Source organism: Sciurus vulgaris (genome assembly GCF_902686455.1).
Source record: "Sciurus vulgaris genome assembly, chromosome: 15".
NCBI classification, from domain to species: Eukaryota; Metazoa; Chordata; class Mammalia; order Rodentia; family Sciuridae; genus Sciurus; species Sciurus vulgaris.
The window spans coordinates 57,529,678-57,673,856 of NC_136476.1; positions in this window are offsets into that span (position 1 = coordinate 57,529,678).

The following is a 144,179-nucleotide window of genomic DNA, read 5'->3' on the forward strand; positions in this document are numbered from 1 at the left end:
AGGTGATCGAAGGCCGTCACCCTGTCTCCCACTTTCACTTTCCATTCTAGCCAGCAGGAAGGGCTAAAGGGACAAGGAAAGCATCCAGAAGGGGCCAAAGCATGTTCCATCCAACCACACTCTGTTGGCTATCATTAATGTGTCCACGCTTGGGTTCAGGAGTGACTAGTGGCTGAGCAGGCATGTGGTAACTCAGGCTTGTCTCAACTTTGGGCTTTGTACCTAGGGAGAACCTCTGTCCCCACAGGACACGAGACCCCGAGATCCCCCTCCTAATGTACTCATGACACTAGATTTTAATTTCTTGATTACTTATCTATTTTTTGGTCTGGACTATGCGATAGCTCAGGGCGGGGAATGCATCTTGCTCCTCTGTGTTTCTTTGATGCCTCGCTTTAGTGCCCCATGCATAACAGATTATAGATGCATTAATGTTGGATGCATTAATGAAAAAAATCATACTAAAAGTGAAACACAGTATGAACTTAGCTATGAAAAACAAACAAATGAGTAAAATCAGCATAAAAGGAGAGAATATGGCAACATTTTAGTGGGAGGTTCCTGATAGGCAATGATATTTTGGGTGGGTTTCTTTCTTCTTTGAGCCACATTACTTTAATTGAGAGTAAATTAGCATTAAAAACAAGGGAGGAAAATTTGCTCTCTTTAATTCATATTAAGGTCTTTAAAAGTCTCATTTAAGAATTGACCATTATGATTTTTGAGCCATTGCTCCTTCAAAACATTGGGGAGACAATTTGGCGTGAAATTTTTTGAAGTTAACATTTTGAGTTTCAGATCACCAAGTCTACACTGTTACTTCACAGATGAGAAAACCAACCTCCGGAGAAAATAAGGGATATGATATGATCTTGATGATGATGATGATGAAAAGAATACAACATATATACCTTCAACAAAAGTTAAGTGCACAATACAGTCTTTCAAATTCTAGGCACCAGGTTGTACAGCTGATCTCTACAGCCACATTCATTTTGTAAAGCATAACTTTATGCCCACTGATTCCCCACTTCCCTCTCTCTGTGGTCCTTGCAACCACTATGGTACTTTGTATTTCCATGAGTTTGACTATTTTAGATGCTTCATATAAGTGGAATCCTGGAATCCTATAGTGTTTGTCTTTCTGTGACTAATTTTGTTTGGCATAATGTCCTGAGGTTCATCCATGCTGTTGCACATGGCAGAATTTCCTCATTTTTTAAGGATGAATAATATTCCACCATATGGGTGGTGGTGATGGTGGTATGTGTATGAGATATTTTCTTTGTTCACTCATCTGTCAATACACATTTGTGTTTTGTCCATGTTTGGTCCATTGTGAATCATGCTGCAATAAACTTGGAGTGATAACATCTCTTTGAGATTCTGATTTCAATTCTTTTGGATATATATCCAGAGGTGGGATTGCTGGATCATATGGTAATTCTATTTTAATTTTTAAAGAAACACCTCCATAGTGTTTTCCATAGCAGTGCACCATTTTATATTCTCACCAATAGTATGCAAGTATTCCAAATTCTCCACATCCTTGCCAATACTGTTATTTTTTTGACAGTAGCCATCCTAAGAGTTGTGAGGTGATATCTCATTGTGCTTTTGATTTGCCATTTCCTGGTGATTAGTGATGGTGAACATTTTTTTCATAACTGTTGGCCACTTGTGCATCTTCTGGGGAAATGTATAAAATGTCTATTTAAGTCTTGCCTCACATTTTAAAAATCAGGTTTTTTTTTTTTTTTCTATTTAGTTATAGGTGTTCCTACAACTACATTTTGGACATTAATCCCTTATCAGATGTGTGGTTTGCAAATACTTTCTGTCATTCTCTAAGTTGCCTTTCACTCTGTTGTTTACTGTGCTAAAGAGTGTCTTGGTTTGATGCAATCCCACTTGTCTAATTTTGTTTTTGTTCCCTGTGCTTTTGGTCCAAAGAGTCATTACCTCCACCAATAGCATGAAGCTTTTCTCCTGTATTTTCTTCTAGGAGTTTTAGAGAGTCAAATCTTATGCTTTAATCTTCAATTTATTTTCAGTTGATTTTTGTGCAAACTGAGAATCTAATGTTATTTTTTTGATGAGCATTAGCAGTTTTTCTAGCATCGTTTGTTAAAGATGACCATCCTTTTCCCCTGGAGTATTATCGGCACCTGTGTCAAAGATCAGTTGATTGTACATAAATGGATTTATTTCTGGGCTCTCTATTGTGTTCTTTGTTCTGTTTGTCTGCCTTTATGCCCATGCCATACTGTTCTAATTCTGCAGCTTTATACTGTAATATATTTTGAAATCAGGAAGTGTGATGCATCCAGCCTTGTTAATCTTTCTCAAGATTTCTTTGGCTATTCCAGGTATTCTGTGTTTCCATGTGTATTTTAGAATTGCCTTTTCTATCTCTGTAAAGAATGCCATTGGAGGTTTTTGTTTTTTTTTTGGTGGGGGTTTGGGGGCATAGGCTATCAGAATTGAACTCAGGGGCACTTGACCTCTGAGCCACATGCCCAGCCCTATTTTGTATTTTATTTAGAAACAGGGTCTCACTGACTTGCTTAGCACCTCACTTTTGCTGAGGCTGGCTTTGAACTCGTGATCCTCCTGCCTCAGCCTCCTGAGCTGCTGGGATTACAGGTGTGCTACCGCGCCTAGCGCCATGGGATCTTTGATGGGGATTTTACTGAATACATAGATCACTTTGAGAGTATAGACATTTTAACAGTATCAAGTCATCCAATCCATAGAGAATGACTTTGCATTTCCTCTTCTTTTGTTTCTTTCAATCAATATTACATACTTTTCAGTGTGTAAATATTTCACCCACTGAGTTTATTCCTAAATATGTTTTTTCTTTTTGATGCGATCATAAATGGGCTTGTTTTCTTAATTTCCTTTTAAGGCAGTTTGTGTTTTGTGTATAGAAACACAACTGATTTTTGCATGTTGCTTTTGTGCCCTGCGACTTCACTGAGTTGGTTTGTTCGTTTAAGCTGATTAGCTATGGCTCTGGATCTATCAGGCCTGGTTTTACTCTTTGGGGATGGCCTTTGATTGATATGTTTTAATTTCAATTGTCCTCATTTTCAGTTGTGATGGACTGCCAGTCCAGAAACAATGCATCCCACTGTGTGCTCGGCTCAATTTGGTGCCTTGGCCAGCACACTGGAAATAAATGATGACACCAGTTCTAGTGGCCCATTGCAGATGCCGCCACATCACAGCTTCCTGAGACAAGGCCATTTGTCTGCAGCTTTTCTAGGAGGACGCCTCTGGCAGAGCCCATCAAAAGAAGGTGAGGCTGCCAAATGCATTTCCTTCTTGTGGCATGATTGTGGCAGCCATTACACACAAACACACAAACCTGAGCGTATTCCTCCTTGCACTTAGCTCTTTCCCCTTTGGCTACGCAGTCATTCATGGAGGAGTGAGTCATTTTTTTTTTTTTAAAAAGACTTGAAATCGACAAATTCAAGGGGCACTAGAGACTTGTCTTTCCACCCTGGTTTTGCACCCCTTGCCCTGTATCCTTGCTCTGTGTGGATCAGCTTCCTCGGTGCAGTCAGAATACAACACGGACATGTCTAGTTTGGCATCTTTACTCGTGACTTCTTGATCCGCTCCCAACCTCCATGCCCGCTGTCCTGACCCTCCAAGGCTCTCTGATAGCGTCAGAACTCTCAGTTCATGGCCTGTGCACCTGGACCACGTCTTCTGCACTTCCCACGTCAGCCTGCTAGTATCAATGTGTTCCCAAAGTTCATGTGCTCGGAATTTAATCCCCAGTGCAAGGTGCTGAGGAGTAGGACCTGTAAGAGATCTTTAAGAGATGATTATGTCATAAGAGCCCTGTCCTCCTGAATGGATTAGGACCATTAGCCCAGGAGTATGTTCATTATTGTAATAAAAGAATGAGTTTGGCTCCCTTCCTGTCTTTCTCACCCACAGGATGCCTTCTTCCATGTTATGATGCAACATGAAAGCCCTTACCAGACACAGACCTTCCATCTTGGACTTCCCAGCCTTCGAAACCATGAGCCAAATAAATTTCTATTCATTATAAATAATACAGGTTGTGGCATTCTGTTACAGCAACACAAAATGAACTAAGATACAACCTTAGGTTGTGTCCTGCTGCATTTCCCAAGACTTTGGTTTTCTCTGAAGCCAAGCCCATATCTGATTCATTCCTATGTCTTCAGTGACTTGCTCTCACTCAGCACTCCACCAATTCTGGTTGAATAAACAAGATTAGCTTGACTTTGAAACCAGAACCAAGATTCCTTTCCTAGGTAACCCAGAACTTCCAGTTTCTGCCCATAGACCTTTTAAACCATGACTCCTTTCTAGGCCCTCAGTGCAAGGGAAAGGAAAACCCAACAACAACAACATGGAACTGGTGGAGAGGAATTCTAAGTTCAAGTCTAATCTCTGTCTATTTCTAATCGAATGAGTCTTTTCCTGTCTTCCCAAACTATTTTTTCAACTATAAAATGCTTGTTGCTGTTGAACTTCACAGGTTGCTATAAGAGTTCACTGAAGCAGTGTGCCCCAAAAGTTTTCAGACAGGCGAGAATGCAAAAAGGGAACTTTGTGCTCCTGTGAATATTGCCTTTTTCATTCCCTACTTACAGACATCCTCATTTTTCTGTTTCTTTTCCATCCATGTCTGACCCATGCACAATATTACCATTCCCACCTTAGCACAAGATGTTCTTGCCTACAGAAAACAGCAATCTAGAGATGTTCAAATTTCACAATTGCAGATGGAGTCATTCAAGGATATCAGGGTCAGCAATATCCCTGATGAACACAGATGTAAAAATTCTCAATAAAATTCTGGCAAATCACATGCAAAAACGTATTAAAAAGATAATGCACCATGATCAAGTGGGGTTCATCCCAGGCTGCAAGTTTGGTTCAACATAGGCAATCAATAAATGTAATTCATCACATCAATAGACTTAAAGAGAAAAATCATATGACCATCTCAACTGACGCAGAAAAAGCATTTGACAAAATACAGCATCTCTTCATGTTCAAAACACTAGAAAAACGCGGGATAGTAGGAACATACCTCAACACTGTAAAAGCTATACATGCTAAAACCAAGGCCAACAACATTCTAAACAGAGAAAGCATTCCCTCTAAGAACTAGAATAAGAGAAGGATGTCCTCTTTCACCACTTCTATTCAACATAGTCCTGGAAACTCTCGTCAGAGTGATTAGATAGAAGATAGAAATGAAAGGGATGTGAATAGAAAATGAAGAACTCAAACTATCACTATTTGCCCATGACATGATTCTATATTTAGAAGATCTAAAAAATTCCACCAGAAAACTTCTAGAACTAATAAATGAATTCCAAAGCAGCAGGACATAAAATTAACACCCATAAAGCAAATGTGTTCCTATATATCAGGGATGAATCCACTGAAAGAGAAATTAGGAAAACTACCCCATTCACAATATCCTCGAAAAAAAAAAATTGGGGAATCAATCTAACAAAAGAGGTGAAAGGCCTCTACAATGAAAACTACAGAACATTAAAGAAAGAAATTGAAGAAGTCCTTAGAAGATGGAAAGATCTCCCATGCTCTTGGACAGGTAGAATTAACATTGTCAAAATGGCCATGCTACCAAAAGCCTTATACAGATTTAATGCAATTCCTATTAAAAATCCTAATGACATTCTTCATAGAAATAGAAAAAGTAATTATGAAATTCCTTTGGAAAAATAAGAGACCCAGAATAGTCAAAGCAATCCTTAGCAAGAAAAGTGAAGCAGGAGTCATCATAGTACCAGAACTTAAACTATATTACAGAGCAATAGTAACAAAAACAGCATGGCATTGGCACCAAAATAGACATGTAGACCAATGGTACAAAATAGAAGACACAGAGACAAACCCACATAAATTACAGCTATCTCATACTAGACAAAGGTGCCCAAAACATACAATGGAGAAAAAAAAATAGCCTCTTCAATAAATGGTACTGAGAAAACTGGAAATCCATAGGTAACAAAATGAAATTAAATCCCTATCTTTCACCCTGCACAAAATTCAACTGAAAGTGGATCAAGGACTTAGGCCCAGAACAGAGACCCTCTGCCTAATAGAAGAAAAAGTAGGCCCAAATCTCCACCATGTCAGCTAAGGAACTGACTTCCTTAACAAAATTCCTAAAGTGCAAGAAGTACAATTGAGAATCAGTAAATGGAATGGAATCGAACTAAAAAGTTTCCTTACATCTAAGGAAACAATAAATAATGTGAAGAGAAGGCCTACATATACCACATGTGCCTCAGATAGAGCATTTATCTCCAGAATATATAAAGAACTTAAAAAAGCTCAAATATCCTAAACAATAAATGGGCTAAGGAACTGAACAGACACTTCACTGAAGAAGAAATACAATCAATCAACAAATACATGAAATGTTCAACATCTCAGCCATTAGCGAAATGCAAATCAAAACTACTCTAAAATTCCATCTCACTCCAATCAGAATGACAATTATCAAGAGTACAAGCAACAGTAAATGTTGATGAGGATGTGGGGAAAAAGGCACACTCATACATGGCTTATGGAGTTGCAAATTGGTACAGTCACTCTGGAAAGCAGTGTGGAGATTCCTCAGAAAACTTGGAATGGACCCACCATTTGACCCAGCTATCCCACTCCTCGGTTTATGCCCAAAGGACTTAAAATCAGCATACTACAGTGATGTAGCCACATCAATGATTATAGCAGCTCAATTCACAATAGCTAATCTATGAAATCAACCTAGGTGTCCTTCAACAGATGAATGGACAAAGAAAATGTCCATATACACAATGAAATATTACTCAGCTGTAAGGAAGAATGAAATTATGACATTTGCCAGTAAATGAATGGGGCTGGAGAATATCATGCTAAGTGAAATAAGCCAATCCTCAAAACCCAAAGGACAAATGTTTTCTCTGATATGTGGATACTAATTCACAATAAGGTGTGGGGCGCCACTAGGGAAGAATAGAGATACTTTGGGTTAGACAGAAGGGAGTGAAGGGAGGGGAGGGGATATGTGGGTAGGAAGGATGGTAGAATGAAATGGACATTATTACCCTGTGTGTATATATGACTACAAGACCGTGTAACTCTACATCATGTACAACCAGAAGAAGTTATACTCCACTTATATGTGATGTGTCAAAATGCATTCTACTGTCACATACAACTAATTAGAACAAATAAAAAAGGAAAGGAATATCAGGGTCAGGACCAGGACTGCTGTCTATGATGACCGTGCAGAAGTAGTGATAAAAACCAAATGCTCTGCTGCTATGGAGAGCCATATGCCCTGGAAGGATCTGTTGGCACGGTTGGAATGTCTAGATGGTGGTAACAAAGGGCATGTGTGGACGGAGTGGTGTGAGTTGCACTGGCGTTCTGTGTGAAGATCCAGGTTTGGCCATCCTTGTTCCCAAGGCTGGCAGCACACCAGCACCCTACATTTCCTTATCTATGGATCGGGCCTCCTGGGGACTCAACACTTGCAGGCGGTGTGTGTGAGAGAGAACAGGGCCCAGTCATACAAACAGACGCTGATCCCTCGTCTTTCATTATTCGATATGTAGTATTTATGTAATGTGGTGTTCTTCATCCTTCTTAATTCTAGACATGGGGTTGTTCGTATCTGAGTCTAAGAGAAATATCCTTAGTGCCCAGAAGTCAGGAGGCTAGACCCATGTGGGCTTTTCTAGGACCTGTGTGTAATGCGATATGCGGAGTCCAGAAGAAAACAATAGAATTGGGTGAGATCTTGAAAGAGAAATGCAGGCAGAGGTCGGTCTCAGCTTACCCTCCCGTCTCTCCCGTAATTACCACTGCTCACAGGTGTGGGCTGCTATGGTGATGGGGGTGGCTGATCACTGAACCTGGAAGGAAACAGGACATGACTATGGCTTCTCTGCTTTCTGCCACACCTCCTCACCTCACCCCTTCCCAAACTCGCAGTCTACCAAATCAATCTTGGAGCCATGGACCTTCTACCTTAGACCACAGCAACCCCTTCCTCACACATTTCTACCCTGTGGCTCACTTTCAGATGTTCCTCCTCTGATGGGTCCCTTTCAGACCAGTAACTTCTTAGGAACATCTGCATATTTATGTTGGACTTCTGTCCCCATAAAAATCAGACACTGCCAGCCCAAGCCAAGGGAAGCGCCCAGATTTCTGAGTTTCTGCCCCAGCTAAGACTTCTGAGCATGCAGGTGCCTGCGTTCTGGAAACATACCTGCTGTGCGATTCCCTCACTGGGGTAGAGCTTGGTCTGACACTTTGGAAGAACATACTTTCCTCATTGCTAACCGAGGAGCTCAGTGGTCGCTAGCTGAGGGCTGGGTTACACATCGTTAAGGAACCCAGGAAACATCTTTCAAGAAAGAACTTGGGACCCAGATGGGCTCCAAAGGGAGGACCATGTGGCATGGCTACTTAGCAAATCTACAGCACGGTGGGCAACCTTGGCGAGAGAGAGCTGTGACCAGTGGGAGGGAGACGGGCAGGTCCCTGGATTACCACACCCCAATGGCAAGTCCCTGCTTTATGGAAGACGGAAAACCCAAGTCCACGATGGAAGGAGGAGCAGGGAAACGCAGGTTAGATATGTAACAGATGTGAAGAATCTGGAACTCCTCCAGACAGAAGGCATTTCCGCTCCGGAAGAGCGATCTCCAGATACCCGAAAGGTTGTCACGTGGAAACAGGACCAGTCATGTTCACTGTGGAAACTGAAACCAACGGGACTTGGAAGTTCATTTCACTTGGATGCGAAGCTACCCTTTCTATCAACAAGAGCTGGCTGTCAGTGGGAGGCTGCCTTGTGAAGGAACCCACCCCCGTCAGGAGGAATGTTGGAGCAGAGGTCACAGAGCATTAAGAACTTGGCGTAAGAGGTTCCGACTTCTGGGATGCCCACCTCATGACTTCCGATGACCTTCTCAGTTGCGCAAAATTTTGATGCCAATTGAGTCCAGAACCTGATTCCAAAGAGCAGCCTGTTTCCCTCCTGCCTCTCTGCTCCCCGCACACTCATTTTCTGTTCTTCGGTGCTGGTAGGAGGCAGGACTCCCTGAGAGCTGGTAAGTGAGACAAGGCTCTGCCTAGCCCTCCCAGCACGCTTGGCAATTAGCTGGACTGCAGCCTTCTAGGACTTGCAAGCTCGCAGCAGGTCACGCCGCTCCACCTGTGCTTATTTAGAACCGGGGGAAGGAGGCAGCCACAGGTGGCAGCAGCTTAATTCTGAACTCATGCTAACCAAACATTAACATTTGCATTTGAAAACAGGAGAATGAGAAAGAGCAACGAAAACTCTACTCAATTAAAGCTGTTTGCAGATGCAAATACGCCTGACACTGAAGAGAAAGGGCCTCCCGAGAGGCCACCCCTCTCTGCTGACCTTTGTGACCAGACAGAAGAGAGGAGTGTGGTGAGAGAAGGAAACAGGATGGGGCCAGAATGGAGGATGAGGAGGGACAAAAAGAAAATTTAGTTCTATACCATGAAACCTGTAATTTTACTCTGACATGAAAATTAGCTCTGTAGCTAATTAGCTTTCTGATATCATTTGCTGCCATAGAAAGAATAAAAGTGTATGAATTTACGAATCGACCTGAAAAAGGAAAAAAGGATGGCAAGTTTGCAAGAGGGACTTAGCTGATTCAAATCCCAGGGGCCTGTTCAGGGATTTAGGTCAGGCCTTGCGTCCACACACCCGCACCCCTGAGCCTGGTCGACTCCTGGGAAGACTGTGTCCTCACATGGCACTGGACTCTGTCCTCGGCAGCTCCTGCTGCTGGTCCTTTTGTGCCCTTTGACTTGTAGAGCACGTGTCCCTTTCCTCCAACCAGGACAAGCCTCCTGTGACTCGGACGCATTTATGAAACAGGCCAGGAGTGTGCCCGTGTGCCCCGTCCACCATCTTTCCCTCACCTCTCTGGACAGCTCTGGCCCCCTTTGCCCTCCCAGCCAATCTGAGTGTGATCCGTTTAGTTTCAGAGCCTTCTGGAAGCTTCTGGAACACAACCTGGCCTTGGAAGCACTCTCTTTTATTTTTATGTTCTTTAAATTTCAAATAACTCCCACTTAGGGAAGGATTGCCTATTATATGCCAAGCATGCCAGGTGCATCATTTCATTTACTCCTCTTCAGACCCTCGGATTCAGATGTTTGAGCATCATTCCCACTCAACAGGCAAGAAAACTGAGGCGCAGAGGGGCGAATCGACCTGCTCAAGTTTGCAGACCCTGTAAATTATATTGCCAGAATTTCAAACCCAGGTCTGTCACTTGTCAATATCAGTACCGCAGACACGCTGGGCCTTTTGCAGACAGCTCAGGGATGGCCACTCTCCTTGGTTCCCCTATTCCCCCCAAACCCCAGGGTGTGGGTGGTGAACATGAACCTTGTAGGGTTGAGTGATACCTCTGCCACAGCTGGCCACTGGGGTCTGAGGCTGGAACTCAGCCTGTTCCCTGCTGAGTCACAGCACATAGACATACTCCTGCTATTTGGTCCTAAAATTGTTTTTTTTTTTTTTTTTTTTATTAATCCAACTCAAGATTATTATGACTTCCATAAAATGAAACCAAAAAGGTTAACACGCAAGATTAGCACAGAGTGGATGTTGAACGCTGGCCTGTAACAAGACCTGTCCTAAGGCCCCTTTCTAATGGCCCCTGACCACGATGTGACTGCATTCCATGGCTTCCTACGTGAAGATAGATATCAGCTTCCAGCCACTTGTAACCACAGGCACCGGGTTCCGACCGTCACCACCCAAGACTCCCAAGGGTGAGCGGAGCCAGGCCCTGAGTCATTAAAGGAAGCCAAGAGGCCACAGAACCCTGGTCAGCGTACAGCCCATGAGAAGCCCTCCCTTCTGCTCTGTATGCCCTCCCCAGCCCTCCCAGCTTTGAGATTGGATTTCCCCAGTGACTACAACTCCACACTGGCCCCCAAGTTCTCGGATCCGTTATCTCCTGGACTGGATTCCCCATGTTTCCTTTGACCTTCCCTACCTGGTCTGGGTACCTCAACACCTGCTCCCTATGATCTGACCCTGCCCTTCCCAGCTTTGTTTCTTCCCAGTTTGTAGTGACCTCCACCCTTCTTATTAAAAATAATGAACAATATCATTCATTTATCTGGAATATTCTGTAGTACATAGAAACTTTATCAAGTAAAAGCAACCCCGTGGTAAATGTAATGAATTTAAAAAACTGTATCAAGTTACCATCATTTTTTATCATTATTGTTATGAATTTAGAGCTTATTAAATGATAACATTCACTAGTAGTAATAAATTTATTTGGGGATATTGTAAAAAACAAATTTGATGATGAATTGAGTAACGTTCCCTGATACTGAAATTGCTAAACTTCTTGTAGGAAGTAAAAAGCAAATTACCTTTAAAAGAACCTTTTCCAGGTTAGGGTCTGATTGCAACTGCTACTTGGCTACTTCTATAAAAAGGTTTGTGATACTCAGTAATAGCACCCTTAAAGAATAATTAGTATCTTTAGAATAGGATTCATGAATATTACTCACCGCAGCTTATGGAACCCAACCAAAATGTTGCCAACCAACCAGTGCTCGCTGATTTTCTGGAAATCGCCAGGCCTGGCAGTCTGGTCAGTGGCACCTGAGGATGTCACCTGAGGGCATGAAAGTAGTGCTTCCCCTACATCCTAAAGCTGGTCATCCGGCACAGATGACCCTCCAATTCAACATTTCCATCCCCACTATTGCCCTTTAAAAAAAAAACAAAAAAACAAAAGTCAGCTTTCATTATTATAATGAGTGCATCCAGTTTTGAAGCTCTCCTGCCTTATTTAAGAATCCATCCCAGCTGGGCACGGTGGCACACACCTGAAATCCCAGCAACTCGGGAGGCTGAGGCAGGAGGATCAGAAGTTTAAGGCCAGCCTCCACAATGTAGTGAGGCCCCAAGCAACTTAGTGATGACCTGTCACAAAATAAAAAATTTTAAAAAGGGTTGGGGATATGGTTCAGTGGGTAAGTGTCCCTGAGTTCAATCCCCAGTACTGAAAAAAGAAAAAAAAAAAAAAAAAAAAGTCCATCCCAGCTTTCTGTTCTATATGATCTGAGTTGGGCTTCACCCATATTTTGCTAATGACTTCTGTCCTTCTAAACTCATGTCAAATTCCTGCTTTTCTCACAAGTAATAAGAGGGGGTCTGTACTCTCCAGGTAGCTTCTCCTTTTACCTCCCAGCCCTGTTAAACCCTGCTGTTCCCTTCCCTTGGGCCCTAGAAAGAGCTCCTTCGGCCCTGCTGTTTCTGGTGGGCGGTGAAGGACGGCTTTAGGAAGCTGCAATGCGAACACACAGCCTGGAAGCCCTGCGATCCAAGGAAGGTCACATGACGTCTTGGAGAGTCTATTGCTGGTTGGTAAGCGGGAGGTTATCATCCCTGCTTCTCAGGGTTGGAGCAGGAAGATCGTGGCATGTGCAAGGGATGGAGCTCTGTAAACAACAAGGAACCTTCCAGAAGTGAACGGATCCATTCTCCTGGCAAGGGCCTGCTTTCCTCTGGGCAGCTGTCAGCAGCAGCAGTATCGCTCCCCCTGCAGGACCAGCTGATGTCCCCCTCTCTCCTCTTATTCCACTGCAGGAATTCCGTCCCGCGGACCCCAGCTGAGTTTTGCAGAATCTGCAGCTGTGTCCTCATCCTCTGTGCTGGAGCCCTTCGTCGGGGGTGGGGGAGGGCCGCCCACTGGGGTCATTTCTTACAACGCCCCCGTGGCAGTCTGACTTCTTTTGGGTCCCTGGGGAGAAAGCACGAGGCAAGTGGCTAAACCAAGCCAGCCTGGCACCTCTCCATTGCACAGGGTCCCAGGGGACAGCGCAATGGTGCTGAAAGCTCAGGAGCTCTGAGGAGTTACGGGCCTGGGTTTGGATCCTGCCCCCTGCGCTGACTAGTTTGTGTGACCTTGGGCAAGTCTCTTCACTTCCGTCAGCCTCGGTTTTCTCATCCTTAAAATGGAGACAATACTACCTCAAAAAGGAACGCAATAGTCATGGTGATTATATTACAGAAATGCAAGGAGCTTGCTTAAACAGCAAGAATTTCACTTTTATTGGGACCATCAACACTTTCTTAGAGCTCTGCGAGGGTTCCTGGGGCCAGCGTGCCATTTGTAGGTCTGAAGAGAGAAACCCTGCAGAGCTCCCTGAGATGACCTACTTTTCTCCTAGGGCCTGGTCCAAGATAAATCCCGTTTCTCATACCATGCTCCATATCTCCAGAAAATTGAATTAATACAAATAAAACTGCTGGGAAAATTCCAAATGGAGCCACTTGCTCTTCTCCAAATAAGCCCCTCATGTTCTTGCCTCTGGGCTCATGTTCACACAAGTCCTTCCCCAGGCACCCTCCCAGCTCCGACCAGCATCTGTCCCTAATCTGCTCAGATCCCAAGTCTCCCCCTCTCTGCCCTGACACCTCCAGGAGGGCAAAGACCTGCTACCATCTCAAGGGGGAGATTAGAGTGAGCTTCCGGGGAGGGGGGGAGGGCCCGGGGGAGGGGTGCCCATGACTGACCCAGGAAGGAGAAAGAAGCAGGAAGAAGGCAGGAATCACCGAAGTCAGGGGAAAGCAGCATTGGAGGGTCGCTCCATGTTCAGGCAGGATTTTCATGAAGGGAAAATCCAGTCTCGAGCTAGAAATTAAAGGAGTGACGAGCTTTGGGGAGTATTTACCCAGGAAAGATGCAACATGTCCTCACAGAGCTTTCAATATACAAGGCTATGCTCTACAAGGCTATGATTAAAACCCATAAATAACGAGAAGCTAGATGTGAGTATAGCATAAAAACCGGCGCTCAATCAGTGCACAAACAGCCTCAGTTAGGACGACGGGGGAGCCTCGGACAACAGCAGAGACATTCAGAGGCTGGGCTCTCCTCCTCCTCCTTTCTCCGTGTGTAACATTCCTTCATCCTGCAGTGTCCCATGTATAGGAATTGTAGTCTCGTGGGGCTCCTCAGGGACAGAGCTGGGTCTGTTTCCTGCCTGTCCTTTTGGTGACCAGTGCAGGGTCAGTCACAGAACTCCTCTCTGTATCTGGCTCCTACCAGCATTTCCTTACCCCTGAGCAAGTCCATCTGTGTCCAGGGACAAGTTCTGAATCTCAGGACTCCAACTCTTGAGTGCAGTCTCTTTCCAAGGCAATCCAGCCACCATGTGAACTGAGCGAGCTATATCTGCTCATAGGGACGTGGTCACTTCTTTCCTTACCTGTCTAACCCTGGCAGGAATGCCTCCTCAACCCTACCTATGGGCTCAGCCTGTTGCCCAGCACTGGACTCTATCGTGGCCTGAGATAAAAGCTCTAGGTTTGGATACACAACACAGCAACTCAGCCAACCCAACCTAATGCCCAGAAGACCAGATCTCCCTTCCTTCACACGTATGCAAGGATAAGACAACAGTGGATTTAGAAGATTATCATCTTAAGAAGTCATCTGTGTTCATTTTCCTTGTTCTAGTACAAAACTTTTGTATAGAAAAATCATTGAAAAATGACAATTTTCATTTTTTTTCTTCTTAACATAAACATTTTTCTTGTGGTGTCTAGTTTTTAATGGCTGCATAATATTCCACTGGGTTAATGAACCAAAGTTTGCCTCACCAGCTCTCTCTTTTTGGTTACTTCCAAACTGATACTAAAACTACATTGCAATGAACATCTTGCTGGGTATTATTTTTCTGAACTTAGAAGTATTTTCTAAGAATAGAATTTTTAGAAATGACAACAATGAATCAAAGAATAAGCATATTTTAAAGACTCAATGTATAATGCTAAATTAAAGTTCTTGGGGCATTTAAACTAATTTACATAAGTAATATAAGAGTAATATAAGCGTATTCCAGTCTTACCGTAATATCACCTGTATTGGGTATCATGATTAACATTTTTTTTTTAGTTTAGAAGGTATAAATGGTGCCTCATTTAAAGAATTTTGCCCTTGTTTAATCACTAGTGGGGTTGGAAGATTTTCCTTGCATCTGTTACTATTCACATCTCTTGTGTTTCTGCTTTGGGGGGCTAGCTATCCAACATTTGGGTTGGCGCATTTATGACTCATTCTCCTTCGCTCCGGCTTTATAACCTGTACACTAATCTCCCTGAAACCACTTGATCCCTGTTTTTGTACTGTTTTGCCAAAGTCTACAAACTTGGGTAGGGATTTATAGTTGTGGATTAAAGAATGTCATGTGTGCAGTTAGAAGTTTGGGTGCCAGTAAAACTTTTAATTTTTTAAAAGCTATGTAATATTAATTTTATTTTTCTCTCAGGAACTTCTCTTTTCTCACCTGCAGAAGAAAAAGTAACACCAGTATCCACTCTCCACTCACCATAAAGCGCCGTGAGTGCTTTGAGCCTTGTAAAAGAAGGGCCAGATAAGAATTAGTTAAAACTTGCAGGTCACATGGTCTCTCATACCTACACAGCTCTTTTATTGCTGCATGAAAGTAGCATAGATAATGACAGTAAATAAATGAGCATGGTACATCCAATAAGCCTTTATTTATGGACTTCAAAATTTAATTTTATATTTATACTTATAAACCTAACTTTGTAATTTAAATTGATATATAAATATTTGTAATATATAATATATTATATGTTATAATCACAATATGTAATTATGTAATATATTTTATGCTTAGATTTATGTTATGTAATTATATATACATTTTGTATGATTTTCATGTGTCACAAAATACTCTTTTTTTTTCAACCATTAAAAAAAATGTAAAACTCATTCTTTGCTCACAGGCCATACAAGAACAGGCAGCAGACTGGGTGTGGTTCATGGGCTGTGGTTTGCCAAATGCTGCTCTAAAGCGCCGTCAGCATAAGCTCTCATGGGATGATCAACACAGATCAGAAGGCAGGACAGGCGACAGTATTGTCTCTGTTGCCTCTGTGGTTGTGGAAACAGGAGACAAAGGTGAAATGACTTGCCCGAGGTCACAGACCCAGTAAAAGGCAGAGTTGGGATTCTATTTGGATCAGACCCAACTCCAAACCCCAATGATATGCTATATCCAGCTTTCTCCCTGCCAGTGATCCCAGGCCTGGGCCAACTCTGTGTTCCCTGATCCTGTGCATTGGGCCCCCTTCTTCAGACTGTTCCACACGACCAGGAAATGATAGGATCCACGTCCACATCCACAGAGACAGAACAAACCCGCCTCCTACCTCCTGCAAAGAGCTCCTGATCCTCCAACCACAAAGCCACATATTTCAGAATCCAGCACCATGAATACCACCCCATTCCTGGAGGCGTTTAGTGGCACACAGATGGGACTCCTACCTGCCTGTCTCCAACACTGCAAATGCTTGACTGCCCAGGTATCTCCAAGTATAAATCACTCTCGTGGTGTGTGACCACAGTCACATCCTTGCTTTATTTCTGCTTGTGAGGAGTTCCATCCTTTTGAAGGTCAGGCTGAGCAACAACAAAATCACCAAACTCCCAAACAGGAAAACCTACCAGGACAGGAGCCCCCGCGGTCCAGTGGAAAGAGAACACGATTGTGAAAATGGTGAGCGGAAGTCAAGAGCTGGTTCTGCCTCTGGTGATCCTGTGAGGTTAACTTTCCCAGCTAGAAGTGAGGATGGCTGGCCTCTAATGAGAAGATGCAGGTGAGCAGTTTGTCAACTGCGGAAGGCTATGCAAACGCCAGTGCACAATGCTATCATAAGGCTCGTATAACTCCAAATGAACCTTCTAACTTGAACCGTGAGCTTCATGGTCCTATCCAAAGTGTGATGCTTGTCATCTTCTACAGAGACTTTGAGACAGTGTTGTCAGGAGATTTTCTTCCTTCAAGTCTTACTGTCTTTCCTGCTTGAATGGGAACTGAGCTCACTACAAATACCCCTGGCAAGCATGAATTCAAAGTGTACATGGTTTGAAGTGACAAATGATAGGATGCTGTTGCAGGGGCTTCTGTGGGGCTGGCAGCATGAGCAGAGCAAGGAACCCCCTTTTCCCAGGCAGTGACATCAATAGTCCCTGCCTGGCACCAAGGCCACCACCTGCAAAGAGCACATCACAAACCCTGCCAGCATCAGCTTGCAGGCCAATGGGATTCTGAAACCCAAGGGATGTCAGATGCACACCTCACTCAGCCCTTCCAGGAACTCAGTCACTCAGATGAGAATACTTTCCTTAGATTGTGATCAGAGCCTATTTAGGACTAAAAGTGGCCTAACTTATTTGGTCAAATCTATTCATTTTTCTTAGAGGGAAACTGAGGCTCATATAGGGAAGGTGATTTGCCCAAGGTTATATAAGCTTAGGTCTTAACATTTGAAGACCTTGGTATAAATTTCTGTTATGCAACCAAATAGCTCTGTAAACTTGGTCAAGTTATCTTTGTTGAAAGCTGATTGATCCCTCCATCAATGAAAACTATCATTTCAATAGCACTTTAAGGTCCATCAACTATATTCGCAATCTAATCCTTATCATGAACATTAATACAGGGCAGGTATTATAGCCATTTGCATTTTGTCTAAGAGAAGCTCAGGAAACTAAATAATTCTCAAGTTTAATCAGGGGCAGTTAGGATGCAAATTCATACCTTCTGGCTCCAGATTATTGTATTTTCTGTATTCAAACATACTCGCCCAATCTCAGTAATGACACAGTTAAAACTTGCCCTGTTAAAGGATATATGTGAAAGTACGTTTGAAGTAAAAACTGCTTGAGCATTGGTTCCCAATGTTTCCAAAATAGGGACCTATATTAGTTATTATTTCTGAGAAATAGCTCACCTCAAATTTTAACACCTTATAACCACACACAATTTCAGAGTCAGGACATTTTTTCGCTTAGCTGAGAGATTCTCACTCAGAGTCTCTCATAAAATTAGAGTCAGTACATCTCCCAGGGCTGCAGTCCTTCCTAGGCCAGGTTCTCAGATGGTTGGTGACCAGCCTTGGTCCCTCACTGACTCTGGGCCTATGAAGTTACCCCTTTTACTCCCTCTGTAAGGGTCTCTTCTGATGTGGTAGCTGGATTCTTTCAAACTAAGGGATCCAAGAAGGAGATAGAGCCAGAGAGTGCCCAAGATGGAAGCCACAGCCCTTTTATAACCTAATATTAAGAGTGACATACACCACTTCTTCCACATTTTTATTCATTAGAAACATGCTACTAAGCCCGGCCCACATTGAAGGGGAAAGTCTTATACAGACATGAACAAAGATGAGGAATGTGAGAACCATTTTGGAGGCTGGTTACCATAGAACCCCTTTATAATTCCAAAATCTCTGCTGGCTCCTACAAGATCAGCTTCATAATTTTTGCATCATCTGCATGATTGAGAAAATAGATTAAACTCTATGAAATTGCTCAGGTTTGCCTATGTGTGGCTCACAAAAATTGGGATTTCATATGATTCAACCTAACTTATGATTTGTGAGGGCTCTTGGGTATTCACTAACACTTTTGATGAAATTCTACTTAATTACAATAGCATATGTGTTCTACAGTTTGGATCTTAAGAGACTCTCAAAGGCTTGTGTATTAAAACCTTGGTTCCTAGCTTGGTGCTACTGGTAGGCAGGTAAGGACTAGCAGGAGAACTTTGGATCACTGCGGGTGTGCCCTTGAAGGGGATTGCAGAACCCCACTCTCTTCCTTTTATTCATATCCCCATCACAAGGTGAGCAGTTTTGCTCTATTATGGGCTTCTCACCATGATGTGCTGCCTCACCATACAGGGCTACACAGCAACAGGGCCAACCAACCAAACACTGAAGAAAGCCTTTGAAACTGTGAGCCAAAATAAACCTTTTTTCTTTGTAAGTTTGTTATCTCAGGCATTTGGTACAGTAGTGGAGAGTTGACTCTCACATAATCTTTGGAAAAATGTTAACATTTCCCAAATGTTGGAGATTTGTCATTCAGTCTTCCAACAATGTCTGGTGGAAAATGAATTTATGTTTTGTTCCACTTCTCCAGAATTTACAACTGAGGCTCTCAAGGGCCCAGAATTCATAGACTCGATTATTGCATGAGTTGGATGAAAGATACAACTAATTTTATAGACAGTAAGTGTCCTTTCTATTACAGCATATCCTTTCCACACGAACAGCCCTTTCTGTTAAAATAAGCAATTCTAATGGATAAGTTTTGATTAGCCCATAGCAGCCCCAGGTCAATTAGATCTTATCAATTACTACATATCAGTGTTGATGCAGTAAACCTGAAGGAACAGTTTCGAAAGTGTACTTAGCATTTTAGCCTCCCAACTTTTGATAGACTGTGCCTGAGGATGTTGGTCTGCTGCATCCTTACTGGTTTGCATGGTCAATGTCATTAATACTACTTTGCAAAACTCAGTTCAGAGGACTGCCATTCCACACAGTTACTGAGGAACTGCGATGAGTAGAAACTTCTTTAGCCTCTGGGCATACCGTGGCAGGACAAACATACAAGATCTCTACTGTCCGCAGTTTTCATCCTTACAGTTCTGAAATCTGGCTTTTTAGAAAGATGGATCTTTGGGAGCCTCTGTTGACTTCCTCAGAAAACATGGGTCAAGGCCAAGGATCTCTATTTTCTAAAGCTCCATGAGTCACACTGATGGAACTCAGTCCCCAGTGCAGTATGTGGAAACCAATGGTAAATATTTCAGCTTTCAACTGCCTCACCTCCTGTTCACTCCACAGTCAACAGCAGGGGTGTGCAGCTCACCATTCCATAGGAGTTGGTCTTGCTAATGTCCCCATCGACCTCCTGACAGCCAAGCCCAGGCTCCATCTTATTCTCCCTTTGTGGCATGAAGCTGCTAGACATGACCTGCTTCTTGAACACCCCCTCCCTCGATTGTTGACAACACTCCCCTTTGGTTCTCCTCCTACCTTCGCCCCAGTTATTCCCTCTCAAGGTCCGTTGACCACTTCCCTTCTGCCTTGATAACTGTGATGCTCAGCATGCTGGTTTTAGTCATCACTTCTCACTCTCCGAGGTGTCTCTGGGTGAATCTCTCTGTCTCTGTCCTTCACTAGTCTGTGCTAATGACTAGGAGCCCCATGTATCAGACCTCAATCCCCAGGACCAGTAGTGCTCATTAGCATGTGGTTTAGTCAACCTTTTCACTGCTGTGACTAAGAGATCTGATAAGAGCAATTAGAGGAGGAAACATTTATTTTGGAGCTCACAGTTTCAGAGGATTCAATCCATAAATAGTAGGCTCCATTTCTCAGGGCTCAAGGTGAGGCTGAACATCATGGCGGAAGAGTATGGTGGAGGGAAGCAGCTCACATGAAGATCGGGAAGCAGAGAGAGACTCCACTCACCAGACACAAAATATATATCCCAAAGTCACACCCCCAGTGCCCACCTCCTCCAGCTACACCCTACCTGCCTTCAATTACTGCTCAGTCAATCCCGCCAGGGAATTAATTCACTGATTGGGTTAAGGCTATGATAAACCAATTGTTTCTCCTCTAAATTTTCTTGCATTGTCTCACACATGACCTTCGGGGTACACCACATCCAAACACGGCATGTAACTCTCAACAGATCCAGTGGATACAGCCCATCCTTGAAGACAGAGATAAGCTGCAGACCACTGTCTGGGGTTGCCTCTGGATCCTAAGCAGACTACCAAACCAATTTAAAAATCTCAACTGCATGGTGAACTTCTTGAGGGCAAGAACTGAGACTGATTTATTTCTGCGCCTTACATTACTGAGGATACTTTATTGAGAATATAGCAAAATATCTTATTAAAAATTGACTTGTGTCTTGTTCTTCACTACCCAAGCTCATCAGGAAGTAACAGAAGGCCATGCTCCCTTCCCAGAAAGTGAGCCAGACTTTGTTTTAGAGAAGTCACCAAGTGAGAGTTGGTTTCTGCAAAAATGAGTGCTAAACAACATTTTTGTGTTTTAAATTTTTAGCCTGAGAGGGAAGAGGGGATAGAAGTCATTGAGGCTAGAAGAAGGGCAAAGCTAGGGAAGAGAAAAGGGTGGTGTGAATGTGACACTCCTTGCACACGCGTGTGTGTTATTTTCACATACATGTGTGTCTATGCATATATATATAGCATACATATATTCATGTAATACAGAACACACATACATATATACATACACATTTAATAGCGGTACCTACCTCCATGTTTATTAACTAATCTAAATAAAATTATGGGCCCTGTACCTGGTGTGCAGTAAGAGTCTATTAATGTTAATTTCTTTCCACTGTTTCCAAAATCCTACTTGCTTAAGCACAAAAAAAAAAAAGAAAAAAGAAAAAAAGTCCATTTGGGTCAGAGTCCGTTGCTAATAACATTAGGCCAGAGTAGGTAAGCATACCCTTAAAATTGGGTGCATAGTTTCGTATACATTCATATCTATATTTCTGAGGATAGAACCCTTAAAGTTCATGATAGATTGGACCGGACAGCGGGTAATGGAGGGAGGAGAGGAGGGAAGGGTGGAGGGAGGGGGATCAGAAGGACAGTAGAATTAATGGTTCATAACTTTCCCGGCCTTGCATTATATACACGATCAGGGTAACCCCACATTATGGATGATCACAAGAGTGGGCTCCTAACAGAATAAGTTATACTTTATGTCTGTTCTGCCAAAACACATCCCACTGTCAAGTATAATGAAACATAAAAATAAAAATAAAAATTTCATGAGACTCTCAAAGGAATCCTTATCCCTAAAAATGTCCAGAATGCCTATGTATCAACTGTTGGTCCATTTTTCAGCAACTCGTACATTCTCTCTGGTTGCTAAATATACTACTTTCCCGTGGAAATCAACACAGGTGACTCGATGACACTCCTTTCCAAGGAACTGAGTAGAGTCAAGTATGATTCTTCTCACGTGTGCAAAAGACCATTGTTTGTGCTGACTCTGTGCCTGATAGGTGCTAAACCAGGGCACAGGGAAACGCAACTCAGTGCCATATTCAAGGCAACTGGAATAAGAGTTTAAAATGACCAATGTGGTTTGAAAAAAATGCCCCAGCAGCTCAGAGGCAACAGACTTAAAATCTGCTCCTCTCAACATCCAATGTTTTTTCCCTAAGGAAAGTAGAGAGGAGAGGAGGATCACTCAATGGCGAACACTAATGCAGCAGAGAATGTTTTCTCTTTCTCTGGACGAAGCTAAGGAAACACCATCTCCCAGACTCTACCACCCTTCCTCCTTTCTTTTCTTTTTAGTTTGTTTGTTTGTTTTGGTCTTAGACTCAAATCTAAAAATAACCTTTTATATTCTAGGTTTCATCTTTCAGCTCGGCATGATTTGTGGGCTCTTGGGACTCTGAACTTGGAGGTCCTTATTCCACAGACCCAGCAGATAAATTAGGCCATATCTTGAAAACTATCTGGAGAGACGCAAGCCATATTTGGATGCATCTAATTATTAGTCATTTCTTTCTTGTTTTGAGCTAAAATCTGCTCTAATTTTCAGCTCAAATCCTAATTCCATCCTCTGGGACTCTGCATGTCTTCTACATCGATATTTTTCATTCTTGGGTCATAAAATCAATTTTGGAATTATATCCAGCATTAGATTTAATGAAATCAGAATAAGATAGGATAGAGTAGAAGAAAATAGAATGGAGTAGATCAAGAGTTCATAGCATGTCATAGAGACGGGTATTATTTTTCAAAGCTGTCTCAGCGTGTAGACTGATGTAAATGTGTACTGTGTTGCAATAGAAAGTATTTCTTACTTTGGGTCACCACAGAAGTCTGGAAACATCAGTTTCTTCAGACATTTGAAGACTGAGTCATGGAACCCACGTGCTCCGTCCTCCAGATTCGATATCCTAATCCTCTTGATTACACCTCATCTGACTTCTCCCCAGTCCCTCTCCTTGCCTTAGGGCAAGGAAATAGGCAGAGTTTTCCCTTCTGCTGAGTTCTCCCTTCTCCAGGTCGTTAGCAGTGGAGTACCAAGTTCACCGACCCCATCACCAGAGAGCTTCCAGGAAGGTGTCTGTGAGAGATTCAGATTCAAAACTCCACATTGGGCAGTTACTTCGCCCAGCCTTGAGCTGGTGCCAACGGCAATGGTTAATCTACCACCCTGTGCACTCCAGGCTCCCATACCCACAGTCTCACTGTGAGCGACTTACTATCATTTTCACCTTATCTTACAGTGAGGAAACCAAGGCTCTGTGAGGTGATGAGAAACTTCTTGATGATATTCTCCAACTCCATCCATTTACCTGCAAATGCCATAATTTTATTCTTCTTTATGACTGAGTAATATTCCTTTGTGTTTATATACCACAGTTTCTCTATCCATTCATCTATTGAAGGGCATCTAGATTGGTCCCACAATCCAGCTATTGTGAATTGAGCTGCTGTGAACATTGACGTGGCTGTGGTACTGTAGTATGCTGATTTTAAATCCTTTGGGTATAACTGAAGAGTGGGATAACTGGGTCAAATGATGGGTTCATTTCAAGTTTTCTGAGGAATTTCCATACTACTTTCCAGAGTGGCTGCACCACTTTGCAACTCCACAAGCCATGTATGAGTGTGCCTTTTTCCCCACATCCATGCCAACTTGATGTATTTTAAAATTGTCATAAAACTCGCAATAAACGGTCTCAGGCAGACTACAATGTGGTGGTGGCTCCTACTCCAGTGTCATGACACACCCTCACATCTCTCATCCCAAGTTCCTGCCATGGTGCAAGGCAGACGACAGAACTCCCATCTTCCAGGTGAGAGCCTGGCTCCAAGGCTATGAAGCCACTTGTCCCAGGTCAACACGAGAGCTTTGTAGGTAGGATTCAAACTTTGGTTCCAACCCTAAATCAGTGCTGTTTGGATGGGGCCCTCTGCCTAACACTGCCAGCTTTCCCAGGTCTCCTGAAGCAAGCTGCGTTTCCTTCTTCAGGTCCCTAGATTTGCAGAGATCATGGGGTGCTAATGCTCATTCCAACTAGCCTATTAGGACCAAGATGGCAATAGCCCTTGTGATGCTAGAGTAAGGTGAATTCTTCCCACAAATGGTCAATAAGTTTGGGCCAAGTAATAAACGTTATTTACATCCATCTTGGGCGGTGGCCAAGTCTACGGTCAGTATGCCAAGGAGTATATGAGAAAAGCAGGCGGCCTTGATCTCTGTAGCATGTGGAAGCAAATACAGACCACCTTGACTGATGGTTGACTCGATATGTCTGTAGGGGATTAAATCTGGCTGGAACAGAAATGGCTGGGGAGTCAAAATGAAGAGAATTCAACCAGGTATGGCCTTCCAAGTTTAAACTTCTAATCTCCAAGGACCAGAGTGACTTCGTGAGGAATTCAAGAAGAACGCAATTCACCCAACATATAATAGAATCCTGAAATCCTAAGCATGTTTTCCTGAGGACAGAAAAAGGAGAGCAGTACCCCGGTGCCCGCTCTGGGGTGACTGGAGTCTTAGGCAGGCTGTGCAGGGCCACTCTGATAACAGCACTACAAAGGTTTTAGGGGATTGATGACATTTGCAGGTTTGACATCTATCCAAACTCATCCTCTAAACGGAGAGCTTAATAGATAGGAAGCGAATGGCTAAACATATCCATGCATTCACCCAAACTGGCAGCCTGGCAAAGTCAAGTACAGAAATAAATGGAGTTTAATCTCTGGGCTTTAACCTTAAATACTACCATTGGATCTTTGAGGTGGGACTCCTCCCCCATCCCCAACTGTTTTTCTTGCTCTGGGGGGGTCTGTCTTTTGATAATAAGCTCCTTTTCTTTTGCATTTGCAAAATATAAAAAGTGAACTTCCAGATGAACTTCTCAAAGTGCAATCCAAACATAAAGGAAATAAGAAATCCAAAAGTCAAAGGCGAGTGGGAGGTTTTCTTCTCCCCCAAATCTCTGGGGAGTCCAATTCATTCAACATGCTTACATTCTGGTTTCATTTCCATTTTCTATAATAAGAGATGAAGATGTAATATGTCAATGTTGATGTATCAGAGAGATGATGAATTCCAGGCTAAAACACGGCGACATCTGCTTGGAAACGAGATGGAAGAAATTAAGATGCTTACCATGATTATTTTCCTCCAGAGCAAATTTATAGTATCTTTGGTCTCAAGGGCAGAAATTCCAGACAGATTAGCTTTTCATCTCCTAGGTAACTCTCTGAACCGCATAGCTATAGAAATTCATTGCTTTAACACTGGGTGTCCTTATTAGGGAAATATCTTAAATTCTATGCCAACAAAGAAACTCATTGACTACTAAGCAATAGTCATGAAAATATTTATGACATGGATTACAAACAGGTGCTCCAAATAGAACAAAAGCTGGGGTTATTCACTACTTGGACTAAAAGGGAAAAAATTATTTACACCTAGCAGAGAACATTTTATGCTTTTAGTAAATATTTTTTCTGAGTTACATGTCCTCCTATTCTAGAAATGGTAAATTTGCTTAAGTACCAGAGGGAATTGGCAAACCTGCATAGAGCTATATAAATCATAGGTGCTAGAGCTATCGCATTGCCTATACCATATCCATTTATAAATTATTTAACAAAATTGTACCCAGTCCCTACTGCATGCCCTGTGTTCAGAACTGGAGATGCAAAGATAAATCCAATAGGAACCCTGATCTGATTTATTTATTTTTCATAAATGTCTTAGATGTTGTGCAGGCACCAATATGTCCATTTCACAGATGAGGATACTGATCTATGAGGTCACACACCAGGAAGCACCAAGGTTAAGACCAGCATTCCTACTTTCCTCAAGTCTAGTGCTTGGTCCATTTCCTTATATGCTGGTGTGATTGGGAGAAGACTAAGACAGGCTTTGGGTGACTCAAAGGCAGCCACCTACGTGTCCAAGGGACCTCAGAGCTGACCTTTTACCCATGTTAATATCTCCTTGCCTTCCATTTTCATTTTTCATCCAGATATTCAGCATGGTGCAGACATACCTATGGTCTCAATGAGATGAAGTGATACTCTGCAGGAATTACTGAGATGCTCATTGAAAAACGATTCTAATTGTGTTTTGAAATGATCCAATAGGGAAAGAGTTCGGGCCTTTTGGAAGCAGCTTCTCTCAGAACTTCAGCAACAGGAGTTGTAAAATGTTCCCCAAAATATAGCTTGGCATGAAAACCTCTTTCAATGCAAATGAGCCATTGATAAAAAAGAATTTGTTAAAAGAGGCAGGAGTTGGGGGTGAAGCTCCTGAGCCTCTTGGTTGTCAAGGAAGCGGAGCTGCCGCAGAAGGTGGGATTGGAGAGGGGTCTCTGGAGGGTGGGCCGAGCACACAGGTTATTCACAGTCAACAGGGGACAAAGAGGACCTTCTATCCTCATCCCAGGTGCCCTTAATTTGATTCTTTTATACTGGAAGAATCACTATGTGACTACCCCATAATAACCACCATATATGGAAAAAACACAATAAAATGGAGACAAATGGGGAGTCACAAAGCCTTGATTTGAGAATTTCCTGTCTTGTTAGTTACATGAGCTTGGGCAAGTCATTGAACTTCTCTGAACTTCCATTTTCTCATCTCCAAAATGAAGATAGTAGTCTACTTCATAGGATAAACACAATGAGGGTTCTGAAAACACTTTACTGTAGAACATTATGTGACTTCAAGTTTCCCTTTAATTCACAATTTTAAAAAATTCAAGTTCAAGTGCAGCATTGAACATCTCTCTAGTGCAATATTCCTCTTAGCTACCCCCGGCTTTGATCACACTGAGTCTTCCTTAAGAATGAGCATCCAGGAAGTGCCTTCTGTGGGCTGTTCTGTGATGCCTGCTGCATTCCTGGGGTGGGAGAGCAAGGCCTTTGATTAGTCTTCCAAGCACTCCGACCCTCAAAAGGCCACGCAGGGACCGCCACGCTTGTGTGTCTGACAGACAGCCTGAGCTTGTTTCTTCATCTCTAACCTTTCCAGCCTCACCCTTTGCCAGTTCTTCTCAATAAATGGCAGCTCCCCCTGGTGCTCAGATCAAAGAGTGGGGGTCCTCTTTGACTTTTGCATTCCATTCACCCTCCCATTGTATACACTCCATCCTCTGAGCACCTTATCTTCTGTCTTAATAATACGTCCTGAGTACAACCACTGCATACATCCACTACCAAAAGCACCCTCCCGCAACCCCAAACACCCCTTGCCTGGAACACTGCAAAGGGCTTACTTCCTCCACCCCACCCCGTTATAGTCCGTTCTCCCTAATACGGCCAGAGTGGGCATTTGAATACAAAAGGCAGAGTGTCACAAAGACCTCCGATGCTTTCCTGTCTCCTTTAGAATAAATCCCAAAGTCTCCACCATGACCAACATGGCGGCTGAGGATCCGGGGTCTCACTACTTCACAACTTCACTGACATCTCCCGACTCTACTCCCTGCCAGCCCTTCTGTTCTATAAGCCACAAGTCACCTTCTGGCCTCAAGGAATTTGTGCCTCTCATTCCTCTTGGGTAGAACATTTTTACCTCAGAAAACTACCGCTTTGCTTCCTCCTTTAATCCAAGATTCTGCTCAACATAATTTCTACATAAAGACCTCTTCTGATCTCTTCTGCTGCTTATGTTTTCCACAGCACTCATTTATATTGTTATATTATTATTTTGTATTGTGTGATATTACAATGTATTAGATTATATTATACCTTGAATACCCCTGATCTGAAATGCTTGGAAGTAGAAGTGTTTCAGACTTAGGATTTTTTCAGATTTGGGGATATTTGCATGTACATAATGAAAAATCTTGGGAGTAGAACTCAAGTCTAAACACAAAATTCATTTCTGTTTCATACACATAGTCCGAAGGTATTTTATACACTATTTTCAGTAAGTCTGAGTTTTGGCAGAACTCATCACTTGAGGTCAAGTGTGGAATTTTCCACTTGTGACATCCTCTTGATGCTCAAAAAGTTTTAGGTTTTGGAGTATTTTGGATTTGGGATATTCGGATTATGGATGTTCTTGTTCCTGTATGTTCTTGTTTTTTGCCTGTCTCCCCACTGGAACATAAGTCCCAGGAGGGCAGTCATTTGGTCTCTTGCTTTTATCACTATATCCCCAGCATTTAGAATAATGGCTGGGACATTTTAGGTGCTTTGAAACGCTGTGTGACGTACACTAGAGCCCTTCAGGGGACCGGAACTGTTCTGATCTCCTCTGCTGCTTATGTTTTCCACTCATTTATATTGTTACATTATTATTTTGTATTGTATGATATTACAATGTATTAGATTATATCATACCTTGACTACCCCTTATCTGAAGACCGGAACTGTCTTTCAGTTGGGGCATGTTTAATCCAGTTTGGCCAGTAGTATAATCAAGGTTGAGAGAAGACCACGTGTCAACAGCTGAGGCACACTCAGGAGTGACTACGGAATATGAAGTTTCCAGTGGACTCTGGAACATGTAAAACAAAAGCTGCCTTGAACTTCAGTGCTCGTGGGGCCTGACAGGGACCTTCTCCGAGAAACAAAAGGGTCCTGAACTCAAACCCAGTTCTCTGCATCTAATTTCACCAAGGAACCCCTGGTTCTAATATGGCAATAAGCCCAAGAAGGAGGGCCTTGCCCTAAATAACTGTCCTTACCAAGGAGAATTCTCCACTTGCATCTCTTGTGTTGCTGGTATCTTTTTGATCTGTCATTTACTGAGCGTCTACTCCATGCCAGGCTTGTGCTAAATGCTGTATGTGTTTTTTTTATCATTAATATTATTTAAGAAAAAAATTATTCCTATTTTACAGGTAAAAAAAATCGGAAGCTCACGGGGGTTAGGCAACTTGCTCAAAGTATACACAGATAGAAAATGGAGAAACAGATTCAGGCCACACTCTAGCTACCTCCCAAGGCATTTCTACTGAACAGACATACTCCTGCACTATACCCCAGATGCTGGTGAATTGAGCTTCCAAATTTCTTCTTGCTGTTTGAACAGAGCCTGTAGAATTTCTAGAGCTGGTGAGCAGACATTGAACCTGGACCACAGGGACCATTCCAGGGGCCTCTGTTGACTGCAGCATCTGACCCCAAGAGAGGTGTGTCCTTCCCTCAGGCCTCTGGAGCCTATTGGCCAAGCCTGAGCCTGAATCACAGGACTCACCCATGGAAAAGGTGAATTTAGCTTGATTCATGATTGTGAAACTCTTTAAGTTTCAGTTCCTAGGGACTCTCTTCTTCTCTAAGCTAATTCTCTTGAAATCCCTAAGCTATGCAGACAGGCCACCAGGAAGGTGTAACTATCCTCCAAGGAGGCTGTCTTTTGTGCTGGAGACAACACCCTGGTCCCGGGGGCACACCCCAGGTCCTTGCACCGAAGTGGGCAGAGGAGATGACCAGTGTGTCCACACACCCAAGAAAGGGGATGGTTACCCAGCAGGTACCACTGAGCCTTGACAAAGTGAAAACTTTCTTTATCAAAGATGAAACAAGGGAAAATCTTTTACTTAGCAAGACAATCGGACCCCGTAAAAATGTCAGTTCTGTGTTCCCCGAACTTGCTCACTCGGCTCTGCACAGGCGTTACCAACAACCAGAGTTATTCTTCTCTCTAGAGCATGCTGAGAGAGAAAGCTGTTTCACTGAAGATTGTTTCTTTGACATTCACGCTCCAACAAGGATAGTCTCTTCTGGGCCTAATTTGACTTCTTTATGTGCCAAGAGGAAACTTTCTCTCTGAAGGGCAGGCACACAGATATCTGAAGAGGTCTTTAGGAGGCACTTTATAATTTCCTTGAATTTCCTAGAATGTTTGCAGAATAATGTGTATTGATTAACTGTCTCTTTGAAAATGCTTAAAGTTCTTCTATCCTTTGATTTTTTAAAGGGAATTAACAGTGAAGAAGAAGAAAAAAGAATGTAACAATTCACCCATGTTTTCTAACTAAAAGGAATGTGTTCTAAAAACCCCAGGAATGTAACTGAGCCCATGTAAGGACAGTGAAAGTCAAATGGCTATTCTTGACCAATTTGGGATTGGGTCCAAGGAAATGAGAGAGGTGACAGTGTCATAAATTGAGCTCAATACTAGTATATACAGCATGACTAGACAGTGACTTCAGGGCTAGGGTTGAGATCAAGGACACATGACCTTCAGCTGCCCAGACTAAAGGGAAGTGAGGATGTGACCATACCACAGACTTAGTTATGCCATTTAACATGCAAAGCATGTGGCACTCCTGGGCTAGTGTTCTAACAGAGGTGAAAATTCTGCTTCCACATATCAGAGAAAACATTTGACTTTTGTTTTTTGGGGATTGGCTAATTTGGCTTAGCATGATATTCTCCAGTTCCATCCATTTACCAGCAAACACTATAATTTCATTCTTCTTTAAGGCTGAGTAATATTCCATTGTGTAGATATACCACATTTTCTTTATCCATTCATCTGTGGAAGGGCAGCTAGGCTGGTTTCATAGATTAGCTATTGTGAGTTGAACTGCTATAAACATTGATGTGGCTGTGTCATTGTAGTAGGCTGATTTTAAGTTCTTTGGGTATAAACTGAGCAGTTGGGTAGCTGGGTCCAATGCTGATTCCATTCCAAGTTTTCTAAGAAATCTCCATATTGCTTTCCAGAGTGGTTGCACCAACTTGCAGTCCCATCAGCAATGTTGGAGTGTACCTTCTCCCCACATCTTCACCAACACTTAAGGCCAAATGTTTTCTCTGACATGTGAGGAGATGGACATTATTACCCTATGTACACGTATGATTGCATGAATGGTGTAATTCTGCATCATGTACTGCCAGAGAAATGAGAAGTTGTGCTCCATTTGTGTACAATGAGTCTAAAATGCATTCTGCTGTCATGTATAACTAACTAGAACAAATTAAAAAAATTCTGTTTCCAACCATGACTTGGCACAAAAACCAAAAATAAAATAAATAAATAAATAAATATATATATATATATATAAAACCTATTTCAATGACATGACATAATAGCAAAACTAGCTCCCTGGAGTTTTGTCTTGCTTTTCACTGTAGTGCCCTGTATGTAGGCTTCTCAGCATCTTCTTGCAGCCTGGTCACTCCAGTGATCTGTATTTTGCGCACTGAGGACCCACTGGTGGCACATGGATCCACTACGGCACATGGTGGTAAGCTTGGCCAGTGGAAGAAGACTGGATTGAGTCACAGAAGACTGGTTGGCTGCATTTCTGATTGTTGCTACCAGCTGTGTGACTTTTCACACATAACTTCATTTTTGGAGTCCTACTGTTACCTCTATAACATGCAGAGTCTAGGAAATTCAAAGGACTGATCTTATGAAGTCGGTCTCATCATCCCCATGTTGCAGGTGAGGAAACCGTGGCCGTGGAGTAAGGAAAAGAACTGAGACAACAGAAGGTTTCCGTACTTATGTTACTAGTGCTTCCTACACTGTGATTCCCTGAGATGGCTGTAAGTAAAGAGGACAGGATGGCTCAGGGGTGGTCCTCGGCACCCAGAGAAGCCCAGGTAAGGGTGTGTGTAAAGAGGGAAGAGAATGGATGTGGAGTACTGCTTACCCACCCCAAGGCACAAGCCCACTGATGTGCTCACCCCTCAGATACGCCCTCACGGGTCTAAGGGCTTGAACAGTGAGTTTCTAAATCTTTGAGGACCACTGCAAGGAGAAGTGCCTCACAAATGGAGCCAAAGCCCTCGCCTTCATCCAGGGAACGGCAGGACTCCGGAGCCTCTGCTTTCGCATGGAAGAGCCTAGCGAGTCAACACACAGTGCACCGAAAGTTCCACATGAAACTTCCTCCGTTCAGCCCAGTTTCGGAGTATGAAGAGGCAAAAAATAACAGCCCCTGAAACCATTTTCTCTTTTTTTCAAGGTGCCCTTTGAGGAAGTTAACATTCCAACAAAGGAAGTTAAACAGAACCTTCTTTATCGGCTTCTCTCCAGCTTTCCTGTAAGCCCTGGGGGGTCCGCCCTCAGTGCCAGCCCAAGCCCCACCCCTATTCCTCTGATGGGTCTCAGCTGCAGCCTCACCTCCTCCCAGGAGGCTTCCCTGAAGGCCCTGCTGTGTCCCCAGCCTCTCTACCCTTCCACCCAAAGCACGCAGGACCTCCCCTCTGCAGCACCCTGCATGCTTCTGCCCATTTCCATAAACTTGGGTACTCTTGGCTAAGTGCCTGTCATTCTCCTGAAACTGAGTTGCTTGAGGGCAGAGGCTGAGACTGTTTCACTCATGTTGAGCCCAGAGCCTATGTGAGTGCCAGCACACAATGCTTGGTGCTGGGTCAAAGTGTGTTGGCTGAACCACTGTCACTCCCTGTACATTAGCTTCCCCTTCCTCTCCACCACATCTGAATCACCAGCACCAGGGGCCTTGTGTTGAGGGGCACACGGAATTCAGGAACACGTCTCCACCCCTGGAGTGAGCCTGCACCGAGCCACGAGCCAATCACCAGGGCATGTTGGAAGGGACACTAAACTGGTCATCAGGAGACCATCCTGCTTCGAACCTCAGTTTCCATATCTGTAAAATAGGAATTCACTTACTGTGCCTGCCTCACGGGTTATTTTGAAGATCATGTGTAAAGTAGGTGTGATCGGCTTATACAGTATGAAGCATCCGGCTGTGAATGTATGATTTTCGTTGTTGTTGTTTTGTATTGTAGTAAAACATACATAAAATTTACCATTTTCACCCCGTTTTTACAGTTCAGGGCTCCTAAGTACATTCTCATGGCTGTGCAGCCGTGGCCACCAGTCATCTCCCGCCTTTTATCATCAAACTGAATGTATGGTTTTTAAGGTGACAAGAGACAGGTAGCTTTTCTTGAGCCCTCTTGTGGTCTCCTTGGACCTTTATAGTCCTATGGCTCTCTAGAACCTAATTTGCCATTTCACATATCATTTGGGGAAACTGAGACCCAGGCAGGGAAAGGGCCCTGCGCCAAATCACAGGTGGAGTCAGAGGCAGACCTTGGGACAAGAGCAGGGGCATCTGGTGGCCTTTCCACAAATCCGCCTCCCACAGCCTCCTGCCCGTGTCTCCAGAAGTCAATTTCCCTCACTCCTAGATGGCTCCTCCTGTCCCTATTGAAACCGTTCCCTACCCTCCCTCACAGACACTGATGCAAGAAGGTACCAGCTCGATTGTTTGTTAATTATGAAGTTAGTTGCACATGTAGTTTAGTGGCCCAGAAATGTTTTTGCATATGCCAGCCAATCCCTTAAAATAGCACTTCCCCAATTTCCCATCCATAGATCATTTTAATGAGACACTGCGTGCCTCAGTACCTTCTTTAACTCGCTCCCTGCAAAAAAAAAAAAAAAAAAAAAAAAAAAATATATATATATATATATATATATATATATATATATATATATATATATAAAATGAAAAGGAGAAAAACTTCCCCTAGAGAAGAGAATTTTAGATTCATTGTCACCTGATCATTTCTTGCCTGGAGAGAGAAGAGTCTAGCAGATCAAGCCCCAGGTCTGTGGAACTGGAGGCAGGGGCAGGGAGAGAGGGTAAATAAGGGAGCAGAGCGACTGTGGAACAGTTATCACGGGAATGGCAACTGATCACAGGACCTTCTATAGCAGCAGATGTTTGGCCCTTAACCCATGTGATCTTACCTAGATCTTACAATAGACTTAATAGGGGGCCTTCTGAGTTAAATAGTATTCCCCAAATTTATATGCACTTGGAACCTCAAAAAGTGCCCTGTTTAGAATAGGGTCCTGTAGATGTAATTAGTTGAGATGTGGTTATATTGGATTATGGCGGACCCTAATCCAATGACTGTCTTTATAAGAGAAAACAGAGTCGCCGTCACCAGGTGCCATGTGATTACAGAGGCAGAGATTGGAGTGATATATCAAGCTGAGGAGCACCAAGGGTTGCTGGCCATCACCAGGAGCTAGGGAAAGACATGGAAGAATTCTTCCCTAGAGTCTTTGAAGGGATTATGAATCTGCTAACACCTTGATTTTGAATTTCTAGCCTCTAGCATGTCAATAAATAAACTTCTGTCGTTTTAAGACACCCAGTTGGTGCTCATTGCTTCCAGCAGCTCTGGGACAAGAACACGTAGTGTTGGAAAGGTGTTCAAATCCAGCGTCTTTGATTTTTATAGCAACAACACAGGGAAGGTAGAAAATCATGTGTTTTGTTCCCATTTTACAGGGGGAGGCAACTGAGGTCAGAGATATGAATGGAAATGCCAAAATCACAGGAGAGTGAGCATTGGAGTTAGATTTTAATCCACATCCATCTGAAGCCAGGCGCAGAGAGATGCTCCAAAGGACATGAAAATGCCATTTCACACCCTTCACCGTCTCTTCTGAACAGACTGGGGGAAGTTGCACCTCTGTGTTAAGGAAATAGCCAGAGAAGAGCCCACCTCCAAAATCATGAACCCTTGGCCATGTCCCACAGGTCACCAGGCCTGCTCCTGGCTGTCAGTCAACCCTTCTCAGCTCTGACAGCCCGACTCTAGTTTGAAAGAGAATCCCAACTCTTCTTTAGAAAGAGAATCCAAAAATCTCATGAATCTTTGGTAAGAAAGAAAAACAGTCTTGATCTAATAAGATAAAATTGACTGCATTTGAAAAGATAGAGTGCAGTCAGCTTATTATGGGCCTTGAATGTGAAAACACTTCAATCAAAATAGTTTCTCTTATTCATTCATTCTCCTAAAGAGAAATCTACATAAAAGTCATCTCCCTGGAAAGTTAGATGAGATTAACATGAGAATGTTCAAATGAAGCATGACAATTGCTTAAGGTGGCAAGATTTTAGGTGATAGACCTAGAGCCTTATATGTCAAACTGAGGAGTTCAGAGTGTTCTGGAAGTGTTCAGGGGATCATCAGAGGGCCTGAGTCAGGAGAAACGAGCTGCTCAGAAACGTTGGCTTATAAGCCCTGAGAAGGACAGACCAGAGAAGAGACTGGAAGAACACTCGAGGAGGTGTGCAGAAAAGTGTACGGGGGAGAACTGAGGCCAGGGCTGGGGTGGGAGAGGCCACCGGAAAGGACAAAGACACACTGCAATTGTACCATGGCGGTCACTCCTGTCTGGCTGTGGCTGTGGGAAATCAAGAAGGGAGAAAGCCTGGACCTCAACATTGGATGCAAGTGAAAGGAAGAGAAAGGTTTAGCGGGAAGATGGGCTGGTGTGGGTTGCATTGAGGTTTCTGAGTCTACCGGGACCTTGCCCTGTTATGTGAATGCTGGTCTGCTCATTTCTGGGCCTGGTTTTTGGTGTCAGAGATACAGACTTCCATCTGCATTGTGTTTCATCGAGATTTCTGTTTTTCTATCCCTTGTATTCAAACATAAACCTAACGAAATCCAATATTGGGGTTCACCATCTTCCATAAAACTTATCTTTTTGAAGAGGAAACTACTTCATCCCTGGAATATTCCAGAGCTCTGATAAAAAAGCTTCTTCTCCTTCTTTGGTGCTCCCACATAGTCAACTCCAAAGCTGACAATGTCTTCTCTCCTAAAGGGAAAACCTAAACTTTTTGTTCAGGTTCCTCTTTTTTAGTCCAGTGTCTTTGCTGATGTTCTTGCCAGGGGACCTCTCAGGTCAAACAGCATCTCTACCCACCTGTCCATCGGCATAATTGCTTCTTAGAGTCTGTGGTGCACTGCTCTCATGGAGAACCCCACAATCTGTCCCAGCCATTCCAAATGCTGCGCCTGCCAGACTGATCTGCTGCTATTTCCCATCTTTTCCCAACAGGAACTTGAGCTCTAATCAGGCCAATATTCTTTCCAAAATGCCACATCCATTCCCACCACCGCATTCACCCCATTTATTATTCCTATCTGGATATCTTGTCACCCTTCAGTTGGCTGCCATGTTCTGTCAACCATCTCTATCTTTCAAGGACTTGAGCAAATTGGTAAGTCACTAAGATAGGAGCTGGCGAGACATCAGCCAGGAAAGAAATCCAGCAAGGCTTTAAGCAAGCTCCTACTAGACTTCAGCAACTTGAAAGCAGAGATCTTATCAAATACCTCCTTCATATCAACACACTCCCCACAGTTCTGGGAAAACTGGACAATGTTGAGTCTCTGGAGAGTCTCCACTTGAGAGGAGAAAAATAATGCAAAGTGAAAATCAAATCATTTTTAAAAATTCACAGAATAAGAACCAAAACTATAATCAAGGTTCCTGCTCATACATACAAATGAACTTAAAAATTTGAATCTACAACTGCACATCCATCATTATGGGGTCCCCTGTAAGGGAAAAAATAAACAGAATCTAACAAGTGCCGGTAAGGATGGGGGAATCGGAATCCTGGTGAGGGGGTGGTTGGTGGGAATATGGAATTGTGCAGCTGCTGAGGCAAACAAGTGGCAGTTCCTCCTGACCCACAGCACGATTGCCATAGGATCCAGAAATCCTACTTCTGAGTGGACACCCCAGAGAACTGAAAGCAGGGTCTCAATGAGCTATTTGCACACCCATGTTTGCAGCAGTACTATTCAGGATAACCCAAAGTTGGAAGCAACCCAATTTCCATCGATGGATGGATGGAAAAACCAAATGTGACACTATACTCACAGCAGAACGTTAACCTTAACATGGAAAACAGCCTGAATGATTCTAAGGACATTATGCTAAGTGAAATAAGCAAGTCACAAACAGATTGCTACGGTATGACTCCACTTCCATGAGGTGCCCAGAAAAGGCAGATTCATAAAAGCAGAACATAGACTGGTGGCTTCCAGGCTCTGGAGGGAGAGAGGGCTGATAGATGGTTTAATAGATACAGAGCTTCAGTTTGGAAAAGTGGAAAGAATTCTGAAAACTGATTCTATAACAATGTGAGTCTACCTAACACTACTGAACTGTACACTTACTTCAAAATGGTTGGGGTGGTAAACTTTTATGTGTATTTTACCAAACTTAGGAATATTTTTTTCATAAAATTAGACTCTACAGGGCTGGAGTTGTGGCTCAGTGGCAGAGCACTTGGCTAGCATCTATGAGGCACTGGGTTTGATTCTCAACACCACATAAAAATAAATAAAATAAATAAAAGTATCATGTCCATCTACAACTAAAAAATATTTAAAAAAATAAGACTCTACAATGTTTGATTTTCAACTCTGGCTGCACGTTTGAGTCACTTTAGGAATTACCAAAACTGAAACACCAATTTCTCCCTCCACCACCCCGAGAGATACTTATGTAATTGGTTTGAGGTAGGGTCTTGGATGATACCAATGTGTAGCCCAGGGAATCACTATTATAGAAAGTAGGACAAAAAGTCTGTGATCCCACACATATTTTATAGACACAGACTCTTAGAAGAAACATGGAATAAGTAGAAGAAAGAGCTCAGTCTCCAGTTACCATACCTGAGGTTGATTCCTGCCCCACCGTTCTCTAGGTTTGTGATATTGGGTAACTCATGCCTGGCCCAGCGTGCGGTATCCAGTGATGCACACAATAAGCTATCAATAGATGTTAAATGAATGAATAAATAGTACATCTCCCTGAGAATACAATAACTATATTGTCACTTTATTCTGAGAATTAGCTACTAGGAAAAATGAACATAGAGTCCCAAAATAGTGCTTGGCATATAGTATGCACGCAATAAATGATAGATATTCTTCCAAATAACATGGGAAGACCTTTAGAAATCATCTAATTCAACCTTCTCACTTTGCAGATGAGAACACTGGGGACTAATTAAGGGGAAGAATTCTTTACTCGGGGTTCATTTCAGTATGTAATAGTCTTCTACTTTCTCAGCTTCTGGTGTCTGAAGTGTTTTAGTGTAAATACCCATATTAAGAACCCCCCAAAATCAATGCTGCTGTTCAAATCATCACTTATAACAGGAATTAAGGTGTGCTCAAATAAGCCTGTAGGTGTCTTGCTCTGCAATGCTTGAGGGCAAAAAGTAGCTCTTTATAACAATCTACAGAACATCAAATCTGAGATGATGACCTAAGACTCCACATGTCTGAGTTCCTCCATGGATAGAAGGCAATTTCCTGGGGCTCCCTGGGGAGGAAATCACTCCTTGTACATTTTCAAGGGATTTCTCTAAATGAGGCATCAAAGCTTTCAAATTTCATGACCTCAGTGACTCACCAACAACCTATGGTACCCCGTGGCTCTGTTATTCATTGACAACCCACATGGAGAAGAGCCAGAGGAGGCGTGCAGACCACCTGTGAGGCTTGTGCAGACCACCCACAGTCTCGGAAGTCTCCATTTTCCCAGACAACCAGGTGATTCTTCGGTCTGCCCAAGGAGAGAAGCATTGTCGTTCTAGAAACCACCTCGTAGACCATTCATTTCAATGTTCAACATTTTACTGAGCAGATGCTCCATGAAAGTCCTGTGCTTGGCACTGTAAATACGAAGTCAAAGAAGACGTTGTTCTTATCCTGGAGGAGCTCAGAATCTAGTAGAGGACAGACAAGTAGATGATGTAGTATGCTACGACAATTCATTCATTTCATTTCATGAATAAGTAACTATTAAGAGCCCACTGTGTTCTAAGGGCAGATTCACATTCAGAAAGGTCATGCAGAGTCATGAACTCGGCACCCACATGGTCTGGGTTTGCATCCTGGATCCACTGCTTACTACCTGTGTAATCTTGGGCAAGTGACTTAACCTCCATAATGGCACCTCCCTTACAAGGTGATTGTGATTATTCAATTAATTAATATTTGTGGAACCTAGAATGTTTCCTGTCAAGTAGTAAGTCCTGAGTATGTTTTTCCAGGAATCTAAGCTTCATGAAGGCAAGTTTTGCTTGGTTTATCCCTAACTCCTAGAGTGTTGCCACGGTAGGTAGTCACTAATTGCTTGTTAAGTGGATAAATGGACGCCTATGGTAGAAAGCCAGCAACATGGCAAACTGAGTTGCAATTTACTGAGTCTTCTTCCCACTTCCAGTGAATACATGTTGGGCAATATAGAAACAAACATTTCAAATATATAAATCTGGACTCAGAAAAAAAGAAAATCCCCAGGTACTACAAAGTCAAAGAAATAAACCAAAGGCAGAGGTTTAAGTCAAAGCTGACGCATTAGAAGTTATAAAAATTGCTAATTCTTATAATGATGCTGGTGATTGGGTGATGGTGATGAGGAAGATGGTGGCTTAATGAAGATAATTCTTAAGACAAGACCAGTATTTCTAGACCAACCACTTGGGAAATAATTCCTTCTCTTATTTTTGCCTGTGGAATCCACACGTTTACCAAACAGATTGGCCATACCTAGTTTAACTCTTCATCTCAACAGCACATGTTCAAGAAATGATCACGGCATCCGATAAAGTTAACCAGGCTTGGGAGTGCTGGAGCATTTTCCTCTTGTCCTGGAACATGCTTTCAGAGCCACACTTTACTCTCCACCATGTCTTAGCCATTTTGCTGTTGCAGAAATCATGTAAGCTAGGTAATTTATACAAGTATATTTGGCTCATGGTCCTGGAGACTGAGAGAACATGCAGCTGGCATCTGCTCAGCCTCTGGTGAGCCATTGGGGCTGCATCGTAAGGTGGCTCAGGGGACCACGTGACAAGACAGAGCCAGTGTGCTAGCTCAGATCCTCTTCCACTGCTGCCATCGTGTAGGCCCTGCCCTCATGACCTTGTCCAATCCTCATTTCCTCCCAGTATCTCACCTCCAATGCCATTAACATGAATTTGAGGATTGAGTTCCCAACACATGCATTTGGGGGATACATTTAAACCATAGCTCTATACCCACTAAAATTACCTAACCTACCAATCATTTCAAAGAAAAGGACTCAAACTTCCACAGGTCTGTTAGAAGAGATTAACATTTCAGCTCTTGTTACAGCCTATAATCACCTATTCTAGTTCCAGTTGCTTTAGATACTAATCTATACCGGATGAGGAAACGCTGGAATAAAATGGGGATATGGTGCCGGCCAACTCAGGTTTCCACTTGCCTCCTTTAAATATCCAGCAACGTGTAAGTTGGACCTGCTGAAACCAATATAGGCAGCACACTGGAGTAGAAATTTAAAAAATGTTCTTCGCTAGAATTAACTAATCCAAAGCAAGTATTTTAGTTCTTCTCATGTGCAAAGCGTAGTACAACTACTGGGTCCACCCCCCCTCCGCTCTGAGACCAGCCAACTCATATTCTAAAATTGAAAATCACATACTATATTGTTGCTCACTGGGAGTGATTCATTTTATTACCTAAATGTTAAACCCTTTAAAGTCCCTCCTAAAAACTATCCAATTCTAGACGTCAAAATTCCTAGTAAATTCCAAATAGTTAAGGGTTGTGACACATTGAATACACATAATAAATCCATTCTTTTTTAACATAAAGAGAGACCATCACTTTTCTTGCTAGAGTATCAGTAGTTCCCAGAGTTTACTAAATTGATATTGAACAAAGATTCTCCTTTCCAAATGTGTCTACCTGTCTCAGTCTAGCTCTGGTTCTGTCATTGCAGATGCCCATCTGCTCCCCACCTATGGATATCTAAACGCCGGTCCTAATGCTTGGCTGACCTCTGAAAGATACTTCCTCCTGGACTATCGCCTGTCCTGGAAAAAATGTGGGTTAGTTCCCTCCCCCACCACAGGCCATATGGTTTGCTGATTAGGGTCCTAGATTTGCTTCCTGGCTGTGGAATGGTCACATGACCAGTCAATAACCATGTGATCCCAGGTAAGTTAATCAGTCTGTTATCTCATCTAAACATAGATATTAGTTATCATTACTCTAGCCACAGTGTCTTGTGGCCTCAAAACAATTCTGGATGAGTCCTTCTTTTCCAGGATAACTCAGGTCTGTGTCACCTGACACCCAAATTTCTGGCATAACTTGGGGCTGGAGCTGTGGGGATACAGAAGATTTCAGGAAGGCAATGACATTCAAGTTGAAGCATTCAAATTTCTTCCGATTTGAGTGCTTTCCAGAAAATCAGGAAATGAGGAAATTAATAAGTTGCATAATCCCCTTGAAATTCCTTAGAGGCTAGTAGGGTCCGCTCCACTTCCTCCTATATGTTATTGGACTGGTCTTATTAGCACTCTCTCTTTTCCTTCCTTATGTCACATCTCCCCAACCTTTCTTCTTCAGAGATTTCCCCTAACTTTTTCTTTTCTAAACTTTCTGAACCCAAAGGCAAGCCATGTGCCAGTTGCAGTAACACCGGGGCTTAACAGAGCAGGGTAACACATCCAAATTTTCCTTGATCTTTCTATTCCTAAAAATACAATTAACTGTAGAGAAACCACATGCGAGACTTTATTTAAGCAAAAATAAATTGAAATGGTTTATTGGACCCAGATTGCCTTATCATCGTGCCATTTCTATCAGTGCCACACATTAATTTTAATTATACTAAAAGAAGAATTATGAGATAGCTGTCAAGAGCACACACTCTAAAATTTACAGGGCTATTGCAGGTTAAGAATGGTGCTCACTGCACAAAGGCTCCCAGCTGAGGTACGAAGGGGCACGGAAATCTAGCCTCATTGCACAACCATGCACCCCGGCCCAGGTAGCACTTACTCGGAATGAGAATATTTTAAAGTTTCTAGCCTAATGACACCTTGATGGGTTAGTAGTAGTTACATAGAGGGGGATCAAGTAAATAAGCAAATATGTTAAGGGTAATGGGACCCAGATGTTTTGCTGTTCGAGATAGGCATTCCAAATATGCATTTGTGTTGGCTTGAAATTGGACACACCAATGTGAACTCATGGCTTCTCATAGAAACAGATGCAGATGGATGTGAGTGTATGGTTGTGAACATGGTTGTATTTCCTAGCTCTTCCCACCAAGAAAATCTATGATGCATCTATGATTCGTAACAATGATTTTATCTAATGCCCATATCTTGGTTTCTAAAATACCATTCTCTATTAAGAGGAACCAGATCCCATGGAAACGAGAATTCCAAGGCTGGGGCAGAGGAGTCCCAAGAGGAGTCAGAAGCAGATTGTGGATCCACAGTAAGAAGGTGCTTAAAAATCCTGGGGACATGTCAAAAGTTCACAAGAGCAGCTTGAAAGGACTCCTCCTTGCACATGTCACTGGTCTCCAAACACCCATACCTGCACTTGACCAAATCAAGGTAAATTTGAACATGAAAATAAATAAGAATAGTAAATTATAATTCCTTGAATAAAATTAGAATGCAGTACTATAGTGAAAGAGCCAGATCAATGTTTACAGCAGCTTAACTCAAAATAGCCAAGCTATGGAACCAATCTAGATGCCTTTCAACAGATGAATGGATAAAGAAAATGGGGTGTATATACACAATGGAACATTACTCAACCATAAAGAAGAATGAAATTATAGCATTTGCAGGTAAATGGATGGATTGGAGACTATCATGGTAAGTGAAATAAGCCTATCCTCCCAAAAAACAAAGGTGAAATGTTCTCTCTCATATATGGGATGCTAACACACAAGGTGGAGGGAAGAATAAAAGTTCAGTGGATTAGGCAAAGGGGAATGAAGGGAAGGGAGAGGGGGATGGGAATAGAAAAGGCAATGGAATGAACTTTTCTATGTTCAAATATTAATACACGACAGTGAAACTCCACTTTGTGTACAACCACAACACTGGAATCCTAATTAGAATAAGTTATACTCCATATATGTATAATATATCAAAATATACTCTACTGTTGTGTATATTTGAAAAACACAAGTAAAAAAAATTAGAGTGCAGGAACATTCATAGACACAGTTTTTTTTGAAAATTGGAGAGAAGGAAGAGCTCTACCATAAAATAGAATACCAATTAATAAATACCGAGTAAATGATGAAATTAGAAAAAAATTTTGGTAACAATCATAGTAACAATCGATTCATGAAAATCCATCAACACGTGCTAAAATTAATGGGTGAAGGTTAGTTGAGAAACAGGATATTTAATAGTGTCAAAATAGTGCCTCAGATCTGGGTATGGTAGTACATGCCTATAATCCCAGCAACCCAGGAGGCTGAGGCAAGAGGACTGCAAATTGGAGGCCAGACTGGACATCTTACTGAGACCCTAAGCAACTTAGCAAGATTCTGTCTTAAAATAAAACACAAAAAGCGTTGGTGATGTGACTCAGCACCCTTGGTTTCAATCCCCAGTTCCAATATTATATTATAACACCAATAGTATGCATTCTTTTCCTGAGTATAAAAAAAGAGATGATATTTTAAAAATCATTTTGGTGAGGCAAACATAACCAGGATACTGTTTTTTTACTTTGAAAGTCTATGAAATACTGTTAAGATAAATGAATCAATAATTTATTAAGATTTCTCTACAATATGCCAGAAACCACTCAGAGCCCCCCAGGAGGTCCCTCCCACATTTTTGCTACCCTAATTATTAGCAAGTTTTTATTAATATTGATTACAATCTTCCTTTTGGTAACTTCCAACCATCAGTTCTATTTCTGCCCTAAAAGTGTGACATTGGATAAAGTAGATTAAGTTTGGGTACCTTTTAATGTAGTTTTAAAAAACAAATTTTCTGCCTTTTTTGGAGGAGGGACAAACAAGGAGCTGGCAGACCCCCCTACCCCACCTTCAGACCCTACCCCACCACCAGCCCTCCACTCCTGGAGTGTCAGCTCAGAGTGAGAACAGGTTCAAGGTGTCTGTTTCATGCATTATTTGATAAAGATTCAGTAGAACTAAGGAAGGTCCAAAAGAGCCTTCCAAGTCATGATAGCAGCTCTCAGCTAAGCTCTACTTTGTACTTTAAAAAAGCTTTCTCATATTGTATGGGTTACTTACAAGTAGTGTTCCTACTTTGCGTGGAAAGAGACTGAACCTGGAAGGGTGCAATCCTGCCCTGCAGCCCCACAGATCATGAGAAGCCAGCTAGATCCTGAACCTGGTGGCATGGGACACCCGGTCCCATGCACATCCACCATCCCACACAGCCCTCCAAGGCTTACATAAGGAAAGAGGTGCTGACGGAGACCCTTCCTCCAGGGCAAGCTATTGTGGAAAGATGAAGGCTGAAGAAAGATACTTGGGAGAAGGCAAGAGAAAATTATTTTCCTTGCACTAACAACATGGTTAATATCTACCTCCCTACAGAAAAGGCACAGGTTCCCTTATACGTTAAAGAATAAGCACCCAAGACCCTCACCTCAGGGCGTCTTTCCTGCCAGCCTGGAATTGGCTCCTTTATAATAACGGCATTGAAGAGCAGCGTGTTCCTTCTGGGCAAAGTTCCTCCTCCAGGGCTGCCTCTGGGACATCAGCTACACAGTCCTAGGAGGGGGGCGAGATGACATTCCAGCACCTCCTCTCCTTCTCCCCCAGCACCACTGAAATGATCAATTCCAAGTGATTCACTTCTTCACTGAAGGATCAGGGGTCAGCAGCGTGCCAAGCCTTCGTGACATACCCCTGTGCACGATCGTTTCTGTGTTCCTTGCACATCTCTGGGAAGACTTGGAGGAACTCCTGGACAGGCCCAGATGTCAGACATCTCTGGATTCTCAGGGTCTAGCACAACCCACAACAAATAACACCCCTTCAGCAATGTCGCAGGGGAAGAAGGAGAGGGCTCCTTGCCCTTCTCCATGCCAGAGGCCTTACTCCGGCTTGGCATCTCTTCTCCAGTGCCCCTGGACTCTGGGCTTCCCCGCTCTGCCCCTCCTGCCGTGTCTCTGGCAGGGTGTACCTGTGAAACACAGATCTGAACAGGTCTTTCCTCCACTGAAGAAGCCTTGGCCATCCTCCATGCTGTCCAGACCTGTCCTGCCTACATGGAGACAGGGACGCAGGCACCCTCTAAAGAGATCAACCCCTGGCTGCCTTCCCCAGTCCTGCCACTCCCTTCGGGTCCCAAGAGGCTGCTCCGGCCTGCCTCACTGGCCAGCCCTTGGCATGGTGGACTGCTTCACGCTGGAGCTCGGGGCCTGGCTCTGCCTTCACATCCCAGGAGCACCCTGTGGACCCTGTCCCTCCACAGCCCCCATCTGGGCAGTCCCATGCCTGACCCTGACTCCTGGAACGCCCCGCCTCGGCCGCGCTCTGCATACCTCCCTTGCCCAAAGAACAGCATGTTAGGTTTATCACCATCTGGCCACAGATCAGCCTCTTGCTTCCGCCCTCAGAAAACCTCTGCTTCAGCTACCTGAGAACACCCACGGTTCTCTCAGCGCTCCATGTTCTTTAGCGTTTGCTCTTGCTGCCTTCAAGGCCTCCTCTGCTCCTCCTCACATACAGCCAGCTCTCCCTCACCTCTTCTCCTGTGGAACTCCTACTCATCCCTCCAGGCCCAGCTCCCTGAACCCCAGAGTTCAATATTCTGTGTTTCTACTGTAACCAATCCCATTTTAGCCTGTCAGGAGAACAAATATCAGAAACTCCAGGAAGATAAGGACCTTGTCCTGTTCCGTGTGATATCCATAAAGCCTAGTTCTATTAATATTTTTGGAGTGGACTAAAGCAGAAACTGTCATTGTTGAGTGAATGAAGCTGGTAGAGATTGACAAGTTGTCTTTTAATAAATTAATAAATGAATGTACGGCTGTACTGTTTTTAGAGTAAGCTTATTTTTATTATATACTTAAACACAAATACCTGCCACCTCTACTACACTTCACACGGGCGCATACATTGATTTCTTCATTCACCCATTTGTTTACCAAAACCCTGATATTGAAACACAGTGGACTAGGTACCCAGTATATGGAAGTAAACAAATGGACCCTGCCTTCAAGGACCTCAGACTGTCCTAGATCCCACTGTAAAATAATGTGAAAGTGCATTAACAGACATGCTGAGGGTTAATTCATTTCAAAGGAACACATTATTCTCTTAAAACAAGGCGAAGTTCATGTGCTTGTGATGAATGTTATTCAGGGGCTGATAACAATGGAGAGCTCTGGGAGTGGTTCAATCAGTAGACATCTCATTTTCTAGATGACTTTAGTTGACACCAAGATCATCCAGCGAGCTTTTGAATAATCCTCATTTCCAGCCAAAAATGTGAATGAGTTTCTACCTGAAAGAAATGATGAATTCTTTTCCAAAAACAGAGATAATTATTAGCAATTTCTGAAGGTGAACTAGCAAAGGATTCATTCTCACATCGTTCTCATCTGTCTGATGGAGATGGCAGGTTTATATAGGCTTGGCTAGTCCCCATGGCAACAGCCTTTCTCCTGGGTTACCATAGGAATCGCAAAGGCCTTTATAAACCTCCATTAGCAGCGCCTGGGCTGCAGCAGTCAGAAGACATTGCAGAGTGTCAGTGCTGGTGTTCGAGAATTAATTTTACCCTGGAGTAGCCGTGCAGATCTGTTTAGCACCAGCCTCTACAGCTTTGAACATTAGATAACACTAGAATCAGTCCGAAGTCTTGAACACTTCACACCAAGGGTTTTTCAAAATCTAGCCACATATAGATGGGAACAGATTTCAAAAGATTTGGAGGGATTAGGAAGGAATCTATTCTGACAAAAGCTCACACTGGAGAGAGGTAAATCATATTTTTCCAGGATAGTGCATAAAAGCCATATCAATAATTAATCTGGTGAATGGATGGTGGTCATGGTTGCTGCTATGTTTGGAATGTTTCCCCAAAATTCACATGTAGAAATTTAATCACCATTGTGTTAGTATTAAGGGGACTTTAGGAGATGATTAAGTTGTGAGAGCAAAGCCCTCATGAAGGGGATTGCGAACTTAAAAAAGGGATGTGGGGGAGCCGTTCACCCATTCCACATTCCAGCTCTCCACTACGAGGACGCAGGAAGAGGCCATTTATGAAGCAGAGAGCAGACGCTTGCCAGACATGGAATCTACTGGTACCTGGATCTTGGACTTCCCAGCCTCCAGAACTATGAGAAATAAATTTCTATTATTTATAAAATCATCCACACAACTTTGTTACAGCAGCTGAACAGACTTAAGACAGTTGTACTAACCAGGTGAATGTTCTTAGTACCACTGAACTATACTCCTAAGAATGATTAGGATGGAACATGTTATGTGTATTTTATCACAAGTAAGCAAATATAAAAATTAATGTGGTTATAATTATGACACTCTCATTATTGAGTGTCTGTTGTATCCCAGGCATAATAGAACTTTGGGTGTTCTATGTTGTATCATCCTACAAAGTACGTAAGTATTCCTACCTTGAAGGTCATTGCTACCTCTACACTGATGTTGGGGAACCGAAGCTTAGAGAAATGAAGTAACTTGCCCAAGGGTACAGCACTGCTAAGTGATGAGACAGCATTAAGTCCATGTCCAGCATTAAGTCCATGATCTAGAATCTTGACCCTTAGCCCCACAACTCTTAACATTGGTTTCTCATCTATATCAGATGATTGATATTTTAAAGACACATTCTGTTGAATTGATAGTGTGAAAGTCCTTGATGAATTCTGCTTAAATGTTTGCTCTTTTCCTTTTTAGTACATTAATACCTAAAGGATTATCTCTTAGGGTGCAACAGCAGGAGGACATTCATTTTATGTTTTTCTTTTTTAAACAACTGTCATGTATCTTTAGGAAGAATCAAGATATTTCTATCCAAAACCATAGTTGAATTGTGCATAGATTAATTACTCCTAGGACATTTATTATTCCAGTCTACATTTAAAAAACAACCACTAAAATTTGTAGGAGAATTAAATATATTGAGAATGATCTAGTAAGTAAACTTAAGAATTGCAGGTCATTTTTGGTACTGAAAAGTCCTTTCTCATCAGGGCAAAGAAAATGACTGGGTTTCATGCTACAAAATGTAGAATACTTGTGGTAGTAATCTCCTCTTTGGGCTTTGGTTAAGCTGTATGGAAATAAGAAAAAAGAGAACTCTGGGGAGAAGGAATTCTAAAACCCTAGGGAATTTCTTGAGTTGCCAGAAGGAAGGCAATAACGGGAGCTGGTTATTTGAAAAGAAGCCTTTTGGGCATGCCAGCAGAGAAAAGACAGTCCTCCTAAGTTTCTGCCACATGCCAGTCACAGCCATGAAGGACACTAGGTGGGATTTTTCTACCAAGAGTCAAAAATCCAGGTCCTGGCCCTTGAAACTTTCAATCGATAGAGGGCAAATGGAAGAAGGAATTAATTTTTTTTGTCTTCAAAGTCAGAAGTAGAAAAAGAATATTAATTAGCAAGCAACAAAAAAAATGCACTAAATGGCATCTACTGTTCTTAATTGTTTTGTTTTTAGAAGTTCATTTTCCTAAATATCTTCTAGTGCTTCTGTACGGCTGTTTTGGTCATTTTTGTTTTAAACAGTAAAATTGAATGGGCACTTCTGAGCCGTTGTTCAATGGGTGTAGTTTCACTTTTGCAAGATGAAAATGTTCTGGAGGTCTGCTGCGTGACAGTGTGAAAATACATAATGCTATGGAACTGTGTACTTAAAGATGGCTAAGATGGTAAATTTTATGTTACATGTTTTTACCACAATTTTAAAAAAGTGCACCTGAAGATATCCCAGGCCATCAAATACTACCTAGATCCTAAGTCCTCAATAGTATAGTTATGTGTCTGCCCTGTTCTGGTCCACCAGCCTAGCCCTTTATCTCCAGTTAGTCCATCCCATGCTCCAGTATGAGGTGACCAGAAAGAGCAAGTTCTTGGCAATCTTCACTCTATCAGAGACAAAACTCAGGTCTCTCCTGCCTTGTTCTCACATTGACCTCACTTCCAGTCTGCTGCCACTTTCACTTACTCCCTGATCTCTGTATCTGCCTGTGTTTTGGACTCTGCCTTTGTCATCACAACTTCTTGGACCTTGACTTTTAATTCTCCCTGGGAAGCCATGCTGAACTTGCGAAGTTGGACCTACTTCTGACAAGGTGAGATTCCATCTGAGCTCAGGTCTCTGAATCTACTGCACCAAGAGGTCTCTCATGGGTCTACATCAAGGGTGGAAAGCATTGGACACAAAGCTGAAAGGCATTATCAGTATATTGGACCAAAAATTATAAAGCAAAATGCTAAATTTTATCAATAATAAATTTAATACCATTCTTTGATTACCTAAATAATTTTTTCAATCTAAGAGTCAAGAAGTTGTGGCTTGACAGTAGATTAAATAATATAGATGTCGGGCCTTTATCAACCAATATCTATAAATCCATTATTATTCAACAGTGTAAGATGACAAATACAATGTTTGAAATCTCCATGAAGATTTAAGTTTATAATCCTTCTACATAACCCACTTTTCTTCTTTTAGAAAATCAAGACTATGCCTAGCTAATCCACTCTTCTTACATGTGTTCCATTTTTACAATTCCTTCAAGGTAACCAAAAACGGTATAGTAATCCCAATCACAAGGTTTTACAGTTCCCTGAAATATAATGTTTCTGGGTCAGAAGGCATGAAGATTTCTGCTCACTTGAAGTCTCTTTACCAGTTTGAACTACACGAGATAGAGAATGGATGGCTGGATAGATTGATAATAGATAATTCTTTCATTTTTGTTTGCTCTCTTCTTTCTATTCATGAGGTCATTCTCCTTGCTAGACCAAATGGAAGGCCAGAATTTTTGAATGATTTTGAAAGAATTTAAATGAAATTTTATTTTGTCATTTTTTTACTCTTATATTTGCTCCAAACAAAAGTTCATGTCTTTTGAGGAAGACCTGAGAATTCTCCACAAGTCATGGTTTATTCTGAGCTTTTGCTTTTCTGATGTCATCTGCACAAATATTTATCATTGTTTATTCATTCTTTGGTTTCTGGTCATGTCCTTTTAAGAGCCTTGCTCCCATGAAGCATCCTGTTAAAGCATAGGATCCTGTCTATTTAGGTACCATATTTGCTTCTTCATCAGAATTGTATGCAATTTCATAGGCAAAAATGTCCAACCCAGTGACCTTCCCAACCCTCATGAGATATCTACCACTTTAGCACTTCAAATATCTTTATCTTTTCTCTGATTCTCTCCCCATTCCCACCCCTGGCTAACACGTGTTCTTTCCCTTGGGTATTTTTTACTTTTGATCATAATTAAGTACAGGGAAAAGTTGCATCATTTCACCTACCTTCTGGGAGAAGTAACTAGAACAAAGATGGATTTGCCCAAAGCTGGATGGAATCTAAGATTTACCTAGCTTCAACACCCTCTGGTTTCTAGCTTTATTTCTTCAAATTATATAGGAATTGAGGAGCCTCCTGGGAAAAGAGCTCAAACAGAGATATGTGGCATGTTGAATGACTGGTAAGATAGGGGCACCAATAAATAAATTGTAGGAGGACTTGGGAGGTCTCTTGGAGATAATTTACTTGAAAAGAAATGGGGTTTTGCCTGATGAATCCAATGGTGAGGGGGCCGGTGAGCCCGTGAGTCTCTGGGGAGAGAGGTCCCAAGTAGAGATGGGGAGTTTTTATTTGAATCCACTCTGACCCCTCCATTCAGGCAGACGTGTGTCCTGAAGAGAAGGGAGCACAAAGCTAACTAAAAGAGCTTTCCCACCCATGACTTCTTTTCATACGTTTATCTTTCTCAAGACTTGACTCATAACTCAATGCATTTGCCTTTAAATATTTGTCTTGTGCTACAAGGCATTATTATAACTCCTCTCCTGAAAACCTGCTCCTTTCTGAAAACGTGTACACCTCCATTTAGGTATAAAGATCCTAACATGATCCTGGCAAGAAGTCAGTAGATCTCTAAAGCAATAATTCCCTTCTCATATTAAAATATCAAACAAATCAAAATTATTCTGTTCTACACATAATAATAAATCTTTCCAACACCTTGCTATCTTTTCACTTTGTATTTCCTTAACTTCTTCTTCTCAGTCTTATGCTTCTGGACAAGTAGTAAACACTTCTGCGCTCTTATTTGAACAGTCACTGAGGAAATCATGATTTTTTCATCTTTATGTGACAATAGTTACTAATAATGATTATGTTACTATTAAGTGCTATTTATGTGTTATCTCTTTTCTGAGCAAGAGATATTTTCATTCCCCCTTTATAGATTAAAAAACTGAGATGAAAGCTAAGATCAGGAGATTAAATAATTTGATCAATGTTCCAAAGCTATTAGGTGAATGGTTAATTAAATAATCAAAATCCAGATAACAATTTCAAAGGAGATGATTAAAGAACGTTTAGTGAAGGGACTACATTAAGGTGTCAGTGGAGTTATAGGAATTCTACAAGGGGTGATAAAGCAGCCCATGGTTGGAAACAGCAGAAAGCTTGAAGGAGCAAGAAGGGCCCATAGCCACATGATCTAGAGATACAGTCATAGAAAACCATGAGTCAGGAGTAGCCATGGCCAAAATGCAGACAGCAGAGAAAACTCCGGGAAAATAATACTTCACTTCCAACTCTTTGCTGACCCTAACAGGAAGCAAGAGAGCAAAGCCTTCTAGCCTCCCAACAAACAGAACTTGGTGGAGAAGGATAGAAAGTGGGTCCAGAGAAAACAAAGCTCATCCCTCAGAGCTACCTGAACCCTAACTTCAAAACCTTCTTTCTTTCAAAAATGCCTTGGCATCCTCATCTCAAATGAAGAACTCAGGATTTTAGTTTCTAACACTTTGCTCCCCAAATCCAAATTCTGTTCTTAAACATGTTTCTTAGCCTATCAATTACCATGTAACTCTATTTCTTCTAAGTCATTATTCCAAATAATGATCTGAAAGAGCAGAGAAGAAAGACATACTATTACCCATAAGTTTTGTAGGGTCCTGCTCAGCACCAAAGAATCCCTGGAGATTTGATGACAGCATTTACCCACACAATTGATTCGTTAAGGGTGGGATACCTTAGCAGACTCCATCAAGATGTCAGTCCTCCTCCTGGTTAGGTGACTGGCCCAACTCAGGGTCCCTTCAAATCTTTTATGCTTTGATATTCTCTTTGGCCTTTATTCTTCTGTACCATCTACCTCTTTTACTAAGCAAGAATACTAAGAAGTATTCAGCAAGCTCATTCATATTCTCCTCAATTGTGGAAATGTTAGGATTCTGACTACTAGTTATTGGTTTACTGTATAACCCACATGTCCCCGTCCTTGAAGACTTTACTAAAGATTAGGAAAATAGTAATTGCATTGACCAGTTCCCAAGGTAAAAATGGGATCACTTTTTCAAATGTAGAGTATCAATGTTTTAAAAGTCACATGAAATAGACATAATTATGTAGAAAATCCTAAGGAATCTACAAAAAAGCATATTTAGCAAGGTTATAAAGTCAATATGTGAAATCAAATATTTTTATACCTGCAATGAAAATTTTAAAAAAATTAAACAATACCAATTATAATATTTAAAAATGAAACAGGAATACATTTAACACACACATTTGCAAGGCTTATACAATGAAAACTACAAAACGTTGTTATGATAAATTAAGAAAACCTAAATAAATTGAGATACACATTATGTTCATGAACTGCAAGTCTCAATATTGTCAACATAATGAGTTTCTCTAAATTTATCTATATATTCGATATTATCCATATCAATACTTTGACATTTTTAGAGAAATTAACACAGAGGCCAGGCACCATAGTACATGCCTGTAATCAATTCCAACAGCTTGGGAGCCTGAGGCAGGAGGATCATGAGTTCAAAGTCAGCCTCAGGAACTTAGTGAGACCCTAAGCCAATTGGTAAGACCCTGTCTCAAAATAAAATACAAACAAGAGATGGGGATGTGGCTCAGTGCTTAAGTGTCTCTGGATTCAATCCCCAGTACCAAAAGAAAAAGAAAAAAAAAAAAAGAAAAAAATTGACACACTGATTTTAAAATACATATGGAATTGCAAATGACCTAGACTATCCAAAACTATCTTGAAAAATCAGCACAAAGTTGATGACTGACCTTACCTGACGTCAAGACTTACTATAAAACTGTAGTAATGTAGATAATGTGGTATTGGTAAGGATAGAAAAATGGATCAGTGGGAAAGAATAGAGAGCTCAACATTTATGGTCAACTGATTTTCAACAAAGAAAATTTAGTAAGGAAAGGAGAGTCTTTAACAAATGGAGCAGGAACTACTGGATATATTTGTGGGGAAAGAAAACCCCTTAAGCACCTATTTCATGTCATGTGTAAGTGTGAACTTGAAATAAACTATAGGTGAGAGAATAATGGGGGAACTTTAGAATATGTAGAAGAAAATGAGAGGGAGGGGGGTATGAAAAATGGTGGAATGAGACAGACATCATTGCCCTATGTACATGTATGATTACACGAATGGTATGAATCTACATTGTGTACAACCATAGAAATGAAATGATATTCCCCATTTGTGTACAGTGAATCAAAATGCAGTCTATAAAAAGTTAAAAGCTAAATAAAAATAATAAAAAAGAAAGAAATTGAAGAAAACCTGAGAAGATGGAAAGATCTCCCATGTTCTTGGATAGGCAGAATTAACATTGTCAAAATGGCCATTCTACCAAAGACACTATATAGATTCAATGCAATTCCAATTAAAATCCCAATGACATTCCTCATAGAAATAGAGAAAGCAATCATGAACTTCATCTGGAAGAACAAGAGACCTCGAATAGCCAAAACAATCCTAAGTAGAAAAAGTAAAACAGGAGGTATCACAATACCAGACCTTAAACTATACTACAGAGCAATAGTAACAAAAACAGCATGGTATTGGCACCAAAATAGACAGGCAGACCAATGGTACAGAATAGAAGACACAGAGACAAAACCACATAAATACACTTACCTCATACTAGACAAAGGAGCCAAAAACATACAATGGAGAAAAGATAGCCTGTTCAATAAATGGTGCTGGCAAAACTGGAAATCCATATGCAGTAAAATGAAATTAAACCTCTATCTCTCCCCCTGCACAAAACTCAACTCAAAATGGATCAAAGACTTAGGAATTAGACCAGAGACCCTGCACCTAATAGAAGACAGAATAGGCCCAAATCTTCATCATGTTAGCTTAGGATCAGACTTCCTCAACAAGACTCCCAAAACACAAGAAATCAAAGCAAGAATCAATAAATGGGATGGACTCAAACTAAAAAGTTTTTTTCTCATCAAAGGATACAATCAAGAATGTGAAGAGAGAGCCTACAGAGTGGGAGAAAATCTTTTCCACATGCACTTCAGGTAGAGCACTTATCTCCAAAATTTATAAAGAACTTACAAAATTTTACACCAAAAATACAAAGAACCCAATCAATAAGTGGGCCAAGGAACTGGACAGACACTTTATAGAAGAAGACACACAGGCAATTAATAAATATATGAAAAAGTGTTCAATATCTCTAGTAATTAGAGAAATGCAAATTAAAACAACTCTAAGATTTTATCTTACTCCAATTAGAATGGCTTTTATCAAGAACACAAACAATAATAGATATGGGGGAAAAGGCACACTTTTACATTGCTGGTGGAGTTGCAAATTGGTGCAGCCACTCTGAAAAGCAGTGTGGAGAATCCTAAGAAAACATGGAATGGACCCACCTTTTGACCCAGTTATCCCACTCCTTGGTTTATACCCAAAGGACCTAAAATCAGCAAAGTACAGTAACACAGTCACATCATTGTTTATCACAGCTCAGTTCACAATTGTGGAACAAACCTAGATGCCCTTCAACAGATGAATGGATAAAGAAACTCTGGTATATATACACAATGGAATACTATTCAGCCATAAAGAAGAAAAATATTATGGCATTTGCAAATAAATGGATGGAATTGGAGAATATCAATGCTAAGTGAAATAAGCCAAGCCCAAAAAACCAAAGGCTAATGTATTCCCTGATAAGTGGAGAATGATATATAATGGGGGTGGTGGTGGGGAATGAGAAAATAATGGGGGAACTTTAGAATATGTAGAAAGAAATGAGAGGGAGGGGGTTATGAAAAATGGTGGAATGAGACAGACATCATTACCCTATGTACATGTATGATTACACGAATGGTATGAATCTACATTGTGTACAACCAACCATAGAAATGAAATTATGTACTCCATTTGTGTACAATGAATCAAAATATAATCTGTAAAAAATTAAAAGCTAAATAAAAAAAATAATAATAAAAGAAATGATGAAAAAAAGAAATAGACTATAGGACAAACAAAAACTAAGACTATAAAATTCCTAGAAGGAACCACAGTGATTTTGTTACTCAGGACACAAACAGTAAGAAGTATAAAATAAAAAAACTGATAAATTGGATTTCTTCTAAGTAGCAGCAGTGACCCTGGGCGCCCGCGCAGGGGGTTTAGACCAGCTTGGTTCATAGTGAGTCAAGTTTTTCTCTGCTTATGTTTGCCCTTGTGCTAACATGCATGTTGCATTGTCCCTGACTAAAGCTCTTAAATTCTACATGGCTTAAGAAAAAACGCCCCAGCACAGCCTGCATTTCTCTGAGTTGTTTCCCAATCCTACCTAACAATTAAGTGTGAATTTATCTTTCTTTTACTTTTTTCCTTGTAAACGTGTATCTTTGTAAATACATAATTAAAAAAAAAAAAAAAAAGGCTGAGTCAAGACTGTATCCTGGGTCCCAGGCCATAACCACCACCAGTGAGTGCTCCGTGCTTAGTCCTGCACATGCTTCATGTACCAGTGGCATCTTTGGTCTCATTCCATGGTTCCAAGAACCAGCACTGCCTAAGTGTTAAATTAGAGTCCTTAAACTTAATTAATTGGATGCTGCATTTCCTGACCCTTTCCATGGAAAAAGAAAACTAATTTTTTTTCTACCATAAAAGAAAAAATTTCCCCCAAAGAGATTTCTGCCCTAATCTTCCCTGTCACCCTTAGAACACAGTTCACCAGGATTACTATAGATAGTTTCCCTATTACTGCACCTCAAGTCCCACTAAGAGACTCAGCCCTGGCTTAACAAAGGACATGGGCATTGATAAAGATGTGCCACTCCTTCAAGAACTCAGAGATGTTTAAACTTCTTAAAACTTCCTTCCATTCCCCAATTCCCTCAGGGTCAGTACAATAAGATGGACCCTAGAAATCCAAGAACAAAAGCAGCTGAGACTGAAGATGCTCTTCAAAGGAAGAGCACACAGCAGTCTCAGCCATGAATCCAAACAGTGGTCTGGTAGCCTCACATCCACTGAACTACCTCTGGCCTGTCTTGCCTTCGTCTTGAACCTGTAGACTTCAGTCTTCATTCTTCTGCATGAACTCAGCAATTTTTGAATTTCTTATCATTCCAAAACTTTTCCTTAGCATATTAAGTTTCCAGGAATATTTGTAGCATCAGAAATATTCTTTTAGATGCTGTCCAAGCTGATCTGCTGATCTAATTTGCTCAAACGTTGGTCTTGTTCCTTTTTTCTTTTCTTTTTTCAGCAAAGGTATGAAAGTAAAGAAACCTCTTGAGTTTTGCTGCAGTTCTGCCACAAATTCTTCAGTTCTGTTTTGTTGTTGTTGCTGCTGCTGTTGTTTTGTTTTGTTTTTTCAGGTTCGTGGAGACACAAGATGGTCCTTGACCAGCAGAAAATTACCCATTAGTTAGGGGAAAAAAAAAAAAAAAAAAAAAAACTGGAGCAAGTTTCATAATGTTTTGAGCTAAAACCTGCCCTGTTTACAGATCTTGTTTGAGTGTCAAATGGGAAAATGTATTTTGCATGCACAAGGAATTTCCATACATTCTACACACAAGGAACGCTACATAAACTGTGTCTTCCGTTAGCACCTGCTTCATTAATGAGACCCTCGGTTTGAACAAACTACAAAAACACTGATGAATTAACTAACTAGCAGAATCCTTGCTTGAATTCTAGATTTACACCAGAGACGTGGTCACTTCATCTGTACACTGACTTGATCTCCTTCAGAGATCAGTAGGAGGGTCTTTTAACCTCCTTTCAAATGTGTTTGTTTGCTCTGCTTCTCCTTAAATTAAATGGCCCCTTTCACCAGTTCCCTTGCCCACTCTTCTAGCCAAAAAGGACATGCCACACTTCATAGGCCTTGATGACATTGAAATGGGACACTACCTGGCTTTAGAGCCTTCTTGGGCTCTCCCACCTGCTATTCTGCAGAAAAAAGATCTAAAAGTGCCCTATCCTCAGATTTAGCTCCCGCCTGGCTCTCTGCCCCACTCATCGTGCCCACCCATCCTCAGCCTCACTTGTCCTCACTTGTTTAATTTGTGAGATGTCAGTTCCCCCCACTTATATTAATGCATTTGAAAACATAAATCATATGCCTCTTTCATCTGCAGGAAGGTTCCAATATTGTCTCGCTCAATGTTTTGCACACAGTATCTCCTAATATCATTTGCAAAGAAATTCATCAATACACTGAAACTTCTCTAAAAGAAAAAAAAATCCCCAGTTGCTAGATATGACCAGCAATAACAGTAGGATCCCCTCACCTGGGGTTTGGATGGAGGTGCAGTGTGAAATAGTCAACAGAGACAGGGACTAGGAAGGCCCTGTTGCCCCAAACTGGAACAGGGTTCATGTGGGCCAGTCTTTCTCAGAGGAACCACTGGGGACATGGGGATCACAGACAATGAAGCTCCACTCCAGTATCTATGGGCCAAGAGGAGGAGAGTTTAAAGAGGAAGGGAATCGTACAACACAGAGAAGGTGGATGTGACAGTAGGTCTCAGCACAGCTTTCCCTGGGCAGGCTCGGCCTCTGCAGCCAGGGTGAGTTCTTTGACAAGAAGAATGAAGAAACAGACTGTTTAACATAGTGCAGAATCAGATTTGCTCATGTCTTCAGTCAGTTCGGGTGAGGAGAAGAACACAGGCTCTCCAGTAAGACAGGCATAGAAGAGTCTGGATGGGATCTTGCCTGGATCCCAACACCCTCCTAGCAGCAAGCAAATGTAATGAACTGGGGCAGCACAGCAGTGGGCTGGGAAGACCTAAGAAGTCTCTTAACAGAAGAGATACATTCCAGCCAGGTTTGCTATAAAGAGTGCTTCTGTTGTTGAATCCTACTGATTGCATTTGAAAAAAAAAAAAAAAAAAAAAAAAAAGTCAGAATCTTCTGGAATAATAACTAATAGTCTAATGAAATATACCAAAATATTGATCATAGTCATAGTGCTAGACAATTTTCATACCCAAGATACCTAGTGGATCTTTCTACCATGATAGCTTTCTTGCATCTAAAGCGCAGAACTTCCTGAACCCACGTCCTTACCTATGATTCCCATTTTTAAAATAAACACTAGGGTGCTCCCAGTCACAAAGGCGTGAACCACAAGAGCTCTATTGACAGTTCTGTCCCTCTTCCTCATCCCAGTTCACACTGCCCTAGGTCAGACTTCATGAGGTCTCACTGGACTCAAACAATAGCTTCTGGTCTGGTTCTCATGCCTCCTGATATTTCCCTTCAAGCTCACTGCACACACTCCTTCCAGATCAATTTTCAAAAAAGCACATCTGTAAATGGGTCATGCTCTTACTCAAAAACTTTCAAAGCCTCCCCAGTGTCTAAACAAAACCTAAACTTTGTAACCTAAAATTCAGTAGCTGCATTATTGGGTTCTTCCTTTATCTCCCTGAAATTCTGCTTTTCCTCAAACAAATTTATTCAAATAATATTTACTGTGCATTGTACTAGGCCCAACACACAAGCTCTTTTCTCTCTCTGTTCCTCTGTCTCTGATTGTGCATGTGTGTGTACAACTCTATGAAACGTGTCTTGTGATTGACTCCCATGTGACCGTGAGGGAATGGACATCCTAAAAGATGAGATCACCTGCCAAAGGGCATCTGCCAGGTCTCCGCCTCTGAATCTCATGCTGTCCTGGGAGCACCATGGCTGCCCTCTCTGTCCCATGAAGGGCAAATGTTTATGATGCTCTTGCCTTGATGCTATTGGTTTCTTGAAGCTTTTTGATGCACAACCTGGAATGAGTTTTCTAGCTCCACTTTACTATAAAGATTCGAGTTATCAGACCAGATTGCTTCCAGGGATTGTTCGGTCACATATTTCTGATTGTTATTCATCTGGATCAGGAGACATCCTTGCAGAGTGAACTGTGATTCTCTCGCCAAGCAACAGAGAAAGAATTGGGTTGATGACATATTCACTTGTAGTACATCAGGTTGGTTTGTGAAATCTTATTTGAATCATCATTTTCCATGGCCTGGTTTCCACATGGGATTGGGAGATGCATAAAATGTGTCAGTTGGGAGAGCTGGGTAGAAGGGGAAGTCTGGAGGCACAGAGAAAAAAAGATGTGAGGCTAGACATTCTTTAAGATTCTCTGGAGAACTGTGTCCTGGTAAACTTAAGGTTAAATTAGTGTTCTTGTCATTTTTCTTTTCCTTTTTGGTGGTAGTGGTGATTGAACCCAAGGGTGCTCTACCACCGAGTTGTATCCCCAGCCCTTCTTAACTTATAAATTTTGACAGAGGGTCTCACTAAGTTGCCCAGGCTGGCCTTGAACTTGATTCCTTCTCCTTTAGCCTTCCAAATGACTGGAATTACAGGCATGCACCAAAATGCCCAGCTCTTGTCACATCTATTAAGCAATATACAAGTCCAATTTTAGTGCCTCTGGGCACATTGATTAGGTTGTAAAATAAAGAAATAATCTCCTCACTATGCTTTGCAAACTACCACACTGTCTCAGTCTGTTCATGATACTGTATTAAAATGCTTTAGATTGGGAAATTTATAAACAAAAATACCTTTCTCACAGTTCTAGAAGTTGGGAAGTCAAGACACTGGAAGATTCAGTGTCTGGTGGGGGCCATTTCTTGTAGATGGTGCCGTCTGAGTGTCCTCAGATGGTGGGAGGAGAGAAGAGCAAAAAGGGCCCGGTGGCTCTCTAAGCCTTCTGTATAAGCCTACTTGTGAGGGTGGACCTCTCATGTCTTAGTCACTTCCCAAAAGCCCCACCTTTTCATTGCATTTGGGATTAAGTTTCAGCATGAATTTTGGAGGGACACAAATATCCAAACCACACACATGCCAATATAAAAAAGCTTACACGGATTTTTGAATGAACGTGAAATTTTGCTAAAATGTGTACATGATCCATAATATTGTCATATACCTTTTGTTTCTATGTCTTTCTGCATATTCTATATAATAAAATATTTTCATAATACTTTGTTTATAAGTTCACTAGGAATATTTATTTGTTTTCTCAATCTTTAGCTTTTCCATGAAAGGTAAATAGAATTATTAGAGATAAAGAAGTGTGGCTCAAACAGGTAAAGGTGGTTTATATGATATAGGAATAATATAGAAAGAGAAAGAATTTCAATTCTGGTTTCTTACCTCCAAATGTAATGTTTTCCCAGTATCTTCTAGAGGTCTGAAATTGAACTGGGCAAGAGGGACAGAAAGTCGAATTGTATTTTAAGAAGCTTACAATGTAGTACAAGAATAGACAGAGAAGACATCATAAATCAGAGACATGCAGAAGATGTTATGGAAATTCTGAGTCAAGGATCAAACATTAGCTAAGGGGCTTTGAGGGGACTTCTGAGCTGAATCTTAAAGAAAGAATAGGATTCATCCATGTGAGGCATAGGAGGAAAATGGTGAGGAATTCCAGGAAAGGAAGAAACATAAACAAGGGTTCAGAATCCTGCCTATTTAGAGTGGTGGGAGGTGTGGACTCTGCACAGTTCATTGTTGCTGAAGCAGAAAGGGTCAGGTAAGGGGGATTGATCAGTGAGGCTGAAATCATCTTCAGATGTTAGACCGCGGAAGCCCTTGTACGTGAGGAGCTTTGACTCATTCCTATAGAGATCAGGGAATTATTTAAATGCTTTCAGTATGAACTTGACCTGGTAAGATTTGTATTTCATTAGAATGTGCTGACTATGCTATAAGGATAGACTACAGACTAGGGATGGAAGCAGGGAGATCTGTGTGAAGGCCATTTCAGTAATCTAGGCAAGAGAGAGACAGAAAACAAAATGAGAGGAGGAGAGACACAGAGAGTTACGGACAGACAGGGAGAGCATAAGCTTGATTTAATTTGGCCGTTGACATGTGACTGGCAAAGGAGAAAGAGTAGTTGACAGTGACTTCTATGTTTTAGCTTGGTGACTGGGCAAGGGTCATGGAATTGCAGAATTTAGGAAGAGGAGCAGGGACATGTTGTGTTTAAGGCGTGATCTGGAGTGGTCGAAAGGTAGTTGAACTCCTCACTCTGAAACTCATGGGTATGCATGGAAGAAAGCTACTCTCAATTTAGTGACTTCAAGGTATCACATAAGTCATGGAGGTGGAAAAAGTGGAACAAGGAGCAACTTTGGAGACTTCCAGGATGCCAGAGGAGAAACCTAAACAGGAGACTGAGATACCATGGAGATCAGAAGGATAGGTTCCCAGACGCCAAGAGAATTCAGTTTCAGGAAGGAGAAGAGTGATGAACAGTGTCAAGAACTGGAAAGGGTTTCAGTAGGATGAGGACTGAAATACATCTCTCGGAATTGGCAATTAGGAAGTTGTTATTGTTTTTTTTTCTTTTTTTTAAATTTATTTTTACTGTAAACAAATGGGATACATTTTGTATCTCTGTTTGTACATGAAGTAGAGGCATACCATTTGTGTAATCATACATTTACATAGGGTAATAGTGTTTGATTCATTCTGTTATTTTTTACTTCCCCCCACCCCTTCCACCCCTCTTTTCCTTCTATACAGTCCCTCCTTCCTCCATTCTTGCCCCCCTCCCACCCCCCACTATGTGTCATCATCCGCTTATCAGTGAGATCATTCATCCTTTGGCTTTTTGAGATTGGTTTATTTCACTTAGCATGATAGTCTCCAATTTCATCCATTTGCCTGCAAATGCCATAATTTTATCACTCTTTATGGCTGAATAATATTCCATTGTATATATATGTCACAGTTTCTTTATCTATTCATCAATTGAAGGGCATCTAGGTTGATTCCACAATCTGACTATTGTGAATTGAGCAGCTATGAACATTGATGTGGTTGTATCTCTGTAGTATGCTGATTTTAAGTCCTTTGGGTATAGGCCAAGGAGTGGGATAGCTGGGTCAAATGGTGGTTCCATTCCAAGTTTTCTAAGGAATCTCCACACTGCTTTCCAGAGCGGCTGCATTAATTTGCAACCCCGCCAGCAATGTGTGAGTGCACCTTTTTCCCCACATCCTCGCCAACACCTATTGTTTCTTGTGTTCTTGATAATCACCATTCTAATTGGGGTGAGATGGGATTTTAGGGTAGTTTTGATTTGCATTTCTCTTATTATTAGAGAAATTGAACATTTTTTCATATATCTGTTGATTGCTTGTACATCTTCTTCTGTGAAGTGTCTGATCATTTCCTTAGCCCATTTGTTGATTGGGTTATTTGTATTCTTGGTGTAGAGTTTTTGAGTTCTTTATATATTCTAGAAATTAGCGCTCTATCTGAAGTATGAGTGGCAAAGATTTTCTTCCACTCTGTAGGCTTTCTCTTCACATTGCTGATAGTTTCCTTTGCTGAGAGAAAGCTTTTTAGTTTGAATCTATTCCAGTTGTTGATTCTTGCTTTTATTTCTTGTGCTATGGGAGTCCTGTTAAGGAAGTCTGCTCCTAAGCCAATATGTTGAAGGTTTGGACCTACATTTTCTTCTATAAGATGCAGGGTCTCTGGTCTGATTCTGAGGTCCTTGATCCATTTTGAGTTGAGTTTTGTGTAGGGTGAGAGATAGGGGTTTAATTTCTTTCTGTTGCATATGGTTTTCCAGTTTTCCCAGCACCATTTGTTGAAGAGGCTATCTTTTCTCCATTGCATATTTTTGGCCCCTTTATCTAGTATGAGAAAATTGTATTTATTTGGGTTTGTGTCCATGTCCTCTATTCTGTACCATTGATCCACCTGACTATTTTGGTACCAATACCATGCTGTTTTTGTTGTTGTTGGTTTTAGTGACAGCTGTTGGCATGAAATTTGGGGATGAAGAAGCCCAACTACAGCAGGTGGAGGGGCTAGTCAGGCAACTTGAGTTACTTGGATGAGATGTGACATAGTTTGAGGTGAACATGAGTAAAGGCAGTTGTGTTAGTTGAAAGGCTTTTTGTTTTTCTGTTTTTAGGATGGGAAAAATTTGGCCATATTTATATACAGAGGGAGAAGATTTTGTAGGAGGAAAGAGAGGTGATAACTGGTCGAGCAAGTCTAGGTGGAGGAGGAGAGAGTGGCATCAAGGAGACACTCTGAGACTAGGGAAAGAAGAGGCGAGGAACAGTGAGCTTCTGAAGGTTGAGGGAGATGATTCCAGAGGGGTCAATTTGCTCAGACATTATCTTCTGTAGACCCATGGGGCGTAGAGAGCTATGTATGGAACTTGAGGAGAGTGTTAAAAGTTCAGAGAGTTGCTGAGAAAGAAAGGTGATCCACCATGGAGTCCACAGGGGAGGAAGAGGAGATAAAGGCTGGGAGGATGCCAAATGATGGAGAGAAAAGTGGAGAAACCAAGAGCCTACAGGGAGCAAGGGCAGGAGGAAACCTGAAGCGAGTTGAAGGCTTCAGAGGATGTCTTAGTCCTTTCTGTGATGCTAGAATAGAATACCACAGAGTGCTGATTTATAATAAACAGAAATGTGTTAGCTCATGATTCTGGAAGTTAAGAAGTCCAAGGTCAAGAGCCATATCTAGTGAGGCCCTTCTTGCTGTGTCATCCCATGGCAGAAGGGAAAACAGGTAAGAGAGACAGAGGGGGGTGGAACTCATTCTTCTTTAAGGAACCCACTCCCACAATAATGAACCTACTCACACAATAACAGCATTAATCCACTGGTTGGAACCAAGTCCTCATGGTCTAATAACCTCTAACTAGGTCCAACCTCTCGATATCATCACATTGGTGATTAAGTGTCTAACGCTTGTGGGGAGACACAGTCAAACCATAGCAAAGGGTAACTCTTTTTGGAGACAGCCCTTGAGTACATGACTAAAATTGAGGCAAGGAGATAGAAATAAAGGAGTTTTTGAATTATGAAACTAAGATGGTGAATAGTTTAGTTCTTGTTATAAAAGTCTCCCTCTATGGTGGCAGGATTTTAGATTAAGAGAAAGATAAGAATCAGGTGTCAAAGTCTACAATAAATGAACAACAGTAACTGGAGGCTAGTAGAAGACCCTGGTATAAAAGAAAGATGGGATTATATAGCCCAAACAGACTGAAATTCAAAATAAATCATTTTCACCGGGTCAAAGTATAGTGTTTGGAAACATAAGAAAATATCCAGGATCATCCCTAAGTCCTATGGAGCATGGAAAGTGGGAGAGTGAGTAGCCTCCACTGGCTTGGGCATCCAGATCTCAGCAAAGGAGGACAGAGGCAGGGAGTTGTTCCTAAGAAGCAGGGCCCAGGGAGGACAGTGGAAAGGGTAGGAAAGTCAACGGTGAGAAGAAGTTGAGAGCAGTTAAGAAGTGTTGGTGGGAGGCCAGCAGGGACACAGGAGTGTCAGAAGTGGCCTTTCATTTTGTGGTCGAGCATCACAGAGATGGGAGGCCTAGCTAGCAGGTACCCCACACCTCCCCAGCACCCCTCAGGAGATATTCTTATGGTGGCGCTCCTGCCTGTGATGCCAGGATGGGCCAGGGTCTCAGGCAGCGTCTGGTTGGTCTCGGGGAGACCATGAGTGTTGCTGGAGGCTTACAAAGAGATCCGCAGAGCCTTTCTCTTGCCTCCTGCTATTCAAAAAAAGTATTCTTAGCTTATGCCACATTAATTTTTTAATCCAAAATAAATCTTTCCATTAAAAAATCAAGTCTCTACCCTTTTAAATATGCTAAATTAAAATGTGCAAAACAACAACTATCTTCTTCTCTTAAAGAGAAACAGAGAAGTCTTTTACATCTGCTTTTTCATATTTCATAGGAGAAAAAAATGGAGCAAATGATGTGGTTGAAGCCAAGGTTGTCTATAAAGTGTGAAAGCATCCTTTCCTTTCCTTCCCCAGGAGCCAGGACTAACACTAGTAGGGAGAGGAAATTAGCATTGAAAATTTTACTTAAATTACAAGATGGGTGAAGTCCTTGCCCAAAGATGATAGCTCACTTCTATTACAGACAGTGAATGGCTTGAGACAAAGGTCATTCTCTTTGTTATTTAAATAGTCTCCAAGAAGCTCATAGCTGGTTTTGTAGGAATGAGTGTGGTAGTACTAACCCAGTAGTTTAGAATCTACTGGATCTTTTTTCTTTCACTCTGCCAACCCACTTGCTATATTATTTTCAGTTTGATCATCTGTTTCCTCATTCAAACAAAACAAAACAATGAAACAGGACCCGTGCCATGGAGTTACTGTAAGTATTAAATGAGATAATAACAGGAAAATTACTTCATAACGTGGAATGCACTAGATGCATGTAAATTAGCCTGAAATTGATGCTTCTACATCTCCCGTCTAACTCTAGAGTCAAAGAAGCAGAATACAGGGGAGCAGAAAGTCTGGGCAGGCATATTCGTGAACATTTCTCAAATTATGTGGAATGGGAGAGACATTGGCAAAATGACAGAACAGAAAACTCCTGACTTCCCCCCTCCCGCTTGCACATCAAGTAAGTACACACACACACACAGGTCAACCCCTCTGAGCGAAGGCCAGAAGGTATTTGAGAGACTCCTACTCAGAAAGCAACTGAAAAAGATTCACATAAAATTGGAAACACTGAGGCACCCTCAAGCACAATCCCCACCCCAAGCATCGCATCTTATGATCAGAAAGGAATCCTCGATTTCAAGCTTCTCTTTGAGCAGTGAAGTGTTTGGCCCACACATATAGCACTTCACGTTTTATAGCTCCACCCAAGGGACTGACTTCTTAATGGCAAAACCCTGGGAGTTGACAGGGCTCTGCATTCACAGGTCTCCATAAATCCCAGAAAACAAAGAGGTTTCAAGTGAGTGTACGAGCACTCACCAAGTCTATACTTTCTGGGCTCCATGCAGAGAGAATAGAATAAAATTTCCACTTCCCGGTTATCCCCTGGAAGTAATCTGTTTGCACACTTTTCCAGTTGCTCCCTGGGGACTGGGCTTCTAACTAGTCTGCCTCTGGGAGCTGATGAACAACAGAGTCTGAGACCCTGAGTGAGAGTCTGGAATTCTCAGTATCTTCTTCCTTTGCTCACTTCAGAGATAAATCCAAGTAAGTAGATTATTTCTGGAAGGAGTTTGTTCATGCATCAAACACCCAACTTTTACAGCTCCCATTTAAGGGAATGCCTCCTTAATAACTTAACTCTGAGAGTTGATGGAACAATACATTCCTAGACCACAAGAACAAAGTGGTGGTTTTTTGACAACTGCATTTCCAGCAACTACACCTCCAGATTGAGAGTGTGTAGTATGAATGACAGTGCAAGCATTTGCCACAGATCCCATCCTTGGTTTAGGGAATAGTGAGAGAGAGAGAGAAGCTCCAGCTCTCAACTTCTCTCTGAGGACAGGAAGAACTGGAGTATATATCCAACAGCTCAAATTTTTTAGCTGCATCTCATAGAGTTAGCGCCTATCCCACCTGTGTTGGGGCATTTGTAGGATTTGGCACACCCAAATATCCTGGGGGGGGGGGTCTATTGATTAAAATAAATAGTGACTTGGACAAGCACAGAGGTTTTAGAGGAATATAGAATCTCTGGCTGGGCTGACTAATGAGTTCCTTCTCATATGTGAGGTCAGTGGACAAGACTGGGAGAGGCAACTGTCTTATTTAATGCACAGAAACCAACAGTCAATGAAAATAGACAGGAAAATACATTGAAAATAAAAGCACAAAGTCAATCTCTAGAAACCAAACTTAATGAAATGAAGAAATGTGAATTGCCCAAGAGAGAACTCAAGAGAATAGTAATAAATATGCTTACCATGTTCACAAGAGCAGTACATGAATAAACTGAATATTTCAACAAAGAAATAGGAAACATAAAAAAAAAACTACAAGACACAAATCGTGGAGCTAAAATATATTACAATTGAACTGAAAATTTAGTAGTGGAATTTAACAACAGACTAGATCAAGTAGAAGAAAAGAAAAGTAAACTCAAAGAGAAGTCATTGAAGTTCTCTAAGCTGAGGAACAAAAAGAAAAAGAATGAAAATATCTTAAAAGACTTGAGGGATTTCATCAAGGAAACAACATACTCATTAATGTAGTCTCAGAGGGAGAAGAGAAGGAGACAGGGACAGAAAGTTTATTCAAAGAAACAATGGCCAAAAATTTATCAAAACTGAGTACAGAAATAGAAATCCAGACTCAGGAATCTTAAAGGGCACCAAATAAGGTAACTCCAAAGAGAAATTTTATAATTGAATAGTCAAAAATTAAAGAAAAAAATAGAAATTTTGAAATTAGCAAGAGAAAAGTGTCCTCACATACAGGGGAATCTATAAGATTCTCAGAAGATCAGAATTCTTGCAAGCCAGAAGGGAGCACATGGTAAATTCAAAGTGCTGAAAGAAAAATAAATGACTCACCAAGGATACCATACCCAGAAAAACTGTTCTCTAAAAAAATGTGAGACAATAACAAAAGTTCAGAAAGGTTAATAATATCAGGCCTGCCTTACAAAAATGCTGAAGGGAATTACTTAAATTAAAATCAAAGGACAGTATACAGCAACATGAGAACATAATAAAGTATAAAACTTGTTGGCAGAGGTAAATATATGGATAAAAATAATATTTTTAACTATAAAAATAATACTTTATTGACATTGGCAGTTAAAGCAGTTGTAAAAGACAAAAGTACTAAAAAGGACTAGAGCTAAATTATGTTAATAGATGCATAATATAAGTTGTTGTAAATTGTGACATAAATAACAATGTTGGGGAAGGAGAGGTAAAAAACAGAATTCTTCAATGCAAAGGAAGTTAAGTTGCTATCAGCTTAAAATAGACTTACATAATTTTAATATATTTTTATGCAAGTCTCTTTGTAACCACAAAGAAAACACTTACAGAAGTTACACAAATGTGAAAGAAAAGGAGGAACAAAAGAACCACAGGACAAACAGTAAGCCACTAACAAAATGGCAATGGTAAATCTCCCTCAATAATAATCACTTTAAATGCAAATGAACTAAACTCCCCAAAAGACATAGAGTGACTAAATGAATTTCCTTTTTAAAAAAAGATTCAACTATATACAGTTTTCAAGAAACCTGCTTTAGATATAAGAACACACATAGGTTGAAAGTGAAGGGATGGGAAAAAAATATTCCATGCAAATGATAACCACATGAAAACAGAAATGATCATACTTAAAACAGACAAAGTAGACTTTAAGTAAAAAACCATCTCTAGAGACAAACAATGTCACATAATGACAAAGGGGTCATTTCAATAATGGCACAATTGTAAATATGTATGCACTCAACAACAGAGCACCTAAGTATATAAAGTCAATGTTGACAGATCTTAAAAGGGAAAATAACAATACAATAATCATAGGGAACTTCAAAACTCCACTTTATATAACAGAATAACCAGACAAAAAATTAATAAGAAACAGCAGGTATAAAAAACATTATGACAGATATAAAATTTTTCACCCAGTAGCAGAATAATACAGATTCTTCTCAAATGCACATAAAACTTTCATCAGAATAGGTCACATGTTGGTACTCAAAATAAGACTTAACAGATTTAAGATGAAAATCACATCAAGTGTCTTTTTTAAATCACAATGGAATGAAACTAGAAATAAAAACAATAGGTGAAAATAGCAATAAAATGTAATAATTCACAAATACATGGGAACTAAATAACTCACTCTTGAAAAACCAGTGGGTTAAAGAGGAAATCAATAGGGAATTTAAAAAATATCTTGAAACAAAACACAATTTTCCAAAACTTATGGAAAGCAGAAAACAACAGTGATAAGAGTAAAGCATATAGCCATAAATTCTTACATTAAAGAAGGAAGATCTTAAATAAACAAACTAACTATACACCTCACTAGGAGAATAAGCTAAACCCAAATTAAATTAAGGAAGAAAACAATAAATATCACAGCAGATACAAACCTATTTGAGTAACCATGGGGGGAAAAATCATCAAAAGCAATATAATTGGGAGGCTGGAGTTGTAGTTCAGTGGCAAAGCACTTGCCTAGCATGTGTGAGGCACTGAGTTTGATACTTAGCACCACATAAAAATAAAACTAGGCATTGTGTTCAACTAAAAAAAAAAAAAAAAAAAACAATATTGACAAACCCTTAGCTAGACTAAAAAAAAGTGAGAAGACTGACAAAATAAAAAATAAAGATGGAGATATTACAATGGCCATCTTGAAACAGTAATCAAGAACCTCCCAACAAAGAAAAGCCCAGCACCCGGAGGCTTCGTAGCTGAATTCCACCAAACATTCAAAGAATAATTAATACCAATCCTTCATAAATGCTTCCAAAAAAAAAAAAAAACCAGAAATAGAACACTTTCAAACTCATTTTATGAGACCAGCATCACCTTGATACCAAAGTCAAAGAGACCACAAGAAGAGAAAACTCCGGGTCAATATCTCTGATCAATATATATAAAAATCCTCAAACAAAAAACTAGCAAACTACACACAGCAACACAACAAAAAGATTACATACCATGACAAAACAGGGTTTATACATGGGATGCAAAATTGGTTAATATACTCAAAGCAATCAATGCAATATACCACATTAACAGAATGAAAAATAAACATCCACATTATCATCTCAATAGATGCAGAAAAAGTATTGACAAATTTCTATGTCTTTTCATTATTAAAAACTTAATAAAATAAGCATAGAAGGAAATTCCCCTAACATAATTTCTGAAAACCCCATAGCTAACATTATAATCTATGGTAGGGGGAAATCTTAGCTTTTCCTCTAAGATCTGGTACAAGGCAAAGACTGATTCTCACCACTTCTCTTCAACATAGTAATGGGATCCAAGATGGCGGACTAGAGGGTGACTGCATCTCCAGTCGCTCCAGAACCCAGGATTCAAGAAGGGGAGGCACTGAGAGACTCAGACTAAAATAGAGCCACGGGATGAGTCTCCCCCACCCGGTGAAGCTCGGCCCGGGCAGCAGGCCCGGATACGGGTGGCTTATTAGAGTAGGGCAGGGCAACTAGAGTCTTCCCCAGGCAGCCCTGCACACTCTGGCAGTGGGCTCCTCCTACAGGGCCAGATTCTCCAGCTTCTCGGAGCAGGCCCCCCAGTGACAGCCTTTCTGCACACAACTAGCTCCAAGTCCCTGAGCCAGTGCAGCGAGCTCCGCCCTGCCCGCAGGTAGCTTCAGGGACCAGGACAGGGCAGCCAGGGACTTCCCCAAGCAGCCCGGCTCCCTCCGACGGAAAGCGCCTTTCTAGGCTAGCTTCTTGGAGCAGACCGCCCAGTGAGAGCCTTTCTACACAGAGCCAGGCACAAGTCCCCAAGCCAGCAGAGAGCTCCGACCCGCAAGCAGCCTCTGGGACCAGGGCAGGGCAGCCAGAGACCTCTCCAGGCGGATCTGCCCCCTCTGGCCGCAGGCTTTTTCCATGGGGCGATCCAAGATGGCGGACTAGAGGGTGACTGCATCTCCAGTCACTCCAGAACCCAGGATTCAAGAAGGGGAGGCATTGAGAGACTCGGACTAAAATAGAGCCACGGGGTGAGTCTCCCCCACCTGGTGAAGCTCGGCCCAGGTGGCAGGCCCGGATTTGGGCGGCTTATTAGAGTAGGGCAGGGCAGCTACAGTCTTCTCCAGGCAGCCCTGGGCACTCCGGTGGTGGGCTCCTCCCACATGGCCAGCTTCTCAGAGCAGGCCCCCTAGTGAGAGCCTTTCCACACAGAGCCAGCTCCAAGCCCTGGAACCAGTAGTGGGCTAGGGGCAGCTTTCTTCGGAAGCACTGCATTATCAAGTTACTCCAAGGCTTTAGGCTACTGAAGACTGGGAGGTGATACACTGGAAATCTACAGGGACACCATAAGCCAATAGAGGAAATCTGCAATATCATGGAGTCCCACTGACATCTGACCAATATGAGAAAACGAGGGAAGAAAATGTCCCAAACAAACCTAGATACTTTATCAATAAAACCCAATGACAGCACAGCAGAAGAAATGTCAGAAAGGGAGTTCAGAATGTACATAATTAAAACAATCAGGGAAGCAAATGAGGAGATGAAAGAGCAGGCATTGAAGAAGGAGATGAATGAGCAAATGCAGGCATTAAATGATCGCACCAATCAACAGTTAAAAGAGCAAATATGGGAAGCAAGAGATCATTTCAATAAAGAGTTAGAGATACTGAAAAAAAAAAAAAAAAACCAAACAGAAATCCTTGAAATGAAGGAAACAATAAACCAAGTTAAAAACTCCATAGAAATCAGAACCAATAGGATAGAACACCTGGAAAACAGAACCTCAGATATTCAAGACAAAATATTTAATCTTGAAAACAAAGTTTACCAAACAGAAAAGATGGTAAGAAATCATGAACAGAATCTACAAGAATTATGGGATATCATGAAAAGGCCAAATTTAAGAATTATTGGGATTGAGGAAGGCTTAGAGAAACAAACCAAAGGAATGAACAATCTATTCAATGAAATAATATCAGAAAATTTCCCAAATCTGAAGAATGAAATGGAAAACCAAGTACAAGAGGCTTATAGGACTCCAAATATACAAAATTATAACAGACCCACACCAAGGCACATTATTATGAAAACCTAACATACAAAATAAAGACAGAATTTTAAAGGCCACAAGAGAAAAGAATCAAATTACATTCAGGGGGAAACCAATAAAAATATCAGCAGATTTTTCAATCCAGACCCTAAAAGCTAGAAGGGCCTGGAACAACATTTACCAAGCCCTGAAAGAAAACAGATGCCAACCAAGAATCTTATACCCAGCAAAACTTACCTTCAGATTTGATGATGAGATAAGATTCTTCCATGATAAACAAAAGCTAAAGGAATTTACAAAAAGAAAGCTGGCATTACAGAACATTCTCAGCAAAATATTCCATGAGGAAGAAATGAAAAACAACGATGCAAATCAGCAACGGGAGGAACTAGCCTAAAGGAATAGCCAAATAAAGGAGAATCCAAATCATGTCAAAAAACAAAAATGAGTCAAATGACTGGGAATACAAATCATATCACAATAATAACCCTGAATGTTTATGGCCTGAACTCATCAATCAAAAGACATAGACTGGCAGATTGGATTAAAAAGAAAAATCCAACAATATGCTGCCTGCAAGAGATTCATCTCATAGAAAGAGATACCCATAGACTAAAGGTGAAAGGATGGGAAAAAACATACCTTGCACACGGACACAGCAAAAAAGCTGGAGTATCCATACTCATTTCAGATAATGTGGACTTCAAGCCAAAACTAGTCAGAAGGGATAAAGAAGAACATTACATACTGCTTAAGGGAAGCATAAATCAGCAAGACATAACAATCATAAATATCTATGCCCCGAACATTGGCTCATCCATGTACATCAAACAAATCCTTCTCAATTCCAGAAATCAAATAGACCACAACACAATAGTACTAGGCGATTTTAACACACCTCTCTCACCACTGGATAGATTGTCCAAACAAAAATTGAATAAAGAAAACATAGATCTCAATAACACAATCAACAATTTAGACTTAACCGACTTATATAGAATATACCATCCAACGAAGAATGAATACACTTTCTTCTCAGCAGCACATGGATCCTTCTCTAAAATAGACCATGTTTTATACCACAAAGCTACTGTTAGCAAATACAAGAAGATAGAGATACTACCTTGTACTCTACCAGATCATAATGGATTGAAATTAGAAATAAATGACAGAATAAAAAACAGAAATTTCTCCAATACCTGGAGATTAAATAATACACTATTATATGATGAATGGATAACAGAAGACATCAGAAGGGAAATAAAAAAATTCTTAGAAGTAAATGAGAACAAAGACACATCATATCAAAATCTCTGGGACACTATGAAAGCAGTACTTAGAGGAAGATTTACTTCATGGGGCGCATTCAACAAAAGAAGTAGAAATCAACAAATAAACGAATTAACACTGCAGCTCAAAGCCCTAGAAAAAGAAGAGCAGACCAACACCAAAAGTAGTAGAAGACAGGAAATAGTTAAAATCAGAGCCAGAATCAATGAAATTGAAACAAAAGAAACAATCGGAAAAATTAACAAAATAAATAGTTGGTTCTTTGAAAAAATAAACAAAATTGATAAACCCTTAGCCACACTAACAAAGAGAAAGAGGGAGAAAACTCAAATTACTAGAATTCGGAATGAACAGGGAAATATCACAACAGACACGAGTGAAATACAAAACATAATTAGAAGCTATATTGAAAATCTATACTCCAACAAAACAGAAAACCTTGAAGACATCAACAAGTTTCTAGAGACATATGAATTACCTAACCTGAACAAGGAGGACATACACAACTTAAATAAATCAGTTTCAAGCAATGAAATAGAAGAGGTCATCAAAAGCCTACCAACAAAGAAAAGTCTGGGACCAGATGGGTTCTCAGCCGAGTTCTACAAAACCTTTAAAGAAGAGCTCATTCCAATACTTCTCAAAGTATTCCATAAAATAGAAGAGGAGGGAACCCTCCCAAACTCATTCTATGAAGCCAATATCACCCTGATACCTAAACCAGACAGAGACACATGGAGGAAAGAAAATTTCAGACCAATATCCTTAATGAATATCGACGCAAAAATTCTCAACAAAATTTTAGCAAATCGCATACAAAAATATATTCAAAAGATAGTGCACCACAATCAAGTGGGTTTTATCCCAGGGATGCAAGGTTGGTTCAACATCCGGAAATTAATAAATGTCATTCACCATATCAACAGACTAAAAGTTAAGAATCACATGATTATTTCAATAGATGCAGAAAAAGCGTTCGATAAAATACAGCATCCCTTCATGCTTAAAACACTAGAAAAAATTGGAGTAGTGGGAACATTCCTTAACATTGTGAAGGCCATCTACGCTAAGCCCATTTTAAATGGTGAAAAACTGAAAGTATTCCCCCTAAAAACTGGAACAAGGCAGGCATGCCCTCTTTCACTACTTCTATTCAACATCGTTCTTGAGACTCTAGCCAGAGCAATTAGACAAAACCAAAGAAATTAAAGGGATACGAATTGGAAAAGAAGAACTCAAACTATCCCTGTTCGCTGATGACATGATTATATATTTAGAGGAATCTGGAAATTCCACCAGAAAACTCTTAGAACTCATAAGTGAATTCAGTAAAGTAGTAGGTTACAAGATCAATGCTCATAAATCCAATGCATTTTTATACATAAGTGATGAATCTTCAGAAAGAGAAATTAGGAAAACTACCCCATTCACAATAGCATCAAAAAAAATAAAATACTTGGGAATCAATCTCACAAAAGAGGTGAAAGACCTCTACAATGAGAACTACAGAACACTAAAGAAAGAAATTAAAGAAAACTTTAGAAGATGGAAAGATCTCCCATGTTCTTGGATAGGCAGAATTAATATTGTCATAATGGCCATACTACCTAAAGTGCTATACAGATTCAATGCAATTACAATTAAAATCCCAATGATGTACCTTACAGAAATAGAGCAAGCAATTATGAAATTCATCTGGAAGAATAAGAAACCCAGAATAGCTAAAGCAATCCTCAGTTGAAAGAGTGAAGCAGGGGTATCGCAATACCAGATCTTCAACTCTATTACAAAGCAATAGTAACAAAAAAGGCATGGTATTGGTACCAAAATAGACAGGTAGATCAATGGTACAGAATAGAGGACATGGACACAAACCCAAATAAATACAATTTTCTCATACTAGACAAAGGGGCCAAAAATATGCAATGGAGAAAAGATAGCCTCTTCAACAAATGGTGCTGGGAAAACTGGAAAACCATATGCAACAGAATGAAATTAAATCCCTATCTCTCACCCTGCACAAAACTCAACTCAAAATGGATCAAGAACCTCGGAATCAGACCAGAGATCCTGCATCTTATAGAAGAAAATGTAGGTCCAAACCTTCAACTTGTTGGCTTAGGATCAGACTTCCTTAACAGGACTCCCATAGCACAAGAAATAAAAGCAAGAATCAACAACTGGGATAGATTCAAACTAAAAAGCTTTCTCTCAGCAAAGGAAACTATCAGTAATGTGAAGAGAGAGCCTACAGAGTGGGAGAATATCTTTGCCACTCATACTTCAGATAGAGCACTAATTTCCAGAATCTATAAAGAACTCAAAAAACTCTACACCAAGAATACAAATAATCCAATCAACAAATGGGCTAAGGAAATGAACACACTTCACAGAAGAAGATGTACAAGCAATTAACAGATATATGAAAAAATGTTCAACATCTCTAGTAATAAGAGAAATGCAAATCAAAACTACCCTAAGATTTCATCTCACCCCAATTAGAATGGTGATTATCAAGAACACAAGCAACAATAGGTGTTGGCGAGGATGTGGGGAAAAAGCTACACTCATACATTGCTGGTGGGGTTGCAAATTAGTACAGCCACTCTGGAAAGCAGTATGGAGATCCTTAGAAAGCTTGGAATGGAACCACCATTTGACCCAGCTATCCCACTCTTTGGTCTATACACAAAGGACTTAAAATCAGCATACTACAGAGATACAGCCACATCAATGTTCATAGCTGCTCAATTCACCATAGCCAGATTGAGGAACCAACCTAGATGCCCTTCAATTGATGAATGGATAAAGAAACTGTGACATATATATACAATGGAATATTACTCCGCCATGAAGAATGATAAAATTATGGCATTTGCAGGCAAATGGATGAAATTGGAGAATATCATGCTAAGTGAGAATAAGCCAATCTCAAAAAACTAAAGGACGAATGATCTCGCTGATAAGCGGATGAGGACATATAATGGGGGGTAGAAGGGGTTAGCGTTAGGGTTAGGGTTAGGTTAGGGTTAGAGATAAGGAGGGTGGTAAGAATGGAGGAAGGAAGGACTGTATAGAGGGAAAAGAGGGATGGGAGGAGTGGGGGGGGGGAAGGGAAAAAATAACAGAATGAATCAAACAGCATTGCCCTATGTAAATTTGTGATTTTTAATTAAAAAAAAAGAAATGCTAAAAAAAAAAAAAAATAGTAATGGAAGTACTAGAAAGAGCATTAGACAAGGAAACAATAAAGCACCCAAATCAGAAAAGAGAAAAATGGTTGCTGTTTGAATGACTTGATCATATATACAGGAAATCCTGAGGACTTCACAAAAAACTGTTAGAAATAGCAAATGAGTTCAGTGAATTAGCAGAACACAAAATCAACATAAAAAAATCAGTTGTGTTTCTTTATACCAATAATGATCTATCCAAAAAAGAAATCAAGAAAACAATCTTGTTTATAATAGCATCAAAATAATAATATCCCATGAGCCCAAATTGCTATAAGTTGTATTGCTAAAATATGTTTAATATCCAAGGCAATATACAGATCCCATACAATCTCTAACAAAAATTCAATCATATTTTTCACAGAAACAGAAAAAATAATTCTAAAATTCCTATGAAGCCACAAAAGATCCTAAATAGCCAAGAAAAAAGAAAAGTTTAAGAAAAATGAAGTCAAAGCAATCACATTTCCTGAATTAAGATTATTTTTAAAAACTATAGTAACCAAAACAGTACGGCTATAAAAACAGACACAAAATCCAATGGACCAGAACAGAATCAAGAAGAAATATTGGGGGGGGGCAAGAATGGAAGAAGGAGGGACTGTATAGAGGGAAAAGAGGGGTGAGAGGGATGGAGGGGAAGGAAAAAATAACAGAATGAATCAAACAACATTAACCTATGTAAATTTATGATTACACGAATGGTATGCCTCTACTCCATGTACAGAGAATCAACATGTATCCCATTTGTTTACAATAAAAATAAATTTAAAAAAAAGAAGAAATATGCTCAAGCATACAAAGTCAACTAATTTTAGTTAAGTTCATCAAGAAGACATAAGAGGGGAGGGACACTCTCTCTAATAAATGGTGTTCAGAAAACGGTGTCCATGAGCAAGAGTGAAACTGGACCCTTACTTTATACCACACACAAAAGTCAACTAAAAATGGACTAGAGGGCTAAACATAAGATCTGGAACTCCTGGAGCAAAAGCTCCTTTACATTAGCCTTGGCAATGATTTTTTTTTTAAATATCACACCAAATGCTCAAGCAACAAAAGCAAAAATAAACAAGTAAGACTCCATCAAACTAAAAAGCTCCTGCACAGCAAAGGAAATAATTATCAAAATGAAAAGGATGGGGAGAAAATATGTGCAAAACATAGCCTCAAAAGGGATCACTATCCAAAATGCCTAAGAAACTCATGCAGCTCAGCAATGCAGGAAGGTTCAGAGGAGAAATGATTTTGTCCTGGTTAAAAAATGGACAAAAGACCTGAGTAGACAAGATTCCTATCAGGTTATAAGGTGATATCTCATTGTGATAATGGAAATCAAAAATTGTAAGGTGATATCAACTCACATCTGATAGGAATAATATTATTTTAAAAGACAATAGTTTAAAAGTATTGGTGAAATTTGACAAAATTATGCTCTGTGCATGTGTTAATATACCATGGTGAATTCCACTTTTATGTATATCTATAAAGCTCTATTTATGTATGAGTTATCAAAATGTATAAATGCATTCTACTGTCATTTACAACTAATTAGAACAAATCAAGTAAAATATTAAATTAAAAAATAAATAAACTAAAATAAGTATTGGTAAGGATGTGATTTGTATGTGGATAGAAATGTAAACTAGTATAGCCATTATGTAAAGTACTCTGGAGAGTCCCCCAGATTTTCAAAATGGATCTGTGGTATGACCTAGCGATTCTTCTGGTGTGTATGTACCCAAAGGACATGAAATTAGCACTTCATAGAGATGGCAACACAACTTGGTTCATTGCAGATTCACAATAGCCAAGATATGGAAACAACCTAAATGTTCATCAGTGGATGAATGAATAAAGAAATTGTGCGCGTGTGTGTGTACACACGCGCATGCATGCATGTGTATGTATCCATACATTGTTCTGTCTTAAAAAAGGAGATCCTTCCATTTTCAATAACATGGATGAATCTGGGTGTTATGGTTTGGATATGAGCTGTCCCCCAAAAAACTCATGTGTAAGACAATGCAGGAAGGTTCAGAGGAGAAATGATTGGGTTGTAGAGTCTTAACCCAATCAGTGAATTAATCTCCCCCATAGGGATTAACTGAGTGATTACAGAAGGCAGATAGAAGGCAGATAGGGTGTGGCTGGAGGAGGTGGGCATTGGGAGTGTGGCTTTGGAGTATATATTTGTTTTTGGCAAGTGGAGATCTCTCTCTCTCTCTTCCTTTCTCTCTCTCTCTCTCTCTCTCTCTCTCTCTGATTTCTGATCATCATGTGAGCTGCCGCCCTTCAACAAACTCTTCTGCCATGATGTTCTGTCTACCTGGAGCCCCAGGGAATGGTGTCTGCTGTCTATGCACTGCGACCTCTGAAACCACAAGCCCCCAAACGAATTCTTCCTCCCCTCCAATTGTTCTGGTCAGATATTTTTAGTCACAGCAGAGAGAAAGCTGGATAAAACAGTGGAGGACATAATTCTGCTGTGAAATAAGCCCAAGGTAGGGGGAAAAAAAAAAGTATTGCATGATCTCATGATCACGTATATGTAGAATCAAAAACAAAAACAAAAAGAAGAATTTTTATTATACAACCTCATCTGGATATTCACTAGCTCCTCCAATTCAAAGCCCAAAATGAAGAATGAAACTTAGTGGTTGTTATTTCTCACGACTCTGGCTTGGCTGGGTGGTTCTTGTTTGGGACTACTCAAGTGACTGTATTCAGCTGGCACATGTGCAGGGGGTGGGGCTCAGCTGGGGCTGCCCTTGGTGGGGCCTCTCCATGGGGCCTGGGCTTTCTCATAGCATGATGTTCTCGAGACTCTATTCCAAGAAGTATTGCATGAGTGCAAAGCAGACTTAGTCTGAAGAAAGGAGCAGTGAGTCTCATCACAAAGATGGGAGGTGTTGTTGCAGGCATCTTTAAAAATAATCTTCTCCTTCCTTCCTTTGCATTCAACTTATAGTTACTCAGTCCCTGCTGTGAGTTTAGTCCTGTTCTAGGTGCCAGGGATATAATCATGAATAAGACTGACACTGCTCCTATCCATGTGGAACTTAGTGTAATGGAAGTAAGCGAATAATGAACTCATTTCAACTAGCAGTCATTTCTGGGAATAAATACTTGAAATAGGAGATGAGTGGGACAAAAGGACTATGTTAGACTGAGTTAGCCAAGAAACCACTTAAAAGAGGTGACATTTGACCCACAATTGGGGACAGAGATCCACCAGAGCAAGAATCCTGAGGCAGGAGCCAATATGGGCACAGCTGTTGCACCCTGAGATGAGGTGGAATAGCAGAGCATTTATTTTGTGTATAGAGGCAAAATCATGCATCAGCCTTTAAAGCTACAAATGTCACTGTCATTCTCAACTCCCCTTCTCATCCCCGGATTCTTTCAACCTGAGTTCAATGGATTCTTCTAAAACCTCTCAAATTAGTCTCTTTATTCCTGCTGCCACTCTTCTTGGTCTCTCCCACCTAGATCCTGGATTCACTTTAGTGCCTGCCTCTTCTTTCTTACCACTTTCATTTCGTCTTCTAAAAGCTGCCTGAAGATTTCTTGCAGATAGAACTGGGATACAGCTTAAAAACCATCAATGGCTCCCTGTTATCATTGGGTGAAGTCCACACTCCTTAGCCTCTCTTTGGAAGCTTGCATAATCTGGCCCCCACTTGTCTCCCTACCCTGAGTCTATTAGAGGACCATTCTTTTCAGGCTGGAGTATTGCTCCTCTCCTAAAATGCAATCAAAGCCATAATCTGCTATTAATCATTCAGCACGCAAAAAGAAAGCAGATGTTTCCAATGTCAAACACTGAAGACAGAAGAAAATTGGACCAGAAGGCAGTCAAAATGAAGAGGCGGGAGGAAAGAGATAGGCTCAGAGGCGGGTGTAATGATGAAGTTTAAGTCTGAACCTGAAGTGAGTATCTCTAGGAGACGAATAAAGTATACGAAGAGCTGGGAGAAGGAAAGATCAAGAGTTGGTGGGATGGTAATCCAGAAATAACTCATAACTCTTGGAAGTCCAGAACTAGAAATGACCTTGGAGGTCATCGAGTCTCACTCCATATTACTCAGAGGAGAGTAATAAACATATCATCAGGCCCCCAGATTCCCAGGCCATGCTGCCTCATGTCACTTCCCACAAATCCATCCTCTCCAGGATGGAACAACCTCATGGAGTCAGGCCCAGAGACAGGGAGCTATGCAGCAAGAGGCCAAGGGGAGGAGGGTTTTCTCCAGTCCTCGGGGATAGTACTTTCCCTGGCATGCAAAAGGAGGCACCTCCTCCAGAGAATCTGGTCAGAGACAGAGGCTCCTTATCTTAAGCTATGCTGATGAGACACACAGAGAAGCTGACAGGAAAATAACCAAGTCCATTTATTTGACTGCCATGATAAGTGAATTGGATCAAGTCTGCAGCTAGGCTGAGGAATGACTTGGAAAGATGTCATTAGGGTGGCCAAGGAAAAAGAATCAATGCCAGCAGCCAACCTAGTGACTTCTTAAAGCTAAAAGTAGCCATTGCATCAAGTCTTTTAAAAGAGGTTTCACATCAATTGTATGAAACTCTCCATCCAACATGTTTATGAAGTAGGTACTGTTTTCATTATTTAAGGTTGAGAAAACAAGAAGCAGAGGGCACACCCCAAGGTCGCATGGGCTCATAAGTAGAAGAGTTGGAATTTGGGCACAAGTCTTGTGATTTCAAATCCACATGATTAATATTATTCAACTTTAAAAAGGAATGGAATTCTGACATGTGCTACAACATGGGTGAACCTTGAAGATACGACACTGAGGATATTCGATAAATGGGAAAGATGCAGAGGACAATTACTGTATGGTTTCACTTCTATATATGTGATATCTAGAGTAGTCAAATTCATAGAGATGCAAAACAGAGGAGAGGTTGCTGGGGCTGGGGAGCAAGATGGGGGAGTTGTTACCTAATGTGGACAGAGTTAAAGTGTGGGATGACAAAAAATATTCTGGAGATTAATAGTAGTGAACATTGCACAAAAATGTGAATGCACTTAATGATACCACACTGTAATCTTCAAGATGGGTAAGCATGGTGCTATGCTATGCATATTTGACCACAATAAAAGATAAAATCTAAAAAACTTAAGTTCATATGACTGCAGCAATATTTGTTTTCTGACCATTCGATTTTTAAATCATAGTTAGCAGAGTGTTAGAAATGAAAGAAGTCCTTAGTTTACAGCAGGGTAACTGAGACCCAGGGAGGAATGGGTGGATGGAGGTCCATTAGAAAATTAGGAGGAGGGAGGCCCTGTGTCCTCTAGTCTGAGTCCCTCCGTCCTTCATAAAACCTGTACAGCTGGTGCCCCTGCGGGCCTTTACCATACCTGGCTCTGTGCTTTCGCATGAGCTCTCATCTTTCCAATCTTGAGTTGATGAGGTGCCCCGGGGACCAGTCTTTGATCTCTTCTTTGCCTATATCACTTCCTAATGTGATGTAGGTCATTGCCTTGACTTTCCCCCAAAGTTACCTCTCCAGCTCTGATTCTCAACATCGCCCCGCTTGGAGATGCTTAAGGATTTCAAATTTACTAGAACTCAAGCTTAACCCTTGATTTCTCTCCCCAAAACTTGCCCATCGTCCAGCATTCCCAGGGTCAGTGAGTGACAGTCCCTTTGCGGTTGCTTGGAGTCGTCCTTGGCACTTTCCTTTCCATCACAGCCATTCTATAAAATCCTTCAGAAAACCGCCATGTGAGATCTGCTTTAAAAATGTATCCTGAGTCTGATCATCTTTCACCCTATTTCCTGCAACTGTCCAAGTACAAATTACTATTGCATCTTGGCCCGATTGTTGTAACAGCCTCCTGTGGGTATACTGCAGTGCACTAATCAGATCCCCTTCAGGACTAAGTTACACATTCCTCAAACTGCTGGGAATTTTGGCTGCTGGAGGCTTGCAGTTGCATCCCTACTTGGGAATGGCCTTTGGAAAGAAACTGCCTTTCCCAAGGTAGTTGTTCCTCCCAGATATCTACATGGGGCAAGTTCTAACTTAAGTCAGGTTTCTGTTCAAATGTGATCTCATGACAAAGACCATCCTTGACCACCCTATGCAAAATAATGATCCCCTTTACTCTCTAGCTCCCTTACTTTGCCTTAACTTTTCCTTCATAGTATTTATCAGACTCTCTTACATATTTTCTTTTCTACTTACTTATTGTTCTGGAGTTAAAGCTATAAAAGTGCAAGGCGTATATACATGTGTGCATGTGTGTGCATGCACACGTGCCACTGCTTAAACCCTGTATCCAGAACATAGTCTGGTGGCACACGGTAGGAAGCTATATTTTCTGTTGCTACCACTAATAAATCATGGCAAACTTAGTGGCTTAAACAACACAAAATTGTTTATACATCTCTGGAGGTCAGAAGTTCAAAGTGGGTCTCACTGAGCTAAAATCAAGGTATACGCGGGGCTTTCTCTTCTGGAAGCTCCAGGGAAAAATGTTTTCTTGCCTTTTCCAGTTTCCAGAGGTTTCTGCAATCTTTCATTCATGGCCCTTGTTCGTTCCACCTTTAAAATTATTAGCATAGCATCTTCAACTGTCTCTGACTCTGACCTCTCTCCTGCCTCCATCTTCTACTTTTAAAGATTTTTGTGATTATATTGGGCCCACCCAGATAATTCAGAATCATCTTCCTATCAGATGATTAGCAGCCTTAATTCCATCTATAATCTTTATTCTCCTTCAGTTTCCTCACATAGTCACAGGTTGTAGGGATTAGCATATATGTGTCTCTGGGGGCAACAATATTCTGCCAACCGTAATATTCAGTCAATATTTGATAAATGAATAATTATTTATTTCACTCATTCAGCAATTTTTTAAAATCAATGCTATTCTCCCATTTTAAAGATGAGAGAAATGGAGCTTGGAAGGTTAGGCCAGTCCCTCTCTCTTCCCTGCCAGATGGTGCTCCCAGGTTGACCTATCTCATAAATGAGAGTACAACTCAAATCCAGACAGGCTGACTCAAGACACTTTGCTCCACCTGCTTCATTGTCTTAGAGTTAGCAGTTCACAAATTTGCCTCCCTCAGACTCAGATCCAGAGGACAAAGACCATAGCTTTACATGTATGCAACCCCAAACAAAGCCCAGCCCAAGACCTAGAAAATAGCAACAATAATAATAGTAACAGCGGGACTTCCCTGAGTTGGCAAGTGCCAAGTGTTATTATAAACACTCTACCTGTACCCACAAAGATGTAGTGAGTAAATGTCGAGTGGATAAAACAAGCTCTTCTCACTAAATCTGAATGGCCGCATTTTTAGCCCTAGTACTCGTGTTCTATACTTAATGTGCAGATTAAGTCATATTAAATTGGAGAGGCTCTAAGACATCATCAAGTGCGGTTTTATTTCTGTCTTCTGGTCTGAATCCAGAATCCCAAGTCATTATCAATCATTCTGCCTAATGAATGAACATTCACTGTGAATAGATTTATCCATTCTAGATTAAGACTTTGATTTGACAAACTAGAAAATAGTGACTAAGATATGCAGAAGCCTTCAGTTTCCTAAGGATTCTCATATGTACATTTAATTTTCAAAATAGCACTCTACATAGGGGAAGGATATATTATTACTACCATTTTAGGACAGGAACACCTAGGCTTAGAGGACCTAAATAGCCTGCTGAAGGTTGCCCAACTCTGAGGCCTGTTGTCCATATTTCCCAACTTCTAATTCCACACCTTTCTACTGCACTATCCTGCCACGTAGAACATGATAGGTGTCTTAGAAAGGGAAGTGGCCGTGCGGATTGGCAAGGCTCAGCTCCCATGTGCATCCATGGGGTCCATGCCACCTCCACAAGTCTGGTTTGCTTACTCTTTCAGATCACCCAGCTCTTCCAAATACAAGGATTACAATTTCTTAGTCTGCACAATGAAAATCCCAAGAATTGAAATCATTTTATGAAGTGAAAGAGTGAGTGGGGATAATTGTCATTGGGATAGATTTTTACCTGTCCTGCAAAAATATATTTTTACTAAATATAAATTCTGCATCACATGGGATTCAGAGGGTAAATTTGGCAAGCTTAGGACATGTCTATTCTGTTTTCCTTTTATCCACTTTTCTAAGCATCCTTTCTATTTCCACTGTGCTTTGAAAAGAGTGGAAGAGAACTCAGGCTGTGGGATAAAGAGAGAAAGAAGAACCCTCGAGTTACGGAGCTTGGCTAACCTCTTTTCTGTGGAATCTGTGTGCTCTTTTGTGAAATAATAAAGAGACGGGAAAAAGAAAAAGAATTGTCCCACATTATCTACCACTAGGCCAGCCAAAAGGACCTCTGACTTGGGGAGCAAAGTGCACCCTGCTACAGGTTCAGTCCCTTTCTCTTCCCTGCCAGATGGTGCTCTCAGAAAATGACTAGGTCCCCTTTAGCACTTGCCCATGATTTTGGGGTCAGGAGCTGCCATGAAAAAAATATAGAAATCATGGGGTCAGCGACCCAAATACAAAAGTCTATTTTGGCCACATTTTAACTACTCAATTTAAAGGCAACAGCACAGAAAAAAGAAACCCAGCTGTATAAATCAATGAATGAATCTTCTAAGTCATTTCTAGGCTACATACATCCTGAATTCCTCACCTTGCCAAACATCCTACAAGGTTTGGTGTTCCAAGAGACCGTGGGATTTCTAAGTCCAATCCATACTGCTACTCTAGCCAGAGAGAACTTTCCAAAGCTCGGATTTCTTCCCCTCCAATCTGTTTTGCATATTGCCACCAAGACAATTTTTCTAAAACATGCACCAATTCATTTGACAAGTATCTATTCATTTGCGGTTAGGTGTCAGGCAATTTTCCTAGGCAGAGTGAGTGCCTGGTGATTAAGGCAGGAAGTACCTGTTTTCTCCTAGAGGGAGGAGAAGATGTTAAACAAACATATTATTTCAAACAAGTAACAGATAACAAAACAGAAATCAAAACAGAGTAGGCATGATGAAGAAAAAGGAAGTAGCTCGGGTGGAATGATCATTTAGATGATAAGTCATATTTGAACCAATACCTTAGAGAAAAGAAGGAAATTGGCTGTGCCAATATCTAAGCAATCCAGACAAAGGAAAGAGGAGGTTCCTCAGGTAAAAATGACCTTGAGTATTAGAAGAACATGAAGAAGTCCAGGAGACTGAGAGACAGTGAGTGAAGGGAGAAAGGTAGGAGTTGGGACCAGAGAGTGAGGCCAAGAGTGGGCTCACTAAAAATGAAAATAGGCTCAAGACATTTTGGAGGTGGAGATGTTAAAGAGTTGACAGAATTATGTGAGGATTTGGGAAAACATTGTTGAGGATGATTCTGGGTTTTTGGCTTGAGCAACTGAGTGGATGGCAGTACCATTTTGAATGTGGGCAGTAGGGGAATTAAGTTGGGAGAAAAACAAGTGTTCTTCTTCAGTGTATTCCATGCAAAGCATCCATTGGATGAGCAAGTGAAAATGTCAAGTAGACAATGGAAACACACATCCAGAAGTAAACAGAAATTTAGAACTAAAGATATAAGCTTAAGAGTCCTTTGTTTATATACCAGATACTTGAAGCTATGGAACTCCCAGAGGAAAGATAAACAAGAGAAGAGCAGAGCCCCAAGCACCCTAGCATGCAGTAGGGGGACCACTGACAAAGGGTAATAAGAAAGAGTGACCAGAGAGGTGGGAAGAAACCAAGAACAGTGTCACCTAATAAGCCAGGGGAGTATAGTGGTCAAGAAAGGAGATATTAACCATGCTGAATGTCACTAGGCAGTTGAATCCAGTAATTAAATGGAAGAGAAATGAACATGGAGTTGGCAAAAGAGTGGTGAGGTAAGAAGGACTGACCATTGTCCCTGCATCTTTGTTGTCTGTGACCTGTACCTTTGCTGCCCCATCTTTCAGGAGCCCTCCTGCCCTCTGCCTCCCTCATAGTCCACAGCCAACCAGGGAGGCACTGATGGGAGCTACCTCTTCCATCTCACCTTTGATGCAAAAGGAAAGCCCTTACACCTCTTTAAGAGATTTCCAAAGTTTGCATAAAAAGCGGGAGAGACTTAGGGTAGGAAGACTTTTTCAAGCTCTGCACTTCAGCCTTCTCCCTGTCTGGTGCAATGGATCCCTTAGAGAGCTGACACTGGCTGTGTTTAGATATGGTGGGTGGAGGCTATCTGCAAATTCTTCAGGCTCTGGTTCTCTCTTGCCCAGTGCTATGGACTCACTTGTCTGACTGTCTTCTTTTCCAAATTATGGCTGACAACTCCCTGCCAGGCCAGTGAGTACCTGCTGCAGATCCTAGAGAGGTGATGGTTCCCCCAGGTCAGGAAGGGATTTCGATGCCAGGTGATGTTTGAGTTCATGCTTTCAGGATAAACTGCATTTATAGAGTGACAAAAACATAAGGATGGTGGACAGGTAAAGAGAGAGAGAAGGATATCAAAGGCAGAGAGAAGAGAACCTAAGCAAAGTCACAATTGTGAAATGACTTGGTGTGTCTTGGAATGACAGAGCTGGTTGATTGGTACACACCACCCACATCCTCAGAGGATAGATCTGTGTCCAACATGGGGAACCTGTGAATGTGACCTTATTTGGGAAAAAAGTGATCTTTGCAGATATAATTAAGGAACTCTGCACAAATTCATCCAGGATTATCCAGGTGGGTCCTCAATCCTATAGCAGGTATCTCTAAAAGAAAAAGGAAGAGGAAGATTTGAGGCAGAAGAGAATGACACAAAGGAGCCACATGAAGACAGAGGCAGAGATTGGAGAGATGCTGCCAGGGCCAAGAAAGGCCTGGAACAGCCAGAAGCTGGAAGAGACAAGGAGGGCTTTGTTCCTAGAGCCCTCAGAGGGAACATGGCCCTGTGTTCAGACGTCTGGTCTCTAGAACTGGAAGAGAAGAAAATTCTGCTGTTTGAACTAGTATGTTGGTGGTGATTTGTTGTAGCAGCCCCAGGAAATTAAAAAACTGTCCCAAAGTCAGTGTGGCAGAAGTGCAGGCCACTTACCGGGTGCACCAGCACCCCGCCCCTTGTCCCTTTCTTTTAGAGGTGGGTCTCAGCCATGTGTTCTCCTTTTCAAGTGAAGTCAGGCTTGTTAGTAGACACCCCACGCAACCACAAGGTCTCTGAAAGGGCAAGGCCAAAATATGCTGATGGAAGAAAAGTCCTGTCCTCTGTAGGATTCACAACGGGATTAACTCATTCAACACACAGATTAAAAATACCCCCAGCTTGCCTTGGCCTTGGAGAGGTGCTTACCTCCTAGGTAACAGGAAGAAGTCCACCATGGCTCTCTCTGGAGGGGATCTGACTGGGACTGCAGACCCACAGCAAGGGGACAAGAGCCCACCCTCACCTCTCATTCCAGGGCCTGCTGGGCCTGAGGGGCTGAAGCCAGCACTCAAGCTTGCGAGATGCCGAGAGAACTGGGGAAGAACTGCCTCCCGAGCTGAGGTGTGAGGTGAGGTCCCGACTCTGAAGGACTGCAGAGGAAACTGTGGAGGGGAAGGGACTTGATAGACAGGGGAACTGCTCAGCAGAAAGGGAGACACCTTCATTAGGTGTGTCAGGTCTTTCCTTATGTGACATAAAATAACAACAAATATGTATTCCAGAGTTGGTGTCTTGATACAGTATGTCCTTTCCTGAATCTGGTAAAGAACCTCCTGGAATGACAGCTGTCCAGCTAATGAGCCTGGTGGGGCAGTGTGGGGAAGGGCAACACCAGGGAGGAACTGGCCTTAGTGGCCTCTCTTCTCTGGGACCTGAGAGGTGCAGTTCCCTAAGAACATTCCTATGCAAGAGGAGTCAGGCTGGACCATGACAGCAGCAGAGACCCCACCCTAACCACGTGAGGAGTTAAACCCAGGCACTGAGGCTTCTCAGCCAGCAAGGGCAGATTAGATTTGCTTTTTATAGAGATCATTCTAAGAGCAATGTGGAAAATGGAGTGGATGGGAAGAAACTGGTAACAGAAGGATCACGTTCCAGAATGTTTAAATAACAGTCCAAGAGAAAGATGAAGGAGACCAGATGAAGGCAGAGGCAGTGTGGGCAGAAGCACCGACTGGAGAGGGGGCTCCAACTTGGGACACTGAGCCGAGAGCTGTTCTGCGAAACCAAGATCTGGATGGAAGACAAGTGGTAGAATTCTCCAGCCGGTTCCTGCTCTCAGAAAACCTGGAGAGCAGGGCACCAGGGTTTCTGGGGAGTCAGGAAAATGCTGAACACTTCTTTGTTGGAGGCTTTTAGTACTTGAGATAAAAAGAAAGAAATGCAAAAACAGCGCCAAATAAACTGTAGTGTATCTCAAAATTTTACTTTCTTAAAAATTCTAGCTTTGAAACCCCAGGCACAAAGCAATGTCTATTTACTCTTCAAAGAAAATCATAGATGCCACTTTTTAAAAAGATATTAATTCATTAATGACACCATCAGGCCCATAAACAAACAAGTTTTCAGTCGTGTGGAGAATCTTCTCCAGGCTTGGCAGTGCCTCCTGAGACTATGCGCACACCCCGGCTGGAGACGAGGTTAAAAATAGACACCGGAGGCGGGTCAATAATTCAAGGCTGGGGTATGTGGTCCTCTGTGACAGACATGAAGGCCTGGTTGTGGATGTGCCGAGAGGCGGACCTGAAGCCCGGCCTAAAGAAATAAGGAATCCAAAGGGGCTGGCTGGAAGGAGCTAGAAACCAGAGAGATCAGGCAGAAAGGAAAAGCTGGAGGCAAAGGCGAGAACCCTAAGCACCCCCAAGCCCTCAGACTGCCCATCACATGAGTCCTGAGTGGTGAAGAGTTGGGCCTGGAGCTGAATCACTCCCAGTCCCTCTAGGTGACTGGGCAAGAGCAAAACCACATTTTATGGGGACCCAGGGCTTCCAGTCAGCGGGGAGTTTGTGTCTCCTTCCCGTAGTACTTATTTGAACCTTAAGTCCTCCATCCAGGCTTTTCCTGATTAGGATTCTGACACATACACATGACATATGATATATGATATATACCTGATATATATTTAATTCTCTTATTCTTTTATCTTTAATCCTGCTATATATACATGGGGAAGTAGAGAATCGTGAGAAAGCATTGACTTTGAGGTAGCACAGAGCTGACTTCAAATTCTTGGACATAACAGTGCATTATTCTGAGCCTCAGTTTCTCTCACTGTGAGATGGCGATGACAGTACTAACCTCATGGTCTCGTGACGATTAACAGATAATTGTTGTGAACACAACTTGTGATCTCAAAGCACCACAAACACCACCCCACAGTCTGATCTTCCGTATTAAATTGGTGTGGGGAACTCCTTCTGGCCCAAAGCCCAAGCCCAGGAACTGTAGCCACAACATTATGACTTGCAATGTAAGGCTGTACACAGCCGCAGCCCTGGAACTGCCCCCTCCTTGTGACTTAGCACTGTGGTGCACCTTTTATCCCAGGTTCTCTTTTTCTGCACCCCATACCTCTTGTGTTGCTCCATGGCCTAATTTGGATTTGTTCTTCCCATAGGCCTTGAGAACCACCCTAAGCCCAGATCCTCGGTGGCCTTTCATGGTCACATAGGTTTTTGCTTGGCCACTGACCAGGTTAGTGGTTCTTCAAAGCCCAGCCACAATGCACCCTCCTCTGGGAAGGCTTCTTAATGCTCTGAGTTCTGAGTCCTGGTGCCTTCTCTAAAGACCCCAAGTACTTTGGACTTCACATGATAGTGATGTGAATTCAAACAGACATTTCCCCCACCAGATATGAGCTTCTTGATTTTTTTTTTTGGTGTGTGTGTCTCTTCCGAGTGCCAGGTGCATAGTAGATGCTTGGTATTATTTATTGAATCTATAACGAATCCTCCCGCTAAAGTTTTCTACTTACTAACAATACCTTTTCTCCTAAGCAATTCCACTGCTTTACAGCAGAGGTCAGAAAACTACGGCCCACCCCCAATTTTTGTAAATGAAGTTTTACTGGAACATGGCCAGAGTCATATATTCAGCATCTATCTGTCTTCGTGCTACAGTGGTGGAGTTGAGCATTCGTGACAGTCTGCAAGTTTGAAAATATTTGCTATCTGACCCTTTACAAAAATTTTTGATCAACCCTCTTTATATCAAGGATGGCTTAAGTTTCTTTGCTGACAACACAGGGATAACCAACAGCACAGAGCTGTTGTGAAGATCAAAAAGGACTATGCATAGAAACTGTTCTGTAGATGGCATCCACCCTGCCTCCCACGTGGGGTCGAAGTAAGGCTTGAAATCTCAAGCGATAATGGGAAAAGAGTGGAGATTCAGTCATACTTGTGCTGGTGGGGGTGTCTATCCCATCAAAGCTGATATCTGGTAAACAAATAGTGCCACACAAATATGGCAATCTAATATCTGACCACAAGGAACCAGATTCCCTGCTCCCTGCCCTCCATGGACTCCCCAAGACAGCATTAATTCAGGTGGAGCTGTGGTTGCTGGAGAGAATGAAATAGGCCCCTAAATGTTCCTGTTCTTCATTTATGGTAAATGCTCTGAGGAGTAAGGAAGTTCCTTAATTAATGCCATTGGCGGATTTGCATAACTGCTGGCTATGGTAGATAAGAGTGATTTTTTACTTGATTTGACAAGGCTAACATGCAAAACCTAAAATATTTTCAATCAGCCTCCTGGCTAGTTATCAACATGGATCTTACACTTCCTAAGGTGGGCCTCTGAGTCTCGGGTCTCAAGGAAGTGGCATGTCTAGAGACTAGGGGGAAGGGTGGGTGATGGGGTGGGCAGGATCAGGCACAGCCCTAGGCTTTTCACTGCAACTGAGCTGGAAGAGGGGTTCATCAAGAGGAGAGAGCTGGGGCTCGTATTTAAGGCTATGCTGCTTCTGGCAGTGAGCTGCTGGGGGCTGGGAGGGTGGAAGGGGAGCTGTCAGGAGGCATCTCCCACCAAGGAGTTCCCAGAATTGTGGACACAAAGCCTGCTGCCTATGTCAAGCAGGGTTGTTTCATTCTCCTTAATGAGATCTGAAGTCTTTTCCCAGAGCGGGGAGTCATATGCTGGGGAGCCACATGTCATGACCTGCTCAGACCCACTCAGACACCCTCTCCACTACCTCCACTGCCAGGCGCCTCCCAGGCCCAGAAACAAAACACCACCGTAGGTAGTCCCCTACCAGAGACACACACAGATGGGAGTCCGGTTCCCAGCCCTGAAGCCTTCTTCTCTGCCCCATCATGCTGCCTGGTCCCCCAGTATAAACTGCAGAACCAAGAGCTGCCCCTTCCCATCCTAGTGTAGCCACGAAACTGGACCTGTGCTTGGACTATTCTGAGATCCCTCACCAGGGCACCCCAAAGCCTCTTCCGTAAGTCATGGACACACAGTCACTGCCAGGACTGGGACTAGGGTGAGGTGACTGAGACTCCAGGGTGCGAAACAGAAGGAGGTACTCATGCTCAGGGTCGTGCGAATGCAACCATGCCACTGTGAGGATTAGATGCTACTGTACTTTAATACTAACAAACAGAGCCCGGCACGCAGTAAGCGCTAGAAACACATTCAACAATGTTATTAGTAACAGGAATACTAGCCGCAATCATATTTGGAGAATCTCTGTTTTCTCTTCTTCTAAATAGAGATTAAATTCAATTTCGCCAGTGAATGAACTGTGAGGTTTACAGTTATGGGACTGTGAGCTATTGTTTCCACAGGCATCTTACTCCTTTGGAAGTTTGAATTGTCCCTGAATGAGACAGTCAGCTCTGTCCTATTCCATGGTCATGCACAACCCTCTGACCTGGCCCTGCTAAGAAACTGGGACTCCACCCTGGAGCTAAGAGGAGCCGCTGGAGAATTTTGAGCTGGAAGTGATACCTCAAGTCTGTGCTTGATGAAGATCCCTCTGGTGATGTGATCTTGGACCACACAGTGCCAGGGACTGGAGGCTGGGAGGCCGGTGAGAGGCAAGTGAACAGTTCTGGCATGAGATAATGAGGCCTGAATTAGGGCAGTGGTAGCAAGAAAGAGAAAGGCCCAAGCAAGAGAGTTTGAATGAGGAAGTAAAATCTGTTCTTCACTCCTGGAAAAACAACTGTGAATCAGTGATACCATCTTTATCCCCAAAGGCAAACAGATCCTTCATTAGTGCTAGCAATTGAGAGCTGTGTGAGGTTTGGTACCCACTAGCTGCTAAACATGCATATAAAGGGAAGCACACCATATGCTGTGATGAGTTCATGCCAATTGGCCCCACTCAGATATATACTGCTTTAATTTTAACACTTCATTTGAACAAAAGTCTACTTCTAATGAAGCTAAGGATTCCCAAAGAGTTTCTTCCTGCTGGCCAATTTGCCTTGATTTCTTTCTTCAGCGACGAAATGCCTCTTCAGTAGGAATAGCCAGGGTTCAAATGTCAACTCAATACAATAAGAATAGGAAGAGCCAGGGTTCAAATGTCAACTTGATATGATAAGAAACTTCATGGACAGATGGAATGAGATGTCTTGAAAGATGGTGAGTTCCCTGTCACCAGAGGCATTCAAGCCACTTGAGGGAAGCATTGCAGAGAAGATTCAAATATCAGAAGGTGAGCAGGATGGGGATGTTGGACTGGACGACCTTTAAGGCCTTTCAGAACCATGAAATTCTAAGAGATTGAATCACAATGATACTTCTTGGCTGATGGGGGAACCCCAAAATAACAGCAGAGTCAGAATGAGGATCTAGGATTTTTCAAGCAAATCCAGAAGTTATAACTACTTCAGGGAAGAAATCAGAACAATTCGTCAACCAAGATGGCCCCAGGTCAAGAGAAGAGAGATCACTAGAAGAAACACTGTGGTTTCAACATCCTCTGAAGGACACTGGACTCTTTTTGGAATAAGAACTAGGAAAACACTTTGATTTTCCCTTTGGTATGGCTCGCCACGTGTCTCTTTTCATTTGGGCTGTCAGAAAGCTCTGGACTTAATTTGCATGGAGAAAAGACAATCGTGTAGACCCTTGTCTTCTCTTTGTCTTCAGGGCTCTTTCCTCTCCCACCTCACCAACAGCTGGACTCTTACTTTTATGAATACCTTTCTTATCCTAATTTTTCGAAACCCATAGTTGACCTTTCTATTCCACGCTTCCTGTAAGCTATTACAACCGCTCTGAGAAATAAGGAGGAAATAAACAAGGAAATAAATGATAAGCCACCATATGGGAAGCGAGTCATTGGCTTTCATTAATGAAACATGAGGAAACAGCAGGGGGAGCATTTGACTGGGGCCAGGGGCTCAAGTTATCAGCATTGCTTTGTCTGGGTGGCGGGAGCTTGGGGAGACACTTCCTCTACGGTATTCAGTCTCCCCTTGTGTAAAATGACAACTGGAGCCCTGGCTAGGACTGGGCTTTGACGTTCAATATCTCCTTGCCTCCAGTGGCCAGACCAAGTCCCCAAGTATATCTCCAGATGCTGTCCCTCTACCAAATGCCTCCTCTCCAGGACTTTGCAGACAGCACCCTAGACTTTGTATTTATTTATTCAATCAATACACATATATAGTATTTGTCATGATTCCTGTTATGTTCTAAACACATCTGTATAGTAACATATTTACATCTCATGATGACTTTACGAGAGACATACTATTCTTATGTTCATTTTACAGATGAGCATGTTATTAACCTGTAGAGGTTAATAAAATCACTAAGCAATACAACCAGATTCAAAACCCAGGCAATGAAGTCTGAGTTCATACTCTTAGCTATTTATTTTTTCAAATCCAACTATGACTTTGATTCAATTTCAAGGCCCTACCTGGGTTATTAGCTTTCCTGGATTATTACCTTCCTGATTCAATTAAGCAAAACCTTCCCTGAGTGCTAATCTGGGTCAAGCTCTGTGCCAGGATAAGGTCAAGCATGAATCCAACAGGGCTCCACCCATTAGGAGCTGTCTATATGGGAACAGGGATCAAGTATGCCCCCATTTGCCAGAATCCAAAGAGAAATTAAATCAAACTGGTCGCACTGTCACACACCTGGAATCCCAGCAGCTCAGGAGGCTGAGACAGAAGGATCGCTAGTTCAAATCAGACTCAACAACTTAGCAAGGCCCTAAGCAACTTAGCAAGACTCTGAAGAAAGAAAAGAAGGAAGGAAGGGAGGGAGGGAGGGAGGGAGGGAGGGAAGGAGAGAGAGAGAGAGAGAGAGAGAGAGAGGGAGAGAGAGAGAGAAACAGAGAGAGAGAGAAAGAGAAAGAAAGAGAGAGAGAGAAAGAAAGGAAGAAAGAAAAGAAAGAAAGTCAATGCTGTGTAGAATTTCAGGCAATGGGATCTGCAAGAGGAACTTCCCTTAATAAAAATGGTGATGGAAGTGGGTGAAGAAGAGCGTTGCAGACAGAGGGGAAAGCATGAGCAAAAAGCCCAGAGGCTGGAAGCATGTGGTCTATTTAGTAGGAACGTGGGGTTTGGAAAATGGTGACATGGCTACATGACATCACAGGACCTGGCCCCAGGCTTTCTCTTCCGCCTGCTCTTTGTTCACTTTTCACGTTCAACTGTTAGTAAACATGTATTTACTGCGTGGCATGGTCTGAGGTGCCATGGGTACAGCAACCATTGAGATACCTTCATTCATGAACTTTCAAGGTGATGGAGGAAAAATAAAGATGAATTATCAAAAGGTGACAATGAAGACCAACATCCAGTGATCACTACCTCCAACTGTGGTCATTTGCCACAGTTTCTGTTAGCCTGTGGTCAACTGTGGTCCAAAACCATGAAGTGGAAAATTCTAGAAATAAATGACTCAAAGGTTTTAGATGGTTTTAAAGCATTATGGCATATTGGTATAGTTGTTCTGTTTTATTATCAGGTATTGCTTTTACTCTACTCTTTTAATATGCCTGATTTATAAATAAAACCTCACCATAAATATGTGTGTGCAGGAAAACACGAGGTTTGTATAAGGTTTAGTAAATGTGTGGTTTCAAGCATCCACGGGGGGTCTTGGAATGTGTCCCCCACAGATAAGGGGGGACTACCATATAGGGTAATGGGACAGAGAGTGGGGAGGGTCACTACTGTAGGTAGAGTCACCAGACAGGGAAGGCCTCTTGGATAAGGTAACATTTTAGCACAAACCCAAATGGAGCGAGGGAGTGAGCTATGTAGATATCTGGTATGAGGGTGTTGTAGGCAGAGAGAGAAAAAATGTAGGTGCCTGCAAAATAACTATGTTATTTTTGAGGAACAGCAAAATGAGGTTGGTGGGGAGAAATGGGGAAGGCGGTGAGAAAATGAGATCTGAGCTGCAGCAGGGGTGCTCGCTGGCTGGGGTCTCGTGCACTAGCGTGAGGACTCTGGCTTCTGCTCTCAGTGCAGGGGGAGGCCAGGGAGGGCTGTTGGCAAGCACGCCATTACAGCCACAGTGGCCTCTCGAAATCTCCTGAGAAGGCCGAGCTCTGACCTACCCCAGGACCTTCACACACACTGCGCCCTCTGCCAGGAACATCTCCTCCCACCTCTTTACTGAGCTGTTTCCTACACACCTCGAGGAAGCTGGTCTTGACCTTTCTAAACAAATTAGCTTCTAAACAACCTCACCATCCTCTACTTCCCTTTTGTGGCACTTATCAAAACTACCATTACATAATCACATGTATAACTTTGACTTATTCCCGTTTGTTCGACTCCATAGTGAGCTGAGAGGTGAGGCTGCTCTCTATGCTCTGTGTCCCTGTTGTCCTCAGTATCCAGCTTGGGGTCTGATTCTGAGGAGGCGCTCCTAAATACTCAGATGAATGTGAGAACAAATGACGTGAAAGACAAGGGCTGGGGAAGCCATGCTGGCTGCAGACCACAGAAAGGCCACGGGGAAAGCATGTGAGTGTGGTTCAAGGCCTGACCCCGCCAAGGCCCTGCCCTCCATGGGCAGCAGAAATCCAAAGGACTTGAAAGAGAGCAACTTTTCATTGTTGGGTGGACTTGCTGCCCTGTGTAAAATTTTCATATTCGGGAGAAGTTTCTCATACAGAGACGTTCACAAATTCAGGGATTCACGGAGGCCTGAATGTCTACGCCATGGGATGGTGACGACAGCCATGATTGCTAGTTGGGTGACCAAACAAGAGTGACAGGTGACAAGATCAGACATCGTACTACATGGGAGCCAGGAGGCTGGGTTCATTCATCCACTTATTCAGTCAGTCAGTCAGGATTTATGCAACCAGTGTCAATTATTGAGCACATACTAGGGGCTAGACCCTATGGCAGGCACTGGGTTTAGGGTCTTTGTTACCTCCTGAGGATGCAAATGTGGAGGTGCATTTACCCTTTATGTACAAGAAAGATAAGAATCCTGATGTAAAAGGAGTGGTCTTCCCCATTTAAGGGAAGCACAAAGCCCTCCAGGACTAGAGCTCACAGAGCCAGGTCTCCATACGGGAAGGGATGACAGAATGAAAGGCCCTGGTTCTGTCCCCTTGAGTTTCCTTTCCCACTTCTTAGAGTTCTCACTTGGATTCCAGCTGGCACACCCAGGGAGTCTGGCAGAGTTGGTATCATCTGCTTCGTGGCCTAACAAAATCCCTTCTTGGACCCCAAGGCCCACATTAATTTTCAGGGCTCCTGAAACCTTCCTGCTTCCCAGGCAAACTGAATCCCTCCCATCTGCCCTGCTTTGGACACACAGCTCATCAAATGTTGGCTTCTCCCTGTGGCTGGTAGTTGGGTTCTTCTGAGAACCATGATTTCCCCCTCTGTTTCCCCAGCTTTCGGCTGAAAGTCTAGCCCAGAACACGTTCTCTGTGGTGAAATGAATAGAAAGGCAGCAGGCCAGTGGAATAGCTGACAAGCCACACCATGGTGCGAGGAAGTCCAAACAGAAGTAATAGGACCCAGAAAGAGATGGTTCTCAACTAACCCAGCTAAGATCACCAGTAACCACTCCCTAAGGGGCATTGAGAGACTGAGGGGTATTGGTGTTGGGAGACATTTGGGTCAATGAAACTTCTTATTGGAGAGGATAAAATGGTGGCCAAGGGTATATTAAATTTGATAAAATCACATGAGAGCCCATAACTTTGCCCTTTAGAGACTGATGTTGATAGACTTCTGAGCTATCTGTGCAAAGCTGTGCCCAGGTCTCCACAGGGGACATTGAACCCTGAGTGACACACCCTTGGTGACTTTCATGCATTGGGTATCTCTGGCTCAAAACTGCTAATACCTTTTCTGATAGAATGCTCATAATTAAGGGCCAAAGACATCAAATCCTAAGTATTGCAATTGTCCCAGATGTATCAAAGCCACGTATCTCCCTCCATTGCTTTCACTCTTCCTTAAAAATCAAGTTTTGTTTGTTGAGTACTACTCTGCGTAGGCATCGTGCAAAGAGATTTGCATGTATGATATAATCAGAACAAAACAGGGGAAGCTGTTTTTGTAGTCCCCCTTGAAACACCCCTCAGAATGGAAACCCAAATAGGATGGCAAGTAATATTTTGACAGACCTCTGAAGGTGAGAAATGAGATCCCAGAAGACAGTGAAGTGACGGCAAATCAGTGCCAACAATTCCTCCTCCTAGACGGTTGACGGCTCACTCGGTGTCAGGGCTTTTGAACGGCTGAGGAGCAATGTGACGTCGGCCTGTGCATTGGCATACGAGATTGGTGTGCGAGATTGGTGCAGAACTGAATTGTTCACAAGTAGTAGAGGAGAAGTCGAAGACGGTGTTGAGAGGGATCTTGAGCATCGTGAACGTCCCACCGCAGGACACGTGATGAAATCTTCTCCATCTCCCCCAGGAAACCACCAAATTCTTTCTTACTCCCCAATTCTTTTGGGACATGAGGGTTGTATGACAGAATAGAAAGAAAATCTGAGGTCTGCAAAATCAGCAGACATAGACATTCAGTCATAAATCTGGATTACTTTTAGCCCACAGTCCAATAAGGCAAAAAGTATTACCCTCATTTTATTGATGGGGAAACTGAGATTCAGACAGGTCAGGACATGTGTTCAACACACATAGCGAGAGTGTCTGGGCGACCCTTCAAAATGGGTCTGCCTGATTCCAAAGAATACCATCAACTCAAGAGAGACTTCCCTCCATCATCCTACGACTGTTTCCTACTTATCGAAAGTTGGATAAGTCTGATGATGTCTTTGCCCACATTTTAAGCCATATTTTTCAGCCATACTAATAACAGGAGAAGCAGTTGGACAGAGTGAGGAAGGAGAGGAAAGCTTCTAGCCATGGGTTATAAATAGCCTGCTGATCTCCCATCCTCAGAAAGGGACCAGAAGCGAAACTTGAGCAGGCGGGGTGGCTGCACGTGAGGGGAGCAGCCTCTTTGCACACATGGGCACACACTGCCGAGACGAGATTCGCACTGTCGCTGCCATATTCTCCACAAACGCCCACCGTGGAGTGACATCACTGCCAAAGCCCAATTAGCTCAGAGAAGACCCTGGCACTGGATGATATTCCTTCAAGATGGCATGAAATTCCAAATATAAATTGGGTCCGCACTGGGCGATGATTCAAGAAATCGTATCGGCCAGTTCGCAGGACCAGAAATATCCATTAGACAGGCTTGGAAAGTGGTATCACCCCCTACGAAGACAGAGGGATCGCTACACCCCTGGGGAAACGTCTAGAAAAAGGAATGCAGAGGTTCTCTGACAAGGGTGTGGATCTCCCATCACAGATCACACATGCGGAAGACCGGGGAAAAGTTAGTTTATCAAGACGCATCATCTTCTTCAGCTGCCTTGTCTTTTTAGGAAAACAACTGTTAAACACTTAAAATAGCAAGAACTCCTCACATGTGAATTGCTCTTTACAATTTGCCTGCATGTACTTTTGGGATTGATACAATTATCGTTGCTATTTTATAGACAAAATCCCAAGGTTTAGGAAAAGGATATTTTGAGGGCTCTTGGACAGCAGGAATTTTTGGTGTCATCTGCATGTTTCCCAGGGCCTGACATGTCACAGGGATACTATAAAAGGCCAATTGAATGGAATGGAGTGGAACCGAGCGATTTGCCCAAGCCCAAAGTAACAGCAGCAGAACTCGGGCAATCCGGGCTCATTTCTATGCATTTGCTTCCACATCACTGGCCAAATGTTTGCCAAGCACCTATTTAGCTTCTGATGCACACTGGAGGTCCAGGAGGGCCCACTGTAATCACAAAGATCCTCAAAGTGTAAGATGGAGACAGAAAAGAGAGAGTCAGAGACGGCAGTGTGAGGAGGACTTGGCCCAATGTGGTTGGCTTTGAACATGGAGAAGGAAGGTCATGAGCCAAGGAATGTGGGCAGCCTCTAGACACTGGGAAAGACAAGGAAATGGATTCTCCCAGAAACCTCTGGAAGGAGCACAGCCCTGCTGGCACTTGAAGTTTAGCCCAGTGAGATCCATGTTTGAATTTTGACTTTGGACTTCCAGAACTATAAGGTATATTTGTATTGTTATTTAATTCACTGAATTTGTGGTAATTTGTTATAGCAACAATCAGAAACAGATATGGAGTGGCAAAGGAATACTCCAAGAAGCATGATTCCTGCGTGAATCTAGCACTGACAATTTTCGTATACTTCATCCACTGTTTTACTTCCAACCATTTGTGCTAAGAATATAATCTGAATTCTCAAAAAGGTTCCTATGGGGGTATTCACTTACAGCATTCTTTTTTCCAGTAAAAAGTCTAATAATAAGGGATTGATCATCATCCACATAACACAGTATTAAGTGACCATTAAGAAATAACACTTCTTTAGAAAAAACACTTCTTTAGACACGGAAAAAGCTGATGATCAGGTTTAAAAAGCAGCAGAATACTAAACAATATATAATCTCAATTTTGTGAGAGTTAAAGGAAATTTATCAAAATTTTAATGATGAATTGAAAACAATTATTTTAAAAGTAAATAATGATTATCTTTGTGGTTTAAAATTATGGGAAATTTTTGGTCTCTGTCTACATTTCTGTTTCTTCTGTATGGTCTATAATGAGCATGAGTTACTTTTCTAATCAGAAAAATAAACCTTTTTTTATATGAAGCAAGCCCCACGGTAACAGGAACCCACAAAATTAATTACGCCTTTGACTGAATAATCTCATTCATAAAACTATATCCTAAGGAAACAATTCAAAACAAGAAAAAAAATCTTATGAGTAAAGAGGTTTTTACAGCACTTTACTTAGAGTAGTTTAAAATGGGAAACAGCCTGAATATCCAGCAATTTAATTATGATAAAGCAAATTAGAATATATTTTCTTGATAGACTATTGTGCAGTCACAAAAATAATTAATACAAAGACTATCTAGAAATACAGACACTGCAAAATAGTAGGAAGTGAAAAGAAAATTAAACACAAAACACAAAATGCCTACAATTATAATTATTCTACTTACTCATGATAAAGATGGAAAATAGAGATAGGAATGATAAATATGCTGATATGTTAAAGAAAAGCAGTTCTGAGAGTAATTTGTACAAAGTTACTTCACTGAGAAATGAAACAGTTTCAGACAGATCCACACCAGCATGAAAGTCAACCCACCGCCAGTTCTGCAGTGGCAACAGAAGGGAAGGCAACTCCTGAAAAAAAGACGCTGGAGACCACCCACATGGGGACACAGGTGTTAATCATCTATTCAACAAATACTCCTTGAGTTTGTTTCCTCACATATGAGTAAAGCCACAATGGAAAACAAGGAAAGAACAAACACGAACTTTGGACTTTGGGGTTATCTTGCAGAGAAAGGAAAAGGATTCCTTTCAGAAGGGAGAACACAGAAAGTTACATAAGGATTGGTGATTATTCTTTTCTCATTGGTGGTGTGTACCTGGCCGTTATTTTTTATTATTCTCCTGGTGTATTATAAGTGTTTATGACAGTGCTTGACACCTACTGGCTCACGCACAGAGAGAAAAATTGCTTGTGGAAAGAGTGGATGAATGAGACTTTTCAGTGCTCTCTTAAATAAAGCTCAAACTCTTTCATATGGCACACAAGCCCTGTAAGAATTGGCTTCTAGCAGGGTATGGTGGTATACACCTTAATCCCAGTGATTGCAGATTGAGACAAAAGGATCAGAAGTTTGAGGCCAGGCCCAGCAATTCAGCAAGAACTTGTCTCAAAATTTTTAAAAAGGGCTAAGGATGTGGCTCAGTGGTAAAGTGCTTCTGGGTTCAATCTCCAGAAGAAAAGGAAGGAAGGGAGGAAGGGAGGAAGGGAGGAAGGGAGGAAGGGAGGGAGGGAGGGAGGGAGGAAGGAAGGAAGGAAGGAAGGAAGGAAGGAAGGAAGGAAGGAAGGAAGGAAGGAAGGGAGGAAGGGAGGGAGGGAGGGAGGGAGGGGAGTGAGGGAGGAACCATGACTTGAGTCCTGTTATTAGTCACCAAATCACAGATACACAGAGTTCTTTGCTGCCTCTGAGCCTGGTTATGCTGTTTCTTCTGCCTGGAATGTTCTTTTCCACCTAGAAAGCCCTAAACCCAAGACCAAGTTCCTTACACCTGCTTTGCAAAACTTGACTGATCTCCCTAATTGCTTTCTCTTTTGTGTCCCTGGTACTTGTCTTATGTGCTGCATTAGAACCTGTAGGATCCTAAGCTATTATCACGTCTCACATTAGCACTTTATCACTCACAAAGTCCTCTCAACTCCATTATATTGGCAATAACACTGGGAGTTAGGCTTCATTAGCCCACTTAACAGAGGCAGAAGCTGAACTTGAGCAGGTCAAATGGTTTTCTGTATTCACAGCTGACAAGGGAAATCAACACTTGCATGCGGGTCTCCATATCTATATGGTCCTGAAATTATAAGGGTGTCAGGGCAAGAATGGCCAGAAAGGGCTGAGGGGACAAAATCTATGTCCCCAACCATTCAATAAGCATTATGAGATGAGAAAGGACATTTTCATGGAAACAAGATAGACCATGAAGGTCAAAATCCATGTGATTAAGACACATAAGATTTAGTTGTTAAAGCAGAAGGTGAGTGTGTTAAAAGAATGAATGAAAAAGAAATCAATGAATTCAACAGAACGGACCCTACATCTTACCAAAAGAGTCCAAAATAATAGACTAACTGCTAGAGTCTCTAAAGTAGGAAGCTAGAATAGGGTCTGGCACTATGAAGAGACTCAGCATGTTGAATTAATGAATGAATGAAAGGATATGCTATTAAGCAGTGTAATTAGTTGTTAGCTTTCCTGTAACTATTTTTCTTCGGCCACTTAGCCCTGTCAGTCCAAGGGGACCGAACATCAATTTCTTATGTGTTTAATAATTCAGATCCTAAAGCACCTCTAAGGCTCAAAACCCAAACAAATTCATTTGTTTAAACAAGTTACCAAGTATTTAGGCAATAAAATAGGTTTTGAATGCATGGATGAGACACCTGCTGTATCTTTTATAATATCCTCGACATTGAGACATGCATGATGCCTGATTGAAACACAGGAGTAAAAAGTTTTTGTGTGCAAAAGTCACAGATCTAAGAAAACGACAAGACACGAAACCTTGACCTGCCATAGAAAAATGACTCTGATGAAACTAAGACTAATACGGAGCAAAAAAGACCCTACTGGAAACTTTGAAAGGCTTTCGACACCATTCCACAGAATGCTAATGGCTACACTCACGTTTTAGGTTCATTCTAGAAAGCACATTGTTGGTCAGTTGGTCACTGGACAAATAGGCCTTCAGAGAATTATTATTATTATTTTTTTTTTATTTTTTATTTTTTTGCAAATTAAAATTTGGAGAAGAACCTTTGGGCCAAAGCTGGCTACTGGGCACTGTGTGTTCTTTCACAGTCTGACCCATCGAGGCAATTAGGAATTCCCATGGTTCCCCGAGACACTTCAGGCAGGGGACAGGTCTAGGTTCAGAGAAATCAATTACAAAGGCAGTGTTTGGAAACACCTTCAATCTTGTGCCAAGGGGTGCCAGTCCTGTGATGGAAAAGTGTCTTGCCCCATCTGCCTTCTCTCTTTGTCTCACGGCATGTTGTCTCTTAGCCAGGGATGGATGGGCGAGGACAGCAAACCCTCTGTAAGAACCAGGGCCAGATCACCATGCTACTGTTCATCCTGGACCCAAGCTTCATTTCTTTATTATTTCATTCAAGAAAAGTGTGCCCAGTCTACACTTCATTATAGTAACAGAAACAGTTACAGAAAAATACCAATGACCAGGAAGGCTGGAGCTCCCCCAAAGTTTTCCCTATTGTAGTTCACAAGGTGGTGAATCTTCATTCCATCTCTCAGTGATATTAAACAAGCACATGCCACAAAATTAGACCAAAAGGCACACCTCCTCAGACTCTCAGCAGTCCATGGAAGCATCTGATTATAGGAGGTGGACCAGGGAGAATTTCTTTAACTATTTGGTCCAATTTCTAAATAGAAATTCACAGTGTTTGATGAATAATGAATGTGAATAATTAATGCATATGAGAAAGAAAATTTTCTTACCTGTCAGTTACTTATCTTCAAGATTATACATCCATCACTGCTCCCCCAAGGGGCTAGACTCATCTCCATAGAAACTGGGGGCAATCTGAATGTTAATTATGCCTTGGTGCCAAGTTTCCCGCTCAGAATATGACTCACCGGAAGAAGACTTTCTAGGACTAAATTGTTCTGGAAGGTAGAAAATTCAGCTGGCATATCTTTCAAAACCCCAAATAGTGAAGAATCTTAGTAGCCCTAAGAAACTGATTCTGGATGGGTAGGTATATAAGAAAGGTGTTAGGGTCTAAATCTTCACCCCAAATTCATTTGTTGAAACCAAAGTCTCAATGCAATAGTATTAAGAAGTGGAGTCTCTAGGAGAGCCCTCATGAATGGAATTACTATCCTCACAAAAGAGGCCAGAGGCAGATTCTTCCTTTTTTTCATGTGATAATGCCACAAAAAAGTGCCCTCTGTAAGGAACTGGCCCTTGCCTGACACCAAACCTGCAGTCATCTTTATTCTGGACTTCCCAGAATAAAGCAATAAATTTATGTTGCTTATAAGTTACCTGACCTAAGGCATTTTGTTAGAGCAACCCAATGGGCCAAGAAAAAAGGAGTGCATAGAAGCACATGCAGCCTTTGGGAAAGAAGTTGAAGGGGAAAAGTGGATCCTTGATCCATCAGTTAAGTACCAGGGCCTAGGACAGTGACCAGCATGTAGGGAACCCTTATTGAACGTTGTTGTGACTGTTGAATGCTACGTTGAATACACTGAATGAACTTACTAATTCTGTGATGTGAGGATATAGCTATTCTCATTTTCAAGGCAATGTTATAAATAACATCCTTTTAATACATGTATCATTTATACCTTATTAAAACCTAAAAACAGATCTAGATGCATAATACCTTGTCCGTTACTTTTTTTTAACTCTAAAAACCACAAGTTCTAGGAGAACTTATATAATGAGAAAACCTCTTCATAATCTTTATCCCCTGTGCTTGAATACTGATACATTTTTCTGCAGAAATATTAACGTATTTGCTTTTGGAGGGTTTCCCAGGTCCTTAATAGGCCTTTTGATTTCTGCATCATGTGCGACATGTTACCTTTCTAAATTCTTAGAAATTCTGAATTCCAAAACACATTTGGCCACAAGAATTTTGGTTAGACTCATATTGCCTCACAATTTAATAGCCAGCATCTCTTGACTCAGAAAAGTTAAGCAGTTTAGCCAATATTATACTGCTAATAAGTGGGCCTAAATCAAAGTCTTCAGATGCCGATTCCTTTCTTTCCCCCTGCTCTTCACAAACACTATAAAGTCGGAAACAGCATTAAAATAATTGTCTATTTCATGAACACAAAAGAAATAAATATGATCGGAAATAGCAAAGATTTGGCCTTTTCAGGGGCAAACTGCACAGGGCCTGGGGATGGGGTACAATGGAATAGGGAGGTCTCATGTGGAGAGACCTCAGCTCTGAAGGAAGTGACTTCCAACACTTAATCTCATTCTGCAATACCCACAGTGCAGTACATGAAGCAGAAATTCACCAGTGGTTGTTCAATAGACTTCTTGAGAATAAATTAGGTGCGACCTAAGATGATACTATAACACCACATCCATTTTATTATAACCATTGATCTTTTATTTGAAGATAGGTAATACCAGATCTCACTCTCGAAAAGAGTGAGTAAGAAGACTAAATTATAAAGCTGGTATTTATATCAGTCAGGAAAGTCTAAGTTGTGCTGCAGTAACAAACAATCCACTAGGTTCTGTAACTTAAACCAGCAAAGGTTTGCTGCTCATTTAACATGCCCATCATCAGAAATCAAGGGAGGCTTCATTCACTGGGGTCACTCTGGACCCAGGATGACAATGCAGCCCCTAACTCAAACATCTCTGCATGCCCAGCAGAAGAAAGGGAAGGCAACAGCATGCATTGGTACTCTAGGGTTCTACCCAAGTTTGATATAGTTACTTCCACTTACATGGTTCATTTAGTCACATCCAACACCAAGTGAGCAGGAAATGAAAATTTCAATAAATTTTCCTACCTGAGAGATATTTTCTTGAGTGCTAGTGCTAAGCACTGGTCTATGCATTAAGGATCCAAAATTGTGTTAAGTGCTATGAAGAAAAATGAAGCTGGGCAGGGAGAGTTGAGTGACAGGGTTGGGGGACGGGAGAGGGGGGAGAGGTGTAAGCAAGGCCAGGGAAGGATTCTCTGAAGAAGAGACTCAAAGAATTGAGGAAAGCAACTGGCTAAGTGAGATTCTTCCTTGAAGGTCAAAATAAGACACAGAGAACTCCAATCCCAGGAAATCCAGAATGAGTCTTAAAATAGAGAGGAGGGACCTGGGCCTGTTTGTATCTGTGGGGTTGAAACATTTCGGCTCTCTCTTGGAGCCCCAGAACACACCTCCCACTTCCTTCTTTTTCTGACTAAAACAACACATGCAACGGAACGCTTCCTTTTTCCCCTGGTGAAGCAGCATGCAAAGGGGTTTTACTTTAAGACAGAATGGCAATCGGCAAGTGTTCTGCCAACAAAATTACCCACCATTTCCTGGGCAAAGTCTCTACTTCAGGAAGCACCCTACGTATTTGAAATACTTTATTTCATTGAGTAAGGAGGGTTTTCGTAAGGAGGGTAAAATATGGAGGATTATGATTATGATTACCATTTTACAGAAGAAGCTATAAAGAGAGGTAGTGAACTTTTTGAAAAGGTTGAGGGATATTTTGTGGCAAAGATAGAATCTGAGTTCCAAGCCTGTGCTCTATATTACTATGAGGCACAATGACTTTAGACTTTCTGAAAGGAAAACTTGAGAAAATCCATTCCTGCCTGAATTCTGGTTACATGACTTTAAGATGGAAGTTCAGTATAATGAGCAGAACTGTGTTAGGCCTCTTAACTGAGAGGACATCCAGAATGGGCACCTGCTCGGCCCAGAGGTAAGAGAACCCCAGGGCTCTTCCAGCCACTGACGACCACGAATCTGTATTTTTATTTCTGTAGATGTACCTGTTCTGGATATTTCATAGAAATGAAATCTTATGTTTCAGTAAGCTTTCCATCACTCTAATGAAATACCTGAACATCTGAAATGCCTCACATGTCCATGTGTTTGTCCAAGAAGCACCCTCCCAACATTAGCCTTCCTCTGGCCACCTGCAAGAAATCACCTTCTTCTCAACACCTCCCAGTTGCCTCCACTACTGCTCCTCCCAGGGCGCTTTCCCCCTGGTTAGATATCACAGGACTAACTGGCCCCCTCCACTGGAGAGCAAGCTCCTGAGTGAGGCCCGCAAGCTCTGTGAGCACCTGCAGCCTCGTCCCTCTACACCCCTCCAGCATAGAGAAGGACCTGGGCTCGGCAGGGTTTGTGAATGATGAGCACAACGAGTGAATGAAGAGGAGAATTCAGAGATATGTCTTATTCGAGCAAGAGGTCTTAATCTTGGGCAGCTTAATGGTCTTGGGAGTATCTATTAATGTCTTAAAATTACACAGAACTGTGCAGGGAGAAGGGTTTGTTTTTGAGTGTCATCTGAGTCTCAAAGAAGGCCATAATCCATATGGGTTAAATACCACTCTTTGTGGTATACTCATATAATAGAATATTACCAACTCTAAAAAGGAGGAAGCTTGGAAACATTATGCTAAGGGAAAAAAGTCAGACACAAAAGACCATGTATGCTATAGGTGTTGACCGTGCCCTCAAGGACAGTGTATTAAAGGCTTGGGCCAGCATGGTGCTACTGGGAGGTGGTGGGCCCTTGAAAGGTGGCACCCAGTGAGAGGGTCATCGGGGGTATACCCTAGAAGGACACCGGGGGAGCCCATCCCCTTCCTCTTTTTGGCTGTCTGGCTTGGGATATAAGCAGGTCTCCCACTGTGCTCCCACCATGATGTGCTGCCTCACCACAGGCCTAAAGTAATGGGGCCAATCGATCATGAACTGGGAAAGCCAAAACTGTGAGCCAAAATAAACTTGTTTTCTTTTGAGTTAAATATCTCAGGTGTTCAGGTATTTCATTATAGTGATGGAAAGCTCACTGAAACATAATTTCATTTATATGACATATCCAGAATAGGTTAATGTACAAAGACAGAAAAATAGATTAGTGGTCACCAGTAGCTAGAGGGGGAGGAAAGGGTGGAATAGGGAGTGATTGTTTAATTGCTTTGAAATTTTCTTTTGGGGTGGTGAAAATATTCTGAAACTACATTGGGGTGATGGGTGCATAACATTGTGAATATACTAATGGCACTGAATTGTAAACATCAAAATGGTTAAAATGCTGAATGAATCTCTGACTATGGCAATTTAATTGCATTTTCAATAATAATAATAGTAAAAGAATCACTGTGAATAGAGGAACAAAGCAGATGGCAAAAATGAAGCAGACCATTTATTTCATACATCTAATGGGCTGGGTAGTGGAACCCAAGTCAGAAAAGTTGCAAATATTCTAATGATATATGGAATGGGAATATTTATAGTATTAGGAATAACAACTGATATATGCACCATGTTTTACAGTTAGGAACAAATTTCCAAGTGTCTTACTTAATTTAACTCCTAGAAAAAAAACGGTGAGAGAGGGTAGATACGATTCCATGATTATCTCCATTTTAAAAATGAGTTTCAGAGAAGTTGAGTAATTTGCACAAAGTCACACAGCTACCAAAAGGTCAAATGAGGATCAAAACCCAGGTCCACCTGTGTTTTTGGCAATTTGATTCCACCAGCTCTTCTCAACCTTTCAACATCTTTACAAAAATCACAAGATTTCTGTGCTTGGATTGCCAGCTGAGATTAAATATCATGTTTCTACTCTGATGCCTGGAATCATATCATCTCATGTGGTCACACAGGGTACCTCATTGACTAGAAGATATATACGTCTATCATAAATTAGCCTGCTAGGAAAAAAAGATTATTACTTAGTAAACACCAACTGTTGAGAATGATAATGTTTCAAAATGTGAAGTCAAGGGTGAGAAGGTAATCCAAGCTAACGAATGAAACCACTGTTCGCGTCCGCCTTCTTGTTTTACTGATGAGAAAACTCAGGCATGAAGAGGCCAATGATTTGTCTAGATGACAGAGTGGGTGTCAAAGGTGGGATTAGAACTCAAGACTTTTAAATGCTCTGTAAACACACAAGATCCTGGGTAATCAGCCTTCCAATAGAGTCCCTGGGGAGCGATCTGCTACTTTGTGAATTCACAGTCTAAGAATAAGCTGACATTTATTACAAACACAGAAAGAAAGGATTAGGGATTCGGTGGTAATCACTGGCCTCAGTACTGAATAAATGGCCTCAAATGAATCCATTTCCTTCTTTGGTTATCCCCACTGCACTGACACACAGTGACATTGGTGGCTTTTTAAAAATTTTACTCAGGAGTGGCCAATTATCCAGAATTCACCAGTCATGTTTTATGAGCACAGTTGGTATCGGGGTGAATAATGCAGGCCTGTAGTGTCACTTCCATCACAGAGACATAGCCCTGGAGATCTTCCAGTCTGGGGTTCCCCAGGCATAGTCAGCTGACCACCAGGCAGGGACACTTGTACTGCCCGAAGCCAGAGCCCAGCTCCACCTTCCTCTTCTGAGACTGCACGCCGCTCCCCGCCCCTCCACACCTGCTTCCCACCTCTGAGGCAGGCTGGGGGCTTGCAATAAATGCTCCTGAAATGGAGTTTTGGCCATCTAAGGAGAGACACGGAGGAGAATACTCGAAGGAACCTGTGAGAACAAAATGTATTTAGCAAAGCTCCTCAGTACTGCTTTGAACTAAAAGGAAGAAGTTCAGAACCTTGTAAGTCAAACTTTCACACCTCCTGTGAAGAGACTTGACTCCAGAGAGTGGATATGACTCGCCCCAAATCACAAAGTCAGGAGGTTACAGAATGGTTACAAACTGAGGCCCCCCGATTCCCGTGCAGCGTTTTTTCCTCCTTGCAGGCTCAGCCATTCTCTTTTAAATAAAATGATCATGATTCTTAACACGTCGATGCCACATTAGGCATGGAATGTACTGTGTACTGTTTGCATGTTTCACAGGGTATTTTGGGGGTGGGCAGGGGAGTTACTGGGGATTGTACTCAGGGGCGCTCAACCACTGAGCCACATCCGCAGCCCTATTTTGTATTTTATTTAGAGACAGGGTCTCACTGAGTTGCCTAGCACCTCACCATTGCTGAGGCTGGCTATGAACTCTCCATCCTCCTGTCTCAGTCTTCTGAGCTGCTGGGATTACAGGCGTGTGCCACTGCGCCCAGCTCGCAGGGTATATTTTGACTCATGTTTAAGGCCATGGATTTTTGTCTTAAGACCTGCATCCCTTAACAACTAGCACAGGGCGTGTCTCAGAAAATGTGCATGATTTGTTTGATAAAAGAATGAATGATATGGAGGGACAGGTGAGATGGTAGGGATCTGGCTCAATCGCATCTTTATTTTGTTTTGACAGACTACAGTTGTATATATTTATGGGGTACAAAGTGGTGTCATGATGTTTAATACAATGATCAGTGATTAAATCAAACTAATGCATCAATTCGTCACCTCGAATATTTGACTTTGTGTGTGTGTGTGTATGAACATTTCAGATTCCCTGTCTTAATGATATTGAAATGCCCAGAACTGTCAAGAGCTATATTCACCACACTGTGTAATAGAGCCCCCAAAAATTTAAAAACCAAGCTTATCCTTCTAAACGAGGCTTCATGCCCTTTGGCTATCATCTCCCAGTTCTCTCACCCCCAGCCCCTGCGTCTGAGTCCAGCTGTTTCAGATTCTGCACGTAAGTGAGACTGTGGATCCGTCCTTCTGTCTTTGGCTTATTCACTTAGCATAATTATTCAGTGGTCTTGAAACATGTCATTCTTTCCTTGGGGAAAAAAAAACCTTCCTGACACTCTCTTCCCAGCCTCCTCCCGCTTTTCCGCCTATGGCGCTTTTCTGAGCCCCACTCAAAAGCTGCCTTCTCTTACCTCTGGTGGAAAAAAAGCTGCCAAGGCTTGGCCCAGGATCCAGATGACACCTTGACTACGTCTACCACATAGGCAATGCAGGCTAAGATTCAACGCAGCAAATTGTAGAAGAGCTACTAACCCTGTTGTCACTTGATTTTTCAGTGGAAGAAACAATATGGGTAAAGTCCCCAGCATCCCCTGAAATACACAGAAACCTCTTCTTTTGAAAAGCTTTCCACTGACAGGTAAAAATAGTACATGTTTGTGGCATACAACATGATGTTTTGATATGTATAATTTCAGAATGGCTAAAATATGCTAATTAACATACATATGACCTCACAAGCTTATCCTTCTCTTGCAGTGGTGACACTTGAGATCTACTTTTTTAGCAGTTTTCAAGTACACAATACGTTAACCATAGTCACCACCATGTAGAGTAGATCTCTTGAATTTATCTTGAATTTATCCACTTGTCTAACTAAAATTTTGGGTCCTTTGACCAGCATCTCCCCAATCCCTCCATACCCCAGTCTCTGGGAGCTACCATTTTACTCTGTTTCTGTGAGTTCGACTTTTTTAGACTCTTCACATAAGTAAGATCACGAGGTATTTGTGTTTCTGTGCCTGGCTTTCATTTCTCTTAACATAATATTCTCTAGGTTCGTCCATGTTAAATGGCATCCTTCTTTTTAAGACTGGTCTCCCATTGTGTGTGTGGGTGGGTGTGTGTGTGTGTGTGTGTGCATGCGCGCGTGCACACATGTGCACATGCACACATTTTCACCATCCATTCGTCCACTGATGGACACTGAGGTTGATCCCATTTCCTGGCTGTCATGAATTAAACTGCAATAAACCTGGGGCGGCAGGTGTCTCTTACCATACCAACTCCAGTTCCCTAGGTTATATACTAAGTAACTCTTAGTAAATGCTGACTCCCTTCACCCAGAGACACCCTCTCCCTTACCCTTCACTGGTTTATTATACATTATTTTACAGAGTATCAATGCCTTTGGAACACTCTGTCTTCCCACTCAACTATAAATTTTCTTGAGCACATTGTTAGATCAGAGGAATCTTTGCAATTGCCCCACCATGCCTTCCCACACTAACTAAAACAATACCTAGCACAGATCTGGTGCACTGGCTTTATTTTTGTAGAACTGAAGTGTCTGTGTGTGGTGCTGATAGGGTGGGGGCATAATATATTTATGCCTTTGAAATAAGTTGTCTGCAAAGCCCTCCTGCAGATGTCCTACGTATTTCTTCATATTACATCGACTTTCCTCTGAGAGTAGGTAGCCAGGGGTGTGGCAGTGGCACCCTGGCATTGACAGTGAGCTTCCAAAGGGAAGACGGACCCTAGGGAGGGGCCGAGCTAGGTTTCTGTGCTGGCTCCTTAGGCCCCCACCAAGAGGAAGTGGTATTTCGGGGACAGCAGATGACAGAGTGACATCACCCATCTCCGTCAGTGCTCATTTCATTTCTTCAATTTCAATGAAGACAGGATAAAAAAGGTCGTTCCTTTATCACAGGAGTGGCCTCTGTCTTATTTATCACTGAAAATAGGGAAGGTACTCCTCACTGGCCCCCCTTCTTCATAGAGCTTCCCACTTCAGTCTTGACTTTCTGGAAGCAGTAAAAACCAGTAAGTGAAACTTAAATGGTAAATTCATAGATCATTTCCATCCGCATGGAAATCTAAAGGAATAAAAGAACTAAATTTTTAAAATACATACATATAATCAGAATATTGAAACCCATACATTCCCAAGGTAATGAGGTTAACAAATATCCCCAAACTATTATTATCATACAAAACTTAGAGAGCTCATGTTATGATCAAGTCACCGTTCCTTGTGTTTGATTACTCATCCACTCCTCAGCCAGCCCTGTGTGGAGGGTAGTATGAGCAGAGTCGGTCAGTAATCCGCCAAGATCTCTGAGCTGGTAAAAAGCTGGGCTGAGGCTGAGACCCATGCTTACTGTCTCAGGAGGTGGTGTCCATAATCACCACCTTCCCTGTCCTCCAGCTGTGCCTGGGATTGCCTCCTAAGTTCTTGATATGGAAATTCATAATTCTCCTCCCTCTCCCTGGAGAAGAAGGTAACCATCTAGAATACATATACACATGCACCGCTGTATGTATCTAGTACTTACACATCCACACATACTTTATGTATATGTGAAAGACAGAAAGAGAGAAAAAAACACAAGTTAGAACTGGTACTATATCAGTACTATAAACAATGGAAAACTCCTAACAGAGAACTGAATTTTAAGTTGGCATCTGGATAATGGAAAGAACTGAATCGGTAACAGAGGCTATGCTAGGTGCTTTCACATGGGTGATCATATATCATTTTATTTAATTAAAAAATATCCCTGTGTGATTAGTAGGTAATATTATCCCTATTTTACAGATTTGGAAACCAGATTTCCTACAATAGTAACAAACACTTGTTCGGTACTTACTAAGTGTTAGGTGCATTCCTAAGAACTATACATAGATTAATTCATTTAATCCTCATAAAAATTCAAGTGTACCGGTGTAGAGCCATTTGCAAGATGAGGAGCCTGAGGTCTAGGAGTTTAAGGTCATTTACAAGATCTTACCACCAAGAAGAGCGAAGCCAGGTGGAAGGGCTCCCTAGTCCTTGCTCTTAACTATCATGTTCCTGCTACACTTTTTTTTAATCAAAGTAAAATGCCCAAAGTTCCCAGCTGCAAGGGACAGGGACAGGATTTGGACCCTGTTTATGTGTAATAAAGTCAACAGTCCTCTAAAAGCTTATTATGAATTATTTTGTACCAGAAAAAATGATTGGAAATGTCAGCTGGAATGAATTGTTCTGCATGCCTTCATAAAACGTGAGGACTCCATTCTATAGCAAAGAAACCTTCAAAAGGATTTTGAGCAGGAAACAAAAGAGCAAAACATTTAAATCTGCCCTTGGGAGGAAACAACTCACTAGAACGCAGAGAATGATTCAGAGGTGGATGAGGGATGGTGATGCACCTTGCTGGGGGCTGCTGCCATTGTCACAGCAGGGAGGTGAAGGTCTGCGAGAGGACAGGGGACCAGACAGTGGCGGACACGGAGGAGTCAAGAAGGCATTCAGAGCAGTGCTGTGGAAGGACAGGGACATGCCAAAGTAGAACCCAGAGGTCATAGCGTGAGTGATTCAGAGAATGGCGATGCTCTTAAAAGTTTTGAGAGGAAAACTTTGAACATATGGAGATTTTAGGACCTGTGAATACACTAGTAAAGCTCACCTGAAGATAGTCAATTGAGAAAGAAAGAATTATTAAGCGTCCTGGCCTCTGGCAGAGAACTTCCTAAGTAGCCATCAGGACAGAACACATCGATCTCACCTGCGTGAGCTGTTCTAGTCAAAAAGGCAGCAGTTGCAACATCTTGATCAAACACAGAAGATGTCGTTCCTGGGAGCATCATTCCCTTAGCCACGCCCAACATGCCCCACAGCCTCTGCATTAAAGGAAACGGGTGGTAAATTGAGCCCAATTTCCCAAGAGTACCAGCTATAATTCCAAAACAAGAAATTTTCTTCTAAAGAATTTCTACTGATTTGGGAAAATGTTGGATGTAATTGGAATAGGTGAAGAAAGCAGAGAATGAAATAAAATTAGTACGATGTAGTCCAAATGTTTTAACACACGAGTACATACACATGTATACTACATATAGCATTAATATGTAGTTACATATATTCAAATGCACAAATATTATACATAAAAAGACATTAGAAGGAAATGCACCAAAAGGTTAATAGAGGTCCTTCACTGAGCAGTTATTTACTGCCAGGCATTGTGGTATCCATAGGCATAATGAGAGAATACCTACTTGATGGTCTCATAGAGTTTATGGTTCAGGAAAGCTAAGCTTTTAAAGGCATTTGTGAACCAATCTAAGGACAGGATCCTGCAAGTTTTTTATAGCTGACTGAGTCTTTGCTTTCAACCATCATGTCACTGCTCTGTAGAGATAAAATAGCAAGCCCCAAATTACCACCTAGATAGGGGCAGAGCCAGGGATTGGATCATATCTCACCCTCACCCAGATGAACAGAGCTCACCATTATCAAGCATATCTAAAACTGTCTACTTAGTTTTCATAGAAATAACTGTCTTTAACACTTGTATTTCATTGATTCACGTAATATACAAGTAAATTCTATAATTATAAGTGTAACTGGTGTTTCCATATTTGGAAATAGACCCACGAGATTTATTGGGGAGTGTGAGGCCACACGTGCCTGAGCCTGCTGGCCTCTGGCATTTGGCTCGCTGGAGGCATCGTTTGCCATAATTTACAGAAGTAATTGAGAGTTTACATCATCAAGTCGGCTAAATGGAAACTGATGGAGAGAACAGGTACCGTTTCTTATTTGTGGTCACACAGCTCAAGGTTGCCATTAGACACTTAAGTCACCTCAACTTCCCTGTCAACTGAAATATTTTCATCATTATCGTATCTGCCACTAAGTCACAATTTAGTGCCTGTTTTGAGCTGAATTGCCCCTGATCCCCAATGCTTTCAAATGTGACCGTACTTAGAGATCAGGTTTTAAAGAGGCAATTAATTAAGGTGAAATGAGGTCACAGGATGGACCCTGGTCCAACAGGTGTCCTTGGAAGAGGTGAGGATACAGCATGCACAAACCAAGTCTTGAATATGTGAGAACATGGTAGGAAGGTGACCCTCTGCAAGCCAAGGAGGGAGGACTCAGAGAAACGAAACCTGCGGACACCTTGACCCTGGACTTCTAGCCTCCAGAACTGTGAGAAAATAAATGTCTGCCATGTATGGCACCCAGTCTGTGTTCATTTGCTGTGGCAGTGCTAGCAAACAGACACAGCACTTATGATGTGACACATGGACAGCACTCGATACTGATAAAATGAAAGAAAAGTATGGAAAGTGTTTTTCCCCATCCTGCAATTCTGGGGGATAGGATCCCTCACACAGAACCTTTAAAAAAAAAAAAAGTTCAATAAACACATTTTAAAAAGTTAAATACTTGGTGCTCTCGTTACCACCAGCATGGAGATTTTTCTAGGATAGTAGGCCTTCTCTTTCATCCACTTCTCCTGTTAACCCTAGGACTCGGTAAAGAAGCACCTGTACGTTCCAATTTAGGAACACGAACAAATGAACAGGGTGCAAATCCCAGCGCTCTCAGAACATAGCCAGTCCTCCATCTTCCTTACGCTGGGCAATAGTGTCTCTCAGGGCTTTACTGAGGTCCCCAGAGCACGCAGACGAAGCTGGGAGGGGAAATAGCCAAGAAAATCTCCCAGGCCTTCGGTACATTTGCACAAGGTCATGGGAACCAAAACTGAACTTTCTCTCTCTCTTCTCCCTAAGGATACAAATTAAGGTACTCAGAGGACTTAAGGTACCCACCTGGATGTGCTCTTAGCAACGTGAACAAAAAACTAGGTGAGCGCCAGAGCAGACCTGCAATTTGAGGGCACCTGGCCCAGCTGTCTGGTTTTGAAAGGCAGGAAATTGATGCCTCACAAAGGAAAGGTCTATTCTGGCTCTTGTCCTGGTCATTTGTTAAGTCTTTGCCGTAGAAACCAAAGACAAAGGTGAGAGCTTCCATCTTTTAAGTTGTTACTTTTTAAAGAGAATTTCCTCCCCTGCATCCCTAGTCCCCAGAGAGTATCTTCCAGCATTTGATCAAACATTTCTAGGAATGGGGAACTCTCAATGCCCGACGCAGCAAGGTCATCTTTGAATAGGTTCAATTATAAGGAATTCCTTGTATTGAGCCCCAATCTGCCTCCCCATACCTTCCACCCAGTGGCTCTGGTTATGGGTTATGCCTTTTTAAGTATCATGGAAGAGGCCTAACTCTTCTTCTCCATGATGGCCTGTGGACCTTTGAAGATGAAGAAGACCCTAACAGTATCTCACAGGTCATGGTTCTGAGCCCTCTACTCATCCTCAACCCTACTGTCAACTGGCTTAAATCCCCACAGGAACTAGTTAGTGACCCATCAACATACAGAAATATAATACTCCAATAAGTTAACTCTGGTCCTTGTCCTGGAGTGAAATCATCCCTAAATGGTGGAGATAGGGGAACACAATTGTTTATCAGTAAGGAGAATACCTCCTTCAGTTTGTGGTTGTCCTATTAGAAACTCATTCCTTCCCTGAGTAACTCCCAGGTCTGGAGGGGCCCTTCTTAGTCTTCCCTGGCCTCCTCCCCACACACTGGTCCTCGTTCCTCCTGCATCCTGCCATTCTTGCCCTCCCACTTTTGCCCCCAAACCTCTAATAAGTCTTGGACTGGATGGATGGAAGAGCAATCTATGGCATCTGCCAAACTCCTTCCAAAGGAAGCAACCCCAGCCAAGTCCACCTTGCCTATCATTCTCTCAGTACACTCAAAGTGATATCAGCTCTGCTGTCCCCTCACACATGATTGGAATAAAGACCAGTGCCCTTGCTAAGGTTCTTACATGAGCTGAACTCACCAAGACCAACTACCCACAAGGCAGCTCCTTACCGAGGGAGCATTGGCAAGTTCACCCAAACAAATCTGATTTGTTGGAAAGCAAAATGAGCCAAAGAGTAGAGAGAGGGGACACTAGAGCTTAATTCTCTTGAACTGTTTCTTATGACTAAGTGGGAAATATGTTCTGAAGAAGCTTACGTGACCAAGTGGTTGTTGAAGGGACAGCCCCAAATTTCCTTGTAATAAACCTGCATGTGTAATATAAAAACTCAAGAGCAAGAGTGGAAGGCTTCAAAATCTGTTTGTTCCTACTTTTCCCTGCCCCAAGTTGAAGGGCAAGATGTTTACGTTAGGACTTTTCTCTGTTCTCATTGCTTTAGAATCTTTCCTTAATATTTAGGATATTTAGGTGAGTAAAATCTGTGTGAACTGAAATTTTTCATGTTAGATTCTGGATTCTGGGAGAACATTAAAAAGATTTAAAATTCTTTGGGGGAAGGCAAGTGTAAATGATTGGAGATATTTATAAAAACAAATTTTACTGGGGTTTTCTTCAAGGAGGAAGATGTACCTCCATAAATTCACAGAATCAGAGCTTCCCTTTGACCTCTCTTGTTATATTCATTTGAGGATAAATGGGCTCAGAAAATGGAAAGAAAAGATTAGGCCCCAGGTCATCCCAAATTCCAGAAGCTTCTCCCTCGGCAGAAATATCTCATTTTCCATTTCTACCCAGAAGATTTATGTTAGATGTGTTCAGATAAGATCAGGTTTAGGCAAGTCGTTCAACAAATTAATTCAGCAATGGTCCAAGGCACTAGCCATGTATCAATAAGCAAGACACACGTGGTTTTTGCCTACATGGAGCTTATAATCAAATGATCCTTGTTGCAGCTTAAATAGATTTTGCAAGCAGAAATCTTTATACAAATTATACTGTAAATATTCAGTCATGCACTGAACCTCCACATGTCTCTAGCCCTGGGCACATGCCACCAGGAGGGAGTGGGTAAAAAAGATATGTAAAATGTGGGAAAATAAGATAAACATATGAACAGTTGGCCAACTGAACAATTTAAAATACAGTACTAGAGTGAAGGTACAGATGGCTAATAACTAGGAAATGTACAATAAGACGTTAAGTTATTATGGTCCTGGCAATAAATTTTAAGGAAATTGTGGTATCAGAGAAAATCGGTATCAGAGTTACGTCTTGAAAGAAGATGGACCAGAGGGAAAGGGCCAGCCTTAAAGGCAAAAGGCAAAAGGCAAAAAGCAAAAAAAAAAGAACCCCACCGTCACTGGTAGGGATAACAGAGGAGAACCAATTAAATAACCACAAATTGTGAATGTTATAAAACAAAGCCAAACAATTCAGATCACACCTAACAAACAAAATTATAATAGAAATACCATGTCTGCTCCCCAAACACATGCACATTCTAACACATTCTTGGAAAGAGTGCCGCAACGTTGATTTATATCTGACAGTCCAAGGGAAAAAAGGCAAGAGCTGCCAAATCTGCCTATATAAATCCCAGTGATTTCACATGTTTTCATCCTATGAACTGAAGGCAGAAAAAGAGATCTAAGCCTTTGAGATAACAGACAATAAAGCGGTGCCCTAGCGAAGCTTCTCTGCAGAGCCACTGGAATCATATTTATCGTGTCTGAGACTGACATTAATTCTAACGTGCAGGCACCCTTCAGCATTCACATGCACACTATTAAATAACTTTAACAGGTGAATTTATCAAATTATGCCAAGGTGCACTGAATTGTATGGAGGGACAGCAGAACTGCAGTGTTATGCAGAACCAAAGACTTCAGCGGAGACATGCTCGGTTTCTGTCATAGCCAGATTACTTTTTTTTTTTAATTGTCCTAATTAGTTATACATGACAGTAGAATGCATTTGACACATCATATGTAAATGGAGTATAGCTTCTCATTCTTCTGGTTGTACATGATGTAGAGTTACACCGGTCGTGTAGTCATATATGCACATAGAGTAAAGTCGGATTCATTCTACTGCCCTTCCTACCCCCATACCCCCTCCCCTCCCTTCACTCCCCTCTGTCTAACCCAAAGTACCTCTATTATTCTCTAACCCCACCCACTGCATTGTGAATTAGCATTCACATATCAGAGAAAACATTAGGCCTTTGTTTTTTGGGGATTGACCAGTCAGATTATTGTCTCCCTGGATGAAAGTGCTTCTCTTTCGTCTTCTGGTGTCAATCCTTCAGGTTGCAAATGCTTTGCACAACTGATCAGAACCCACTTGAACCTAAATAAGAAAGGTTTGGGCAGTGACTATCAGTAATCCTGAGTGGCCCATGAGAAGGAGATGTGATCTTCTGTCTTGGTGGGATTACAAATTTCATCCAACAGTCAGATGAAAACATAGCAGCTGCTTCCTTGTCCTTCTAGACCTCACCTGAGAACTAACAAGCCACTGCTCTGATCGAAAGTCCAACAGGTGCTGGCGGTATAGAGTGCTGGAGATATAGCCCATCACGTAGAATGCCTGCCTCGCATGCTCGCGGCCTGGGTTCGAGTCCTCAGCGCTGTGGGATTGCGCAATACAACAAACAAAAGTCCAACAGGACTAAGAATCCCAGGCACGTGGATCTCTGGGGCACAATTGAAAGTGTGCATTTTTAACAAGCAACCCCAGATGCTGTTCTCAGTCAATAGATCACTGATTTGGTTGGTCTCCAGAAGCATCTGGGGAGCAATTTTAAAATGTAGCCTTTCAGAACACACCTCAGACCTCCTGAATGGAATCTCCAACAGTTTGGAAATTCTGGTTGAAGTCCTGGATCATTACGCTGTTCAGAATTGTTAACATAATGATAAAAGTGAGAGATCCCAGTTGGTGTTGTTGTCACTTCTCACTAACGGCTTGCTTCCTTTTATAAGAAAAGGAGAGTTAGGTAACTCCTACATTTCAACTCTCAAGTTTCAATTCTTACTTTGGACATCAGAAAACTGATAGCAATTCTTTATGGTTTAGGTTTCTAGGTACAACTGCTTCCCTTTCTAATTATCAGATCCTTTCCTTAAGCATTCTTTCAAAATGTAACTTCTAATTAAACCACTAGAAGTAGTTACAGTATAAATGACAAAGTAGTACAATGCAAATAATTCAAATTCATGCTTTAGCTTACATTTTTGAAAGTCACCTTCTGTATTTGGCTTGTAAATTTAGGTGAACCTTGAATTTTACAAACTTCACACCATTTTACAACTTCATAGCATCCATCTTCCTGTGTCATTGGACAAATGACAGAGGATGGAGGACCCCAAAGGAATGTTAAGCATAACAGAGTGAAAGAACCAAAGCCTTGTTCGGTTGACCCATAGAAAAAGGCCTGGAACTTCAGTTCAGAGAACAGGGTAGGAATTCCAACATCTATATGGCTTTGAATGTCATTTCCTCTGTAGGACTAGTTTCCTCATTTGTGAAATGGGATTAACAACCTCACCTTGCCTTTTTCTTATTGCAGAATTGCTTTGTAAAATGAAATGTTTGTATAAAATATAAATTATTTAACCACAGATGGAAATAATTCAGAAATACTAAATAAAATATATTGGCATGTGATAGCCAATCCTTCATTAATAGGTCTTTACTGCTGCCAGGGACAGGTTGCAGATTTTAAAAAAGAAATCTAGAGTATTCTAGTGTGTTCCTCCAACAGGAGAACTCTCAAGAGAACAGTGGACAGGTGAGGTGCCCAGCAGAGATAAAGGTGGTGTTTAGGTTTACCTTTCTTGGCACTGATCAGATAGTGCTGAAATCATTGCATTCAATTCATAATAACTCGCTGCAGGACATTTGGACTCACAGGGTGTCTAAATGAAGACAACCAGAGTAATAAGGGGCCTGGAAAACACATAAACACATCCCCTTAAAAACAGCAATATAATATGTATATATATAAAACCCAATGTATATAAGGGCATTGAATGGTCATGTAAAAGAGGGATTTTTTTTTTCCTGTGTGGTCCACCAATATGTGAAGTTGCTGGAGATGAGATGCTGATTCAAGGGGAGACAAATTTCAGAATGCAGAACATTAGCAAATAGGATGATGAGCTGCTAGAACATCAGTTGTCAGGTGTTCCCAAAGCAATCTTGCCCTTTTTCGAGAAGCTCCAATAGATAATTTTTGAAGTGTTCTGACCATAAGACACTCTAACTTGGTCCCTTCATCGTTGGCAGCCATGATTTCTCATCTTTGGAAACAAACTAAAATCCTTCTGAACTTGACTTCAGGTTGAAGTTGAGAGCTATTACTGAGAAAGCTTTGATTTGGGGACTCCGAGCCTGTCACCTGCCAAAACGGTTGCCCTCCGCCATCTCCTGTCTCCCGTGCTCACTACTTCACTTTGATTGCGAGGCTTCTCGGATCAAAGCTAGATCCGGCCCCCTCCCCCAGGCTGCCTCCCCTGGCACCCGGCCAGAAAGCCACTGCTGCCATTTGTGTTTTCATTTGGTAAATAAAGATCAGAAATGGCTGCTGCTTTTATAGATTGAAAACTCAGGTCTGCAAATAAATATCTTGGGGGAATTAGAGAAGATTTGGAGAATAACAGTCAATCTCAATATAATTAAAAATAAGCTCTCACCTGCTACTAATTTCCTTCTTGTTTCTTTGCTAACAGAAATCTTTGTTTGAACAAAGAGGTAAAAGGCACAGTTAGAAGCTGTTTACATAGTGCAAATGAGAGTGCTAATTGTAGGCAGCCTGCATGTTAATGAGAAAGAGGTTATTTATCAGTGTGAAATTCTGAGTGCAATAAATTGCAGGTGATATTTCAGGAAACATTCATTTTCTAATGATTTCTTTTCACCTCCAACAGTGGCCCCAAATCAAAGTGCAGCATGTTGTAATGAAATGAGAATTGGTCTGGAAACTGGGAGATCTAGTTGTGGTCCACAGCTTAGCTGTGTGCCCTTGTCTCAGCTCCTTGCCTTCTCTGAGTTTCAGGCTCCATCTCTGTAGAAAAGAGACATTTCTAAGTTATTCTTCACCCTGGCCATCACCATATAAGAAGCACCAAGAGCTGACTTAGTACTTCTACTGACAAATAAGTTTCTCTTATTTGGGGTACGCTCTTTTTTGTTCTGAAACCAATTTAGAAAAATAGATTCTTGGAAGAGGGCTGGCTTCCTAGCTCCCAGGTTTTCCCCTACCCTGGCTGCTATGGCTCTGCACAGTTCTTTTTGAGGAACTCCCTTAAGATCCTTGGAAGCCAACCTCCACAACAGTATCACAATGTCACATGCCTCCCAGCCACCCCCTCCAACTCTTTCAGCTGAACTCTGAGGTGCCTCCAGGCCCTCTGGCCTCCCAGTGACTCATCCACTTCACAGATAGTGTTCGAACACCCACCGTGTGCAAGGCACCAAGGTCAGCACTAGGAATACAGAACTCTGCAGGGCAGACAGAGGCCAGGCCCTCCCAGAACTGTCTCACTGGGAAGTCAGATGTCAAACACTTACCCAAATTATAGTGTGGTAAGTGCTATGTGGAAGCGTGAGGTGCCGTGACAGAGGGTCCTCACTGTCCTGCAGGGTCAAGGAGAGCTGTCCTGAGTGACATATGCTCTAGGCTCCTCATAGAGGGAGTACAAGCTGAGGAAACAGGGAACACAGAACTTGGGGTAAGAAGAAGCCCACCACATCCAAGGCCATAAAGGTCCGTGTGAGTATAGGACTTTGAATAAGCAGAGAATGGTAAATGGAGGCTGGAGAAGTAGGTGGGGTGAACAGGTAGTCACTTCTGGACTCTTCCCTAGGATATCAGAAGCCATTAGCAGCTCGTTAAGCGAGGAAGGGACTGATCAGACAGAAGGGTTGTACCAACCTCTATCAATAGTGTTGAAATTCGAATTCCCTAGTGACATGGCAGAACCTCAGGAATCCTCTTCCATTCCCTCACCAGGTCACATATATATACCAATCCCCAAAAGCAAACGCCAGTGTCCCAGGGAAAATGAACCCACAAATATAACTTTGGTCATGGTCTGCCAGAGACACTATTAGAAAAGAATCCAGTTTTCTCTACAAAGAAGCAGCTCTGTGGGAGCTTTAGGGAGCCCCTTGCTCTCTCTCTCCCTCTCCCTGCTCAGGTGTGCTAGGTAAATAGGACAGGTGAACAGGATGGACCCTACTCTAAAAGGAAATAGCAGTGAATAGCAGGGAAATGGTAAGTTGGAAACCCCGAGAGCTACAGCACAAGATGCGATGGAAACACAGGAAAGAGCCTCAAAAGAGAAGATGTGGGGTGGTCAGGGTGGTTAGGGTGGAGGTGGGATCAGGGTACAGGCCTTGGAGTCAAGCTCACTAGGTTCAAACCCTGATTCCCCACTGAAAGCTGTGCACGCAGCCAAACTGCCTCTAGTTCAGCCTCAGCTTCTTGGCGTATGAAGTGAACGTCACCATCCTTCCTGCCTTGCAGGATCGATGTGAAGGTAAGAGGTAACTCAGGACAGGAACGTAGAAATGATGCCCTCCCGGGACAAGAGTAAGACCCTGAAAATTAACCATTATAAGTCAGATTCTCTAAGCGGGGGCCTGGGAACCTGCATATTTAACATGCTCCCAAAGGGACCCTTAGGATCACTTATTAAGGTCTTTACCTCCTGTTTGTGGGGTATCTATATGCCAACCCTGAGCTAAGCCTTTGATGTGTTGTATCTCATTTAGTCACGTGGCGGCGCAAACATCTTCCACCTTACAGATGGAGAAACTGAGGACGAGAGTAGTTCAGAGGCCCAGAGTGGTTTGGCCTCCTTCCCAGAGTCAGATCCTGAAGCGCCAAGCACTCTTCAGGAACAGCCTATTCCACCAGGATGAAGCATGCGGCAGCCGCTGTCAGGGGACCTGAGCTGAAAGTGCCCAAGAGCAGCACTGGCAGCTTCTGCCACTGGGCTGGGGTAGACATGAGGAAGGGCTGAAGCAGACGGGCCCGGCTGATCCCAAGAAGGAGCCACACGCTTCTCTCGTGGCACAGGGCGCCTGGTATGCACAGTTGTTTAGGGGTGTGTCGACCCCCATCAGGCCTCAGCCACATGACAGGAGCCTGGCTGTGTCCTCAGAGCCAGGTATGGTGCCTGGAACACAGGAGGCAAGAATCGACTCTGGAATCATCCAGGGCACACCAGGACCCCAAATCAAACGAGGCTGCCTCTCGTTCAGAAGCCTCTCATTTCAACCCCATCTCCGAGTGTTCCAGCTGTACAGATCACCAGCACGTTACCGAACATCTCCATGTCTGCTTCGCTGTCTGTAACGAGGCTACTATAATCATTCAAATGAGTAACTGGTTTGAAAGGTGCCGGCACATGAAACACTAACATACGAAGATAAGGTTCACGCTGCAAGTGAACAGAGACACGATGTGTCAGATGGTGTGAAACTGGCTATGTGCTTAAAAGGTGAGCCTTCCTGGCCATGCCTGGCAGACCTGGCCTCCTTTCTTGGTGTGTCACTCACCTCTGCAGCCTCCTGTCATAGCACCGAGGATGCTTCATTGCATTTATGAGGTGTCTACTTGTTCCCCAAACCAGACTGAGAGCAGCTCCGAAGCAGCAGCCCTCTGGACTCACCACCCTCTCCAGGGCAGCAGTGGAAACCAGCTGACCACACAGAGGCCTGACCCACCTGGGCCTCCTGACCTGGGGATTGTCACACCACAAGGTCCTTGGTAAAAGGAATTGAAAGTTCTTGCTTCTGATGGACAGTCTCCCCTGCTGTGTAGGTGAAGGCGTCACATCGGCAGAGCAAACTGCTACACAGGGGAGTCTTGTGACATTGACCACTGGTGGCCAGGCCTCTGGTCAGGGCCAGCCCAGCTCTGGAGGGTACTACATGGGCACTTAAGGAAGGTTTGTTGAGTAAGCAGAAGACCCCTCCAAAGAGAGGGACTTCTGGTGTCAGGAACTCTAGGGGTCTAGTTTCACACCGCTTGAAACTCTCCTCTCAACACAGATGTGAAGCCCAGGGGCACTCCTTGCAGCAGATACCCAGGTGGGGCCCTGTGCACTAGCAAGAGTGCCACCCCTTCCCCACAGAGCCCCAGAATAACCCTTGGGGCAGGAATCGCCTTGGTTCAACATACTCTCTCCTGTTCCTTGCCTGCTGCCTGGCACTGCCCGCCCCACCCCCTAGCCCTTTGGATCTGATCTGAGCTCAAAGTCAGTTCAGCCAGAAAGCCTTTCTGAATGAGGATGTGGGGGAGGAGGATGCCTGTGTTCTTCCTAGGACAGTACAACTGCCTCTCAACCCAGGGCAGAGGCACTGGACTGCAGTGTGTGTGTGCCGTGCGGGTGCCGCGCTTACCCTCGGGACAATGTTTACACAGAGATGAAGGTGAAATCCCTGCCGGACTCATTAGAATTAATTACTAGCAAACCATTAGGTTAACAGGAATAACAGCAAAGAAGGAGGAGGAGTCAGGCAGGGTCAAAATCAGCTCTTCCATCAAGACAAAGAAACGAACTGCCAGGTTGCTTTCTGTGACAACACGCAGGGAAACTTCTCAGAGGCCACAGCAGTCAGCCAGCTCACTCAGCCAGAAGGGAAGGTTTCTGTTGTGGCCCTGTCTCCCTTCCTACTGGACATGGCAAACAGTGGTGCATACTATGATTGGTCTCCTCTCGAAGTCACAGTGAAGAGCCTCAAAGAAATAACTTTGCCTTGCGTAGTCAAGAATATATCTGATCAGCGGAGTAGAGGTAGGGGGGTGGGGAGAGGGAGGAGGGACAGGAAAATGGAGGAATTGCAGAATGAAATGGACCAAATTACGCTCTGTGTGTGTGTGTGTGTGTGTGTGTGTGTGTGTGTGTGTGTGTGTGTGTATTTGCCAGAGTGAATTTCACCTTTATGTATATCTATAAAGTGCCAGTTTTAAAAATAATAAATAAATAGAAGAAAAATGAGTGGAGTAGAGAAAGGGGATAGGGAGAGGGAGGAGGAGTGGGGAAAAGGAAGCACCAAAGACTTCCCAGGGCAAACCATATTCCATGCATGTATGATTAGGTCAAAGCAAACCCCACTCTTATATACAACTATAATACACTAATAAAAATATTTTTAAATGTATCAGAGAATGAAACGGATAAGAAAATTATTTCAAAGAGGTAGAGATTTAAAGCAAATATTGGTAGCCTGAAAAACAGTAAAAAAAGGGATGAAACATTCCCACCAGTTTTGAGCATGATGGGAAATTCCCAGGGTTTTAAAAAGACAACATCTTATATTTCTTGTAATAAATTCAGTGAGACCCAAGCAATAGGAAGTATGAAGAATCTTGTTAGCAAACCCCTGCACACACACATATACCCCCAAATACACACTTTCCTGGAGGACAAGCGGTGCCTCCTAAATCATAATTGATCAGTAAACTAGGGAGTGCTATCTTCCAAAAATAGTCACCCTCCAGGACTCAAACTCTCAGCTTAAGTGTCCTGGGGTGGAAGGGCCAAGAGCTCTGGGAACCATGTTGGATGGGAGTCACTTCCAAGTCATGTAAACCGGCAAATAACCTAACTTTTCTGAGCTTCAGTTTCTTCATCTTTGGAGTGGGCCAAAAGCCTCTTTGATATAGAGTCTTTATGATATTTTAAAAGATGTAAGTGAGATAAGGCACTTGGCACAATGCCTATGAAATGGTAGGCCCTTATAAAATGCCCCAGGCCTGCCCCCATTCCTGTGGATTTACTGTAAAACAAAAAAGTCTGAGAAATCTGGGGACTTCTCTACTAAGTAAAAGAAAAACTCAAAACATGTGAAGTCATCTCTTCTAATCAGAAGTTCTGAGTGTTAGAAGTACCTACTTGGACCCACCAAAAGTAGGTCAGGGTCCTTCCTAGGTGCTCTTTCAGCACCTTCCTAGAATCCGCCAATCGCAGCACTCAGGCCACTGGTTGGAATATGGTGCTCACTTTTACCTAACACCTACTAGGTCATTAAGTTCAGAATTCATTCAGAAATAGTGTGTATTTTCATAGATGTTTATCCAGTCCTAGACATAGGAGCTGAGTAGTTGTTTCACTAATCAACACTGATTTAATTAACATGTATTATTATTTTAGGAGACATATATAGTATAGAAATATATTACAAATCAGATGAAAACCTGAAACCATATCAATAATAAGATTGGAGAGTGGAAGGAGGGATTAAAAGATGAGTTAAGGAGTATTAAATTCTTCAACTTGAAGGAGAGAAGAACCAAAAGATAATGTTCTACTCTTCTCTCTAAAAAGTAGATAAGAGTTTAGAAAATGCTTTCTAACTACAAAAACAATGAGTTTAGAATGTAATATGAGATATGTTTCCCCCCAAAATGAAGTTGAAATAAATCATGGCCAAATAGATTATGAATATTATGAGTTAGGTAGAGGTGTCACCCAAAAGCTCATGTGTAAAATAATGCAAGAATGTTCAGAGGTGAATTGATTAGATTGTGAGAGCTGTGACCCAATCAGTGGATTAATCCACTTGAATGGCTTACCTGGATGGCAACTGCAGGCAGGCAGCTGGAGGAGGGAGGTGCCTTTGACGTATGTATTTCGTCCCTGGTGAATGGAGTCCTCTGCTTCCTGGCTGTTGGGAACTGAGCAGCTCACCTTCTGCCATCCTGTTCTGTCTCACCTTGAGCCCAGAGCTGTGCAGTAAGCCAACCGTGGACTTAACCTCTGAAAATGTGAACCAAAATTAACTTTTTCTCCTCAAAGTTGCTCTTGTCGGGTCTTTTGGCCATAGCAAGGCAAAGCTGAGTGAAAGCATGAGACTGGCACACTGCCCACTCTGCCAAAAGGGCAATTATATACCATATAGAAAACGACCCTCTTAAAAGTAAGGAGACAGCTTAAAAAGGAAAATTAATAAAACAAGATGCCAAAAAGTATACTAACTTTGTTTTATCAAAAACATGTAAACAGCATAGAACCATCCTATCAAAGATTCTTAAATTGAGTCAAATAATAAAATACAATTATTGATTGCTTCCCAAATAAAAGAAACTGACACAAAAATGTAAAGAATAGGTAAAGGATTGTTATGTAAATGCACACAACCATGAAACATGACTCCAATATTACTATCAGATAATACTGAACACCAGGCAAATTCAAGAGAGACGATTTTATATGGGCAATGGGTATGATTTATAATAATTTTTGTATTAAAAAGGAATAAATGATAGAAGGTAGACAATAGCACTCATAGTAAACACAAAGATTAGATCACTATCACTCTCAGAAAGAATGAAACCCTGCATAAGATGAGGCTTCTGGTACAGATGGGGACTGAATAATGCTAGACAAAACTGATTCTTAAGGAGTGTTCCAAACAACAACAAAAAGTAGAAAGGAGGACACAGGCCAAGGGGCGAGACGAGGCACTGTCAACTCACTGATGGCCTAGAATCAGCAGACCCCTCAGCCAGCATGGTGCCTCCCTTTTCTCTTAAACATGATCTTCAAATAGAAAAAGAGAAAGAAAGGATTGCCAAGGTTTGGAATTTACGTCATAATAAGTGAAATAACATTAAGAGAATCCCTAGTTTCATTAACTTCGCTCATTCATTCAACAAATATTTACTTAGTGCTTTACAAATATTTACTGGGGATACCACAAAGCACACAAAACCAAGTTCCCCTCTTCATAGAGGTTATAGCTCAGTGGAAGAGATGGCATCTCATCACTAGATCATTACAAATTATGAAAAGAGGGCTGAAAAAAGGAAGAGGAGAGACGAGATTGTGCAGAGGACTCACTGTAGATTAGGGGTGCGGCGGGTGTCAGGAGAGTGTCCTGTGAGAAGTGGTGTTCGCGTCCATGTCTGTATCAGCCCAGGTGCCCATGTTGAGGGACTGAAAGAACACAGATGTGATAGTAGATACTGTCCATGATCCTAAAAAATGCATGAAGGACATGAAAAGATGGGGGATAGGAAGATGTCACCATTTCCAAAAATGAAGGAAATGGGAGTCTGGAACTACAGATCAAAAACCGAAAAGGTATGAGCATGAGAAAAGGAAACAACTTCACTGGTCAATTCACAGAGAACAAGCCAAAGGAGGCTCACACCTTCTGCTGCCTCCTCACGTGCCTGTAGCCCGCTAGCAGACTCTGACACCTTCATTAGTGATAACAGGTCTGCCTCCTAAGATTTGCTAGTGAGTTTGGTGTGTTGGAAACTTCAAAATAATTCAGCATCAAAACTTCGCAGGTACCTTCCATCTGTTGCCTGTGTCTTCTCTCTGGCTAAAGGGATTTTGACATCTGTGCTCATGAAAGAAACAGTGTCATTCCTTTGCAAGGACTCTGCTTCCAACAGAAACTTGCTGCCATGATGCAGCTGTGACTTACATCCTCTCTTGCCTCATGGAAAAGTAAAGAGAAAAAGAATCATATCGTGATGTAATTAGGTTGGTCTGAGTTGGAACTGCATAACGGTCTCTAAATCCATAGGTTCTTTCACTTCTAGAAATAATGCTAGGCAAAACTTTTGCCCTCTCTGCTCTATGTATGATGGTTAATTTTACGTATCAACTTGCCTGGGCCAGACAGTGCCCAGACATTTGGTTAAACATTTTTTTATGGTTATGTCTGTGAAGGTTTTTCTGGATAGGATCAACATTTGGATCAGTATATTGAGTAAAGCAGGTGGCTCTCCCCAGCGTGGTAGTATCCAATCCATTGATGATCTGAATAGAGCAAAAGGTGGGTTGTGGGGAGAGAGTTAGTTCACTTTCTATCTGACTGCTTGAGCTGAGACATCAGCTTTCCTGCCCTCAAACTGGAACTAACATCATAGGCTGTCCTGGTTCTTCAGCATTTGAATCTGAACTGAAACTACACCTTTAGTTCTCCTGGGTCTCCAGCTTGCTCGCTTGCCCTGCAGATTTTAAGACTTTCCAGTCTCCATAATCATCTAATCAACTAATTCCTTATAATGAATCATTTTATATATATATTATTCAATTTCTCTGTAGAATCCACACTGGTACTATATTTTATATAATATTACTACATATAAACTTTCTTAACCAGTATTATCCGGTGGAAACAATGCAAGCCACATATACAATTTTAGATCCTCCAATAGCCACGTGTTTTAAAAAGTGAAATTAATTTTAAGATTTTTATTTAATTAAATGTATCCATATTATTTCAATATTATTAGCAGAAATAGCTATTAATGAAACGTTTTACAACCCTTTTTTCCTAAGTTGTCAAAATCCAGTGAAGCCATGACACTATGGCAGTTCTGAACTCGCGGGGTCAGGACTGAAACAGGCTTCCCTGAACCAAGTATAGCACTGTGTACCTTGGTGCAAAAAAATGTCCATTCACTTCTTTAGGATAATACACTGCAACTAGCAATCAAAAAGCAACTTTCACCCACGCTACTTATATAGTAAGCCATCACCAGCAAAAGGGATAAGGCGTTTGTTTAAATTTCTTCATCAGATTGTCCATTCAGTTTCATAAAATGGAACAACATTGTATGGCAATGTAGAGTTTCAAGTATTTTTCTGCCATCTTATTAAAACTCATAATCACTTATCATTGCAGTAGGGGGAAAGGTCAAGGAATTTTTTTGATGGGAGCACCAAATCACTTGACATCACTTAGTTCTAAATGAGTGACAGAGATATGAATCATCATTAATATCAACCATATGTATCGTATATATTACATTTGTATGTGTGTATACATATGTCACACCCCTTGGTATTTGGGGGGATTGGGTCAAGGAGCCTCCCTGAATACCAAAATCTGTGGATGTTCAAGTCCCTTATGTAAAAAGGTGTAGTTATTCTCATATAACCTATGTGCATCCTCTCATATTATAAATCATTTCTAGGTGATTTATAATACCAAATACAATATAAACACTATGTAAATATTTGTTATAATGTATTGTTTAGGGAATAATGACAAGAAAAAATCTCTACATGTTCAGCACGGATGTAATTTTTTTTCCTGAATATTTTCAATTCACAATTAATTGGATTTGTGTGTGCAGAACTCAAGGGTACAGAGAGCCAATTGTGTACATATACATACACACAAACACACTCACTGAGGTATTCCAGTTGGAAGGAAGAAAACATTTTTTGGCTCATTAGCACATGTGGACATAGACTAGCCATTAATAGCTTTTTTTGTTGTTGTTGTTTTTTTAACCTCCCCTACTTGTGTTCAAACAATGGCCTTGATAACCAAAGAGGTTAAAAATAGGTGAAATCTTGTTCTTAATAAAATCATATTTAAAACTCTCCTTGAGAGAAAGTGAGCAACATTATTCACAGTCATTTTTACTCTGATCAAGGCTGCAGCCCTAAAGTCTTTACATTTGTGGAACAGTTAGGTGTGGAGATCATTGCTTGGATGTTTGTGAGCTGCAAACACCTGTTTCCTGTGTCATTATTTCTCCGTCCTCCACTACCAGAGCGCCTAGACATGGTGACAAGGGTGTTATTTTATATGAACCCTCCAAAAAGGGAAGAATATTTCAAAAAATATGTTAAAAACACCCAACGTTGTTATTCTCCTCATTTCCTTGCACTGAATTAATTTCCTTTTGATATTTTGCTGTGCATGGAGAAAAATTTCAATGCGAAGTTTCAAAACCTCCCCTCTCCCTGAAAGATTTTTTTAAATGATCTTTAAACTCATATCACTTCCCCAGTGGCTTGATTTGTTTTAAGCGAAATGGAATGAAATGTTAAAAATTTGGTGCGAGAGCATCAGTCACATAAGTCCTCTTGAACAAAAATTATATATGCTTAGCAAGACCCTGTCTCAAAATAAAATATAAAAAGGGTTCAGCATGTGGCTTAGTGGTTAAGTGCCCCTGGGCTTCCCAGGAAGGAAGGAAGGAAGAAAGGAAGGAAGGAAGGAAGGAAGGAAGGAAGGAAGGAAGGAAGGAAGAGGGAGGGAGGGGAGGAGGAAGGAAGAACCATAAATATTATAGAAGACAAATGTGTCACCTGCATTTAAAAAGAAAGTATAGGTGGTACAGGATAGCCCCCATCTCTTAAAACAGCGATCACCACAGATACAGATTGTCTCATTCATACCTGCATTTTTCCTTTGGGGCTCAGTACATCTGGTTGCGTTTGCACTACACACACACACACACACACACACACACACACACACACGAATGCACATGCACACACACACAAACATAGAAATAATTCTAAATGATGTCTTTTGATGTCTGCTTGCCTGAGGCTGAGTTAGTAAGTAGTGAGGGCTTGTCCAATGACACAAAGCAGGCATGGGAGGTTCAAGACACAATCTCAGGAAAATCATACCAGGAAAGAGAAATGAATGCTGTTCATGGGACACAGAAAGTTAAGCACCTGAAAAGTTAAATTTGAGTGTTTTGCCATAACAGTGTAAAGGAAAGTCAGAGAAATGAGCAGGTATAAAAACAAAATGAAATGAGACAAGACCTAGAACCCGGTGAGTTTACAACTGCCAATCTTGGAACTAACCTGGTGGGCTCAGCCAATCTGCCATTATGTCCTTCAGCCATGGCTCAAAACAGGTGCTGGGCTGAGGGCCTGTCTTTTAGAGCACATTTGTCAGAAGTTACTGGTCATAGATTCCCCTGGAGATCTTGTTAAAAAGTAGAATCTGGAGAGTCTGACTCAGTAGGTCTGGTGTCTGGGAGAGAGTCTGCATTTCTAATGAGCTCCCAGGTGATGTTGATGCTCCTGGTCCAAGGGCTTCATTGTGAGAGCAAGAGATTAGAAGAAAGAAATGTGTTACGAGTCAGTGACAACTGCAGAGGTAACACCTTTTGCTGCTTCTCTCTTCCTCTGCATAACCCTAGTAGCTTTGAAAAAGGTTTTGGGAATCAGTGCTCTTTAGGAATCATACACAGTAAAGTATGTGCTAAGCCTGTACTTGGACCAATTTAAGGGTCACTCTAGGTAAAAATCATCGTGTCCTCAAGGAGGTCATGTGTAGCGACCAGCGCAACCAAACTCTTAGGTCCGACAAGGGGTGAAGAGGGATCGGAAAATAAAGATTCACAGACACAGATCTTGAAGATTAAGCTGGGATCAGGTGGAGCCTGCTCTCTGATGGAGATGCAGGTCTAAAGAGTTACACCAGCAATCTTTATTTACATATGTCTCATCATAAAGACTATGGTTAAAGACTATGCAACCATTATTCTTTGTGTTCAGAGAATTATAGAAAGTAGGACATCCTATGTAGCTTTCCCACAGTTGCAATCCATAGTTGTACAGTGCAATGTTAGGAGCTTTGTGTAGCTCTCAAGGAAGCCCGTTGTTTAAAGTTACTATAAGGTGGGCAGGAACTGGAGAAGCAGAGCTGGTGAAACATTGTGGTTGTCTAGCATAAGAATTCCTTCCTTCCCGGGAGCTGTGTGCCTGATATCAAGATTAGAACTGATAGGGCTCTTGCCTCCTCATGCAGGGCATTGCTACTGCAGCTAGGCATCCTGTGCCTTTTCACAGAAACATTCCCAGAAAGTGGGCATGCCACAGCCATGAGGGCATCAGAGATCCCTGACCTCAGTAACTGCTCTCCCATCCTTCATTACCGCTTTCAATAGTCATGGTCTATAAAAAAAAAGAGAAAAACCCCTTCGAATTCCTTCACATCTCAGAAGTGACCTGGGATGCAGGTAGTGATATAATGATGGCCAACAAGAAGCACACATCAATTCTGACAGCAGCATCAGAGAGTCAGGCCTTTAAAGGGACTCGACTCTGAGTTTCTGATTAATATCAATTCCAAGAAGAAAGCAAAACAAGAACAAAAAAAAAATATTTTTCAGGAGCAATGTTGGTCAGAGAGCCTGAGTTAAAACTCCCTAACCCAATACTAACATCATCAAACCCAAATTCATGGAACTGAAAGCTCTTACTGCTGAGGTTAGCAAAAGAGTTTGGGAAAGAATATGGTGGTTCTAGTTCCCCTCCTTGTCAAGAAATCATAGAATATAATAGTTATTTTATTTTAGCATTTACTGCATTCCAGGCACAATAAATGTTCCATTAGTACCATTTAATCCTCACAACAAACATGGAGTAGGTACTGCTGTGAACACATTATACAGATGAGGGACCAAGTTTCACAACAAATTCAGTAAACTGTCATAGGTTATACAGCTAGTAAGATGTAATTAGGATTCTAAGCACTGGGTTATTAATGGCTCACACCTGTAATCCCAGCAACTCAGAGGCTGAGGAAGGAGGATCACAAGCTCAGGACCAGCCTCAGCAACTTAGCAAGGACCTAAGCAACTTAGTGAGATCCTGTGAGATTTTAAAATAAAAACTCAAAAGGGCTGTAGATTTAGCCCAGTGGTATAGAGTCCCTAGTACCCACATCCCTTCCAAAAAAATGAAGAGAAGAAAGAAAGAAACTAGTATTCCAAACGGATACTGATGCTTTTGGTTGGAATACATAATAAAAAGAATTTTTTTTAAACTGAAAGGCTAATTCTAATGCTAAAACACAATTTTATATGATCATAACTCTATCTACCAAATCCACTTCACAGGGTGGTTATGAAGCTTCAATGGAGTAAGAGACTTGAAAGCACTTGGACAACATCTACAGCCCCCCAAAAAGAGAAAGAGTGTGTGTGTGTCAGGGGAGAAGCTAACAAAGATGTTTTGTAAACTATAGTGGGTGAGCTTAGTTGTTGATGTGTTGATGTGATTTATCATTAATAGGCTCTAAGACTGTGGAGCAAAGTCAAGTCTGCAAACATAAATCATGCTCCTTCTAGCATCAGAAGACAAAACGAACTCTTTGCACTCTAAACTTCACCTTCTCTTGGCCTTGGTATTATCCTGGGCTAATTCTTGTAAATGAAGCTTAATCATGAGAAAGAATATCATTTTCCTGTTACCAAGAAAATACAAATATTCTCTCTCTCTCTCTCTCTCTCTCACACACACACACACACACACACACACACACACACACAATTAGATCTAAGTCTTAACTTCCTCTTATTACACAGGCAAAACCTGAGAGCAAGAGAATAGTGTTAGGCCCAAGGTCTAACTAGGCAACAGCAGAGTTCACATTGTATCCATCTGTGTGACTCCATCACTGCCTCTTCTTTGGAAAGGAACAAGAATTAGTATGGCCAAGGCCTTCACATTCAACACCTGTTTATTGGAGCTAGGACTGTGTAAGAGCTGAGATCACCAAGGTGAATGAGATGTAGTCCTCACCCTCAGAAGCTAGAGTTCTCTGTGCTGGGCACTGTCTTGCCATTTCAGAAATGCAAAGGTAAATAAGACTCAAGAACCACCCATAAGAAGCTTCTACCTAATCAACAGGGCAAACATAAACAATTAATATTAAATTTACACAGTGAAGTGGGCTCCTAAAAAGATGCATAAAATTTGGGTAGGAAAGAACAGGAAGAAAAAGACAAATTGTGGAGTACTAATGAGTTTAGAATTTATCAGTAAGCAATGGAAAAGTACCGGAAGTTATTGAGCATGGGAATCCCATAAAGAAGCTTCAGAAGGGTAGGTTGGAGGAAGGAGAGAGAGGAGGGAGGGAAAGGAGGTAGGTGAATATATTGCCAGATGTGCAGTCCTAGCAGATGGGGCCCCACTGCTACAGCAAGTGGTGAGGAACATGACTGGGGACCTTGGGTTGGGGGCAAGTGTGCACAGAATGAGAGGAAAACCGAGTGGGGCTCGTCGAGGGGGAAAATAGCATCCGACCAAACTGACAGATCTAAGGTAAAAGACAATGGGAATTAGAACAAAAAATAAATTTAAAAAATTAAAAAGAAATTAAAAATTTAAAAAATGTTTAAAAAGACAATGGGTTTGGTGGAAGATGTACAGTCAGTCACATGGCTCTGGAGAGACTCCCAGAGACACCCAGTGACTGGGAGAGATTTTACAAACCTACTGTCCTACCCGAAAGGTATCCTTCTTGGATGGGGTGATTTTTCAAGGCATGTTCTGAAACGTTTCAGGGTCTGGGACCACAAGCGTTATATTATCACTGTGCTGCTACTCTGTATTATTCATAACATTTACTATTCTTTTGGTTCAGTGCATAAGATCACAAGCCACGAAGCTGTTTCTTCGAAGTCACAGAGAGCTTCACAGTCACTCTTGGGAACCTGCCAGGACTCTTTGGGTTGTGGTCCTCTATTTGTGGAGGTCTCTGCTCTGGATTGGACTGCCTTCCTAGAAACAATAAGTGCAGAGGACAATTCCTCCAGCTCCCCCACCCCTGCTCCATCTACCCACATCCATAACCCCAAAGCTTACCTGAAACTCTAATGAAGAAAACTCCAAGCCCCTCTAGTGAGGGAACTTGGACTTCTGGGGCTTCCAAAGCTTGAAACTTGTGGACTCTGATCCCTCTCCCAGAGTTTACATTCATCCCTTATTACAAGGTTTCAATTTTCCTAATCCATCTTTCAGTGATGAATCAAACTGAAAGTCTCTATACCAGTCATGCTACCCTCAGGGGAAAGTCTAAGCTGCTCCTTTTGTTCGTTTCTTCATTTCTGAACACTTCTGTTTCTCAGGTTTGTGCCTGAGATGGGGCAGATACAAAGAGAATTGGACATGGTTCCTGTTCTAGTGCTTTATCTTCTAATATGGAAAACAGGCAGTAAAATAGCTACAGGAACAGGGGGGAGATGCTGAGAGGTGTCAGAGGGAACTGTAGATAAAGTGCTAAAGAATTTGAAAAGGAAGAGGTCACTTTCACATGGAGGAAAAGGAAGTTCATGAGAGACTTTGCAGACAAAACAGCCCTCGGGGCTTAGAAAGATAAGGCAGGTGAGGAGACTTGCAGGGAAGCAAACATGGCCAACCCCTTGAGACAGAGAACCCCAGGCTTGTTTGTTGGAGGGAATTTGAGGGCAAGACGGACCATGGAAATGTGGTATATTTATTCATGGGACTGGAATTAGGGAGAAAAAGCCATTTCTAGTCCTACTAAACTTAGGTTCTGTACTACCCAACAAGCCTTTGTGTGTCTGTAACCAGTCAACTGAACCTGGATTCAGGAGGAAAGCTACATAGTTTGAATTCCAGAGTAAGTGGCTACCAAAACAGAAAAGGTTTTAACGGGATAAGGGAGGACAGGTTGTGACTCCGTGTCAAGAGCAGGACCAGGACAGGCTCTTTAAGTTTCACTCTACATAACTACATCTTTTAGAATGAAATCTTTCTTAAATCTGAGATGAGGAGTGTCATTTCAGTAAACCAAATAGGGAAACATGTAAATTTTTAAAAGCTCACATCAGAAAATGGTCTTTCCCCTGACTCTTGCCAAGCTGAGTAACATGCCTGTAAGTTTTACCCAAAAGCAGCCTCAAAAAAAGAAAAAACACACAATAATGAAATTCGAGAAGGGTCTGGCAACCAGATTAAAGACTCACAGGGGGAAAAATTCCCCAAATTAATGTGTTAGAAACTCCATTTTGCCAGTTTTGCCAAGAACCAAGTACTTGAACTACTTTACAATTTTGCCAAGTCCCACTTGAACCAATGAGGAGGTGTGACCCCTTTTTAATGTCATCTTCAAGAGAAGACACCTAACAAACTCAAGTTTCCCTGGGAGAGTCACAATTGTGCCATGGCTTTTTTTTTATTTGTTTATTTCTTTGGTTAAACTGACTTTTTTAAAAATGTCTTTTATTTGCAGAAGGGGCTTCCTTTTCAAGATACTGGATCCTTTCTTCACCTCTTGCAACTCTGAAAAAAAAAAAAAAAAAAAAAAAAAAAGAAAATAGTTATTTGAAGGAAGGATTAAGAATAAACAGTTAATATTTTGAACTGGGTAGATTTGATGATGAATATTTTTAAATATAGCATCATTTATTAAAATATCTTATAAAACATCTTATAAAAGTAAATTGACTTCAAAAAATAGACATGGCTGCTATGAAAATAGTATTAGATTTCCATTAGACCATCAGATCATTTTTTCATGCACTGATCCTGGGAAATACTGTTGATTCCCACTGAAATCAACACAGCTAAGTACGAGTGGCCTGTTACTTTTCCCCAGAGGCAGCAAGGCCAGTTTCAATCAGTAGGAATTTCCTCTGGCCTGCCCTACAAATTCAACTTCTCCAATGCGGAAGGATAATCAAAACTCCAGAGGAAGAAGGTGTAAGGAAATGGAAATGTTAACGCTTTTTTTATCAGATGAATAAATGAGAATTGGAAAATGACAGAATAAAGTTAACCAGCTCCAACAGGGCATCACAATGTATTTTTGTTTGAAAGTACTAGAAAAGAAAGGTATGATCACCAGTGACCAGTATAAACTTCACAGAAGTTCTGAAGGCCTGGATAAAATGTTAGCACATACCTACTCCCCGCCCCCCACCACACACACACACACACACACACACACACACACACACACACACAGAGCAATTTGGCATTTTGAATGTCTGCAACAACTTGTCTACCCTGCCCTTTTCCCTGAGCCACTGTAACCATGTAAACCACAAATCTCAATCCTAAAAATATCCTGGGTGGAAAAGGAGTCTCAGGAACAAAAAATTTAGAAGAAGGATTTCTTTATTCTCCTTTTGTTCATAGATCATCCTAACGACCTGTTATTTTCTTCACCTGCTTGTGGCTCTGATGACTATGGCCCTGGCAGCGTTGGTGGCCACGTGCTCTGCTGCGTGAGGCCAGTCTACCCCTGCTCTGACTCCTCTCTCCTCATTCTGAACAACGGAAGAAGTCACTTTATTCCAAGCCATTTCAGTGACAACCCTCCAGGCCTAGAGAAACTATGAAACTGGCTCACGTAAACAAATTTCTGGCTTTTCTTGCACATACGGACTATAGATCCACAGATCACTTCATTAGCAAAGTGTGATTTCATCCCTGGCGTCCTTTTCCTGATGGCGCTCTGGATGCCGGTCCTGTTTGTGTGGTACAGTGGAAAAGGAAGAGGAGTTCTTGAGAAGCCTGAGCTTCCACTGAGACATCCCTGAGACTTTATCTTATGTAGTAATTCTCGACTCTCTAGCAATTCCTTTGATCAACGATGCTGCATTTTCCTTGGTTTACATAATTTTACTGGAAAAATTTTTTGATCTTGCAAACCTCAGAAGAGCAGTGTTTGTCGAAGTGGTCTGAGGAGAATAAGCTAGTCAAACATGAAAGACGGGACTTAATCTCTTAGCAGCCAGGATGGAGTAACAAGATGGCTATCATAGTTTTGAATGGAGTCTCCTCTCTGGAACAGACATGCAGGAGTTAACCCAAAACAAGTCAGAACGTGTATGCCTCAAAAACTTTTCTAACACAGAAGTTCAGAGGTAAAAAGTCTCCTTACTCAGTGTTGTATCTGGTCAACTGTCCCATAATATACTTATGTATTTCCAAAGAAGAAACGTGGACTGGGTGATCAGGTACTTAACTTGTTTAATGTACAAAATCAAAAGAAGGGAGATCTCCATTGGTGACAAAGACTGTTAAACTCTCAGCAGCTCTCTGCAGATATACATCAACATAGAGGGACCCATTTTTACAGTTTCGCTATGTATTGTCTTTTAAGGTTGCTCTGTTAGTGATGATTTTCTGCATGGTGGTGTGGAGATATTATGTTCCTGGCCAGTTATTTTTTCCTAGAAATTTCTGAACACTCTCCCATGAGCTTCTTAAAGTTCCACCTGCTAAAATTCATGTTGCTCCTACATTTAGCATTTTTACTCTCCCTTCCAATTTTCAACTGAAGATTCCTCTTGGCTAAAGTAGGTAAGTCCCTTATATTTAAAAAAAAAAAAAAACACTATTTTTCCTAGGTTTTTATAGAGATTCTGAGTAATATTAGTTTGAACCACTTTTGTAAGTTAAGGGGGGAAAAATCCCACTGTCAGCAATTTCTACGCAGAAAACCAAATCCAAATGCCTTCTACTAGTAATTCACTGGAAATCATCAAAATCGGAGGGAAAACACTTATTTATAGAAGTCTGTAAAGATGATAAAGGGAAGCATTTGAAGAAATAGAGTCAATCATGTTAGCTCCAGAGGGAAAAGAAAAACATTAATTGAACAAAGTTCAATGAGCTTCAAGCACATTTTCCCCATGTCTTCACAGTTTTATTCCTAAAGGTGAATATTTTCTCTTTCTGTTTGACACTCTGGAGGTCACTTCTAGCAAACAACTATTTACTGTGCTATACTCCAATCTGGATGATTTTCTCTGTCCTCAGTCTTTTAAGGCTTCCTATATTCTGTCTAAAACAAAGAAATTTTCTCCTCCTTGGAATTTAGCAGCTGGAAATTCCATTTAGAGCAAAATTGAAAACACAAAAGCAAATTTAGTCACTGAGTTTGAAATCGTTCATAAAGGAACATTTTACACAGAATATGTTAAATTACATTATAAATGATGCTATCCGTAAAATGTTTCATATTTGTAAACAAAAGTAACTTTGTGATTTGGAAAGAGTATTTTATTTATCTAGTTCCATATTCTAAAAACAAATTCATTTTTTCAAAGAAAAGTATTTTATAATTTAAGAAAGTGTATATATATATATATATATATCTTATGTCTAGATTCAAGGTATTATAAATATTCTTTCTCACAAATCTGAATTACAATTCCTAACCATCCATCAGTGAGAATCCAGAAGACCTGAATTTTTATGGAATTTTAGAATGTGCTTTGCCATTAATTTTTTTTCAATATTTGCCCTCAGTTTCTTCAAAAAAGAAGGAGTTGTGACCAGATGGAATAGAATACAAACATCCAAAATGCTAACCTATTTATAATACGTGACCAGTTAGAAAGATGGGAAAGAGGAACTGAAAGCATGTTGCCAAAAAGAAAAAATGACTAAAGGGAGATTTTGATAATTTTTACCAAGTTTCTGAATTTGACCATTTTTATGATGTTTTGGGACATTGAGAAAATTATGAAAACACGATATTAATGAATGCGTAGAAAAGAGTGAAAAGACAGGATCAGAGGTGAACAGACATCTATTTTATTCTCAAGAGTATCCTATATTAATAGTTATTTAAATAAATTATTTATTTATTTTATGTGGTGCTGAGGATCGAACCCAGTTCCTCTCATGTGCTGGGCAAGCACTCCACCACTGAGCCACAACCCCAGCCCTGTGTTAATAGTTTTTAAAACAGCAAAATACTTATATAAATATTATTAAAGGCATGAGACTTTAAAAGCCTTAATATAGAAACCAGTGAGGATTCCTCCAAGTTTGAATTTTTTTTCAACTGTCTTTTTGCAACTTTTTGTCTTATACTCTATGACTTGAGTGAAGCAGTTCATGGAGAAAAAAAAATGTGTGAAAATAATTGAAATTATTATAGTGTTAGCCTCCAGCCATGTACATTTTAGGCAGGTACTCTCTCATCTTGCATACTTCTGTAACTTCTCTCATAAAAGTCCCAAAATCTCACCATGCCTCTCATAAATGTCCCTGTTCCTCTCCATGTCTCTCAGATAAAACAGAACTCCTCTTTTGAATTTGTGACTCACAGCTATAACTTCATTTGTAGCAACAGAGTTTCAGTTTAAGTTCCCTTTATTATCCCCTCTGAGGATACAAAAGTTAGAAGCTCTCCAAACATTTCAGGTAGAAGAAATATGTATTGAACAGCATGATCAGTATTAGCTATGGGTAGAGATAGAAATTACCATATAAATTACTTATCTGCCTGGTTGAATTTGTCGGCACTTATCTAAACAAGTCAACTATGGGGAAGACACACTCCTAGATGATTCCGAGAATTAAAAAAACAAACAGGCGTTTATCTAGTTTTCTGTTTTATTCTTGCCTCATTTCAGACGGTAAACACAAAGGAAAGTCTTACAATAAAATTGAAAAACATAAATTCAAAATAAAACCATAGGACAAAGTAAAATGTAAATTAAAATGAGAAGTACAGGCCAGTGACAAAACACAGAGAAGCAACTCCAGTGCCCTCTCACAATTATGGACTACAGAGTTCAATTGATCTCACCAAATACCATGGCAAAGGGAACCATTATTGTTATTATTCACCATGCTGAAATGGAGCTATCCATCCATAGAAGGAAAAGGTTTTTATCACCTGCCTCTAAAGTAATTATCTCTAAATGGGACTGAGAAATGTGGTACAATGCCCTTAACCGCAGTGCTGTTAGTTCCACTTGTTCTGCACCCCACATTTGCTCTCTGCTTTTCCCTGGGTTCCAGGAAACAGAAAGTACATCCCGCAGACCCAGACTTACTCTCCCAGGCTGCTTTGCTGATTGGTTTCCGGTTGGTTTGGCTAGAGACTAAAGGCTAGGAGATGAGAGAGGCTGGAGAATTCCTTCCGGGCTTCTTCTCTGCTTTGGGCCACTCCACTATTAGAGGCTGTCATTTAGGACAACTGCTATATGAGGTGGCACTTCCCACGACTCCACATGGTCAGCTCATGGTCACCCCTCAGCTCTACATGGTCATAGCTTCTGAATCTGCTGAACTCCAGCTGACTCAGCACTTTTCGTTGGCTCTCTGAGCTCTCACCTCTTGCCACACCTTGACATCATAAAAGACTTGTTCTCCTACCAAGACCCTGCTGTATACAAATGAGCACATATTTTATTTTTTTATTTTAAATTTCAATTTTTAATTGACACATAATAACTATATACTAGTGGAATATATTATAATAATTTTATACATGTACATTATGTGCAATATCAAATTAGGGGAATTAACATGCCCATGTCCTCAAACATTTATCATTTTTCCATCTTGGGAAACTGATTTCTTTTACTTAAAAATATATATTGTAAGTTGTGAACTATAGTTACCCTATTGTGCTACAGAATACTAGAACTAATTCCTGTCTTACTCTAATATATACTCTTGTGTCTTATTTGTTTCTTTCTTTTTTTTTCTGGATCCATCTTTATTCAGAGCAAAATTTCCAATTTGATTTTAACATTTTTATCAGTTGAAATATTCATTTTTTGTGGTTCCATGGTGTAATGGTGAAATATTCATTTTTAAGACTGTGGACCTTTAACATTGTGAATTGGGTGTCTTGTTTCTTTTGCTTGGCATAATCTTTCTAAGATTTTCTGTGTTGCTTTTTCTATATGACTCTCATTCCTATTTATTGGTGTTTACTTCGTTGTATGGATGGATATACCTCAATTTGTTAATCCATATCCAGCTGAAGGGAATTTGGGTTACTTGTAGATTTGGACTGTTATAGATAAGACTTATGTAAATATTTTATTCAAGTCTTGTTGACTTTTTTTCATAATAGCTAGATTGTGGAACCAACCTAGATAATCTTCAACAGATGAATGGATAAAGAAGCTGTGGTATGTATACACAATGGAATATTATTCAGCCATAAAGAAGAGTAATATTATGGCATTTGCGAATAAATGGATGGAATTGGAGAATATCATGCTAAGTGAAATAAGCCAATCCCAAAACACCAAAGGCTGAATGTTTTCCTTGAAAAGTGGAGGTTGATATATAATGGGGGTGGGGGGTGGGGAGTGAGAGAAGAATAGCGGAACTTTAGATTATGTAGAAGGAAATGAGAGGGAGGCAGGTATGAAAAAGAGTGGAATGAGACAGACATCATTACCCTATGCACGTGTATGATTACACGAATGGTGTGAATCTACATCGTGTACAACCATAGAAATGAAATGATGTACCTGATTTGTGTACAATGAATCAAAATTGTCTGTAAAAAATAAATAAATAATTCTTTAAAAATAAATAAGTAAAAATAGAATTACCATTAAAAAAAATAAGCACGTATTTCAAAAGCCTGCTTCTCAAAAGAAAAGTAAAAATATAACAACCCTCACTTCTGAAGAAGCCAAGAAAATACTGTCCAAGTGTACCCAAGCTGTCCATCTAGAATAGTGTTATCCCATAGAATTTTCTCAGGTGATAGAAATGTTTGATATTTGTGTTGCCCAATAAAGTGGCCACAAGATTTGTGTGGCTACTAAGCACCCAAAATGTGGCTAGTGGGACTAAGGTACT